Source organism: Cupressus sempervirens, chromosome 10, assembly GCF_028749045.1.
Source record: "Cupressus sempervirens isolate cs-2001-9-10 chromosome 10, ASM2874904v1, whole genome shotgun sequence".
Taxonomy (NCBI): Eukaryota; Viridiplantae; Streptophyta; class Pinopsida; order Cupressales; family Cupressaceae; genus Cupressus; species Cupressus sempervirens.
This window is the reverse complement of record NC_143127.1, coordinates 454,227,062-454,371,240: the sequence shown is the minus strand read 5'-3', so window position 1 is coordinate 454,371,240 and position 144,179 is coordinate 454,227,062. Positions and strand designations below refer to the sequence as shown.

The window sequence follows — 144,179 nt, the reverse complement described above, 5'->3', positions numbered from 1 at the left end:
AACTTGGTGAACACTAACTCTGTCCAACTTTCCTTTGTTAACCATGTGAACTCGGTTAACACTATTTCCTACCTGAATTCCTTTGATGCCCGAGTGAGCTCAATAGACACTGTCTTCGTAGAGTAAACTTCAGGAATGCTCGGTAGATAAGGAAAATTATCTTGCTGACCAAGTGAGCTTGGTAAGCACTAACTAACAACTAATATGATATTTGTGTAACATCAAAGACAACACACAATTAGACAATTATATCCAATAATCTCCCTCTTTGGCATTGATGGCAACACAATATGTCATAGCACAATGAAATCTGAGACAAGATTTTCTTTGATAGAAATTTTCTCCCTCTTAGATTTTTCACTTAAAGCTTCTTCTTCTTTCATGTAATAATTTCCCTACGTGAAGGAATTACATAACTTCTATGATAGTATACTTCTCCCTCAGAAAGATATAAACAAATTTTAGAAAGATATGACAGTAATCTTCTCCCTCTTTGACAACGCATGTCAAAGACAACACATACCAAATTAGTATCAATGTACCTTGAGTATTGATTCATATGCAATATTCTCTTGACTATGTTGCATCAACTGATTGATCTTCAACTTGGTTCCTATTGATACATCACTAAAATTTTATTTAGTGAGCTTCAATTAGGGGAATGACCCCTAACTTACCTCTTAGATACAGGAATGCATTCTGAGGTAATGGCTTTGTGAATATGTCTACAATTTGTTCTTTTGTGTGAACATATTCTAATCTAATTTCTTTTTCTTGCACCAATTCTCTGACAAAATGATATTTTATAGCAATGTGCTTAGTTTTGCAATGCATCACTAGGTTCTTTGATATGTTAATTGCGTTGGTGTTATCAGAATACATGACAATTGGTTCTTTGATCTCAACCTTCATGCCTTCCAACAACTATTTAAATCAAACAATGTTAGAACAATTCACTGCTGATGCAACATATTTTTCTTCTACTGTAGATTGGGATGTGCAATTTTGCTTCTTTCTTGTCCAAGATACTAACCTTTTGCCAAAAAAGAATGCTCCACCACTTGTGCTTTTTCTTTTATCAAGATTTCTTGCCCAATCAACATCAGTGAATACTTTTAGGTCTAAGTTTCCTCCAAGTTTGTACCATAAACCATAGTCTTTAGTACCTTTCAAATATCTCAAAATTATTTTTATTGCCATCATATGATTTTCTGTAGGTTTAGCTGAGAATCTTGCCACTATCCCAACTGCTAAAGCAATATCAAGCCTTGTATGAACTAATAATATAATTTTTCAATCATTGATCTATACAAGGTCTGATCTACCTCTTTTAAATCATCATCTTTGGTAAGCTTTAGTCCAATACACATGGGGGTTCCAACTAGTTTAGAATCTTCCATTCCAAACTTCTTGAGTATCTCCTTGATATACTTAGACTGAGTAATGTAGATACCATTTTTGTTTTGCTATATTTGTAATTCAACAAAGAAATTTATCTCACCAAACATGGACATTTCAAACTCTTTGTTCATTTGTTCTAAAAATTCTTTGCATAGATCATCATTCCATATAAATAGAGTGTCATCCACAAATATTTATGCCAATAAAATCTTTTTATCTAGTCCTTCCTTGATATACAAACTATTGTTATCATTTGTTCTCTGAAAACCAATCTATATAAGGTAGTTGTGCAACCTTTCATACCATGCTCTAGGAGCTTGTTTCAGACCATAAAGTGCTTAGTGTAATTTGTAGACCATGTCCCTTTTGTCTGGATCATAAAAACTTTCTGGTTGTTCAATGTAGACTTCTTCATCAAGAATACCATTGAAAAATGTAGATTTAACATCCATGTGATATACTTTGGATCCTCTATGAGTAGCATATGCACGTAGGGTCCTAACACATTCTAACTTGCAATAGGAGAAAAAGTTTCACCATAATCAATTCCTTCTTCTTGGGAGTAGCCTTTACACACCAATCTTGCTTTGTTTCTTGATACTTGTCCATCTTCATTCAGCTTATTTCTGAATACCCATTTTGTTCCAATCACATTTTTATCTTTGGGTCTAGATACAAGGGTCCAAGTTTTGTTCTTCTCTGTTTGTTATATTTCTTCATTCATATCCTCAATCCAACTTTCATTTTCCAATGCATCTTTAACACTTCTAAGTTCAAAATCAACAAGTAAACATGTACCTTTTAGCTTACTTCTTGTCATAGTACCTTCTAATTTATCTCCAATAATCTGATAAGGTGCATGGTGCCTTCTAATATACTTGGCCAATATAGTTTATTTGCCTTTTGAATGAATTGCTCTATCTTCATTTTGAGCTTCAACTTTTAGCTTGGGTTTCTTAGACTCAGTAGGCATTGGCTCAGTAGCTTCAAAATGTGATGCGGGTCCTTGTGACTCAGTTTGAACTTCTTACAACTTGGTAGCTAAGGAAGGCTGGAAAGGTGAAGTCTCCTTATTGTTAGATGTGTCTAGCAATGTATCAGGTTTGAAGCAAACAAATACTTTTTAATCTTCTGGTTCCTTTTTTCTTTCTTCTTCAATCTTTTTTACAAACTCATCCATTCTCACATGTGCACTTTCTATGATTTTACGAGTAGACAAATTCAAACATCTATATGCCTTACTTCTACAAGAATATGCCTTCATCACCTTTCACATCAAAATTTTCTTTTCTAAATTCTTTCAAGATATAACATTTACTACCAAATACTTTTAGATAACTTACATTGGGTTTGTAGACATACCATAATTCATGGAGAGTTTTATATGAGTCCTTCAATTTTACTTAGTTCAAAGTATGAACTGAAGTGCTGATGGCTTCCTTCCAGTATTTGATAGCAACATTTTTTTCAATCATTAGAGTCCTTGCACAATCCATGATGGATCTATTTCTTCTTTTAGATATTCCATTTTTCTCAGGAGTACCAAGGATTGATACCTATCTTTTAATTCATCTTTCAATGCAAAAATTATTGACTTCATTGGAGATGAATTCACCACCTTTTTTTGATCTTAGGCATTTCAATATTTTCTCTATTTACTTCTCTATTCTTGCTAGATACCACTTGAATTTCTCAAATGCTTCTGACTTTTCTCTAAGATACATAATAGTCATCATTATAGAATAGTCATCAACAAAAAGAATAAAGAATTTTTCTCCACTATAGCTTTCTATTCCAATGGCTCCACATAGGTCAGTATGCACAATTTCCAAGACATCTTCAGATTGATAGTTTTTGCTCTTAAAACTAGTCTTTCCCATTTTTTCAATCTGACAATTTTTGCATAAACCAACATCTGATTTCTTCAAACTAGGGATACCTCTTACTTTTCTAAATTTTCTTATCTCAAGCATATTATCAAAGGTTACATGATATAATCTTCTATTCCATAAACAAATTTCTTCCATTTGAGCAATAAAACATTGACGATCACCAGGATCAAGATAAAATAGGTTACATCTTGTTTGTTTGCCTGAAAATTCCAATCAGATTCCCTTTTTCATCCAACAATTTTACCTTATCATGCATGAATTCTACCTTGAATCCAATGTTGATTAGCTATGCCACTCTCAGCAAATTATGTTTTAGTCCTTCAACCCAATAGGAATTGTCACATACAAGTTCTTTGGTTAATGAGATTCGGCCTTTCCCTTTTATGCAATAGGGTTCATTGTTTACAAACCTTACACTACCTCCATCATAGTGTTCAAAGTGTTCAAATTTTGTTTTTTCTCCATTCATATGATGTGAACATCCACTATCTATGATCCACGTGTCATTTTTACTAACATGAGAGATAAGTGTCATCTTATCTTCTTCTTCATCAAATTCATGTTTCACAATAATGTATACTATTTCATCTTCACTGTTATCAGAATCTTTAGCCATAAAACAAGTCTTCTTACCTTTGTCTTTGTATGATTTAAGATTTTTGAAATCCTTTTTGCATTTTTACTTGTGAATCTTCTTCTCATCCTTGCTTTCTTTGTTTGGGCACCTGGCAGTAATATGACCAATTTCTTCGCATGAAAAATAGATTAGAACTTTACCTTTGTATTTTCCTCTACTTCTAGAATATGTCTTTGCAAGTAAAGCTTCGACAACTTCAAGATCACTATCAAAACTTTTCTATGTTTCCTCTTCACTTTCTAATGAATATCCTTTATTTTCTTGCCTTTCTCTTTGAGTGAAATTTTGGCCTCAAATGTAAATTCAATATTTTTGGAAGTTGGAACATAATTATCAAAGTTGTCTAGCTCAAAAGTTGTCAATCTTCCTACTAAGGTATCTAAACGTATCTTGTGATTTCTCTCACACCTCTTTTTTTGAATAGTAGATACTCTAATTGCATAGATAGGAAACAATGTTCTGAGAACTTTTCTTACAATGGTTTCATCCTTGATTTCTCCTCCAGAAGCTCTAATTGCAATAACACTAGCTTTGATTCTTTCCACATATTTGGCAACATTTTCATCTTCTCTCATTCTCATCTAATCAAATTGTCCTCTAAGTCTTTTTGCTTTGGCTCTCCTTACATTTTCATCACCACCATAGATGTCCTTTATCTTGTTTCACATATCAAAAGTGGTTTTGCAATCTTTGATCTCATCAAATTCATCATAGCTGAGAGCAGATGCAATATCAATCATCATGATGTTATGGTTCTTTTTTTTAGCAATATCTCTAATAGATAATGTACCAGTAGGGGTTGTGTATTCTTCATCAAGGTATTTCAAGCCTAAATCACTAATGGTGGCTAGATGAAGTCTCATGAGTCCCTACCATGTTGAAAAGTTGTCTCTATTTAACTTTGGAATCTCTCTCTTGTAAGACATCCTGATCTTTAGATTAGGTCCTTGAAACCTTTCCTACAAGCACCCAAAGCTCTAATACCAATTGTTAGAAATATAGAAGGAGTAAATGAGAGGGAGGGTGAATCAGTTACCACTAAAATAAGTCTCAGATCCCTTAGATGTCAACAATAAAACTAAGAAAATTGAATGTTGTTGTTACTCGGTAAACACATTAAAAATGTTGTAACTCGATAAATCTAGAGTGTGGATTACTTTTAGCTGATCTTAGAATATTAACAGTAATTAATTTGCAAGCATGAACACATGAGACACTAGGATTTAATGTGGAAACCCAATATGGAAAAAACCACCAATGTAACTAGTTATTATTTTTCACTCTTCTGAAGTGAGCCCTGTTAGAAGCCAATCCAGTTAAAGGTTACAAAACATACTATTAGGTGTGACCTTGTTAGAGGATTTAATCACCCTTTTAGGAGTGGCCTTGCAAGAAGTCTTAAAACAATTTAATGGAATTGTCACCTTGTTAGAGGATTTACAACTAGCTATTAAACCAACTCTATTAAGAGATTTTAGATCACTACTATAATGGTTAGAGAGTAACAATGAAATTACCTGATTGTGATGCAACTGAATTGTTGATTACAGATCTCTATTCTACTTCATACTTGATCCTTCCTGATCAAATAACACTTTTCTACTCCACAAGGATACCTACTTATCCTTCAAGTTCGCTCTCACTCTTTCCTTCTTAATTCAATCAATACACTTGTACACACACTAGAAATCTCAACTTGACCTTTCGTTTATACCATCCAGCTTCTCAAGTCGACCCAAATTTAGATTACAAAAATCAATAATCATTACCATAATTGACTAAAAACAATACTTAAAATAACTAAGCTTCTTATGCCAAAACAACAAAATCCTTCATTGGTCAACCCTGCTCAGTAAACACTGGTTCTGAGATGATTTCCTGTATTAACCAATAGAAGCTTGGTTAACACTATGAACTTGCAAAAATCTTTTGGAAATCGAGTGAACTTGGTGAACACTGACTCTATCTAACTTTCCTTCATTAACCATGTGAACTCAATTAACGTCGTTTCCTACCTGAATTCCTTCAACGTCCGAGTGAGCTTGATAGACACTGTCTTCACAAAGTAAACTTCAAGAATGCTCAATAGATAAGGAAAACTATCTTACTAACCAAGTGAGCTTGATAAGCACTGACTAAGAACTGATATGACATTTGTGTAACATCAAAAACAACACATAATTAGACAATTGTATCCAATAGTATCATTATGTAAGAGAATTAGTTCAAGATAAAGAGGTGAAGATGGAATATGTCAACACAAAAGAGAAAATTGTTGATATCTTCACAAAAGCATTACCTAAGGATGCTTATGAGTATCTAAGAGGTAAGTTAGGGGTGATACCCCTATCAAAGGCTATTTAAGTAACAAGAGGAGTTCCCTGCATCAAACAAGTTAATGTTCACATTATAAAAATTGATGTAGTAGATCTTACTTTAGGAGCTACCTAAAGTATTCACAGAGCTGAAACTTCTAATCAATTACCGAAAAGGTGATAGAAGGAGAAACATGAGAAACTAAAGAAATTGTAAAAGCCTATATATGCATGTATTAAAGATGAAAAGTTTTTGGTATATGTCTTTGGCATTGTTGTCAAAGAGCGAGAAAGTACATTAAATTGATCATAATTAGAAGAGTTTTACTGATCAAGTGCAAGAGATAAGAGGGAGAAAGTCCTAAACTGACATGTTGATCAGAGAGGGAGAAAGCATATCAGAGAAAGATATCAAGAATCAAGTTAGAACAAAGAGGGAGACCTTGGTTAGAGAGCTAGAAAGATCATCATTAGAGGGAGATACTCTACTGATCAATCTAGTATAAAAGAAAGAGGGAGAAATTCCAATTTACCTAGTAAGAGGGAGATATAAGAAGGAACATAGAGGGGATTATAAGAAAGAGTTTTTGTAACCTAATCAGAAGATGGAAGTTGCTAATAGAGAGATAAATTTTAATACAAGTTTTCTTTTTGGTATTGTCTTACTATTTTAACCTAGTTAGTTTGGTTGAACAAGATGTTCATCATTTGATTGACTTGGTTGATTAGTTTGGTTTTCCATGTAATGCCCCGCCAAGGGATCTAAAGAATTAACCTAAAATTTCACATAGTTTGGTAGCATTTTTTTTTTCTTTAAACTTAAAAGCTAAACCATTTACAACATTCACGCAATAGCAGAAGCAATAGAAAACATTCAATTAAAAATAAACATAAACATACATAACAGGTTGCATTCTTAAGGATCCCTTAACGTTGAATCACATCTAAATTAACTATTATTAATGAATCCATCTAATACTACATCCACATAAAATAATAATGAAAAGTCCATTGTTCATAATTTACATTTTCGAATGCTCAATCATCCACTGCACATGTCACAGGGCATGAAAGGCTTAAAAGAATATACATCTGTGAAAATAAAGTACATCATCATCCTAATTCTAATCCATGATGCAACAAAGTAAATGAAACCAAATACATGATACATCATCATAGAAGATATAAACATCCATCATAAAAGATAACCATATATCATAAAATACAATTAACTAAGTGCACGGTTCCTCCCAACCATTAATAGCATCATTAGACCATCGTGGGCCCTAGCCATCCCTCTGTGCGTAACATCCTAGGTCATCGAAGAGATCATCGGTATTATCATAGTAGGAATGTCACTCCTAAATCATACTACATCATATGCAAAAATTAATCTAACATGAAAAATAAAGCATAAGAAACATTACCACCAATATGTGTCCACCATCATAATCAAAAAATGCATCAACCACGATGTCTCAGACGGATCTCAAATGATAAGAGTGGAAAGCACTAGCACCTGACTGCGTGGAACCTAAATGGTCCACTCCCACCATGCTGAGGAGATAATCTCAAGTCCCAAACAGGTTATTAAATCACATGGAACAAATACTCTCTAAGTCCAAGAATCTTAAAAGTATACTAACTCATTAGACCCCGAACCCTCAAGAATTGAGTTACCCTAGATTGGTTACTCTAAACTTCAAACCCTCAACATGGCACATGTGGAAACCAAAAAGCCCTCTCAAGAAGATGAGGCACTCATCCCATTCCCATCCTTAGTCTATACAAGCACTCAAGGCATGGGTGGATCAAATATCTCTAACTTATCTTTTTAGTGTGTTTCTCCCCATAAATTTTAATTACTAGATTATCACTTATTACATAACTTGCATTAGGTTACCCTGGTATTGACCACTTTGGGCCTTGGACCCCTATGCAAGCCACTCCCATAGTCATGTACCTAGACAACCTCTCCTAAGCACATAAATCCATAGTTGTGCCCCATACCACAACACTCATAAAGATCAAACTCGGTTCCTTAACAGAAAACCTGATAATAAGATGGTTCTTCCATCCAAGAACAAATCAAAGCTCCACAAAATAAACCTCATAAATATAATCTCCAATATGAATCACAATATCCATTGGTTCTTAACAAGTAACCAAAAGGTATCTCAAAGTAATACTGATCGAAAACTCCAAAATGGTTGAGTTAAAACATGACAACATGACATCATCAAGAAATAAATCAACACTTTAGTCCCATCATGACAACTGGAAAGTAACCCAAGTATAACTAATTGATGACTCAAAAATGGCTATGTCAAGTATCTCATAATCATACACCTCAGCTTCACACAAGAAGATTGAAAAGCAATAACAATTAGTAAATACAAACATCTCATAGAGCATGCCATCACATTACCATGGTTGGGTTTTAAAAGAATCAAGACCAAATAACATCAACATGCCTTCACATTCGCATAACTCCCAAGCCTCTGGTAAACATTCTAACTGGTCAACACTTTAAGACCACCCAAACCCCAAACATGGATAGCATAAAGAACAAGCTACAAACACATATTTTAGTTTACTTTTGCAATCACATGGTTAAGCCAAATATGAAGTTTCAATTTTTGTTTCAAGTATACTTCAATTGTATAAGATTCTACATTTAATTTCCAAGTCAACATAGAATTATCCCTCCAGTGTTTTAAAACAATTTTCTAAAATAGTCAAAGATAATTATTAACTTATTTAAATCATTTAACTAGTTCCCAATGACTTTTAGATAAAATCATTCACATTATTCAAAACATAATACTTATCAACTTTCTAATAATTAGTTTACAATTTCCTTTAAGCATTTCAAGGACAATAATCCTCATTGATTTTAAGTAAATCAATCTCATTAATAATTCAATTATTTAATTCCACTTATTAATATCTCTTGTCTTTTAATTTTCTCTCATTTAAAAATCCATTTACTTAAATTGACTAATAATTAATTAAACTTCTACTATTAACTAATCTTAATTAAATTTGATTTAATTAGATTAGATAATAAATCATATAAAACTAATGCATATTAATAAGATTCTACTTTTATTTCAACCCAAACCCAAATCAATTTCCAAATCTTGATTATAAATGTCTTAGATCTATGTTGATTTAGTTTTTAATTCATTCCATGCTTTGATAGATTATTTTTGTGAAGTTTAAGCACAAAGAACTCTTACTTATGGAAAATGGTGGAATGACTGTCATTGAATAAAATAGTCCTAGTACGAGGCCATATCTCCCTAACGAACCGTTGGATCAAGCTGAATTTGAAATATGTTGGAGAGGGCCAAGTTGTTCCAAATCTGATTGGAGTGATCGAATAAATTTGGTCTAGATAAAAAGTTATGAATGTCTGAGTTCAGGTCTATGTAAGGGGCAGCGACAAGGCAGTTTGTGATGAATTTCCTTTATAAATAAAACTAGGGTTTCCTAATGTTTCTTTGCAACCAAATAAAAATTAACATACATATCTAGATTCCAATTTCAAGATTGAAGATTCATTCATGGAGTATATTCAGACACATATAACAGACACGATGAAGACAGGAAGAGAAAGAGTGCAAATGGAATATGCGAAAATCATGAGTGCACCTGGATATTGATGCTAATTTTCTATGTCTCAAAAGTCCATAAAAAAATCTCTTCCTTCTCCAACACTCGCCATTCCTCCAAGAATCAACCAACCAAAACCTCCAAGTGACTAAAAGTGCTTGTAGAAGCATATGAGGATGTAGAAGCATATGAGCTTCTCGAATACCTTTTAGCTTTCCATACACACTAGGAGAGCCTCTATATAAAGGCCTCTAAGATGCATCTAGAATGTGTCTAGAAAGAACTAGGAGATAAGCATGACAACTAAGCACATAACTTTCATGATACAAAGATAAACATGATGAGGTCTCTAGAATGTTGTAGACAACGTGTGCTTAAATAATATGCTAACTCCTAAGTGTAGACAACACGTGCATAATTAGAGTGCAAACTCTTGTGTTGTCTACATGACAACTCCCAAAAGTTTGCATACTCCTATGGGAATAAATATTAAAATAATGCACATTAATTTATTTAATTTTCACTTTATTTATTTATTTATTTATTTAAATTAATTTATTAATTTTACATCTAATGCACTCACTTTAATAAATCCACTTGTTTAATCTTAATATATTTATATTTTAATCACATGCACACATCATGCAATCTAGAATCTTTTAATAATTTTAATATCTTTTCCACTTTTAAATTCATTTTTGAAACTTAATTGCTAAAATATTTATTAACTTAAATAAATATTATCACATTCCAAGTTTTAAAATTATAACTTTTATCTTCAAATTTAATTGTTTTATTTAGTTAATTTCTCAATTAATTAAATAAAATAAATATTAAAATATCATATTAATTTTCCATTTAATTAAACCATTAATTAAATATTTTAATTAGGCTTAATTAATTAAAAATACACTAGAGACTCATAAAGTAAAATACAAAAACCCATAATAGCGAAACAAATACAAAATCAAATAAAAAGGGTTAATATCATGAATTATGTCATCTGACATATTCAGAGGGTACTCGACTCAGATATTTGTCATGGCTTTCAATCAGGACAAATGGATTAAGGGTCTAGGATTTGGACTTGAAATTTTATCTCCCCTCTCTTACCATTGAGATAGTGCGAGAGGGTATGCTCATCCTGGCAATTCAAGGAAGTTGATACCTGGTACCTACAACTTGCATAAAATCCATGCATGTACAAGCACAATATATACTAAGCTAAACAAGCAATGGCAAGAAGTGGTGCATCGTGTAGATCTCGACTAGCAAGTGACTACGACTCCCTTCCTTAACCACATTAGAAATGCCATACAGAAAGAAAACAAACACACACACCATACACATTCAAGTATGGGGTAAGTATCCATAAGATAACACATATAGAATAAACCATCTATCTAATCATCATCAATAACTGGAAATAATATAATAATCATCATGCATACATGAAATATAAAGTACTAAGTAATGTCATCATATAATAAACTGAATATGAAACAATATTTGATAATCTCAAAACAATGCCACTATTAATCATCAACACAAAACTAGTCTAATAGATTTTGACAATGATAACAAAAATGCGACCTAGGGGCAGGCACTACATTCCATCAATGTCAAAGAGGGAGATTGTTGAAATTTAATTGAAAAGGTCATTGTTAAGAAGGAGATTGTTGAAGATTATGTGTTTCAATCATTTTTTTGTCACTGATGTCAAACCTGCTATTTGCTGATAAGACAACTACTTATAAGATTCAAGTACTATCACTTAGTTGATTGATGAAGAGGATTTTATCAATAAGAGGTAACAATAGCACCTAGAGGAAAGGTTAAGTTATGATTATTTAATGAAGTACAAGGATTAGTTAAGATAGTGATGACATGATGTATTGATGATCTACTTAAGGTTATAAAATGGTTGGCTATGCTTAGCAAGTTTAGAAGAATAAGTTAAACAAATTTTGTCTACCAAGCTTGACCAAGTGGACAGTAGGTGTCAAGCAAAGTCAGTGCAAACTAAGTAAAAAATTAGTTGGAGCCGAGTTAAATAAAATTCTAGTGGATGTCGAGCAAGACAATTAATGCCAAGTAAAGTTTAGTTGATGTCGAGCACCAGTAAACTTTAGTTGATGCCGAGTGATTTTATAGAGGATGTCAAGTAACAAAGTGTGTGCCAAGCATTGGAAGATTGATAATGTTGAGCTGCTACATTATGTTAAAGATCAAAGATTTTTCAAATCTAAGCCAACAAGTTTGTTTTCTTAAAACTTGTGAACTAGGAGGAAGATAAGGTTGATGAGATGGTGGCACAGAACCTAATGTAAATTTTTTTGAGGAAAATTCAAATGGATTCTAAGAGAAGTTTCTAGAAGAGATATAAGATATGGAGTAGATACATTCTATCCTACCTAATCCATACAAACCCTAAATTGGACGATGGAGAATGAGTGGAAAAATATATAATTTCCTATTTATAAGAATTTATGGTCATGAAATAAGGTTGTCATGTGCAAGAACCCAAGGAAAAGAAGGAATTAAGGATTTTGCTTCATCAAGTGACCCAAGAGAAGAGTCTGCAATGCAATATTAAGCAAGAAGGCTTAAGGAGATGTATGCTTGAAGGATGAACAAGCTATCAAATTTTCAAAGTATGAAGGCCAATAAAAATGGAGGACTAAATAGAGATTTGTAATCTGTAAGAGAAGTTATAAGTTGTATCAGACCAAAGCTCTACTGTTACTCTCTAACAATTTTATCAGTCTAGGGTAAATCCTTACGATTAAGGTTGACCTAACAGTATTTGTAAATCTTTTAACTGGGTGGAATTCTAAGTGAATGGCCTAAAGTCCTCTAACAAGGCTCACTTCTAACAGGGTGATTGAAATCTCTTAATCGAGTCACATTTAATAGTGTGTATTGTAACCTTTAATAGGGTTGGCCTTTCACAAGGCATCACTTTAGAAGAGTGAAAAGGAGTAGCATGTTACTGGTGGTTTTTCCCAAATTTGGTTTCCACATAAATCATTGTGTCAAGTGTGATTAATGAATCTGTTATGTTTCATGCTTTACATTTCTGCAAGTTGATTTGACAGTAACCTACAAGTTTTAAGTGATTACATAATCTTATGGATCCATGCATAAGTATGAATGTTTTATGGGTTCACTAAGTTGTGAAAAGTTTTATTTATACATCTAGGCCTTGGATAACTAGTTCACGACCCCCCCCCCCCCCCCCCACTCTTAGTTATTCTAAAGAATTCCAACACCAAGATCCTAAAAGGGATCCTCTGTGACATTCACTATTACTTTATGACCAATGTGCATGGTATCTGGCCCAATTGAGATCTACAAAGATATATATGTCATCTTGGTGTCCTTAACTTCTACTTCTATTGATGTTAAAGTATTTTTTTCAATAGTCATAAGTATTGCTACCTCTCTCTTTGCACTCTATTCTTGGATCTTAGGCATAGATGTCATATACTTAATGATGGTTGCCTCAATTTCTTTGTTAATCTCTTCACAGTTTCCTCCCATTAAAATAATTTATCTTCTTTTTTTTCTTAACAAAGGTTCAATACCTTTCATCATTCTAACTAAGTCATCATCTGTGTTGACTTTGCAAAGTTTTATGATCATGTTCTCCCTTATTTTCTTATCCTTTTCTATAACTCTTCTTCTTCTATTTATCAATCTGTTATACAAATCCTCTAGTATATGTCTTTATACATATTCAAATCTTTTATTCTTCAAAATTATATTTATTACCATTTCATTCTCTAACTATATTATGTCCATATTGCTATACATACTATAAAACTTATTCAATTGAATGAAATTATCACTATCTATAGTTTGTACATTTATATTTTCTACCTTTAGTTTCCAAGCCTTCTTCGCTACCGAAGTCCTATATTTACCTACTACCTTCTTTGTAGGCTTGTCCTCAATTACTTCTTCTTCCTCTTACTCTTCTTATTCAGATTCAAAAATCTTAAGAGACTTCCTTCTCTTTCCAAGTCCACTTGCCTATTTCTTGACTCTTTTCCTACTTGAGGACTATGTAGGTTCAATCTTATCCTTGGTGAGTCTTTCTAACTTTTTGGTGCTAGCAGGAGTAGTGGATTTCTCCCCATCAATCTATACTTCTTCTTCAATCTCTTTCTTTTTGACTTGAGTAGGTTGTGCTGGTGCAACTACAAGATAAGGTACAATAGGTATATGTGAAGATGACTCTGCTATGGTGACTCCTTCAAAAGGTCCTACCACTACTAGAGGTGTAGCCACAAACACCTTAGTTTATGCACTAGCCCTCATTTCCAAGGTTACACCTTTTACTTCTTCAAAATCCTATATGGTCATTCCAAATTCCTTGAGAATTGATTCAATCCTCTTCTCAACATTCTTCTTAGTCTCCTTGTTGTAGAGCTTGCTCTCTACTTCTTTGATCTTTTTTGCATAGGTTCCCCATCTAGGAGTGTCTTTGTCCTTCTTAGATTTGAGTATGATCTTTGCATACCCTTCAATTATCTCTTCACTTAACTCATAGCCCACAGGGTCTATGAACTTAACCCTCAGAAAAGCTACCTACATGTAGGTTACATTTTTTTCAACCATAAAACATATGTCTTTTTTGTACTTTTCCACCAATGAGGGTCGTATTTTGAATCTCTACTTCATCGTAGTTTGAAATCTTTTCATCATATTGTTTATGTCTTCAACAATCCTCTCCTCAAATTGTTTCCTATAGTTGTATGACACAAAGTTCATGGTGCACTAGTTGTTGTTATCCCATTCCCTATCATGCGAATTAGAGAATTTCCTAATAACTTGGAAGAATAGGTGTATCACTAGTGACTCAAACCTAAACACCACACTTCTTGTCTTCTTTAGTTTATCTATGGTGTCCAATAGTTGATGCCTCAAAATATCACACCTATTAACCTTCTCTTTCTCAGCTATCATTAAGTATGTTTCATGTAAAAATCTAGTAGGTACTGAGATTAATTTTTAACTATGACTCATTTTATAACAAATGATCTTACTAATCACTCTCACATATGTTTGCTTTATGAGGTCAATCCTCATATTCTTACCATCTGATTTGATCTTCAAATTGGTTTCCACCATCTTTTTCACATTCTTCTCATTGATTGGGTTTTTTCCTTCATTTCTTAAACTAGTTTAAACATTCCTTCATGAATATGTCTTAGAATGATTCTACTCCATTCATGGTTGTCAAAATCCATATAGAACATATGATTTAATATGTTCAATTCTTTTAGGTGTGTGAACTCTTGTTTCAATGACAAGTCTTCTTGTCAAACTAGGTCTAAATCCTTGTGAATGTCATTGTCTCTAGTACTCTCAACTTTGAAATGAATGTATGACCTGATATCTTCTATGTGTAGAATATTTTTTGAAACTTGCAAAAATGCTCCTAAGGGATAATCTACTTCAGATATGAAAGGGTTATTTTTATACACATACCTTGGCCTCTCACTAACATCACTAACAATAGGATTCTCCATTTCAACAAATTCAAAGACTTCAAAAGCTTCATAAAATACCTGAATTTCGCATAACTAGGGATTTTATCACTTCAAATTTGCCTTTACTTGTTTTCAAATCACTCTAAATTGCTCCTTAACTCTTTAAATGATCAAATTATACTCAAAATCTTGTTCACATCCTTTAAATCTTTTGAATTGAACTTCGCATTAATTGTACATCTACCAAAAGTTGTAAAATTGTTACTCTTTTAGCTAGTAAATGTGTTTGTCTTCGTTCTCCTTCATGTGATTACCAAATAACTTGTGCTCTTAACCAAAGCTCTTTGTAATCTCTACTACCTCATGTTAACTTTGTAACTCTCAAATTGACTTCTTACTTATGTTCCATCTTTATGATGCTATGTCTATGATATTAAGTGCTTAATTCAAATAGGATGAATAATACACTATGGTTGATTTCATTCTTTGTTTAGGTGCGTCAAAAAAATGTTCTTCTAAAATTGTATGTGAACTTTTTAGATCATTTTCTCTCACAGATACTTTCTTAAATTCTTCAATATTCTCTTTAAGTGTTATTGAAGTTGATGAAATATCAACCCCACAGCTCCCAAGAATCACCAACATGCAAACACCTGTCACGAAAAGAAAGAAGCAAAAGCTATGAAGGCTAGAATTCCCAAATCCATAGATGAGACATTCTTGATGAGAAAAAAAATTTATCTATAATCAAAAGTGAACGACTATTACAAAGATAGATCATCCTTATAAAAGGAGATCAAAACCCTAATAGGAATCTAACCTAGGTTGCATGATAATAATTAATTAAAAAAATTAAATATTATATGCCTAAAGTTTAGCTTAAGTAAACTAGAAATTATAAGTGACTTAATAATTAAATCAATATGACTTAATTAATAAGAAAATACTTTATTACTCTAACACCCCCCCTTAAGATAAACTTAGGGAATAGTTAAAAACCTAGAAACTACTACTGAAAGAAGAATTGGGTCTTGGCAACAAGGCCTCATGAGGTACCCAAGCATAACCAAATCTCTGAAAATAGGAGAAATAGAGAAAACCACATGGGAAAAACCCTACTCCAAAAAAAAACACAGATCTAAAAACCAAATCAAACCTCTCATAAACAAAACAGAGGCATGCAGATATGGAGCTCTAATACCATGTTGAAGTTGATGAAAGATCAGCCTCATAGCTCCCAAGAATCACCTGCATGCAAAGACCTGTCATAGAAAGAGAGAAGAAAAAGCTATGGAGGTTGGAATTCCTAGGTCCATAGATGAGACATTCTTAATGAGCAAAAAAAGAAATTGCTATAATCAAAAGTGAATGAACATTACAAAGAAAGATCATGCTTATAAAAGGAGATCTAAACCCTAACAGGAATCTAACCTAGGTTGCATGATAATAATTAATAAAAGAATTAATTATTATATGCCTAAAGTTTAGCTTAAGTAAATTAGAGATAATAAGTGACTTAATAAATAAATCAATATGATTTAATTAATAAGAAAATACTTTATTACTCTAACAAGTGCTTCCTTCTGGCTATTATTTCTACCATTATTATTTCTTCTATCATTTCTATTATTGTTCCTTCTATAGTTAGAATTCCTGTTGAAATTCCTTCTATCCATTCTGTAAAATATTTCTATGTGTCCAAATTTGTTGCATAGTTGACATACATGTGAATTTCTTCTCTAATTGGTTCCTTTCTGATTATTTGGTGCTCTACAATTCCTTGCAATGTGTCCAAAGTTGTTACATTTGTAACATACAATCTAGTTGCTTACTCCATTAGGTCTTTCTCCATCATTCAATCTTCTTTGTGATATCCTTCTTTCATTACCTACAGGGTTAATGCAGGAGCATCCTAGGTGTAAGAGCAATCTTGCATCACCCAAAAATATTTTATTTTTAGTCTTTTCTATTTTAATAAGGACTAGTAGATAGGGTGGTTACTATTTCTAGGAGCTTACTATTTTTAGTATGTTTTTCATACGAGCTCAAAATGTTCTCATTTTCTACATGAAGGTTCACTTTAGAATTATAAACCTACCATAAAAATCTCATTGCTCTAAATTAAGTATCAGAGAAGTTATTACGGAATTTTGATGGAAAATTTTGGAGAAAAATCTTTAGGCTCATTGTTGGAGGCCTTAGAGTGCTCGGATGATGTCCTAAAACTCAAAAAAAGGGTGCTTATGCAATTCCAAGCCTATAGATCATGAGCTGTCATTTTTGAAAAGTGGCTATTATATCTAATCAGAGCAATAGTTTGAAAGTTATGACCTTCCAAAGTTGGGCTACCCAAAATTTCTAAAATAATCATCAAAGATGTATTTAGCCAACTCTATATGTATTGTTGGGGTCTATTGGCCCTAGATATTAAGTTTGAGCATCTAGAACCTTCCCGAGTGGCATAAAATTACCTATTTAAGAAAGGCTCAAACATTGTCTAGGACAGCTCTGGGTGGTAGTTCGCAACTTGTCTTGCAAATTATTATAATGAAGACGCCCATGTGGGTAAGCAAATTGTACTTGTGAATTCTATAATTTCACATTTATGGTGATAATAAGAAGTTCATGTTTTGTTTTTGAATTTTTTGTTGTTTCTTTGTTTTTGTTATGGGTTTAAGGTATTAAGAGGAGCACCCTTCATCAAGTGGTATCAGAGCTAGATTTCTTGAGTGTGTGTATAAATTGTCGACTGTCAGGCAATTCATACTAGGATTGTGGTTTGGGTTGAGCATGAATATAGATTTCCGATTGTGAGGTAGTTTACACTAGGATTTCAACAAAAGTGCAAAAATGCCTCCATGAAGAGAGTGTGGCAGAAGAGTTATAGGTGTTACACCTGAGGGTTTTAGAGACCTCCAAAGAAAAATGCAAGCATTGGAAGAACAAATATGTAAAGGAATAAATCTTCTTGTAAGAGATGAAAGTGAGGATGGGGATGAACTAGAAGAAAATGTCGAAGCAGAGGTAGTTCTAAATGCAGTGGAAGAGAGCATTTTTAGGGCCATCTCCAAGATTGGAAAAAGACCTAAGTTTTGAGTTCCCACATTTTTGGGAAACCTTAACCCAAAGGATCTGATCGATTGGATCAATGAATTGGAGGAGTACTTTGAGTATGAATATACTGAGGATCTTGATAGGGTCAAGTTTGTGAAGGAAAAATTAAAGGGGCATGCAAGGATCTGGTGGCAGGAGGTTCAATTGGAGCGAAATAGAAAGGGAAAGGAAAAATCACTAGATGGGATTAGATGATAGCTAAACTGAAGTGACAATTCATTCCCATGGATTATTAACTTGATCTATTGAAGAAAATGCAAGGTTTGAATCAAGTGGGAAAATCTATTCAAGAGTATAGTGAAGAATTATACCAAGTTCTCTTTAGAACTGGCCAAGCAGAAGCTGATAAGGAGAAAGTGGTCTGTTATCTTAATGAGTTAAGGTCAAGTCTTCAAGATGAGATGAGTTTGATTCAAATGAACAGTATTGAAGAGGCATATTAGTTTTCCCTAAAAGTTGAGGAGAAACTAAGTAAGAAGTTTGACAACAAGAATAGTGGAAGAGGTCGCGAGAAAGATCTGGTGGATGATCTTATGGTGGTTGTAATGATGATCAAAAGAACAAGGATGAGGCTAGAAATAGTGGTCAGAACCAAAGGGGAAAAAATTCCAATCATTTCCATTATCAGAACAATAGAGATTGGAGAGAAAGAGGCAAAGGACAAGGATTTAGAAGAGAAGGCTTCTATGGGAAATGTTTTCATTGTGGAGAAGAAGGGCATATAGAATTTGAATGTTCCTAGTGCAAAGGAAGGATAGATCAAAGAATAGAAGGTTAGGCTAGAGTTACAGATGTTGATGAAGATGCCAGATCCTCACATTCTAAAGATGTTGAAAGAGGAGAAGTCCTAGTTCAGAGAAGAGTCCTACTGAGTGGTGAGAATGAACCTGATCAAAGAAGGAGTTTTTTTCGTACAACCACAGATGTGAAGATAAGGGTTGTGATGTGATCATTGATTTGGAAGTCCTAACAATCTGGTGTCAAAAATGATGGTTATAAAGCCAAAGCTAAAGAGGTAGAAACACTAGCATCCATACTATATTTCTTAGGTGCAAGATGATCACAAGATCATGGTCAATGAGTAGTGCTTAGTGAAGGTCAAGATTGGAAGCTACCAAGATGAGGTACTTTGTGATATCATACCTATGGACATATGTCATATGTTGTTAGGTAGGCCATGATAGTTTGATAGGTATGTTGTACATAATGGGCAAGAAAATACCTACACTCTAACCAAGGGTGGAGAGAAGCATAAGTTGAAGCCACTAAAGGAGAAAGAAGAAAAGGTATGTAGTGCTATCAAAATATGTTCTATTGATGGAAAATATTTTCTCGAAGGTATGAAGTGTGAGCATATGTGTTTTTTTATAATTCCAAAAGATAGTAAAGAAGTAGAGGAGGTAACTACAAAAGTTGTAGATATGTTGGGAGAGTTTTTCGATATTGTATCAGATAATGTACCTGATGGATTTCCCCCAGTGAGAAAGATTAGTCACTAGATGGATTTGGTTCTAGGAGATAGTTTTCCAAACAATGCAAAGCACAGAATGACACCACCAAAAAGTGAAGAGTTGAGAAGACAAGTTCATGATTTGTTGCAGAAGGGGTTGATTTAAGAGATTCTGAGTCCATGTGTTGTACCAGTAGTATTAGCACCAAAGAAGAATCAAGAATGGAGGAGGTGCATAGATTCTTGTGCTATCAACAAGATCACAATCAAGTACAAATTTCCATTGCCAAGGATGGATGATATTATGGACTGTTTGAGTGGAGCTAAGTATTTCACAAAGATAGATCTAAAGAGTGGGTACCATCAGATTCATATAAGAGAAGGTGATGAGTGGAAGACTAATTTCAAGACAAAAGGTCTATATGAGTAGTTAGTCATGCATTTTTGGCTAACCAATGCATCGAGCACTTTCATGCGGCTCATGAATGAGGTTCTGAAGGAGTTTCTGGGTAAATTTATCATTATTTACCTAGATGATATTTTGATCTTTAGTAAGACATCGAAGGAACATTTGATCCATATTCGCAAGGTGTTTGATAAGTTGAGGGAAGAAAATATGTTGATAAACCTGAAGAAGTGCAGTTTTGTAAAGAAGGAGTTGGTATATCTGGGATTTGTACTCTCATCAAAAGGTTTGAAAATGGATCTAGAGAAAGTGAATGCTATCCTTGAATGACCTACTGCAAAGAGTGTGACAAAGGTAAGATCTTTTCATGGACTGGCTAGTTTTTATAGAAAGTTCATAAGAGATTTTAGCCATATTTCTGAACCCTTGACTGAAACAATGAGAGAGGATAGGAAAGAATTTAAGTGGACTATAGGAGTAGATAAGAGTTTTAATCTGTTGAAATAGAAAATTACTAAGTAGCCTTTTTAGCACTTCCTAATTTTAACAAGGTGTTTCAAGTAGACTGTGATGCTAGTGGTACTGCAATAGGAGTTGTTTTGAGCCAAGAAGGTAGACCTATTGCCTATTTTAGCAAGAAGTTGAATGATGCAAAAAGAAACTATTTTGTTTATGATCAGGAATTTTATGCTATAGTTCAAGCATTGAAGAAGCAGAGACATTGTCTTCTTCCTAAGGAGTTTGTTTTGTATATTGATCATCAAGCTTTGTAATAATTAAATAGTCAAGAAAAATTGAACCAAAGGCATTTGAAGTGGGTTGAGTTTTTGCAGAGTTATACATTTTTTTTGAAACACAAGAGTGGGAAGTCTAACAAAGTTGTAGATGCTCTTAGTAGAAGACAAGTTTTGCTAACAGAAATGCAAATAGAAGTGGTTGGGTTCAAGGAGCTTAGTATTTTGTGTCTAGATGATCATGTTTTTGGTGAAGCATGGAAGGCTTGTGTAAATCTTGTTACACTTGATAGGAAAAAGTGGTTGGATTTCATAATCCAAGATAGTACTTATGTTGTTCAAAGGAAGCCAATTGTGCACTCCAAGAAGTTCAATGAGAGAGAATCTCATCAAGGAGAAGAATAGTAGAGGATTGGCTAGACATTTTGGCAGAGATAAGACTATTTCTTTGGTTGTTGAGAATTATTACTGGCCACAATTGTCACAAGATGTAAAGAAGTTTGAACAAAGTTGTAGAGTATGTCAGATGGTGAAGGGAGTAAAGCAAAATACAGGGTTGTATCAGCCATTACCTGCACCATAGAAGTCATGGGAGGATGTCAACATGGATTTTGTTCTTGGATTATTGAGAATGTAGCATGGGCATGATTCTATTTTTGTGGTGGTTGACAAGATTTCAAAGATGGAACATTTCATTCCTTGCAAGAAGACTAGTGATGTTGTTCATCTAGCAAAGTTGTTTTTCGGAGAAGTGGTGAGACTACATGGTCTGCCAAAGAGTATAGTTTTAGATCAAGATACCAAATTTTTTGGGTATTTTTGGTGTACATTGTGGAAGAAGTTGAAGACAGATTTGAAGTTTAGTTTATCACATCATCCATAGACTGATGGGAAAATAGAAGTGGTGAATAAGAGTTTGGAAAATTTACTGAGATGTTTGGTTGGAGATAGGCCAAAAGGATGGGATATGATTTTACCACAAGTAGAATTTGCATATAATAATTTTTTGAATATGAGTACTAGTAAATCATCATTCCAGATTGTATATGGGAGTAGTCCCAAAAATGCTTCTAAATTGAGGTAGTTGGAGAACAGAGAGATAAGTAGTGCTGAAGCAAAAGAATTTGTTGAACATTTGAAAAACATCCATGAGGAGGTGAGGAAGCACATCATAAAGATGAATACATAGTACAAGACTAAGGAAGATGTGAAAAGGAGGTATAAGGACTTTCATATTGGGGATGAAATCATGGTTCATTTGAGAAAGGAGCATTTTTTAGTGGGTACATACAATAAGCTGAAGATGAAGAAGTTTGGACCATGCAAGATAGTGAAAAGGCATGATTCTGGAAATGCTTATGAAATGGAGTTTCCTACTAGATTGAATATTTCACTAGTATTTAACATTTTAGATTTGATAGTGTATTATGAAGGAGGTGATGGAGATGAAGTTGCAGAAGCATAGTGGAGTATTCCAACAGTTAGTTCGACTACAAAAGAAATTGAGAAAATACTAGACAATTGTGTTGACAAAAGTACAAAGAATAGAACTTATGAGGAATACTTGGTCAAATGGAAAGGGAGGCCAATAGAGGATTCATCATGGCTAATAAGGGAGGAGGTTAACCATCTTGGTTTTCCTCTGAACACCTGAGACATGACAAAGTCACTTCTCAAATTACCCTGGGTGTTTGATGAAGGAGCATCCTAAGTGTAAGAGCAATCTTGCATCACCCAAAAATATTTTTATTTTGGTATTTTCTATTTTAATAAGGACTAGTAGATAGGGTGGTTACTATTTCTACGAGCTTACTATTTTTAGTAAGTTTATCATACGATCTCGAAATGTTCTCATTTTCTATGTGAAGGTTCATTTTAGATTTATAATCCCACCATAAAAATCTCATTACTCCAACTTAAGTATCGGAGAAGTTATTGTAGATTTTTGGTGGAAAATTTAGGATAAAAATCTTTAGGCTCATCGTTAGAGGCCTTAGACTACTTGGATAAGGTTTGAAAACTCAATGGAAGGGCACTTACGCAGTTTTGAACCTCTAAATCAAGAGTTGGCTTTTTTGAAAAGTGGTTATAATAGCCAATCGAAGCAATGGGTCAAGAGTTATGGCCTTCCAAAGTTGGGCTAGCTGAAATTTCTAAAATAATTGTCAAAGATATAATTAGTTGACTCTATATGTATTGTTAGGGTCTATTGGCCCTAGGTATTAAGTTTGAGCATCTAGAACCTTCCTAGGTGACATAAAATTGCCTATTTAAGAAAGACCCGAACATTGTCTAGGATAGCTTTGGGTGGTATTTCACAACTTGTCTTCTAGATTACTGTAATGAAGGTGCCCATGTGGGTTAACATATTGTACTTGTGAATTCTATAATTCCACATTTGCAGCAATAATAAGAAGTCCATTTTTTTTCTCACATTTGTTGTTGTTTCTTTGTTTCTATTATGGGTTAATAGTATTAAGGGAAGAACCCTTCATCAAGGGTCGTATCCCTAAACATTCTACTATTTCCAGTATTACTATTGAACTCGAGTTTTTTGCAATCTAATGCTTTATGTCCAAAACTATAACAATAGAAATTAGTAATAGGTTTAAAAGACTTACCTATGCAATCTCTCTTCATATGACCAACTTCATTACATATAAAACATCTACCTTTGAATTCATATCTAGCCTCCTTAGGTGGTTCATCTTGCTCCATTTGTTTTGGTTCATCCCATTTCTCAGGTTGATTTACGTGCTCAACTTCTTTAGATACTTGTGTCAATTTGCTTTGTTCAATCCTATTCTGATCATTTTCTTTAGGTTTAGGGGTTTCAATAACTGGATTTTGTTCCTTCCTAGCTTTAGTTTTCTTGGCTGATTTTTCTCCAATAAGATATCCAAGACTTGTCTTATCATAAGAAGATCTCTGATAGAATAGTTGTTCATCAATTTTCTGACTACTGAAATAAAGCTTCTTTAACTATTTCTTAGACTAAGTTAACTCTCCTTTCACAATGGTATTGTACTTTTCTAATTCAGCATGCTCTATTCTGATAGAATCTAATTCAGATGTTACTTGAGTCAGATGGGATCTTATATCTAGATTTTCAAACTTCAAATCTAGTTTAATCTTACTATCATCCTTCTTCAGACTCAACTTAAGTTCAACAAGTTTCAACTCATATTTCATGATATCATTTTCTTTATTAAGGGTTTCTACTTCATCGTTGTCACTAGTCTACTCTTTTGATTATTTTATATATTTTAGATAATCAATCTTATCCTTCAATTTGCCAATATAGTCATCTGCATCTTCATACCTTTCTTTCAGGTTGTCTCTTTCTTTTGTAAGAAGATCAATTTTCTCTAGGGATTCTTCAAGATTTCTCTTTAATTGTTCCATATCCATAGGGATATTACTCAAGTTGTTAAGCCTCTTCTAAGTAAGTAATCTCTGATAACTGATCTCTAATACCAATTGTTAGAAATAGATAATACTGAGAGGGTGGTGAATCAGTATTCTACAAAATTTTGCCCACAACTAGATATTATTAATTACTTTACTTCATGCATATGAAAGTGAACCAATAATGTTCGATAGTAAATAAAACCATACACAAAGAGAACTCACAACACCATATTTTGTTAACTAGGGAAACCCTAGCTAAGGGAAAACCCTAGTGGGGATGGCACCCACAAAATGATCCACTAAACAAAAGAATCATGTTAAGGATATTGACCCCATTAGGAGTCTATTGATTACATATAGTGTCTTGGTCCTTGTTAGAGGACTAGGCCCTATTAAAATCCTAAACCCTATTAGAAGTTATTATTACAATTACATATGTATGGAAGAAGAGCCCACTACCCAAACATGCAATTATACAATTCATTGCCTTATACTAAATACAATAGATACAATAACCTCTTATCTACAATATGTTGTACTTCGCATAGCTCTGATAATACATCAAAATTTGCATCATATATCTCTCATGAAAGTTCTCATATCACATACATAGTTCACATATGCACAATATACTTTGCATCCACATTACACCACATCACACATTACTTCACAAGAAGTGACTCTTTACTTATACCCTTTTCTTTCACAAAAACTCTTGTGCAATCAGCTTGATGCTTCCACATATTATGCTAACTTAGGGTAAACATTTAGGATGTCATCCCTACACAGTTAAGTAATTATTTTGCAACAAAAATAATTCCTTAACACTTTATTCATATGTTTCTGATGTGCTCTATTCGACTGCATTTACTACCTTTATTGGTATTTTACTTGTAACTTTGTTTGTACTATCTTTACTAATCTATACTAATATGTTTTACTTGTAATATGTTTCCATAAATGACAACCTTTAACCTTATTAGCTTAGCCATATTTCCAAAAAAATAGTGAAAAACAAGGAAAGAGGAGTGTGACATCGTGTAGGTCTGTCGAAGAAGTGACTACGACTACCTCCCCTCATTTTGAAGACATGCCAAGCAAAGTTAACACACACACACACACAAGGCACAATAAGTTAGCTAGGTAAGAATGAAACCAAATAATTAGAATATTATTAAAAAAGGTAGTAAAAGAATAATTATGAATTGGAATAGTATAAAAATCATTTTACAAATCAACCATTTACCTAATCTCTTAAAGACACTATATAGAGCATGCAAAGAAATATCTAACGTCATAATCAAGAAGGGATGTATATGATAAGTATAGAAATGTTTCTAAACATATAATAACATAAGTGCCTAGTTGATTACCAATTTTGGAGTAGATAGGTAACATTCTTTTGTGTTAAGAGCCTTGGATGTTATCTTATAGTTTCACCTATGCGTGAATTTGTCAAGTTATAAAATCAAGGAGTACCAGAAGTAACCTTATCTCCCAACCTAGTCCAAGTGTATTTATACTATCTTCAAAACCCTCCTAATGTTAAGATACGAGGGGTATTACATGGTATGTTTTTAAAAAGTATGAACTTTTATAAATAGGTATCAAATGTTTTAGATAGGCATGGGCAACTTGACTCTCCATGTCCATTTTTGGATAAGATATATACACATATGTGACTTTTTTTTCTTGGTAAATAGTTTTTTTTTAAATTAAAAATGCATATATCTATATATGTATTATAAGAATCAAGGATTAAAATTTATTCTTATTTTTTATTCTTACCTTTAATTAATTAAATAAATTTTAGTTAAAACTATACCAATTTCCAAAAGGATGATTTTTAGACTTCTAAAACACTCACAATATTTTTTATCTCTCAAGAAATTATAAATGATGACTATTCAAATAATTTTTTTAATTAAAACCCTACCTATCACGTCCTTGCATACCACATGTCTTTATCCAACAATTATAATAAAAACATGCACACACATATAGTAGAATGCAAACTTGGATACATTGTGAGAAATTTATTTAAAAATAAACATAATCATCTATCTAAGTGGGCGTGTGTGTGCCAAATTATATCATTCCTACTATTTCCAGAGTGCTAACCTCTTCTATGTGGGCCTCATTCTCACCTTCAAAACATATCCAAAACTTTCAACACACAAGTTTTCATTAGTACAAGTTAGTACCAAAATCCACAATCAATAATTAAACAACATCATTAATTAATGTCATTATGTGATCAACCACTTATAATATATATATATGATTAAAATGAAAAAGAATATAACCAAATCTACAACTATAACATGTAATATTCATAAAACATCATAATCAAACATATAACCATCCATAAACACAATAATTAAATATCTAACATAAACCAAAGTCTTTGACTAGATCAAACATAGTCAATGAAAGTCAATAAAGTCTTGGTGCAAGGTAGGTAGGAGGAAGTGACTAGTTCCAATATCCTAACACATCGCTAAGAGTACACACAAAAGAAAATATAGATCTAGCAACAAAGAACTAATTTTATTCATGAGTAGATATTGATTGATTAGACAATTTGCATGATAAAATATATATGTCAAGCCATAAGGCCTTCCTAGTTGTGGCTAGTAAAAAGAATTACATCATCAAAGTTCAAAGCTCACAATCTTGAGACTCTTTTCCTACTCTCCTATCTAGCAACTTACTTTCCTAAATCTAATCCAAGTCCTTATATAGCTAGCATGACCACAAGTTGGCCTATCAGGCAATTCATTACAAAATAGGTCCTTCCTTGGAGGAGAAAACACAAGAACCAAAAAATGGCCAAAAGAGAATATTTTCTCTTAAGGATAGGTCCACACATGATCCAAGAGATGTTCCTTGGTTACACAAGATGACATATCAACATAGTAAACCATTCAGAGAGAAACTCCATGGCACATTGGATGAAGCAAGTAGAAAAAAGTGAGTGAAGAAAGAGGCACAAAACTCCAAGCACAATGAACATTAGGTTCCACGTACTTAGGGTAAGGATCAAAAATGGGTCCACTCTAAGATGACAATTGTGCACAACTTGAAACCATGAGAAACAATGAATACTCCATGAACAACAAATTGGTACAGAAAACCAAGCAATATTTTTGGTTGATGCAATATTGCTCATTGACCCAAGATGCGCCTACATCAGACACATAGGGTAAATAAAGAACAGATGTCCATATCAAGAAATCTTGATGCTCTGACCTAAATCATAAACATTCAACTTTATTTTTTTTATCTATGAACTATCTTCAACTAGTTTATCCTTCCATTGAAAATTAAGGTACTCCGTGTAGTTTTTCCTCAGGTGCTCTAACTTACTCTAGTGTCCAAAACCTACTAAATACTTTTGGTCTTCCTCTTGGGATAATCTAGGTTATGTCTTAATTCCTCATCTAATTCAAAATACTTGAAGATGTATGCAATATTGAATATTAGTGAGATATCCATGTCCTCTGGTAATTCAACTTTGAAAGCATTTCCACTATCAAATTTTTTCAAGATTGTACAAGAAACTTCTTCATCTTCAAATTACTATAGGTACCAACTTGAAATATGTTCTTGTTCAAGTGAACCATCACTTAATTTCCAACCTCAAAAGATTTGTCTTCTTCCTTTATCTACTCTTTGTTTATAATGTTGATTACTAGTCTCCAAATTATTCCTCTCTTCTTCTTGAAATTTTTTTATAAAATCAAAAAATTGTTTTCTTAGTACTCCTATTTATAGAATTATTGTATGCAAACTCTTCTTGTGCTAAAATCAAGTCCTAATTAGAAGGCTTATCTCCAATAAAATCTCTTAGAAAGTTTCCCAAACTCATATTCACAAATTCAGTTTGTCCATATGTCTACAAATGAAAAGTAGAACTAAACTTAAGTTCAGTATTAAACTTCTTCCAAAGTGTCCTCCAAGAAAAACTAGTAAATTTAGTATCCCTATCAAAGACAATAGTCTTTGATAACCCATGTAATCTTAACACTTCCTCAAAGAATAGTTCAACCACATGTATTGCATCAAATGTCTTCTTACTGTTGGATACAATTGTTCAATTGTGTTGTCTTTGATGTTACACAAATGTCATATTAGTTAGCAAATAGAGTCTAATGAGCTCAGTTGGTCAGCAAAGAAAATTCTAGAGTCTACCGAGTGTTCCTAGAAAATACTCTGTAGAAATTGTGTCTACCGAGCTCACTCGAGCGTCAAAGGATTCTGTGGCAAAAGTTAATGGCAACCGAGCTCATAAGGTTAGCAAAGGAAAGTTAGTGTTTACTGAGTTAACTCAGTCTCCAAAGGATTTTACAGAGTTTGTAGTTTTCATTAAGCTTCAGTTGGTTAACACTGGAAATCATTTCTAGAGCAGTGTCTACTGAGCAGGATCGACCAATGAAGGATTTCATTGTTTTAAGAAACAAAGCTTAATTATTTTATGTAATGATTGTAGCCGACTAAGGTAATGATTATTGATAAATGTAACTTGTAAATGAGTCAACTTGACAATTTGTAAGGTATAAATAAAAGGTCAAGTTGTGAATTTTAAAGTGTAATGAGTGAGCATGCAAGTGTGTTGATTGTGTAAAGAAGAAAGTGTGAGAGAATTTTGAGGAAGGATCGGATATCCTCAATGAGTAGAAAATTTTAATTCGATCAGAGAGGATCTAGTGGAACAAAATAGAGATCTATATTAGCAATTCAATTGCATCTCATTCAATTCTATTCATTGTTACTTTCTCACCATTGTAGCAGTGATTTCTAAATCTCTTAATAGAGTTGGTCTAATAGCCATTTTGTAAATCCTCTCACAAGGTGACAATTCTATTGAATTTTTCTAAAGTCCTCTAGCAAGGCCACTCTAGCAGGGTGATTAAATCCTCTAACAAGGTCACACCTAACAGTGTGTTTTGTAACCTTTAACAGGGTTGGCTCCTAACAGGGCTCACTTCAAAAGAGTGAAAATCAGTAGCTAGTTACTTGGTGGTTTTTCTCATATTGGGTTTCCATGTTAAATTTGGTGTCTCATGTGGTAATGTTATTTTCTTTATGGTTGCATGTTAATCACTATGAATGCTTAAAGATCAGTAATAAGTTAACACACACTGGATCTACCGAGTTATACCATTTTTCTATATAGCTACTAAGTGACAACAGTAACTAGTTTTATAAGACATCTAAGGGATTTATTGTTGTGGTAACTGATTCACCCCCCCTCTCATTTACTCCATCTATATTTCCAACACTTACAAGATATGAAATGAGATATTTTATTAAAAAAATCAACCACTACAAGAATAGAATCAGTACCTCTCTAAGTTCTAGGTAATCCAAGCACAAAGTTCATATTGATATCTTCCCAAGGTTTATTTTGAACAGACAATGGTGAATACCAACCCAAATTTTGACTAGTTCCCTTTGTTGTTTGACAAGCTCTACAACTCTTAACCATATTGTTCTGAGTCCAAGTTAACATTTGAATAATATAATATACACTTCAAATATACATGTATATATTATTTTCAAACTTTTCAAATCCCTCCTATTATATATTGATAAGTCAAGAATGTATATGATTATGAATTAATGTTACCCATATCAAATAATTGTAAGTGTTAAAACAAATAATAAATAAATATGAAATTAAATGAACTAAATTATCTAAATTAAATAAATATTAACATTTAAAAGGGTTTAAATAAAAAATTAATTAAAAGGGGTGTCAAAAGGTGAACCCCACACATTTAAAATCTTGTGAAGGGACATAACCTCTCTAACCCACTCATATAAATGAATAGGGAGGGAGAGGCACAACAAAACTGGTAGTCCAACCAAGCATAAAACTTCCACATCGATCATCTGATGAAGTACACTCCACATCAATCATCAGATGAAGTATAATCCACATCAATCGACACACAAAGTATGCAGTCGAGAAGGACCAAAGCAACAATGTAGAGTGCATAACACAAAGATCCCTCTCATGAGATAATAGAAAGTTATAGAGTCAATCAAAGATATCCAATCAAGCCACGTGGATAGAGTGTCAGCCACTGAGTAGAGGGAGTAATAAACTTTAATTCAAAATTTATACTGAAGATTATCCTAAGTGCTAATAAGACTTTTCAAAGGTCTATTTGGGATACCGAGTACCAAGCCATTAAGGTAAAGTTTATAAGTGTGTAATTATTCCTCCTTTTTTATTTATTATTTATCTTTTCTGCATCATATATATATATATATGGTAATGTTTAAAAATAATATTTAAGAGTAATATTTAATAAGGTGAGACTTAATGATTTAACATTGTTATTTGTTAAGGATTAATTAAGGCATTGTAAGATAGTGATATGATTCTAATAGATCTAAATAGTTAATTGAAACCCTATAGTGCCAATGTAGGAACTAGGTTCATCTCTATATGAATGGTTGCATGTTATTATAGAGATTGAGGGCAATTTTATAAGAATGGCTAGATGAGTACATGGAATCTCATAGTGCCAATATAGGAAGTGAGATCCTCGTATGAATGGCTATCATGCCAGTGTGAGAGATGAGTAATCCTATATGAATGGCTAGATGAGGAATGAATAATGGATAGAATATTCTAATGTTGTCAAACATATGCATATATCATTGGCCTTGGATAGAGGATGCCCGTTCAAGAAGAATCTTAAGGGGTGCACTCCCGGGATGATAGTGAAGTAGCTATGAGCTAAGAAGCCTGATCTGGAGATGTCCTTAAGATTTGGGTTAACTTAGAGGGTAGAATAATATAGTTATTTTTATTATTATTATTGTGATTCTAACATTTATTTTGTAGGTATTACTTGTCCCTAACTAACCCTATTAGTGGGGACATTACAGTGGTATCAGAGCATAATCCTGTCATCTTGTGGAACTAGTTAGACCACACATCATCATACCTTAAAAATGATGGCAAGGGAACTAGCTCAAGAAGTAAGGAATTTTATAGAACAGAATAATGAGAGATTTGTGAGGACTAAAAACTTCAATAAGGTACTATTGGAAGCTATACAAAAACTAAGTAGTAATAATAACAAAAATGAGAGACTTAACTTATAGAGGGACCATCATTCCACTCATGAGGAAAATTAACCCTTGTCATGAAGTTCAGTCCCACGAGAAACATTCCCCTTGTTCATTCCAAGAGAAGAACTTATTGTGGATAATGGAATGACCATTAATAGCATGTAAGAAATTGCACAAATGTATGCCAGCTTGGATCCAAATCTCTGACAACTTATTCCCTTTAAAAAATACTATGAATCTAAACTCATGGAAAATAGAAAGAAACATCATGTAGATGAAGACCTTCAAAAGAAGGTAAATAAAGTAAAATTACCTTGTTTTAATGGGTCAGGAGAAGAAATTGCTCAATCATGGGTCCAAAAGTTAGATACATATCTATCCTATAGTCCTATGACATAAAAAGGTGATGTCAAGTATGCCTTACTTCATTTAAGAGGATCAACCCACAAATGGTGGCACTACGGCTAGGTTTCCTTGGGGCTCAAAAAAATTACCTCCTATAGTGAATTCATTCAAAGATTGATGAGTAGTTTTGATCTAAAGGATCCTAAATGGTACTTCCAACAGCTATCTCAACTAAAACAATTAGGGTTAGTAGAAGAATATGCAAATCAATTTCAAGATCTAGCCATAATGGTTATAAATCTATCCCAAGGCCAACTCACTTATATCTTTATAGAAGGACTAAAGATTTTTATTAAAAACCATGTAAAACCCCTTCAACTGCAAAATTTAGAGGAAGCCATCAAAAAGGCCAAAAAGGTTGAGTCTAATGCACCTAAGGATCTAAGAATTTCACATCCCAAAGATATTATAAAGATGAAGGGCCTATAGGGACTCACCAAGAGAGATCATGCTACATGTGTAAAGAACCTTGGAGCAAGGAGCATCATTGTCAAAAGAGAGAGGAGTTATCCAAGAAGAACCTATACTTTAGATGTAAGGAACCACAGAAGAATGGGCATCGGTGTAAAAGAGGACAAATGAATAAGATCAAATAAATGTATAAAGGTAATCCCAACAAAAAGGTGAGACATAAGGAATAGGAACATGGGACATTAGCAATCATCACTCAAGACATGGGGATAGTCCCTTTTGTATCAATAGAACATAATAAAAAGAAGCAATCGCAAATTAAATAGAGCTTGATAGTAGTTTTGCTTGAGAACAAGCAAAATAGGGAAGGGTGGACTATTATGAGTCCAAGTTAACATTTGAATAATATAATATACACTTCAAATATACATGTATATATTATTCTCAAACTTTTTGAATCCCTAATATTATATATTAATAAGTCAAGAATGTATATGATTATGAATTAATGTTACCCATATCAAATAACTATAAGTGTTAAAACACATAATAAATAAATATAAAATTAAATGAACTACATTATCTAAATTAAATAAATACTAATATTTAAAAGGGTTTAAATAAACAATTAACTAAAAGGGGTGTCAAAAGGTGGACCCCACACATTTAAAATCTTGCAAAGGCATGCAAACTCTCTTACCCACTCATATAAATAAATAGGGAGTGAGAGGCACAACAAAATATGCAATCCAACCAAGCAAAAAACTTCCACATCGATCATCAGACAAAGTACGTTCCACATTGATCATCAGATGAAGTATGCTCCACATCAATTGTCAGATGAAGTACACAATCAAGAAGGACCAAAGCAACAGTGTAGAGTGCATAACACAAAGATCCCTCTCATGAGATAATAGAAAGTTACAGAGTCAATCAAAGATATCCAATCAAGCCATGTGGACAGAGCATCAGCTACCAAGCAGAGGGAGTAATAATTTTTAATTCAAATTTCATACTAAAGATTATTGTGAGTGCTAATAAGACTTTTCAAAGGTTTGTTTGGGATACTATGTACCGAGCCATTAAGGTAAAGTTTATAAGTATGTAATTATTCTTCCTTTGTTATTTATTATTTAGCTTTTTTACATCATATATATTTATGGTAATGTTTAAAATAATATTTAAGAGTAATATTTAATAAGTTAAGACTTAATGATTTAACATTATTATTTGTTAAGGATTAATTAAGGTATTGTAAGATAGTGATATGATTCTAAGGGATCTAATTAGTTAATTAAAACCCTATAGTGCCAATGTAGGAACTAGGCTCATCTCTATATGAATGGTTTCATGCTAGTATAGAGATTAAGGGTGTTTCTATAAGAATGGCTAGATGAGTAAATGGAATCTCATAGTGTTAGTATAGGAAGTGAGATCCTCGTATGAATGGTTATTGTACCAATGCGAGAGATGAGTAATCCTATTGAATTGCTAGATGAGGAATGGATAATGGCTAGAATATTTTGATGTTGTCAAACATATGCATATGTCATTGGCCTTAGATAGAGGATGCCCATCCAAGAAGAATCTTAATGGGTGCGCTCGCAGGATGATAGTGAAGTAGTTATGAGCTAAGAAGCCTGATCTAGAGACATCCTTAAGATTGGGGTTAACTTAGAGGGTAGAATAATATAGTTAGTTTTATTATTATTGTGAGTCTAACATTTATTTTGTAGGTATTACTTATCCCTAACTAACCCTATTAGTGGGGACATTACACATATTCTAAACATCTTTGTATATCCGAGGCCAGTAATATCTATCAGAGATCATTATCACTATTTTGTTGATTCCAAAATGTCCAACAAGTCCTCCACTATGTTTCTCCTTCATGATGTTATTCCTCATAGATCCTCTCAGTATGCACATTTCAATTCCCTTAAACAACATGTCTTTCTAAATGAAATAATCAATATACTTATCTTGCTAACTCATCATTTGATTCTTACAAGCCTTCCAAGGTTCTGCAAAATTAGGATCAATTTCATACAAATGTTTCAAATCATCAAAACCAAGTACCTCAATGCTCATTTCTATTAACAAATTCCTTCTTCTACTCAAAGTATCAACTACCTTGTTTGACTGTCCACTTTTATGTTTAAATACAAAAGAAAAGTTCTTCAAATACTCTACCCACTTCATGTGTCTTTGATTCAACTTATTATGACTTCCTAAACACTATAAAGCTTTATGGTCAATGTACAACACAAAATCCTTAGGCATCAAATAATGTCTCCATTTCTTCAAAGCTTGATCCTGATCATAAACAAAATACCTTTTCTTAGCATCATTCAACTTCTCACTAAAGAGAGCTACATATCTCCCTTCTTGACTCAAAGTAGCTCCAATGGCACTTCCACTAGCATCACAATCCACATGAAAAAACCTTAGTGAAATTAGGAAAAGTGAGTGTAGGTAAGTTTTCCACCTTTTGTTTCAATGTTTAAAAACTCTTATGTGCTCCATGTGTCCATTTTAAATCATTTTTGTCCCCTTTCATAGTCTTTGTCATGGAATCACATCCTGAAATGAAATTTTTAATAAATTTCTTCAACAATCCATGAAATGATCTAACTTCCCCAACATTCTCAAGTGTAGACCAATCAAGGATAACTTTTCAAATCATAGATACTTTTCAAATCAATCTTTTGAAATATCATGCTTCTCTCAAACAATCCATTATTTCATCCATCATAGGCAATGGAAACCTATACTTTACTATTATCTTGTTTATAGCTTCAAAAATAGTGCATGTTCTCCATTCTCCATTCTTTTAGGTGCCAATATAGTAGGTACATCACAAAGACTCAAACTGTCTCTGATCAAACCCTTATCAAGAAATTATTACATTTTCCTATTTAATACGGGCAAGCCTATGTGGTGCTTTATTAGGAAAAATATCTCTACGCATCAAATCCATACAATGACTAATACTTCTTATAGGAGGAAAACCATTAGGTACATTATTAGAAATAATATCTTAAAATTCAGTCAAAAAGGGTTTAATCTTAGGTGCATCTCAAGGCCATCGTGTTTCTTTGTCTTCCTAGGAATCAAAGAAAAAAAAACATTATGCTTCTTCACATATTTAATAAATTGATTCCTTCAACCAAACATACTCTTATTGTGGTACAATGATTCTCATCAAATTTCTCTACCAAAGGAAATAAAACGTGTTTCTTCTGATCAACCCAAATAGTATACTGATTCAATCTACTATCGTGCAAAGGTTGTCTATCATACTACAAAGGTCTACCCAATAGATTATGGCAACAATCCATATGCATAATATCACATAAAAAATCATCATAATAATTTCCAATCTTGAATTTAACAAGACATTTTTCACTTAATAGTAACTTATTCTCCTTTTGGATCCAAGCAACTTGATGAGGATTAGGGTGTCTCAATCTTTGCAGCTGAAATTTGTTAAGTAACTCTTCTAATGCAAAATTATCCAAACTACTACTATCAATGATCACTTTGCAACACTTTCCTCTAGTCTTGAATAAAAATTTCCTTAGAATAGGTTCTTCATTAGATTCCTCATTCCATGAGATTATTCTTATCATCATTTTATCATCATTCTTGGGCTCATTAGGTGATTCAAATATTTCTTCACATGCCAAGGTATTACTTCTATGACCTCCAATCTTCTTGCCAAAATTAGTACATTAAAAGGCTCTATGTCCTTTCTCTCCACAGTTGAAACAAGTTCCCTTAAACCAAGATCTTTCTTCTCTCTTTCCATTATTATTCCTAGATTAACCGATATAGAAACCTTTAGTGTAATCACCTATCTTTCCAATATGTTTCTCTTTCCATTCTATTTTACCCTTATCATTCATTGTATTGTCAAATGTGCTACTTTCTCCATAGGTTCCACCTCTATTTCTTTGAAACCTACCACCTCTTTCTCATTCACTCTGATCATGTTTCTTTTCCAACAACTCCTTGGCCTTCAAGGTGTACTTATATGCTTCTTTTGGACTATCCACCTTAACAAAGCTAATCTCATCCCAAATTGATGTCCTCAAACCATTCAGGCATCTAGCCTCTTTCTCAACCTCATCATCAACATGTCTAGATCTTATGTACAATTCATTAAATGACTTGGTATATTATTTTAGGGTCATATCCTTTTGTCTTGACTTTTTCATTCTCCTCAATAGATTAACCTAGTAATTTGTAGGAAGGAACTTCTTCTTTATCTTTCCAGTCATATTTTCCCATGTCTTGATCTTTTCTTTTCCCTTTTTTTCCTATCAATTTGCAAATGATCCCACCAAAGTGAAGCATGACCCTTCAACTTGATGACTTCTATCTTTACCTTTCTATTCTTGGGGTACTTTCATACTTAAAGAATTTATCCATTTCATAGATCTAATCCAATACAACATTATTCTCAACCCTCCCATCATAACAAGAAACTTGAACAATAGGTTGAGAATTTTCCTAGAAAAAACTCTCAAAAGCCTTTCATCATCTTGTTCCACTTTAGATTCAAGATTAGTATTAAGTACCACTTCTTCATCATCACTAACATCCTTGAGATGTACACCTCTTCTTTGGGTTGTCTCAATAGCTTCAAGTCTTGCTGTAATCCATCTCAACATATCCATAGTGAAATTATCTACATTTTGTCTACCTCAAACCATCTTGATAGTAGTTCCTACAAGAATTTTAACCTTATGCAAGTTATAGGTTAGAATTCAAATCTACCACCCTAAAACCAATCTAATTAAAGTTCTCCATGATCCCAAACTCATAAGGAAAGAAAAATAGGCTCTGATACTGCCTAATGCAAGGTAGGTAGGAGGAAGGAATATCACCTTGCTAAGAGTATACAAGGAAGAAAACAAAAATCTAGTAAGAAATAATCAACTTTATTCATGAGTAGATATTAATTGATTAGACAACTTGTATGATAAAATATGTATGCCAGGTTGCAAGGCCTTTTTGGTTATGGCTAGTATAAAGGATTACTTCATTAGAGCTAAAATATAACAATATTGAGACTTTCTTCTACTTCCCTATCTACAAAATTACTTTCCTAAATCTAATCCAATTCCTTATATAGCTAGCAAGACCATAAGTCAACATGTCAAACAATTAAGTACAAAATAGGTCCTTCATTGGAGGAGAAAACATAAGAGCCTACAAATGACCAAAAGATAATATGTTCTCTTAAGGTTATGTCTACACATGGTCCAAGAGATGTTCCTCAAATGCACAAGATGTTGCATCAACATAGGAAATCACACACAAACAAACTCCATGATACACTAGATGAAACAAGTAGGAAAAGCTAGTAGAGAAAGAGGAACAAAACTCCAAGCACAAGAAACATTAGGTTATGTGCACTTTGGGTAAGGATCAGCAGTGGGTCCATATTAAGATACCAATGGCACACAACTTGAAACCAGAAGTAGTAATAAATACTCGATGAACAAAAAATTGGTAAAGAAAACAAAGAAATATTTTTGGTTGATGCAAGATTTCTCATTGAAATCATATTTGAAAACTAGGCCACTAAAAATTGAGATGTGAAATCCTACCCAGTAGAAAGAGACATAATCTCGATGTCCTACTATATTCCCATACATAAGTATAATATAAAATATATACATAGTCTATGAAACCAAATGTGGGAAAGAATGCTCAATATCCTCAACATTCTCCCATGTAATGATATCTACAAAGTATTGGTCATGTTGGACCTTATGCTACATGATTTTTTTATTGCATAACCTAAGTGGGGTCCACCAGTGTCACTCTAGTACCATGCACCTATAATGTAGACCAATCTAGAATGCAAAATGCATTAGGATAATAAGGCTTAAGTAATGAAATGTTAAAAGAATTATGGATTCAAACAAGAGATAATTATAGAGATAGTCTATGAGAGACCAATTTGACCACTTTGATAACATGAAAATACCCCACACATCAAGTGCAAACTTGGAAGACTTTCCAAATGAAATTAAAATTGTTATGAGGCTTAACCCTCAAGAAAATATTGTCTCTTATTGAAAATTGTTTGAAAGTCCTATTTTTATTAGTTAAGTTTTATGTTAGTTAACTTCTTCCTTCAACCAATTTCTTTAATCATTTTCATCCATTCTTACATATCCCCAAGAATATCTAGTACAATAACCACCCTATCTTCAACCCTATCCCAAGTGGCAGGAGTATAAAACTTCCTCCCATAGATTGCACCAAAAGGTTTCATTCCCAAGGATGCATGATGAGAATTATTGTATGAAAATTCTACTAGAGTAAGGTATTCTTCCCCCTCACACTATTGATCTATACAATACATCCTAATAAAATCATCTACCACTTTATTCATTCACTCTTTTTGTCCATCTATTGTTAGAAAATAAAGTCCACCACGATAACTAAGAAGGGGGGTGAACCAGTTATGTGTGAACTAGTTATGTTCTTTTAAAAAAAAATAACTTAATCAAATATGAAACATGTAATCAAAAGATGAAACAACAATAAAAAGATAACCATGTAAATACTTTGGTTATATGTTCTTTTATTTTATATCCCTAAGTCTTTAAGTTATTCATATTGCGTGTCAATATATTTATGAGTATTTCAAGTCGCGATGGTGTGAAATCATTTCGATCACCTTGTTGCTACAGTTTTTAATCTAACTATTGTAAGGGATGCAAGTATGCAAAAGTGTCAAGATAACAATAATCGTAGCTTCATAGCTATTAGGGCTAACTATTAGGTCAAGGTCATGAAGGAGTGATTCAATAGAAATTTCTTGATCATGGCAAGTTTCTAGTTAAATGTTTTAAGTTGCGAAGGTGTGAAAGTCAACAACTTTAGTCAAGATTTAGGATTTTTGTTGCATCACAAGGGATTAAGAGTGGGACCTAGTGGTGGTGACATAGCATTGGATAGGTGTCAACATTCTAGGAGATCTCAATGCATTGAAGGAAAAAATGTCTCAAAGGCCCACAATCAATCACAGTCGTTGACTTCGAATCATATCAATGTTTATCACATTCTCACTTTCTAAAGTTGCACAGAGGATAGCTAAATCAAGAAAGTGAGCATTTGAAATGTTGATGTAGTCGGACCGAACTCAGGTGTGGGGCACTAAAGGGAATGTGTTAGAGCAAGTTGATAGAGTGGCCTATTTTGGTTGGTCAAAGGATCTAACTATGACAAAAGACCTTTAGTTATATAGAAATCGTCAAATCTTGATAGATCAACACTTGTCATTTTCTTCCTTTTCAAAGATGCATGAAGATTATCCAAAGAAAGAAAGTGATGAGATGACATGTGTCCTATTCACCAAAAGGTAAAGGAAGTAGATTGCATGATCATGGATTAGTTTTGGCTTAAGGAAATTCAAGTTTTGATGGTGCAAAGGGTTAATATGGCAGTTAAAATTTGGGTCATCATTGCATCACAAGCAGTTAAGAGTAGCCTGAGGTTAAGGTGGTGAGGCTGTGAAATCTCATTGATCACACCTTCACAAGGTTTGATTATGAGTTAAAGATTCAAGATATGATGTTGTGATGAAGCGAAATAGTTAACTTTAAATGGTTGTCACAATGTCATGAGTAAAAAATCATTGAAGATTTCCAAGGTTGCAAGGCTATGATAAATGAGAAAATAGTCAAGTTGACAGTCATCGCAAAATTGCACAATTAAAGAAAGATTTATATCTGGTAGTTGCGAAGAGGTGACATGGTTGATGTAAAGGTCTTTGCAACATCGAAATTAAGAGAAATGTTAAGTTCTATACTACTATGAAGATGTGAAAGAGTCAATTTCACAGTTATCACTAGGTCACAGTGATTAGTGAACTGAAGTGATGGATAGTTGTGAAGCAATGATAAAGCTTAGAATGAGGGGTCATAGTTTAACAAGCCTAGGTAGTCAACAGGGAAATTAGGTTGTGAAGCAACAATAAAGAGAAAGTGCATCATCGCAAGCTTGACATGGCAGTTAGAAAAAAGGATGATCTGGCAAAATGCTTCAAAGATATAAGGCCATATGGTGAGGTTGACTATTGAATTCAATTGAATTAATGACATAGTTGACCTGGAACTATGTAAAAACTATCAAAGTGGCTCATTGATGGTGAAAAAATCCTTTGATCACCTACAACCATCTTTTGGTGTTCTCGATGCCTGATAAATGAAATTTTAATTGTACCACCACCATTTCATCCATCTACTAATCAGAGCAGTTATGGTCATCGCTCATGTCTCTTTAGGGCCAAATTTGCATGCAAAAATTAGATTTTTTGCATATGGGCGTAAATCTGATCAAATCTTCCTCAGATCAGTAGTTATTGTTCTCTACAACTTGAAGAGAATGGTTAAGTTTTAGGGTTTCAGTTGAAGTCTTCTCAGTTTTTCCTAAGTTATAAAGGAAAATCTTGTAACTCTTTAAAGGGTCGGTCTCTTCTCTAATTTTGTATCAGTTGTATTACATACTTTGCTACTATAATTCCCTTTTCTTGTGAGTGAATATATTTCTCTTTTCTACCTCTTTCTTCCATTAATACATGTGCAAAACCTTCTTGCCTTCTATTGATGTGTTGCTTTCATTCTTCAAGTTGTATATTGTATCTATTTTGCCTTTGATATAGAGTGAAGTTCCTTCCTTATAGCATTCCATTGGTTTCTTATCTATATGTGATTATTGAGTAAAAGCAAAGATTGAATCTATATACTTTGGGATTATATTGATCAACTATGCAGTTCTAGGTAGAGAGAAGACTGAACATACTATTTGGTGTATCACCTCTCTAGATTAGACTAGGTAGTTTGATTTCATGCATTTCCTTCTCCCTTTTCCTTCAAAGAAGTAGTTAGGTGCATCTTGATAGTGAGTAAGTTGGCCCTCTCTAGAGACTCAATCTCAGTGTTCAAGTCCCACAACTTGGAGATTATTTCCATGTTTCACAAGGTTTCCTTTAGGTCAAACTTCAGGAAAGGGTGTAAACTTTTGTGACAATTATTTTTGGCACAGCTGGTGGGACAGATTGAAATTCATAAGTCTTTTGGTTAGCCAGTTTGAAGATCTATTCATTGAGAAATTGAGTATTTTTCTTTGTGCCATCAGCCTTTGGATGTATTCATCTAACACCATGGTGACTCTATGCATCTATTAGTTTCAACAAACTAGGTGCTAGTATGATTTTCAATTTTTATGTTTCCTCGAGATTTTGCAAAGTTTTTTTCTTAGATGCCTTATCATGGACCCACTTCATAGAAGTTCCTCCCAATTTCCCCCATATCTTGAAGAGGTTATTCCTCAACCTTCCTATTCTCTATATCAGCCATAGCCTAGTTATGACCAACATGATTACCCAAATCACCAGGAGGTTAATTTTACTCCAACCCATCATGTCAATTATGGTCATGAACTTGTGAAAATTTCCCCCACCAAGTACATATGAGTCCAAGAATTGCAGGAGCAGCAAGAGAGGGAGAGAAAATCAAGCTCATATGTTGATCCCTCCTTAGGTTTGGTCTCCCCTACAATATCAAATGATCGGCTTGCTCGATTTCTTATCAAACCTTATAATGATCCCAAGGCCAAGTTAGAAGAGCATTGTGACTATATAGATGGTTTTCTCATTGGCTTTTCTAACTTGGGAAGAATTTTTGATGAAGCTCATAATCCTTATGAGCTTTTAGATAGTGGGAAATTTTCCTTTGCTATGCTCCTCATGAGGTCTTGGATTGGTGTGATGTATAGTGACAAGGAGATGTGGCTTTCTAATCCTTATGCGCATCAGGTGGTATCTGAGACAATAGTTGTTTTTAGAGAGGCTTGGGAGGCTCTCTTCTAGTTTCAATGGGAGGAAGAACTAAAAAAGAAGAAATATGAGGAGGAGGAAAGACTCAAGCTTGCCCAAATGCAGATAGCTGAAGTGCAAGAGCCTCCAAGGAGGAAATTTGCTTGCTTTAAACAAAGCAGCCCTCCCCATATTTTTACTTCACCCTACCTTGAACCTCAACCTACAGTTCAGACACCTCCACATGTCAATGATGGTGAGCCCCAAAATAATGAGTGTCCCTTCTTTTTTTTTCATGAAAAAGTGGATATATATTTCCCATATAAAAGACATTAAATGAGCAATTGTTTGCCTATGATAGGTGGCTTGATGAGGTTGCAAGGTGGAAAGAGATAGAGAAAAAGTAGGAGGAGATGATGTACCATGCCTATCTCCAATAACTAGAATATGAGAGGGAGAGATAGAGAAATTTTGAGGAGAAGCTTCCAAGACAAATTGTTGCAGCAAGAGAGGAAGAAATGAGGCTACAACTGGCTCATTTTCAAACCAAGGAAGCAAAGGAAACTCCTTCTCCAAAATATGTCATCCCAAGCTTCAAGAAGCCCCCTCCATTTCAAGAGCCTATTGGTTTAACTTCTCCACTCCCTATACGAAAAAGATGGCCCCATGAGCCTTCCATACCTATTACCATTTCACTCTTTGTGGGTGTACCAATTGTATAGAATCTTGATGGCCCAAACATAGGGTTTTGGGAGACTGAGATGAAGTAAGTAGAACCGCAAAGGGAGGAGTTACAACCTTATTGAGGACAAAGAGGTAGCTATTGAGAAGAAGGAAGAGGATCCAATCCTCTTATTTGAAGAGCTTCCCTCATTTGTTGAGGAAGAAGAAGACAACAAGGTTGTTCCTTCTCTTGATGAACAAAATATGCCTTTTAGTCCTAGGGTGGAACTTGAGGGACTATTGTAAACGGAAGAAAATCTAGACCATGTGTTGCAATAGGAGGTCTCTCATGATATGGTAGAAGAAGAAGCATTTCCTAGTTTGTAACAAGTTCAAGAGGTATCAGTTGTTGCTCATGAACCATCACACACTCTAGAGGGAGAAACCTCGTTGTAGTAGCTAGAAGCACAATGGGTACAGCTTGACACAAATTTGTCAAGGAATCTTGAGGTAGAGTTTGCAAAGAGACTAGAGGCCCAACAAAAAGAGCATGAAGCAATTCCTGCAAGGGAGTTGGTTGCACAAAAGGAATGATGTGAGAAAGAACTATAAGAAAGATTAATGAGCATGATGAGTGTTGCATCAGAGGAATATGAGAAACAACCATCCCTCCCTCCCACATCACAAGAGCCTGTACAAGTGTAGGAAGTGCAACCCCTTATTTGCAAGGATTCACATGAGCTAGTGGAGAACATACTCCCAGCCATACCATCAGAGCTAGCCCCTGCTAGCCAAGAGGATTCAAAGGTTGCAGAGCACAACCAAGTGGTCAAGGATGATTCCTTTGACCTTGCACCATCAAGATGATTCCCTATTAGGCACCTAGCTCTACAACAAAACACCAAGTTGCCCTTGATCATTCTCATTCTAGAGCATGAGGGTGAAGATAACATGGAGCAAGAAACTCTTGCTCAACAAGATAATGCACTAGTGTTGGAAAGCTTCATTGTTTTCAGCATTGGGAAGGAGGTATTTCATGCAGCAACATGCTTTTCCTGCTTGCTACTATTTCCAGTTGCCCACATGCATGAAAGAAGAAATTAGCTGGTGAGGAAGGGTAGCTACTTCAACAAACTAGTTAATGGGTTTGTTTGGCCTTCCATCTCTATAAATTTTTGTAAATAGTAGATTAGGTGTTTTCTCCTTTTCAAGAAGTGCACGATCATAGGTTATTTCTCTGTGAAATAGCATGTTTCAAATTTTGTCAATTGTCGAGGTTGCAATTTATTCTTATTGTTTGCAAAGTAGGGATCATCTTTTGTGACTTTATATCCCAATGGATTGCTTAAGGCCACTGATCCTATGCTTAGCAGGCAAGAATCCCCTTTGACTCACTATAAATGTTAGCTATTTTAGCCCCCCCCCCCCTCCCCCTTTTTGTTACAATGTTGTCATCCTCATGAAACACCCTAAAGATAGTCATGTCCCACATTCTGATGAATTGTTCATAAGATGCCATGAAAGCATATAAGGGATACATAAAAACTTTGGTTATACATTATTTTCTTTTATATCCCTAAGTCTTTAAATTGTTCATATTGTATGTTAATATCTTTATGAGTATTTCAAGTTGTGATGGTGTGAAATCCTTTCAATCACCTTGTCACTCCAGTTTGTGATCTAACTGTTGTAAGAGATTGGAGTATGTGAAATAGTTAAGATAACAATCAGTGTGGCTTCATAGCTATTAGGTCTAATTGTTAGGTTAAGGTTGCAAAGGAGTGATTCAATGGAAATTACATGATCATAACAAGTTTCTAGCTAAATGTTTTAAGTTGTGAAGGTGCAAAAGTCAACAGCTTCAGTCAAGATTTAGGGTTTTTACTACATCACAAGGGGTTAAGAGTGGGACCCAGTGGTGGTGACATAGCATTGGACAAGTATCAAGATTTTGGGAGATCTCAATGCATCGAAGGAAGAAATGTCTCAAAGGCTAGCGATCAATCATAGTCATTGATCTAGAAGCAAATCAACATCTATCACATTCTTACATTTTGAAGTTGCGCACAGGATAGCTAAAGTGAGAAAGTGAGAATTCGACATGTGGATATAGTGGGATCAAACTCAAGTGTGGGCTAGAAAAGGGAATGTGTCAAAACAAGTTGATAGAGTGGCATGTTTTGGTTGGTTGAAGGTGTTGACTATGACAAAAGAGCTTCAGTTATATAGAAACCAACATATATTGTTAGATTGACACTTGTCATTTTCTCGCTCTCCAAAGATGCATGAAGAATATCCAAAGAGAGAAAGTAATGAGATGACACATTTTGTATTCACCAAAAGGTGAAGGAAGGAGATCACATGATCACAGATCAAATTTTGCCTTAAGGAAATTCAAGTTGTGATGGTGCAAAGTTTTAACATGGCAGTTAAAATTTGGGTTGTCATTGCATCACAAGGAGTTAAGAGTAACCCAAGGTTAAGGTGAAGAAGATACAAAAGCTCATTGATTGCACCTTTGGAAGGTTTGATTATGAGTTAAAGATTCAAGTTGTGAGGTTGTGATGAAGGGAAACAATTAACTTTAAATGGTTGTCACAATGTCGCAGGTCAAAAAGCATTGAAGATTTTCAAGGTTGCAAGGCTACGATAAATAAGAAAAAAGTCAAGTTGATAGTCATTGCAATGTTGCATGGTTAAATCAAGCTTTATATCTGGTGGTTGTGAAGAGGTGACATAGTTAATGTAAAGGTCTTTGCAATAGCACAAGTAAGAGAAATCTTAAGTTCTAAACCATTGCGAAGATGTGAGAGTCAGTTTCATAGTTATCACTAGGTTGTAGGGGTTAGTGAATTGAAGTGATGGATAGCTACAAAATAGTGATAAAGCTTAGAATGAGGGGTCATAGTTTCACAAGCCTAAGTAGTCAACAAGAAAATTAGGTTGCAAAGTAGTGACAAAGAGGAAGCACATTAGCACAAGCTTGACATGGCAATTAAATAGAATGATCTAGTGGAATGCTTCAAAGATATAAGTGTTGTTCTCATATTGGTTTTGACAATTGAGTTTCAACACACTTAACCAATTTTTAAGTTGATGTCAAGTATGATATAGATGTTGAGCTATAGTATGTGATGAGCCAAAGATTCAACAGATGTCAAGTGAACTTTAGGTGCCAAGCAAGTTTCAGGTGCTGAGTCACTATAGGTGCCAAGCAAAGAATAGATGCTAAGCGAGACAGAGTTACTATAGATGTCGAGCGAGATAGAAATCATATATGTGTTGAGCATTAGCAATCCGTAAGTTCTTAGTAACACAAAATCAGCATATTAGTTTGTGCCTTCACAAACTTGGATGTAAACTGCTTTTGAGCCAAGTTAAGATGAATCTCAAAGGATCTAAAAGATAAGATCCAATCTTTTACATTCCCTATGTAATCAGCATGCAACCAATCAGAAAAATGGAAAAAGCATGCAACCAATAGGAAAAGTGTAAAGATTTGAGCAGGAAAAGAGGAATGAATATTGATCATAGATTCATACCTAACCCTAAGTCTTCGAAGCCTTTATAAGGAGGTCAAAACCCCATAATTTGTGCATGGAAGAGTGTTGTATGGGAGAATGTTAGCGAAGTTAAAAGGGGTGTAAAGACTTATAAAAGGAAGAGCAGCACTATAGAATCAAGTTGATTAGAACAAGAGCATCAACACTTCAAGTAGAGACATATCAGATTAGGAAGGATCAGATTAGACTAAGCAGAACAAGGATCTGGAATCAGTAATTAAAGATTGTAAGTCATCAAATCAATTCATTCTACTATACTTTCTAACCATTATATTAGGAGAAATGAAATCCTATGATGATAGGTTGGTTTAGCAGCCATATTGTAGATCCTTAATAAGGTTGTAAATACTTTAATAGGGTAACATTCTAAGTGAGTGTTTGTAAATCCTTTAGACATGTCACTTTTAATAGAGTGCAAAGCCTTTAGCAGGTCAGGCCTTTCATAGGGCAGACCATTGGAAGTGGTCAAACTTTGTAACCTTAATCAGTTACATATTGTTGCAGTGATAATTTGTGGGTGTCATCCCCACCCTAGTTTTACCTTCTCATTTTGGAGGGTTTCTAGGTGACCAAATCTTTTGTTATCTATTTTCATGCATGTCTTTATTTTCATGTTAAGTAGATGTGTTAGATGCATGTGAATGATCTTACTTAAAAGTTTTAGAGGTTAAAATTTGTTACTTATGATTCACCCCCCCCTCAGAAGTAAATCTTCCCACTTGTAAATTCCAACAATTAGTATCAGAGATGAGTTCTCCCAAGCAAAAGCCTTACAGCTTGGAGAAAAAGATCTAGAAATGGAGGTCTACAAACTAGGGAAGATCATAGAGAACCAGGTGATTGATATACAACTCATTCTACACAATTTGGAAGAAGCCAGAGAAGAATTGAGAAAATTATTAAAAAGAAGAAGAGAGATTTCCATATCTGAGAATGATACACAATATAAGGAGATTCCAAAGAATTTGATGTAGCAATAGCAAATTTGATGGAGAAAAATAGAGCCCAAGCAGAAGAGATCATGACTCTCAATCTTGAACAAGACTCTCAAGCCATGATACTTTGTGAAGTGACTAAACAAAAGAAAAGAGCTATTGAAGATAAGACTATGCTAGAAGATGACAAAAGAAACCTTGCCAACAAATTGGAAAAAAAGTCAATTGAGCTTGCAAGAATTTACAACATGCAACTAGACACCCTAAGTCAGATGATGAATGCACATCATGAGTTGAATGTTAAGGATATTGAGATCTCCACACTGAAGATGCAAAATGAACAACTACAAAATGACTTGAAAAGAGAGAAGGAGATTGCAAAGAGCTTCAACAGACCTAATGAGGTCATCAAGTACTTTGAATAGCTACTAAAATCACCAAGAGCCAACAATGATACTTCAGGACTAGGATATGCCAGCACTGAAAAAGGAGAATCATCCAAGACTGTAGAAGAAAGAAGTGACAAAGGTAACAACTATAAACCTACTTGTCATTTTTGTGGTAAAAAGGGACATACCTCTAATGTGTGAAGGAGAAAGAATGACCATCAGTATGAAAAACCTAAAAATATGGGTCACTGTCATAAGTGCAACAACCAAGGACATCAAGCACATGATTGCAAGACTAGAACTATCAGAAAACCAAGATTTGAAGGTCACTGCTACAATTTCATAAAGTATGGACATAGAGTTTTTGAGTGTAAATCAAAGCATATGTATCAACCAACAAGGTCAAACAATCATGGACATCACTACAATTGGGACTACAACACTAGACATAGTTGTCACTACTATCCAGAATATGGACACATCCTTGAAAATTGCATAAGAACACATTTCAGTGGAAACTACAGCAGATGGTTGAGTCAAACTACATGCTTCAGTTGTTTGAAGACTGGTCATATCAGCAGGAATTTCCCAACAAGGTCAAAGGCACCCAACTTAGAATTCAACAAAGGAAAAGGGAAGGTAGATGTTGAACACATCAAAGGAGAAATGAATAAGACATGGAAGAAGAAAGATGGAAGCAGAACATCCAATGAAGGGATCACTTCACCTAAAAGGTCAAATGGTCACACTTCATCCAACTAAGCAAAAGAAGGAATATGGGACTGATATACAAAGCTTTATCATACATCAATTCTAAGACAAGTAAGTACTAAAAAGGAGAGGTCAGCATGAATAGAGATGCAAAGTTAAAGCTTCAAGTTTTCACAAGTGTTGCCGAGTTGTCTTCAAATGCCAAGTAATATCCCAATGCATGTCGAGTTGTTCACCAAAGTTAGTAGAAGCCAAATGGTTAGTTGTAGTTGAGTTGGTAGTGGAAGCCAAGTGAAGGGGAATTCTAGTTGAAATTGAGTAAATGAAACTCCAGCATATACCAAGTAACTGAAAAGACAATGGAAGCCGAGTAATTCAAAAATACTTGAGTTGAGTGGACAACTGTAAATGCACTAAGCATTAAATGCTATGAAATAAGGGTATATGATTGCATTTTGAATCATTTTTCTTCATCATGAACAAAGAGAAAAGATGAAGAAGAGAGTTGAATGAATTCCAAGAAGAATTTCAAGCATTTGAACATATTTCTATGTAGATTCAACATAGTTTCATTGATTCTAAGGTATTTTTACTAGTGTCGAGCTACGTAATTTCAAATTTCTTCGTGTTTAAAGCCTAGATAGAAGAAATGGCCTCTAGTTATAGGAAACCTCAGGAGAAAGAGTCATTTGAAGTCCAATTAGTGTCGAATGAAGTTAAGCAACTTGATTTTTGGCCAATCCCTAAAGTTGCATACAAAAATGACCCAACCAGAGCCCTATCCGTAATTCCTCCTAAAGTAGTAATGGTGCAAGATGTTAGGAGATGTTATAACTACAAGATAGGTGTTATTAGAGGCATAGAGATGAGAGAATCTTATGATAGGTTGTGTGAAAATGGAGTCTCAAAGGAAGAGTTTCAAATTGTTGAGAGGAAGGGTTTAACCCATGCCCTAGAGTTCCCCACTGTCTTCAAAACTGAATGGATCATAATAGTGTTGAGTAGGATTCATGATGGCAGTTTATGATTAGAAGATGGCCCAGTCAAGATATCTAAAAGGATTGTTCACAAAGTAACAGGATATCCAACCCTAGATCAGCCCAAGACCCTCAAGAGTGACTCTAAAGAAGCCATTGAGAAAAATATAGGAAACAAATGGAACAAGAGAGGCATGACCATAGATACCATCCAGGATCCTCTTGTTGATTTTGCTATTAGAGTCATTTTCCACAAATTTTATCAATCTAGTAGACTCAACAATGTTCCATGCATTGCAGTGGATGTTGGCTATAAACTAGTTAAAAAGGATCATACATATGACCTAGATGAACTACAACTACAGCAAATCAATGAAAACCTAGGAGCTATAAGGAGAACTAAGGGAGCACAATGTAAATTTGGTGCAATTTTGATTTGTATATTTTTCTATGTACAGAATGAATTTCCATCCTTTGGAAAATTTAACTGGAAAACAAATAGGACCATTGTAGCCTAGGTAAACGAATATATTAAACAAATGGGGGCAAATTTTGAGACATTAATGATTAGTTATTTTGAAGATTTCAAGAAATCCATGAAACATAGACTAAGGATACCTATTTCATTAGTTGAATAGCATGTAAATAATGTTTTTTTTTTATGGATATTGATTATACTTACATTAAAGCAGCCATACCAAGGGTTAGATGGCTAAGACCTCTTGGTTATGAGATAAACATTGATGAGGCATCTGCAGCCATAACAACTCTACTCGTAGAAGAAGTGGATAAGAGTGCACCACATTTTGGCACATATGATGTGGTGAGATCAAAGGTAGATATGGAGCTAAAGATAGCTTCTACACTTAATAAAAAGGGTAAATTAGTGAAGAAGCTCAAAGCTAAATTTGGAGAAGGGGCAACTGAGGCAGAGGAAGAAGAAGATGAAGAGCCAAATGATGATGAAGATGAATAAGAACAAGGGCCACTAGCATTAACCTAAGGCATGGATGAGGATGTTGAAGAAGAATAAGGTGTCGAGAAGGAAGCACCTAAGGCAGAACCTAAGAAGAGGAAAGCATAGAAACAACCTACTACACACCCAAAAAGAAAAAAGAAAGCAACCAAGCCAAGCCCAGCAAAGCCTACCACAAGGGCAGATACAATGGATACAAAAAAGGTATCCAAGGAATAGGAGAAGTTGAAAGAAAGCAGAGAAAGAGAAGAAAATATGTGGCACCCCCAAAGTTAGATGAGGAAAGGATAGAATATGATAATGAACAATTCAGAGTGGTAAGTCACACCACAAAATCTGACTTAGAAAATATTTGTGACAATATTAGGGATAATGCAGATTTAATTGGATTGAAAACTATTGATTTCAATAAGTTAAGTAGAGATGAGAAGAAAATAGTGTAAGAATCAATCTACACTATGATGGCCAAGTTCAAGACTACTCCACTTGAACTTGACAATACTATGCCTAAGGAGCTATACTCCATTGTAGAACTAAATGGTATTATTGCTTAAACATGGAGAAAGAGATAAGAGACTCAACTTTGGCTCGTGTAATTCCTAACCTCACTAAAGGTCAAATAAGCAAGGCTAGCAAGAAACATGGGAGCAAGTTTGCACCTAAATACAGAGCCTTCAGCATTCTGCAAAATAAGATTGAGGATGTTGTGAGATAAAGTCCACTCTCATGGGGAAAGTGATTTATGGCCTTCAAACAATAAAGGAAGGAAAAGAAGATCCCTTTAAGGGAAGAAATAATGATGAGGAGGAAGAGGAAAATGAAAAGGAGGAAGAAAGAGAGAAAGAAAAGGAAGAAGTAACAGTGGAGAAGGAAACACAAAAAGGTAATGAGGCAATAGCTGAGAAGCAGCAACAAGAAAAGAATGTCCAAGATATGCAATTGCCACCACCTAGTCCTCCATATATGCTACACCTACACCTATAGAGATAGTAATTGTGAAGGATGTTCTTGATACTTCAAGTCAGAACATTAATCCATTGACTGTAGAGGATCTTAGAAAGATCCTTCACCAAACAACTTTTCAATCACAGTTGTGTACAAATTTAGTTTTGGTGAGTGTGGAGGAATTACAAAAGGTAGTAGCTGAGATTATCAAGGAGAAGGTGAATCTACAAGAACCACCTTCACAAACCCCAATAGCTACAAGTGGACAACCATAAGATCAACAAGCACAAGATTCATCTACTAAGGTTGATTCCACAATTACAAAGACTTCAATTGCCAAGGAGCCAGCAAAGGAGTATATAGGACAAAGAGATATCTCTGCTCCTATAGCACAAATTCAAGGTGTACCTCCTCTAATCACTATAATTGATCAAGGCAAAGTTGAAGAGGAGAAAACCCTTAAGGAGAAGGAACAAGAGGCAATCCAAACATTAGTCAATTTTCCTACTATAGGGACTCCTACTAGGCAACCAAGCACTAGTTCAGTACCATTGCAAATATTAGCACTAGGCTCAAGCTCTACCAAGGTAGCAAGGGTACTTCATTATGGTGACCTTGCACTTGATGAAGAGATAGTCATACCAAGTTATGACTATAAAATAATGAACATAGCACAGATCAATGAAGTGCAAGAGGCATTGGAGGAGAAAAAGAATCAAGAAATACTCAGGAATGAGTATAGGAAAAGGCAAGCACTAATTGAAATCAAAGACATCTTTCATGATGCTTTCAGCTTGCTAGTACCTAATGAGACAAAGCCTATCATGGAGCAGCTATCCAACATAGTGGACCAAGTACAAAATGAAGACCTAGATACTAATGTTAAATTACTTGAATGGTCTAAGAAGAATTTTCAAATGAAGGTAAATGAGAAAATATCTGGTGAGATAGCACTGTCTCAAGTTGAACTGGCTAAGAAGGTAGAGAAAGTAAAAGCAGTACTTGAGAACATATTCTCATTGCACTCCAAATTATGTGATTCCTCATATTTCGCACAAGAGACTAGCTAGAGGATATTGAGCTTGGAGAAGAACCTCAAAGTATCAAGTACACAGCTACCAAAGGATCTAGCTCAAAGTGAGAAGCATTTTTCCACAATGCTTCACACCCAAAAGGAATTAGCTATACTCACAACAATGAGGCTAACATCAAGGCCAAATTGATATAGATACAATTTGCAATCACCCCACACATGGAAGTTTTGCATAAAGAAATGGCCTATGCAGAAAATGTTTTAAAGAAAGATCCCAATCTTTCTACATTGGAAGGCTTGGTACACCTTGCAGTAGAGATAGCCATCTAGCTCAAAGCACTGGAAATTGCATTGGATAATTGGGATGCTTCTCTGAAAATCATTATGGAGGTAAATAAAACCTTTTTGGCTAAGTATTCCATTCATTCTTAGGACCCTTTGACATAAGTGTCAAACAAGGGGGACATATAATAAAGATAAGAGATAATAAGATATGGGGTAGACATAATAAATTGGGGAAGATAATAAATGATACCCAAAGGGGGAGATAATAATTTTTTTGAATTTTGAGGAGTGATAAGGAAATAAAGCCAAAAGGATACAAAAACTACAATGAAGATGTGTGAAAGAGGGAGTACAAACATAATAGAGCAGAAACAGAGTAGAAAAGGCAAAGATAAAGAGTATTAGAAACATCAACATGAGATAAATCTAGCTTAAGGAATTTTGGATACAGAAATGGCACATCAGCTCAAGTGGAGTTACAAGTTTTTGAGGTATATAGTCTTCTACAAAATTTTGAACAATTTTTTGAAGTTTTGTACATATGCAAAATAGGATGTGTATTATACTCATAGAGATCATATTTATAATGCTTAGTTAAGTATTTTTGACATTCATGTCAAAGGGGGAGATTATTGGTCTCAGATTGGTTTTGACAATTGAGTGTCAACACACTTAACCAATTTCTAAGTTGATGTCGAGTATGATATAGATGTAGAGCTATAGTATGTGCCGAGCTAGAGATTCAATAGGTGTTGAGTCACTATAGGTTCTAAGTCACTATAGGTATCGAGCAAAGAATAGATGTCGAGCAAGACAGAGTTACTATAGATGTCGAGTGAGATAGAAATCCTATATGTGTCAAGCATCAACAATCCATAAGTGCTGAGTAACAGAGAATCAGCATGAGTTTGTGCCTTCACAAACTCAAATGTAAACTATTTTTGAGCCAACTTAAGATGAATCTCAAAGGATCTAAAAGATAAGATTGAATCTTTTACATTCCCTATGTAATCAACATGCAACCAATCAGAAAAATGGAGAAAGCATGCAACCAATAGGAAAAGTGAAAAGATTTGAGTGGGAAAAGAGGAATAAATATTGATTGTAGATTTATACCTAAGCCTAAGTCTTTGAAGCCTTCATAAGGAGGTTGAAACCCCATAATTTGTGCATGGAAGAGAGTTGTATGGGAGAATGCTAGCAAAGTTAAAAGGGGTGTAAATACTTAGAAAAGGAAGAGCAACACTGCAAAATCAAGTTGATTAGAATAAGAGCATTAACACTTCGAGTAGAGACATATCAGATCAAGAAGGATTAGATCAGATTGAGTAGAACAAGGATCTGGAATCAGCAATTGAAGATTGTAAGTCATCAGATCAAATCATTCTACTATACTTTCTAACCATTGTATTAAGAGAATGGAAATCCTATTATGATAGGTTGGTTTAGCAACCATATTGTAGATCCTTAATAGGGTTGTTAATCCTTTAATAGGGTAACATTACAAGTGAGTGTTTGTAAATCCTTTAGATATGTCACTTTTAACATAGTGTAAAGCCTTTAGTAGGGCCTTTCACAAGGCAGACAATTGGAAGTGGTCAAACTTTGTAACCTTAATCAATTACATATTACTGCAGTGATAATTTGTGGGTGTCATCCCCACCCCAGTCTTACCTTCTCATTTTGGAGGGTTTCTGGGTGACCAAATCTTGTGTTATCTATTTTCATGCATGTCTTTATTTTTATGTTAAGTAGATGTGTTAGATGCATGTGAATGATCTTAGTTAAAAATTTTAGAGGTTTAAATTTGTTACTTCTAATTCACCCCCCCCCCCCTCAAAAGTAAATCATCCTACTTGTAAATTCCAACAATAAGGTCATGTGGTGAGGTTGACTGTTAAATTAAATTGACTTGATGATATAGCTCACCTAGCACAATGTAAACACTATTGAAGCGGCTCATTTGTGGTGAACAAATCCTTTGATCACCTGCAACCATATTTTGGTGTTCTCAATGCCTGATAAATGCAAATTTCATTCTCCAACTATCATGATTATCTACCTACCAGTCAAAGTAGTTATGGTCATTGTTCTTGTATCTTGAGGGCCTGAGTTGCATGAAAAAATCAAATTTTTTGCATATGGACGTGCATCCAATCAAGTCTTCCTTGAATCAGTAGTTATTGTTCTCTACAACTTGAAGATAGTGGTTGAGCTTTAGGGTTTCAATTGAATTCTTCTCAGTTATGCCTAAGCTATAAAGGCAAATCTTGTAACTCTTTAAAGGGTTGGTCTCTTCTCTAATTTTGTATCATCTATATTTCATACTCTAGTACTGTAATTCCCTTTTCCTTTGAGTGAATATATTTCTTTGTTGTACCTCTTTCTTCCATTAATACATGTGAAAAACCTTCTTTCCTTCTATTAATGAATTTCTTTCATTCTTCGAGTTGTATGTTGTATCTATTTTTCCTTTCAATTATATAGAGTGAAGTTCCTTCCATATAATATTCCATTAGTTTTTTATCTGTATGTGATCGTTGAGTTAAAGAAAAGATTGAATCAGTGTACTTTGGGATTATATTGATGAACTGTGTAGTTCTAGGCAAAGATAAGACTAAAACGTACTATTTGGTGTATCGCCCCTTTAGATTAGACTAGGTATTTTGATTTCATGCATTTCCTTCTCCCTTTTCCTTCAAATAATTTGTTAGGTGCATCCTGATAGTGAGGAAGTCAACCTTCTCCAGAGACTCAAGCTCATTGTTCAAGTCCCAAAACTTGGAGATTGTTTCCATGTTTCACAAGGTTGCCTTTAGGTCAAACTTCAAGCAAGGGTATAAATTTTTGTGACAATAGAGACTTTGAATCCCTATCACAAGATTCCAACCCTATTAGGAGATGTACTGACCTTGTCAGGAGTTGAAAGGAAGATAATTGAACCCGCTATTCAAATTGCTTCAAGATTGTCTACACTAAGGAATCTTCATGATAACATATCCATGATATAACTAAACATCAACTCATTTGCCAATATAGTTCCTTTTAAGTTCACAACACATCCTCAACATCAATCTCTACTATGATCTAATCCAAATTTGCATTCAAGATAGTGTAAAAAATAACATATGATCTCATTGATTACAAAACATCTGCATTGGATACTCAACCATAAGAAAAGTATCCTACCCTTAATTATACTAATTTTCAAAACAAATATTGATTTATCCTTGAGACTTTATCAATTTAAAATGAATAGTGTATGACCTTACTAATATATTACATTACAAATAACACTTCCCATAATGGTATTAACAATAGTTGTCCTTCCAAAACTAACACATTGAACAATATTCACAAATATTCATAGAATGAAAATATAATTATTCCACGTTAACCAGAGCATTCTAAAAATTTCTTCTACCATGATCCAAGACCACTAAACAATCTTTAATCTTGCCAAAAATATATAATACAATTACTAGTGCTCACTTACTAGAAACTTGCTCTAAGAACAATCTCCACAAAAACTCTCGTAACTCATAAAAATATGGATATTGCTTTCTATGAACATAGTTATAGAATCAAAACACATTCCTAAATTCTCTTCTAAGTTTGCAAGATATAACTCTTTGAATACAAACCTCCACAAACAAATCTTCCACTATAACTCTGGCTAAAAAATCCATAAATTTGATATGTTGACATCAATGAAAAACATAGCCATGACTAAAACACATAAGAACTCAATCATCTCTCTAACTTACTATAAATATCCCTCATATAGAAACATCAAGCATTCATACTTAACAATCTCCCCCTTTGACATTGATGGCAACAAATGATGAAAAACATCAAAGTACCATGAATACCAAAATATATTTCTTCCTCATCTAGCTTTACTCCCCCATTCATGTTTCCCATGGATGTATAAGCATATCTCTCTTCCATATAGGTTGTACATTTTTTTTCATGTTCTTATCGCCCTTGTTGTTGAATATCTCTTGTCCATTACCTCTAAAAGGTGTTTTTCATTAACTAATATCCCTTGTTGACATTAATGACAAAGGATGGCATTATGTCAATTCACTAAATCATCTCTCATCCAATATAAAAAAGTATAAGCATCCACAAACACTATTGAATACCATTATCAAGAGTCCTTAATGACCCAACTCAAATATATATACTCCCCCATAGGAGAAGCATCAAGTATCCAAACTAGATAGAAGAATAGTTCTCTAATTCATACTTGACTGATGCAATCTCTACATAAACTACTATGAAAAAGGTTGGGGCATAACTATTGTAAATCTAATGGGAAAGTGAGATATTGAGAGGGGGGGCGAATCAGGATCTATAAAACTTTAACCTTCTATGCAATTATCAAATTGATATCTTTCACTACTAACCCTTATCTCATTAATATCACAAATTACATAAACATATATTGTAATGATGTATTATATATAATCTACTGATCACAACCATAAACATGAAAGTAAATGATCAACACATAACACAAATATTTGGTAACCCAGAAACCCTCCCAGGTGAAGGTAAAACTCAGGTGGGGATGACACCCACAAATATTCACTACTATAGTAATACTATTTTCCTGTTAGGGCTGCTCTTTTGATCACTTCTAATGGTCTACCCAATGAAGGGTCTACCCTATTAAGAGACACAAGACTTATATAATCTACCTTAATTAAAGGATTTAAAACTTACAACAAAGTAAGCACTATGTTAAGAGATTTGCATAGGCCTATTATGACCACTTTGTTAAGAGATTTTCTCTTATTCACTCTATTAAAATATGTATCAATGCCTAATCCTTCGGTTAGCAATGTAATACTTGATTACAGATCTCCCCTTTCCACATTCTAATCCTTCTCTAATCTAATATAACTTTGTTTTGCACTTCACTGCTCTGCTTGGTTACTTTTCCTTGTATCACCTTCAAACTTTTCTTAAAGCATCCAAACTTCACTTCTTGCACATACACTCTAACCATACTGAAATTAGGGTTTGGATCCTCCTTATATAACCAACTAGAGAAGGTTCTCAATAAAGATCAATCATCCAGATTTCTCCCTTTGGCTGCTTAAACTTTCCATTTTTCTGATTGGTTAAACACCTTGCATAGGGGTTAATGATCCATCTCGAAATGTGTAATCAACTCCTTAAATTACTCCTCAATCATTAAAACATGCAATAAGTCTACCAAAAATTGTTTAGTGTTTGTACAATTCCAAACAAATATGTTAAGATTGGTTCACTCGGCACATGAACAATCTAATGCTTGGTCATGACTAATCTTCATGATGTCCCTTAACTTCTGAATGCTTGGCATTCATTATATAACCTAGCATGAACTAACTTTTTGTTGCTTGGCACAGAATGACTTATGTCTTACTCTGCATGTATAGGAGCACTCAATGACCATAAAATTTCTTGGCCTTAACTGAAATATAAAGAATTCTAAATACATTTCTCAACCTTAGTAGGATGTCTCTGTCATAGTGATGACCAACCAATGCTGTCAAATAAATGACTACGTGTTTGACACGAATAGACAACAAACTATAGGGATCAACAATGACCTCAAACATTCCTTTGAAATATTGAAATGTATCTTTAGCCAAAGGTTTTGTAGATATATCTTCTATTTGCCCCTTTGAGCTAACTTGCTCCAATTTGATCTCTTTCTCTACTACTTTTTCTTTCAAAAAGTGATACTTAAATAAAATGTTCTTTGTCTTTGAATGTAACATTAGATTCTTTGACATGATAATTGTACTTGTGTTATGACAATGTATGAAAACAGGTTCAATAAACTTAATTTCAATATCCTTCAACATTTTCTTCATCCAAATTATCTGAATATAGTTTTTTTTTGCTACATATTTTTCCTATATTGTACTTTGTGAAATGCAATCCTATTTCTTGCTTAGCCAAAAAACTGATCTTCTTCCCAAGAAAAATGCTCCACCACTAGTGCTCTTTCTTTCATCTACACTTCATGCCCAATCAACATTAGTGTAAACACATAATGTGAAATCATGTGATCTTTCATACCATAGCTCATAATTTGAAGTTCCTTTCACATATATGGAAATTATTTTCAATACTGCAAGATGTGTCTCTTTAAAATTTGCTTGAAATATTGCCATAATTCCACTTGCATTAGCTATATTAGGTCTAGTGTGGGTCAAATATTGTAATCCTCCAACCATTGATCTATATCATATTCTTAATACACTAGGAGATTCATCTTTTCTTGATAACTTACATCCAATCACCATAGGTATAAGTTTACATTTCTCCAATCCAAAAAATTTTGCACAACTTTAAGATAGTTTCTGATATGAAAATGCCATCCTTATTTTGTACAATCTACAGTCCCAAGAAATATTTCATCTCACCAATCATACTCATCTCAAATTCTTTCTTCATCTCTTCTGAAAATGTCTTGCTAGCTTCATTGTTGCCTCCAAAAATGATGTCATCAAAAAATAATACAATATTTAGAAAACCATCTTCATTATTCCTTAAGTATAGATTACTATGCACATTACCTTTAAAAAATCCCAAATTGATCAAATGTTTGTCCAACCTTGCATACCAATCTCTAGGTGTTTGTTTCAGCCTATATAATTCTTTCTTCAATCTAAAAACCACATCCTTTTCTTTTTTCAAAGGAAAGCCATCAAATTTCTCAATGCATACCTCTTCTACAAGTGTAAGAAAAGTTGACTTAACATTTGCTTGATAAACATTGAAATTTTTATTAGCTACATATGCCAAAAATATTCTAACTGTCTCTAATCTAGCAAAAGGTGAAAAATTTTCCTCAAAACCAATTACTTCTTGTCGTGAAAAATATTTTCATACCAACCTTCCCTTGTTCTTCACTACTTCACCTTTCTCATTCATCTTATTTCTGAATACGCACTTATTTCCAATAACATTATTGTCTTTAGGTCTAGAAACTAATTCCCAAGTTCTTCTTTCATAGCTTTTATCCAAAAATCATCTTTACAAGCTTCATCAACACTGTTAGGTTCAACTTGATATATTATACATAATTATTCACATACCTTGTTTCTTGTCTTAACTCCTTTGTTTGTGTTCCCAATGATTTAGTTCACATGGTGATTCTTTACAACATTTATGTTAGGTGTTCCTTGTTCAATTTTGATTTCTACTCTCGGTTCTTATCTCTCTTCTTCCCTTTGTAATTTAGTTTACAAATCAATGTCAATTTCATAAAAAAATTCCCAAACAACATTTTGGTTGTTAGTCCTTTAATAAGCCTCTCCATCATAATCATAACCAAGTATCCTCTCTTGAATTCTAAACTTTTCATCAACACTCACACTAGCACTCTCAATAATAGTTTTTAATCTCCAATTAAAACATATATATTCTTTACTCTTTAATGGATATCAAAGAAATATTCCTTCATCACTTCTAGAATCAAACTTCCCAACATCATCATCTCTTTTGATAGAACACTTACTTCCAAATATTTTAAAGTGTTTCATTGTAGGTGTATGTCCAAACCAAAGTTCATAAGATGTCTTACGAGTGTCTTGTCTAATCTACACTTTGTTCATTGTGTATACTATGGTGTTCACTGCTTCTCTCAAAAATGCATGTGATACATTATTCTCAAATATCATTGCTCTAGATGCTTCACTTACCAATATGTTTCTTCTTTCTATTATTCCATTATGTTGTGGTGTCTTAGGAGCTAAAAGTTGTCTCTTTATACTATTATCCTCACAAAAGATAATAAATTTATTTAAAATAAATTATCTACCTCTATCTAATCTCAAATTTGTAATCTTCAAACTAGATTCATTCTCAACTCTACAGTTAAATATTTTGAATTTCTCGAAAGCTTCAAACTTTTCTCTAAGAAATGTTATCCACATCATTCCAGAAAAATCATCAATAAGAAGTGTAAAGTAACTTTCACCATTAAATGCTCTTGTTCTTGTAGGACCACTCAAATTTGTGTGCACAATTTCCAACTTCACTATAGTAGTAAGTATTTTACTTGGAAATTAACTTTTCTTCTGCTTTTCCATCACATGTTCTTTGCAAATCATATTAGAAGGTTTCACAATCTTAGGAAAATCTCTAGTTGTAAGTGTTGTACTAATATTCAAAATATTATCAAAGTTAATGTGAAAAATCTCTTATTCAATAACCAACTATCATCCACTTTATCAACCAAATGTGTCATCTCAGTAGGGTTCAACCAGAAATTATTACCTCTAGTTCTTGTACTTGTACTAATTAATGTGCCATCTTTTATTTGATAATGCAATTCTTCTCTATAAATTTCAATTGATATCCCTTGTCAATAAGTTGTCCAACACTTAAAATTTTATGTTTTAATCCATCCACAAAGTAAACATCCTCAGTGTTAGTCTTTCCATTAAGTGTAATAGATCTTTTTTCTTTAATATGAAATGGTACATTGTTTCCAACTCTAACTATTTCTCCATCATTACTATGGAATTCAAAAAACTTGTTAATATCTCTAGTCATATGATGAGAATATCTACTATCTATAATCCAATCAGACTTTTTATTTTTGACATGTGACACTCAGGCTTGTTCTTTTCTTACTTCTTCTTTCTCGAAACTTTCTTCCTTAACACCCACAAATCCTATCTCGCCATCTTCATCATCACTATCATCTAGGAAATTTACCATCTTAAAATCATGTTCATTATGTTTATTAACAAATAAGAAATATTTTGTAATTCTATACTTATAAGGATTCCTAAGCTTCACCTTCTCTACTCTCTTAGGACATTTAGATGAATAATGACAAAGTTTTTAACATTTTCAAAAAAAAAAAAATTGTTACCTTTGGATTTCCCTCTTCATAAGTAATGCAAGTCCTTCATTAATCTTTTTTTTTTTTTCTCTCAATTCTCTAGCATAGTCTCCACTTGTATTTATACTCCTTGTAAGTGTAGGAATTTCTCTCAGTACATTGAAAGCATGTAAGCATGAATGTTGATGGTATTCCATTGGGGGATTATCCTAAGCATTGGATAGATGAATAGCATGATTGAAATGTTGCATTCATGACTATGTTTGTCATTGTTGTCAACATAATATTGTTTATGTGAAGAGTGGTAGAGTAACAGACGGAGAGTGAAGTCGTGTGAGTTGTGTATTGATAATCAGGTAAAGCACAGTTAAAGATTTATTGTACATTGTATTCTAATAACGTGGATAAGTACACATATAGAAAGACAAAGACATGCAGAAGATATTCTTGATTTATAGAAGATGGTAAACAGATAGAGTATCTGATAAGTGGTTTCTAATGTTTGGATTGTATCTCTTATTTGGGATATAATCATGATGATTTCAGTTAGAAAGTGGCAATAGATAACCTAATGATGATATCAGGGAGTGCCCAAAGTCAATAGTCGCATGTGTGAAAATTTCCAAAGACTGTGAGCCGACAGTTTTGTGTAATTATAAAATGATTGTAATATCTTAATGAGGTCCTAATATAATTAATTGGGAAAACCTCAAGGCCAAGTCAAGGAATTATTTTGAGGATATGATATAAAGGAAGGTTATTTTCCTTGTTGTGGTGAATGTATTCAAGTGTGTGATAAGTGAAGTATTTAGTAAATGCGATTAAGTGATCTAAGGGATTATTAAATGCGAAGTTGGTGATTTGGTATCAAGATCAAAAGAGATTTGGTCTGGTCAAGAGGACAAAGAAGGATCTAAAGTTATTCCATTTCTATTATTCTACAAGGAATAATATAGAGACCAGTTGGATAGTGATTTCGATGGTCTTTTCTTTGAAGCTATTTAGGTAGTGGATCCTTCATCCTTCTACAACTCCTAACAGGGTTGGAATCTCCTAACAAGGATTCAAAATCTCCTAATAGGGAGTGAAATGTACTAAATGTATTTCATTGGTTCCTAAAAAAGTCCATCCTCTTACAAGGAACTTTTATATTAGTACATCATTTTGTGGGTATCATCCCCAATGGGATTTTCCCTCTAATCAAGGGTTTCCCTAGTTAACATATCTGGTGTCACTGTGTATGAGTATCTTCTTATGGTTGTTTATTATATTGTTCACATGGTTAAAGATTAATAAGGTTGATAATTTTTTTAACAATTGGATACCAGGTTCAACTCCCCCCACTCATTTTCTATGTATGGGTCTGGGATATTGGCTAATAATAAAGAATGGAAAGAAGATTGTGGAAGAAAGAAAACTTGAGGATTGCAGTGAAGTTGAAAGAGATTTGTTTATGTGCAATATGCTTGCCAAAGAAGCATTATTGTCAACTCTTCCTAAGAATGAATACAGTCAGGTAAGATCCTTAGAAACATCCCATGTAACTTGGAAATCTTTAGAAACTACATTTGAAGGTGATGCACATGCTAAAAGAATCATATTACAAAATTGGATATGTTTGTTTCAAGATGCTAGAATGATGGAAGATGAATCTATAAGAAGCTATATTGTTATAATTTCATAAATTGTTGCAAGTATTAAGTCTTGCAATGGATCCACAAAAGAAGATGACACTATTTGGAAGATCTTGAAAACTTTGACACCACCATTCAAGAAAACATCGCAGATGATTGAGTTAGTGATACCTTGCATTAAGAAGTTTACTAGAGAGACATTACTTGGAATATTGGAAGCAGCAAAAGAAAGATTAAAGAAATCAAGAGATCTTCGTAGAGTGGAGATAGTCTTTAGTGCATTAAGCATTAACCCTTCTTTATCTAGAAGTGCAAGCACTAGTGGATACTATGCTAGTAACAATAGATCCAGTCTTGAGGAGGATAGAAGAATTGAAGAAGGAATTTCCCTGCTTGTAACAAGAGAACCAGATGGTAAGAGAATTTTTAACTATTGGACTTGCAATGAATTTGGTCATTATGCTTCTAAATGTCCTAAAAGAGAGAAAAGGTATAAGAATAATTTCAAGTCTAGAAGACCTAGAGATTGTTTGTACACAAATGAAGATGATGAGTCTGAAGAAAGAGTTCAGAGTGAGAGTGATGAGGAATTAGGATTTGTGGCTATAAAAGATGAAAATCCTAAAAAAGAAACTAGCAAAGAAAAAATCCTAGTTTCACAAGTTGAAAAGAAACTAGATTTGATTGTAGATCGTGGATGTTCACATCATATGACTGGAGACATGAAAAATTTTGTTAAGTTTGGTAATAATGATGGAGGAATTGTCCGAGTTGGTAACAATGTAGCTTGTCATATCAAGGGAATGGGATCTATTACTCTTGATGGAAAGACTAATAATGATGATGTCTATTTTGTGGATTAAAGCATAACCTATTGAGTGTTGGACAGTTGGTTGATAAAGTTTATTAGTTGTAATTCATAGAGAAGACGTGCATTATTAAGGATAAAGATGGTAAGTTGATTCGAACTAGTACAAGATCCAAAGGTAATGTATTTCAATTGAACCCTACAGAGATTACTTGTTTGGTTACAAAGGTGGATAAAAGTTGGTTATGGCATAGAAGATTTATTCATATAAACCTTGATAACATTGTGAAGGCTAGTAGTACATTTGTTGTCAGAGATCTACCTAGAATGGTGAAACCTACCTATGTTGTCTGCAAAGAATGTGTTATTGTGAAGTAGAAGAAAGTTTCTTTTCCTAGCAAGAAGTTCACTACCACAGCAAAATTGGAGATTCTTCATATAAATTTGAGTGGTCCTACAAGAAAAAGAGGATCCTGTGGTGAAAGGTACTTTATGATTTTTGTTGATGATTTCCCTAGAATTGTGTGGCTAGCATTTCTTAAAGAAAAGTTTGAGGCATTTGAAAAGTTTAAGTTGTTCAAGAATAGAGTTGAGAATGAATTTAGTGTAAAGATAAAATGTTTGAGATCATATAGAAGTGGAGAGTTTACTTCTAAAGAGTTTAGCATCTTTTGTGAAGAAGATGGCATTAAGAGACACCTATCAGCACCGAAGACTCCTAAGATAAATGGGATTGCTGAAAGAAGAAATGGATCTCTAACAAAAGCAGCAAGAGAAATGGTGTTTGAGAATGATGTATCCAAGAAATATTGGAGAGAAGCAGTCAACACAACATTATACACCATGAATAGAGTGCAAATCAGAAAAGGTACAAACAAGACTCGTTATGAATTATGGTTTGGACTTGCACCTTTAGTAAAATATTTCAGAATTTTTGGAAGTAAGTGCTACATAAAGAGAGATGATCATATTGGTAAGTTTGATGCAAGAAGCGATGAAGGTATGCTCCTTGTTTATTCATTGAAAAGAAAAGCTTATATGTTTGAATTAGAGAACTAAGACAATTGTTGAGTGTGCAAATGTAAAAGTGGATGAAAAGTTTGGAGTTAAAGACAGAATGTTGGATTATATTTCTAATGAAGAAGAAAATAATCCTAAATTTGTTAGAGAAAATATTGAAGTTTTCTTTGATACTAACAATTATTTGAAGAATGATGTTCAAATTATTAAACAAAGAGAAGAACCAAGATATGAACCTAGAGAAGAAATAAGAATTGAAACAGTAACTCCTACACCGAACAGGAATTTGACAAAGAATCATCCTGAGAATTAGATTAATGGAAGCAAAGACAAAGGAGTGATGAAAAGAAACAGTGTACATAAGGAATTATGTTTGATTTCTCAAGTTGAACCAAAAAGTGTAGATGAGGCATGCAAGGATGGTCATTGGATCTAAGCAATGAAGGAAGAACTAGATCAAATTGTTAATAATGAGACATGGGAATCAGTTCCTAGACCCAAACACAAGAATGTTATAGGAACTAAATGGGTGCTCGTAAATAAGATGAATGAACAAAGTGAAGTTGTAAGGAATAAAGAAAGATTGGTATGCAAACGATATTCACAGCAAGAAGGCATAAACTATGAGGAAACATTTTCCCTTGTTACCAGAATTGAAGTAGTAAGAATGTTCTTGGCCTATGTAGCAAGCAAGAAGTTTAAAGTGTATCCGATGGATGTAAAGTTGGCATTTCTTAATGGAGAGCTTGAAGAAGAAGTCTACATTGAGAAGCCTGAAGGATTTTCTTTGACAAAAGAAAAGAACATGGTATGCAAATTGAAGAAATCATTGTATGGTCTAAAGAAAAAACCTAGAACCTGGTATACAAGATTGGACAAATATCTTGCAAAGTTGGGATTTTCTAAAGGTACGAAAAATAGTAACTTATATTTGAAAGAAATTGAGAATGCATTGTTGATCATTGTAACATTTTTTGATGGCATAATCTTTAGAGCCAATGATTAAGCAAGTGATAAATTTTCTGATGAAACAGAGAATGAGTTTGAGATGTATATGATAGGTGAGATGAAGTTTTTCTTGGGTTTATAGATTGTATAGAATAGTGATGGTATTTTCTTTTCACAAGGTAAGTATTTGAAAGACTTGTCGAAAAGGTTTGGTTTGGAAAATTGTAAGCCTATTGATACACCTATGATAATTGGTCACAAGTTATCTAACAAAGATGAGACACCTATAGTTGAGAAAAAGAAGTATAGATCTATGATTAGAGGTTTGCAATATCTAGCTCACACTAGACTAGATATAGAAAATGTAGTTGGGATAGTAGCAAGATTTCAAGTTGATCCTAAGGAATCACATTATGCAGTAGTAAAGAGAATATTCAAATATTTGAAGGGTACACCTAATTTTGGATTATAGTATGACAGATCAAGTGATTTTACTTTGTGTGCATATATTGATGTGGATTGGTCAAGCGGTATGGATAACAGAAAGATCACTAGTGGTGGAGCATTTTTTCTTGAAGGAAGATTGGTTTCTTGGATAAGCAAGAAATGGGATTGTATTTCAAAAAGTAAAATAGAAGCAAATTATGTAATAGCTGCAAACAATTGTAATCAAATCATGTGGATGAAGTAGATATTGAAGGACACTGGGATAGAGTTTTCAGAACCTATTATCATACATTGTGATAACACAAGTACAGTAAGTATGTCTAAGAATCTTGTGTTGCATTCTAATACTAAGCCTATATCTATTAAGTATCATGTTTTGAGAGAGAAAGTTGCATAGAAAGAAATCAAATTAGAGTATGAAAGTACAAAAGAGCAGATTGCATATATCTTTACAAATCCTTTTCCTAAAGATACATTTGAGTATTTGCAGGGTATGCTTGGGGTTATGCCCATGTCTACTTCTAAGTAAATGATGCAGAGAGTGCATCAATCTAGTGGTACAAAAGCCTATTGTTTATCTGGACTGAATGTTGATGCTTCATGTATGGAGAGTATCTGAGATTAGTAGAGTCATTAAGGACTCTTGGTAATTGTTATAGAATAGTGTCTTTGGACACTTAATCAGATTGAAGACTTTGAGCAGATGATTAACATAATGAAGCCTTTATCATTAACGTCAATGGGGGAGAAGTATTCATGAAAACATACTCTAGCACAATGGGGGGGGAGAGTACGTGATAACATCTTCTGGTAGTATGTGGAAGATGTATGTATGGGGGAGAATTTTTCATGTATTTATTGATGTCAATGGGGAGAATCATTGAGGTATATCAATAGAGAACTTGTGAGCAATTGATTTCCATTTGTGCAAGGATAAGTAAGAAGATAGAGCAGTGTTCTTGTGAGTTTTAGATTTAATTGATGAAGAGGATTTAAAAAGAAGAAAACAGCAGTAGCAGAAGAAGAGTTTGATTTGGTATTCTTGGAACTTAGATTATTTTCATCTAACCACAAAATCCTTCAAGAATTGTTCCCTATTATATCATTTACTCTTGTTTCAAAACATTGACCATTTTAGGAATTCCTTGAAAGTTAACCACAACCAATGAATAAGGTAACACATTGCAAATTTAGATGTAGTGTAGAACCTGAGATAAACATGGAAGGGATGGAGATTATAAAGTGTTCATGGATGTGTTTTTTGTATGGAGTACTAGGTTTCTTGGAGGATCAGTCACCAGGATACCCAAATAGATTAAAATTATGTTGAGACCCAAGGAATGTTTTCTTGATAAGAAGTATGAATTCAACTTTGGAGATTGGATATGCAAGCCTAAATTTACATCTATATGGGTGTACTAGGAAACAACCTCAGAGACTATCCCAATTTTTATCTAAAAGGGTAGGTTTTATGGAATTCATTTGGAAACTATTACGGATAGAAAGAGATGTTGCAAACCCTAGGAGAAAGGGAAATCAAATGCTCAATTAAATTTGATGATTTTATAATAGGATATTCAAATATTAAAGTGGTGCAGGAATATATCATGGACAACCTTGGACTTCTGAGTGACAAAACAAGGCAGTATGATCCCAAGGGACACATAAAATCTTTCATTGGAAGACATGATCATCACTTTAACATGGAAGAATATATTATTCGAAATTGTGATCATATTCCTGAAATAATACAGAGGGTAAACAAATGAGGAATATTGTTGACTACAGAAAATCAAAGGTTGAGTTAAGGACTCCCTTGTTTCCATGATGAGACAGAGTTGGAGGCACTCAGGGTAAACAAGTGCATCCAAGGTTTTGATAAGTTATATCAAGAGCATGTGAAGCAGAAGAAGGGAAAAGGAATTGAACAACCACATCCTTCACTAGCCCAAAAGAAAAGGAAGTTACTGACAGGTAGCACAGAATCCTCTACCTCTGACCAAAATGTTAATGGACCTAAAGGAAGAAGTGCCCCCTTGGTTACTTGTGATGATTCAAATGATAGAGAAGGGTTAGAGGAAGTCACTCATATTTTGAGGAGTTTGAAGGCGGATACTACAACTGAGTCACAACCTCCACAAGTGTTCCTAGAGAAAGTACATGGTTATCATGTACTAAAAATGGAGAATGATTTCCCAACTAACACAGAGGATGAGAGAGAGGCTATCTCTCAGAGATTTATTGATCGAGATTTCACTGAGACCCAGGAGTTTAAGGACTTCTAAATTGAAAATAATATAAAGGACTGATTTGATGAAAGAAAGAAGAAAATTTTGGAAGGATTTGATGAGTCACAACATGCTTCCAAAGTACAATAGATGATTGATGAGTTGCATTTTGATAACATAACTTTCACAGAAGAAGAAGCTAGGGAGATTATGCACAAAAGTGATATCCTTATTGTACCTAGGCTAACACTTAAAGCACTATTCTTGCTAGACCAAGTGAGAAAGCAAGAAGATGCAAAATTTTCCACTAAGATTGAGACATTGGAGAAAATAGAAGGATATAGGTTTAACCCTAAAATAGAAACTTTATCCACTTGGGTCACATTCAAAGGTGATAAACCCAAGTTGATTGATATATCCAAGGGAACACAAGGGATGGCAGTGGTTAAAACAATTGAAAACAACAATCCTCTATTTTATGCTACTGAGTTAATGCATAGGGCAATGTTCAATAGAGGTTAGATGAAACATATGAAAGAAAGGATTGAAAAGTTTCAGATAAGGGAAATAGATATGAATATGATAATAAATAAAATGCATATAAAGACTAGGAGGATGGAAAGTGAACTCAATAGTTTGAAAGCCCTTCCTACACCAAGTGAAATTGTAGTTCATCAGGTGGCCCTAGTTGTTGCAATTGAGAAAAAACAACTTGAATAAGTCAGGGAAGAAAACATACATAAAGAGTGTACTTACAATAATCTAGAAGATATCCAAGCTTTTAGGAGGAAGATGATTCTAGGAAAGTGTAATGAAATATATGAAGGCTTCCAAAGTATGAATTACATGATTGACTTTTCTTTTCTTTTTAAAGGTCATACTCTCTGAACTGGAAAGAAAATGGAAACCCTCCTGGTTTGAATTGAGTAGGCTTTATGAGATTACCAAAAGAGATCATAATTCTCGCCCACAAATTAAAGGTATTGTTGATATGTTGGAAGACATATCAAAGAATTTAGCATACATGGAATAAGAGCAACAAAGAATTGAACAAAAGATAGTGCTCACTGCTTCTACTAAACATCGTATTATACTTTCTCTAAAGGGTGGTGGAGAAAGGACCATAAACTTATAGGAATGGAGAAATGAGATGGTGACACTACCTCATAGGGTCATGACTTGGTACAAGGAAAATAAGGATTTTCAACTGAGTAATTTCCATACTTTTTTGGACAAGATCAATACTTTGGAGAGTAAATTTATTAAGATCTAGACGTGTATGTGTTGCTACAGGGAAGAAATGGCAGGACCTACAAAAGTTCATCCCTGAAGTATCTCAATTTGTATGGCCAACGCACATTCAAATTTTAAAGTGGATCAAGGATTACATGATAGTACCTGAATCAATGCAGGTAGAAGCAATAACCAATGAGGAGGAAGCCACCATGGGAAAATGATAAACATAAAATTGTATCAAGTACTTTTTAGTTTTTATGCATAACTAGTTTTTAATCAAATAGTTAGTTATAAATAGTTGTATTTTGAAGAGCTATGAAGCTTTGTTGCACCACTTCATTTTCTATAAGAAGGGTTGCCAAGATCTCATTTTCATATTTAGTAAAATAGATACAATTTTATCGAATATATTTCCTTTATATTACATTAAAAAGACAAGTTGAACCTTAATGATTGATGCAGTTTCAAGGTTTATGCAATTTACATTATTTTGTTGTTGTTCCCTATTTCAAATAGCAATATAAAGATATCCCTTTGATGCTCAATTTGGATGTCTGGATATTTAATAATTTGTTGTGACTATTGTCCTCTTCAATTCATGTTATTGTTGATGGATTGAACTTTATGTGTATCTTTGATTATCAAATATTACATGGTATGTGATGTTTGTCTAATTGGTCTTCACCATTGGGGTTAAATTCATTTAGACTAGGGTTCATATTCTTAAAGTTCTATGTCCAATAATTGATAGTGTGCACACTATCTTCAAATTTTGGTGATACTTTGATTATGTGAGTTAGACTCCATTTACCCAATGGAAAAGGACTAGTCTCACTAAGATTAAGTTGATTAACGATTATAATTAATGGAATTCTTTACCTAATTACCTACACCACATTAAGTCACTATTTTCATTGATCTTTTACATTTACCATAAACAGCTAATCTTGATTTCTTGTTGAGAATAACTTGCAATCTCAAGAGCATCAATTAAGCTAAATTTGCATAAGTAAGATAAATCTTGAAGAGAAGAGGATTTGATCATTCAGTATCAAACCTAGCCATTGGCCAATTTGTGTTTGTCAACCAACAATTTGAGGAACTAACAAGATGGAGTCATCCCTTTTAACCTTGTGTCCATGTTGGATGGCCCTCTCAAGAGCTTTCTCCATGGTTCATGGGGCGAGAGCATCAACTACTCCCTTGATCCTGTTGTTTAACCCCATGACAAATTTCCTAACATTTAGGTTCCTATCTTGTTGATATAGAGGGACATACTTTAGTAAACGAGTGAACTTCTCTCATTACCAATGTACTATCAAATTTTCTTTTTAAGGTTCTATAAATTCAACACCTTCTTTTCATAAAAAGTTTGGGGTAGCTATTTGTTCTTAAAAATAGAAACAAACCTGTCCCAGGTAACATCAGCAGTCTTAATATTCAGTTTTATCATGGTGTTTCCCCACCAAGTGATGGCTTCTCTTGAAAGGTGATAAATTCCTCAAATTGCTTTGGAGGTTTTAGAAAAAATAATGATCTTAGCATACTGTTCCATCTCGGTTAACCAAGCCTCAACGGCTTCTCCAAACTCGGATCTAAAAAATCTAGGGGGCTTAATTTACTTAATGTCAGTTGACATATCACTATCTCTTTCTTTTTTTAATCTTCGAACAGTGTTTTAGGAGGCTCAGTTTCATGTTCGCTATGAGAAGATAACTCTTGCTCAGTTCGAGGAGGGGGAGAGGAGTGGGTATCCTCTTATCCTTGCCCAAGTTAAGTTGCCAGGGCATGCATTATTTTCTCTATGTTTTCCAACCTAGTTTGGGTTTCCCGCAAGACTTGGACCAACAGGTCCATGGGGTTTAGAGGAATGAAATTATGGGGGACATAATTATAAGGGATGAAATTTTGAGGAATGGTCCCACTAGACATCTCATTCTCAACATTATTCTCATTGTTTGCCATGGTATTTATTGTCTTGAAATATACAATTGGTTCCTTTATCAATATTATGTTTTCATACATATGCTCAAGAAGAGAGAGAAGATACAATTATTTGCTCAAAATAAATTAAATACAAAATGACATTTGTTCTCATTATCATTTGAAATTAGAAATATTTCTCTTGTTGCAACTGCAACCATACTTATTTACAAAATCTCCTCTTCTAAGGATATAACAAAATAACCCAACATAAATCATTTAGGGATTCGGACACCTTCTTCCTCGATATTTTGTGTGTTTCCTTCCTTGGGTGTATCCTTTCCTTTATTAGGTTTATGATAGATCATGAGTGGATTTTTTTTTCTTGGCATTCCAAGCCTCAATGAGTTTGGTTCTAAAATTACCTTCTTTGCAGGAGTCCACCTTACTCTCTCCTTCTTGATCTGGAGCAAAGCACAGGCTAAAGTTTCATCATCCTTGGGTTCGAAACAAAGATAATATTTGTGCTTTGGCATGCTCATAATTAGATAGAAGAATACGCAATGGTGGGGTTTCTTTCAAGGAGTAATTTAGGTGAACATCTTATTTTTCATTTAACACTGCATTTTTTCAATTTTCTAGTTAAGATAGTGATGAGCCCACAATTCATTGTCGAACCTAGCACTTTGATATCATGTGTAACATGCTAAATTTTATAATCCTATTTTAAATTGATTTAGATAACAAAATATCAATTCCTTTCCAATTCATAAGAAGGACAGTTATAAAAACCATTGTATCATCTACACATGAAATGTGGTTCATTTCAATTCAAGTAAAATGAATAATAGATTTAATTGGTTCTTAATCCAATGGAAGAGAAACTAACTTAAACTATAATAACCATTATACAAAAGTAAGATACATGAAATGCAGTTATCTTGCACGTAGATCATATCCTTGAGTTGTGAAAGCCTTGGCATATGGAAGAGAGGAGAAGCATTGTCAAGGGCTTAACCTCTCAACCACAAACCCTTAAGTATCCCTACACAATCTCTACTGAGAAAGGCCCTTCCTTCCTTGGGATTAGCCTTGGAACACCATTGTCTGACCACTGAACATCCTAGTGTTAGAGTGTCGGCTAGACAACCAGTTAGGCTTTGGATACCTTCCATGTACCTATCTGCCAACTACTAGCAACCCTGACCTCTAGTGATCACAGTAGCAAGCATGTCACTAACCTACCTTAGCCAAAGATTTGTGTGGGCACTATGTACTCGATCACCCACCACTCAACTTGACAAAAAGACCTATACACTGGACTACCATGAGCTGACTCTGTTTTAAACACATTTATTACTTTCTTATTTTTTACTGTTGTTATTTATCTTATCATGCAGGAATAACATGAGGTTCAATGGTTATCAATACACACCTTTCATCTCGACCATGGTAGTCTTTCATGATGAATTTTTAGGGTGATGTCTAAGCATTATATAATCATAGCCAATGCATTATGCCTAACTTGGGCCTATGGCTTTACAAAAGATTCATGATACTTGTACTTTATTCTTGACTTTTCAAAAGAGTGGTGTCTCTTATCTCAGAGTGTATATAGCAGATACCTCTGTATGAGCTTGCAATATTGGATTTTACTCCAAGTTAAAATAATTCTAAAAAGAAGATGTCAATGGAGAGTGCCATAGTTTTCTCGATCTAGAGAAGATTTACAAGCTTATACAAATGAAAACAAATAGATCATTTCATATCAAGGCATCTATCAAGGCTAACATTGCCTTCTTAATTACAGGCTAATAACTTTGAGCCTCTTATATAAATTTTAAAGAGCTTACAAGAAAGCAGAAGTATTTCATGACTTGATTGTAATGTTGCTTCTTCACCCAGTCTTTAAGCAAGGTTGGTGAAATTAGGACCAAGACTACAACCATAGAGCAAACAAGTATTGAAAAACAGTTCTTGATGCCTCTCACAACACTTCCATGCTTGTGCCCAATCTCTAGTGTGTCCTCTTTTACATTCTACCCGCTAATGTCATTTATGAGTTTGGAAAAGCTAGACCTGTTGTAGCATGAATGGCTCGAAGATTGCAAGCTATATTTGATATGTGTGGCCATATCAAAACACTAGTATTGGGTTTTGGATTCCACCAATATTGCACCTGATTACAATTTCCTTGATTCACCATAGAAAAGAAAAATATATGTGATGTTATCAACTTGATATCTCCCGTTTATAAATATCTTTTATTCTACAAGTAGAAATTTCTGGGAACAATGGGCCTCTAATCAAAGTGTCTTATAACTCTAAAATGTTTGAAAATCTAGAATTTCAAGGAAATTTGTAGATTTGCAAAAAAATTAAATATCATCTGTAAAAGGCTTGGAACCAAAGACCTTCTGCAGTCATGTCACTTGATCTCTTGACCCACTATACTACTAAAATTTAGGCTATCAAAACAACTTAAATAAACTTCAATGAGAATCAACACTCAAGTGAGCAAAATGGTCACCTATTTCTTGTGTCGTGGCAAATTACTACTGTTATGTTGAAGAGGAATATGATCAAATAAAACAATGGATTGATCTTCATCTAAAACAAAAAAAAATTGTCACTCCTTGAGTATGACTTGCACATTTTTTTCAATGTGGCATGTGAATGTTGATTAATGTGTCCTTTGTGCTTTGGAATTCTATCTTGGATTATGGCTTGTGGTTTCTAGAAACCTCTTGCAACTTTATGTAGAAGATAATCACAAATGACTATCATGTGTGCACATGAAAGATGTTTGTTCTCCATTCATCCAAAATGGCATCACCAAAGCATATGTTTATGGAGAGGAAACTCACATAATGTATGGGAAATATAGTTCTTTCTTATGGAAGCCTCTTTCAAAAATTACTAATGCAAATTTTTTTTGACAAAACTACAAGGAAAATAAAAACTATTGCAGTTCGATGCTCAATTATTTTGCAAGAAAGTATGAAGGTGGCACGGAGTTACAACCAAAAGTCATTGACACTTATGTGGTGATATTATTAAAATGGCCACCGAACAATATAATGCCTGATGAATAATATAGAAATATGGCTGTCGTGATAAATAATAAAACTATTCTCAAGGAAAAAATAATAACTCAAACTAATGTCAATATAAAAATATCATGATATACTTACCTATACTTGTGTATGTACGTACTCACATGTGTACATGTGTATGTGTCTATATATACAGAGACATATATATATACATACGTGTGTGTGCAATATTCAAAAAACGTATCTAATGTATATGTCATATATTAAGTGTGTGTATACATTAGTCTCATTCGAATTTACGCATACATACATATATGTGCATATACATATGCAAGCATATGTAGATACTATGATATTGTTATATTAATACATGACAGATATTACAGGAAGTTCTGAGATCATCCAATTTATAAGGTAACACATTTGTTATTAGTTTTTAATTTAATGTTTAATGATCTTTACTTTAATAATACATATTTATTGGATACAAGTGTTGTATCGACTGCAAGAACACTAGCCAGTTGGCCATTGCCTCTAACTCCAACAACTAGCAATCCAGTTGACGGAGAAGGGAAAGCCCCAAACCTAACCACAAACACTAGCAGCCTACGTGCATTTGACTTAGTTGTACTTGTATCAAGCATGTAAATATTCTAAATATATGTCAATTTCTATATAACGTCCCAATTGATGAAGATTTAATGAAATTTTTGTTCCAAAACTTTATCAATAATCAGATGATCTTTGAAACCCGAACCATGATCTGAATATATTCTTAAATATTGGAGAATGTCATGAAAATAAAAATTGATCATAAGAAAACACAAGAAACACCAGCAACCTAAAATATGTATTTTACAAGCCTTGAATCCAAAAGAATAAAACCAGTCTCATTTAAATGCCCAAAATCAAGACAATAGTATGCTAAAAGGTGCATAAATCATAAGAGACACCATTAAGGATCGGAGATTTTACACATCTTGATCCAAAAATAAGCAAATAACTTCAGTCATCTGCCCAAATCACAGTAGTAAAAGGTGGTATATCATCAATATGAAGCAGAAGCAGCCTTTATTATGCATTTAGCTTTGGAATCAAGGCACAAATGAACCATACTTGGCTATCATGTGCTTCAAATACATAAATATAGGGGAATGACTTCATTTTTATCTGAAATTTAAAATCGGCTCACTTGGGAAAAGCTACAGATTATCATTTCCTTGAATTCCACAAATGCACATTTACACGTTATGAGCAGCAGGCTCTGGAACTCTGGCAATCTGAACAGAAGGTCGTCCAGGCAGTTTTGTGAATTCCGAACTATTCTGAAGAAAAGCTGCATGCTGAGGATTGAAAAGCAGCAACTGCTGCATATCATTTGGCAGTTTATTGAAAATTATCCTCAAATCACCCTTTAGTTTCAGGCATATTGTTGAAGATTCTGAAGTCCCAACTCCCGTGCGTTGTAGCTAAAACAAAGACAAAATTATTGGCAAAACAGAAAATCTGACACTCAGTAAAGTGAAAGTCCTGCTGATTTTATTGAAAATACTAAAACTAGAAAGCCAAAGCTTTATGAATTATTATTAGATGGATAAAGAAGTGAATGTAACAAAGTTGAGAACGTTATATAACCAATAAATATGATTCCACGAACACGCTGGCAAATATTGATGCAAAAAACAGATTGATGCCACTGTTAAGAAATTTTAAGTAGGCAGATAATTACTTTTGAAAGCTTGCATAAGATATTGTTGCATCTACAGTAGGATCATTCAGTTAGCAACATTTATTCTTAAAGGAAGTACTGTGCAATATGCAAAAGACAAGTTAATTTGGTAAAATTGCCAGAACAAGAAAACAATTTTTTGCAAATGCCCGGTTGGCATAATTATCAATTTCTGTTGATAAGTGCTATCTGCATCATGAAATCATGAAAGGGAACTGTCCAAAAGAGGTGCTGGAAGGGAGAGTCCATACATTTTTCACTTTGTTTGTGGTGATGATCTTTTTCCCAAGGCCATTGACAGTTCTTATTTTTCTTGTAGTTTTGTCAAATATAATTCGCGTCAGTAATTTCTGAAAGAGACTGCAGTAATTTTTGAAAGAGACTGCCATAAGCAAAAACTATATTTCCCATACATTATGCAAGTTTCCTCTCCATAAACATATACTTCGGTGATGCCATTTTGGATGAATGGAGAACAAGCATCTTTTAAGTGCACGCATGATAGTCATTTGTGATTATCTGCTATAGAAAGTGGCAAGAGGTTTCTAGAAACCACAAGCCATAATCCAAGACAGAATTCCAAAACAAAAAGGACACATTAATCAGCATCCACATGCCACAGTGGAAAAATGTGCAAGCCATGCTCAAGGAGTGACAATGTTTTGTTTTAGATGAAGATCAATCCATTGTCTCATTTGATCATAAATTCTTTGGCTCATGTTTTAGGTTGGACTTGACTGCATATTCCTCTTCAGCATAAATGTAGTCAATTGCCACCACACAAGAAATAGGTGACCATTTTGCTCACTTGAGTGTTGATTCTCATTAAGTTTACTTAAGTCGTTTTGATAGCGTGAATTTTAGTAGTATAGTGGGTCAAGAGATCAAGTAACATGACTGCAGGTCTTCAGTTCCAAGCCTTTTAAAGATGTTATTTAATTTTTTTGCAAATCCACAAATTTCCTTGAAATTCTAGATTTTCAAACATTTTAGAGTTATAACATTTTGATTAGAGGCCCATTGTTCCCAGAAATTTCTACACGTAGAATCACAATATTTGTAAACAGGAGATATCAAGTTGATAACATCAGAGATATTTTGCTTTTCTATGGTGAATCAAGCAAATTGTAATCAGGTGCAATATTGGTGGAATCCAAAACCCAATACTATTGTGTTTTAATATGGCCACACATATCAAATATTGCTTGCAATCTTGGAGTCATTCATTGCTTTTCTATGGTGAATCAAGGAAATTGTAATCAGGTGCAATATTGGTGGAATTCAAAACCCAATACTATTGTGTTTTAATATGGCCACGCGTATCAAATATTGCTTGCAATCTTGGAGCCATTCATGCTACAGCATGTCTAGCTTTTCCAAACTCACAAGTGACATTAGCGAATCAAATGTAAAAAGTCAGAGGACAGACTAGAGATTGGAGAAATTTCTCCTATTTGAGCTAGCTTCTTATTTTGAAATGGCTCATTGTTTGAGAAGCACTACGACATGTGTCTCATTTTGAAGATAGGTGGGCGCTCCATAGTATTTGTCAATAGTGTTACCTTTGAAATAAATGAGCTGAAATAGGTGTAATTAGTGTATCTGCATTGATCTTGTTACTGCTGAACACTGGAGGAGGGACTTGGTTCCCACAACGCTAGAGGAAAGAGATACTTGAAGGACAGTGGACTCTTGAAGGCAAGTTGTTATCACATTGTGCAGGCACTTGAGGAGGGATTTGGACACTCCTCGTGAGGGTGGCTTCTTGAAGGAGAGTCGTTCTCTCATAGTACACGGAAGTTGGGATTTGTTCTTTCATGTGGCACAAATGATTTGTAATGTTCAGCAATCAGGACATCCACAGATACAATCAGTTTGGTGTGTTATTCTTAGTTACAGAAACCATGATGGCACACTGCCATTGCCTGTTTCATAGGCCGCAACGCGTTTCCATGCCAGAGGAAAATTCCCACAGTTTTAAAAAAATAAAAATAAATATTTTCAATTTATTAATCTTTAATAGTCCACTGATTTCTGCAGATTGACAGGAAAATGGATTCTGTTTATTTAATGTATTCTTTAATTCACTGGGACATAGACTGAAGGTAATCAGTTTTGAGAATATTTTGTTTAGTATAGTTATTCTTCAGTTTTCTTCAGTTTTATTAAACAGTATGTGATATTACAATTGCTAAATCATTATTACTATTACATTATATTAGGTTTATTTCATTTTTAATAATAGATTATATATGTTAATGTTGAGTAAATGTTTTATTTATTTTAATTTTGATTTAAAAATTTTAATATATTTTTTATAGGATTTTATATTAATAATTTTTATTTAATTATTTGTCAACAAGTTTTAAATATAATTTTGTTATTTATAAAATATTAAATTATTTCATATATTTTTATAAAATTAATGACTAAATTCTTTGCTGTATTTTTCTGGGCAGATTGTGTTACAATTTTTTGCATCAATTATCAATGGATTGTGGAAAACTACTATCTACAATTATCACCCTTCATGGGAGGGAATTATGGAAGATGCAAAAAATTGTAACACAATCTGCCCAGAAAAATACGGCAAAGAATTCTAATGGATTGTGGAAAACTACTACCTACAATTACTAAATTGTTAATAACGTAGACATGCAATATATATGTGTTTCTTATACGCAACTTTTAAATGGTTCATTTCCATTGCCGTCTCATTTTTCGTTTCTGGCAACATATGTGTTAGTAAGAGATTTGTGGGGGCACTTCATCAGAGTTCCAAACAGGCTAATGTGTTCAGTGTTTCATCTTTTGTTTGGATTGGAGTAATAAGAGGGGAAATGTTGGGAATTTGTATTACATCTATGATATAATAAGTAAATATTAAATAAACGGTTAATAAGAGGTTGGCTTGCAATAAAGAATCATGATAGTTTTTGTTAGTACTTAATATTTCTTTGTAATTAAAGTTACTTTTTCCAGTATAAAGGTTGCTTAGAGTGGCTTGGTTAATACTAAATAGAAAGAGGATTTTATAGAGCCAATATATATGAATGTCAAAAGTTAAAACTAACACAAAATATCAAGATATCACGTAGCTTTTAATATCTGAATCAATGAATCTAGAAAGATTTTATTTTCTTTAAGTTGACTTTTGTCTAATAACAATTATTAGATTACACTAGTACTTACAAGAACATTTTTGTAAGGGGCCATCACATATGCTGCACTAGAAGGAATAAAGGATTGAAATGAAAAATATATATCCTTTCCATGCAAACTTGAACATATCTAAAAGATAAAATCAAGTGACGAATATCTAATTTAATCTAAGTTGCATAGATCCATTTAAGAGTCCTGACAGGAGCCATATTTGATAACTAGGAATAAAATATAGCCAGGACACAGCATATGTAGCAATACATATGCATCTGTATGTGCAGATGTATGTGAGCAATAACATAAACATACTCTAGATGTTTTGAAACAGATGTTTCTCGGCCAAACACTACCCAAATTGGAGTGCAAAGACATAATCTATTATAAGAAGAGAACTACATATCAGCCATTTTTATCATAGTTGAAAAAATCAGACTCCACAATAACTTGGAAGACCCAAAAAAATTAAAAACTCACCCAAAAAGTCGGCAATAACTCAGCTATTTTATCAAGCATTTAAAATACATAAATATTTTTTAAATTCTTTAAAAATACATTACAAAATTTGTTGAGCATATTACTAGTTTCCATTATAAATAAATCAAGGTTAGAATTCAATATTCAATAAAAACCATAGACCAAACAGACACTTAAACTCTAAATGAGCTATAATGTCACTTCCACTAGCAATCTCGTGTGTTTAAGTTGCCTCATTAAAGAAATTTTGGCAAATTATGCAATAGTGACATCTAAATAGGCACACTCGAGTTATATCCCAATTCCCTATCACCCCCTCATGGTAGTCAAGTTTTATATTTGACAGGTTCCAATAATTAATTGGGATTGTCCATTTAGAAGTGGAGACCCAATGAGGTTGACGGGTAGTGCCTTTCATGACAGTCTAGGGACAACACATCAAATGGGATCAAAGGGCAGCCCCCCTTGTGAGGGTATCAAGTAAACTCCCCCAATGGAGTCAAGAGACAGTGCCCCTCTTGCGATACAAGGCTGGTCCGAGGAGTGGAGCATTTGCCGCCAAGCCCAAATTTAAGGCATTTGAAACCCGTTCTGTCAAAGAAAACGCATTTGTTTTAACTGCAACAAAAGAAAAAATATTATATGAATTTGGACTAGTTTTTTATATGAAAGTTGCTTTTGCATTTACTCGTGATAGGAAAAAATGCCTCTAAGTTTATAAAATTCTCAGAGGCTTTTGGAGCGAGTAAAAATTGATGAGCATTTTGCCTCGAGAATATTCACCAACTTTTCCATCTACGATTTTTATAATCAGTACATGCTTAAATTTCTTGATTTCTGTTATCCTGAGATAATTTGTATCTTCTTTCAAATTTCATAGAATATGGCTTAGCATTCATATCAGCCATACCAAATATACCTCCTAGCCATACCTAATCAGAAATGAGATATAAATAAATGTGTTATATCCAAAACATATCTGAGGAGTTTCATAATCTACATCAGATACAAAGACGAGCATATATGGGAACATGTGAGGGTGTGTTAAGTAATATTAAATTTCAAACCCCATATATAGATCAGAAGTTCCATGCGGACGAATTTTCTTTCCATAAATATTAATTTTTAGATATTTAATACTATGTTACCAGGTTCACCATCACCTGTCCAAATCCAATTCTAGTTCGCGCCCGATCAAGGTACCAGTTTGGTATGCATGTGCATGCACCTGATTCTTAAGTTCCATATCTGATGTCCAAGAAAAGGAAATTTTTGAACAGGCCAAATAAATGGTGGGGGGGGGGGCGGAAATCAGATATCCCCACAAAAATTATAAAACTTTTACTTTGTCAATAAACACATAAACAACATCATCAACTTTTAATCTCTAGGTTAACCATATAAAACATTCACAACAGATGTAAAAATGAAAGCACAGAAACAATAACACAAATAACACCAAAATTCATGTTGAAACCCAAATTGGGAAAAACCAAGGAGAAGCTAATTCCCATGAAATGAACACTGGTTAAGGCAATTTTTACAAGGGCTAGCTGTCAATTTTGCTCTCTGCAGGTTGGCTCACTGTCAGTCAGGGTAAGCCATATACAAATACGCTCACTACTAGTACAGATTGGCTCACTGCCAAAATATATATAATGAGATTGAATCCACCACTAAGATCACTATAATCAATACTCTGCAATTCAAAATGATATATCAGTCTGCTACCAAGTGTATCCACATACACAATCTAAACACAGATCTCTTGTAATCAAATTCACATTCACTTTGCATACAAGCATCACATTAGCCAGACAAAGAATTGAAACCTTTCTCTTCTTATACTACTTGATGACATCAACCATGTCGACCAAAAGAATTTGAAATAAGTCAAACCGAAAACATTCCCGCAGTGGTAACGAACAAAACATGGACCACCTCGATCAATATAACATGCCCCATGCATGCCAACACAAAACACTATCTCCAAATCCATCGGTCCAAGAGATAGGATGAACACGTTAATTGTTGGGACAGAATTATAAATGAACACTCTCCAAAAATGAGTGAACTCAAATATTGATCCACCATACGATGCACACTAAATAGATCCAACGCCAAAACATATACGAATAAACAATAAAAGCACTTCCTTCAATGAATGCCTCTACCGATATGCCAAGAATATCGATACACATCAACTGATACAGCAAACCATTAATATTCATCGGATATATTAACATCAATGACAACCATTAATGACAACAACACGAATAGCATCAACTTCACATTCCAACAATCTTCCCCTTTGCCATTGATGGTAACATTCATCAATAACAAAGCAAACAGCTCCAAAAGATATCATCATCAAAGTTCTATGTTCTCCAAATTTCTCCTGCTTTGACAATAATGACAGAGGGCGAAATATATAACATACCCTGCTCCACTTGAGAGCAAGTCACCAAGCATTGATCCAAAAAAAAATGAGCATGCAAATCACTGAACCAATGCACAAGCCGGTGTGTTTGGTAAACACTAAGAAGGGTCAGAATGCCCAGGTTCCCATTGAGATACAAGCATCTTTGCACAAAGGTTTTGTGAATATTTCTACCATCTGCTCCTTTGTAGGCACATACTCCAGCTTCACTTCATCTAATACCTCCTCTCAAATAAAATGATACCTGATAGATATATGTTTTTTTTTGGAATGTTGCACTGGATTACTGGACATACTTAGAGCACTGGTATCATCATACATGATCAAAGTTGGTTCTTCAAAACTTAAACCTATATCCTTCATGGTTCATTTCATCAATAAAATATGAGACAACATGGAGATGTTCTAATATATTCCAACTCAACAATCGATGAAGTTACAAAATCCTGCTTCTTGCTCAACCAAGCAACTAACCGAGAGCTAAGAAAGTAAGCTCTACCACTGGTACTTCTTCAGTTATCCAACCATCTTGCCCAATCTGTACCTGTATAAGCTATCAGTGTGAAATTTGAACTTTTTGGATACCACAAACCGAACTTTTGTTCCTTTCACACTGCCATAACATGTGCCTATTTTGGTTCTTGTTGAGATCTGGCTGATAAACATACTGCATACATGATATTTGGTCTAGTATCAGTCAAGTACAATAGTCCTGAAATCAATGATCTATACTTGCTTGCATCTTCTTTCAATGAATCAACCTTCTTAGTCAACTTACAGTTGGTAACAATAGGTTTACATATCAGTTTAGAATTCTCCAACCCAAACTTCTTCAATAATTCCTTGACATACTTGGGCTAAGAAAATGAAATGCCTTACTGCTTTGATTCAATTGAAATCCAAAAAAGAAATTCAACTCACCAATCTTAGACATCTCAATTTCTTTCTGAAATTCTTCTGCAAATCTTTTGCACAAATCATCCTTACCTCTAAAAATTATGTCATCACCATACACAACAATAATAAAGATCTGATCTCAATAAATTTTGTAATAGAAGCTATTCTCTGCGTAACCTTTCTAAAATTTATGTCCAGTTTGTCATATTAGGCTCTCAGTGTCTGCTTCAAACCATAGTATGCAAATTGGTTTCTCCTCTGCTCTGAGTCCTTCTAGTTGCTCTATATAAACCTCTTCCTTCAACTCTCCATTCAAAAATGTTGACTTAGTGTCCATTAATAAACTTTGAAATTCTTATATACTGCAAAAGTCAAAAATATCCTAATTGCCTACATCTAAGCAACGGGGGCATAAATCTCATCAAAGTCACTTCCTTCAATTTGAGTGGAACCCTTGTATACTCTTGCCTTGTTCCTTATTACCCTTACAATTCTCATCCATCTTGTTTCAGTAAACTCACTTTATACCAATCACATTTTTGTCTGTCGGTCTATGCACAAGTTCCAAGGTTTGGTTTTTCTCAATCTGATCAAGTTTTTCCTTCATTGCTTTCGCTCAATTCTTATCATTACATGATTCTACAGTTCTAGGTTCAATCTCTGATAGTAAACTGTATCTTTGTTCATGTGTTGCTCTACTTCTAGTTACAATTCCTTTGTTCTTATCACCAATAATCTAATTCTAAGTCATATTTCTGTACATACCTTAGTATCTTAGTTGTAGATGTCGGAGCTTGCATTGTCTTTCTTTCTTGTCTTCTTTTCCTTTATCCTTTGTATATGACTCATGCTCAAAAGTGTGTCTCGGGTGTCTTCTAAAAATCTTCATCAACCTTCACATTTGCACTTTCAACTATCTTGTTCAGTCTCTTGTACCACTGGCAAAGTTTGCTCCTTGTAGATTGCCCTAGAAATATACCTTCATGGGCTCTGCTCTCATACTGGACAAATTGTCTTCATCTCTCTGAATGTAGCATTTACTTCCAAAGATTTTGAAATACTTAACTATAGGTGCTCTCCCATTCTATAATTCAAATGATGTCTCTTTCCAATAAACTTCTAGTAGACTTGTTTCTTTGATCATTGTCCCTGCTGCTTTCTGAACTATCTGATTCATCCTATCGAAAAACACCATTCCATTGTAGTTTCTAGCTACTGAAAACTCTCTCTAAATGTCATGCTTCTCATGAAACTTTTCAAACTCATCAAAAGTAAATTGTCAAATCTCAAACATATAATTTTTCTACCCCCTTCATTTTCAACTCTAGCTTTGAATATCTTGAACTTTTCAAGCACTTTTAATTTATTTCTTAGAAATGCTACCCAAGTCAATCTTGAATGATCATAAATGAAAACTAAGAAGTACCTCTCACCTTGTAAACGTCTTGTTCTAGTAGGACCACAAAGGTCAATATGCGCTAACTTCAGCAAAACAGTAGATGAAGTCTTTTGCCTTGAATGACTCTCTTCTTTGTTTTCCTTCCTGACATCCCTTAAAGATCACATTGTCTTGTCTGCATGATCTAGGTAAATCTCTTATTGCATGTAATGAAATTATTCTTACTATATTGTCAAAATTGATGTGGCAAATCTTTCAATGCCAAACCTAATTGCTCCTTCAGTAGCTCCTTCAAGATGATACATGTTCCTTCCAATCCTTTTGTCAACTACAGTTACTACTCTACATCTAATCTGAATCTCACATCCTTCATTCTTGAGCACAACATCATAGTCATTCTCACACTTTTGTCCAACACTCAGAAGATTATGACACAAACCCTTAGAAGATCAACAACATATGTTGCCTTATTATCACTAAGTCTGACAGGGCAACATCGTATCTGTCAGTTGTTACAATTTTATTTTTTATCTCCAGTCATATGATGACAACAACCACTATCTATTGTTCATTCATTCCTGTTCCTTCTAACATACAAAAAAATTTCAACATTATCATCAAATTCAGCACAAATGTTAGAAATATCAACTCTTGATTTGTCCTCATCTTCATCAACATAGAACAAACCATCTTTTGCTTCTAACTCAGCATCTGAAATACTAACAACTTCATTAACATAGTAATCTTTCTCATTGAACTTCTTCAACATCTGTCTAGGTCCTTCTATGGACATCTAGTAGCCAAATGACCAATCTTACCACATCTTAAATATTTCAGTGGTGACCTACCTTTGTATTTACCGATAACTTTCTTCAGTTTCCACGCAAAATTTGCTTCTAATTCATCTGAATCATCATTAGCATCGGGATCTTCAAAATTCGTTGCCTTAAAAATTGTCTCAGATCTGCTCCTCTCTCTTCCAAACTAAGTTCAAATGCAGTCAAGGTGTTAAACAATTGTTCCTTAGTAAACTTTTTTGGATCATATACCTCCTTTATAACCAAGATCTTGTCACTGTAACTATTTGTTAATGTCATCAAGACCTTTTCCATGAAGTCTTCATTGGTCCTTCTTGGTTCTCGACTTCATTCACTACATTCTCAACTCTTTGAAAATAGCCTTTAAATCTTCTCCTTCCATTCTCAGAGTCTCGTAATGTTGCTTAGTTGTTAGCTTCCTACATAGCTTAACCCTATCATTTCCTTCATAAATCTCTTTCAACCTTCCCCACACTTAGTAAGCAGCCTTCAAAGAAATAACCTTAGCTAGATCTGTTTTTGATGAAGCACTAGCGATAGCATGCCTTCTTTTCTCATTCTCCACATAAGTTGTGATTTCATTTTGAGTGTTGAGTCCATTCTGAGGGAACGAACACGTACTTTGTCTCCACATACTTCCAAGCATTGTAACTTACCGAAACCACAAATCCTTTCATCTAATCTTTCCATATACTAAGTCTGACATCGAACATAAGAATGTTTAGTTTGTGCGCCATTCAATCTGCCTCAAGCGGTAAAGCTCTTCTCCGAGGAACCAAGCTCTAATACCAATTGTTGAATAGGCCGAATAACCGGAGGGAGAATAAGTTATCCTCACACAAATTATAGAACTTCTATTTTGTCAGTAAACACATAAACAATAGCATTATCAACTTTTAATCCATCTGTTAACCATATCAAACATTCACAACAGATGTAAACATGAAAGCCAAGAAACACCAACACATATAACACCAAGATTTAAGTAAAAGCCCAAACTAGGACATGAACACCAGGTAAAGTGACACCAATTAAGGTGAATTTTACAATGGCTCACTATCTGTTTTTCTCACTACAAGTTGGCTCACTATCAATTGAGCTAACCACCCTTAGAAAAGTATATGGGCAACTACCAATATAAATAAGCTCTCTACCAGTACAAATAGGCCCAATGCCAGTACAGGTTGGCTCACTGCCAAAATATATGAAATGAGACTGAATCCACCACTGTGATCATTTTCGTTGATACTCTACAATACAAAAATGATATATCAGTCTGTTACCAATTGCATTCATATGCATGATCAACACACAAATCTCCTATAATCAGATTCGCATTCACTTCACATACAACCATCACATTAGCCACACAAACAACTGAAAACCTCCCTCTTCTTATACTGCTTGATGCCATCAACAATGTCCAGCAAAACAATTTGAAATAGGTCACAACAGAAATATCCCCATGATGGTAAGGAATGAAACGTTGATCGCCTGATCAAAATAACAGGGTTAGCCTACAAAAATGGTTCACGTTTAGGTACGAAGGAAAGTCAGGGTAAAAAAAAAGAAATCATTTTCAGCCCCTTCGAACAAAGCGGGGTGTTCCTGCAAAGGCCCCTTGGGCCTTCTTGTGGACACGGTACACAAGGGCGTTCATTCGAACACACCCCTTCGAACAAAGCCCATATGCAAGGGTCCTCGCTCGATGAGAGGGTGTTCAAAAGAACATCCCCTTTATCAGATGTTTTATAAATTCTAATGATGAACAGTCATTTTCACTAATTTGTTTTGCATTCTTGTGGACCCTCAAGTGTTGGGCCAAACCCTCTGATGTCCTAGCTTGACATCAGCATCACATGAGCGATTTCAACTTCCTCCGGCTGTTTCTAATACCAAGTACACATAATTATTCCTTCCTTTTCTTTTAATTGTAAATTATGTGTTTTCACTTATCTTAGTTTAAAAAAATCAGTAGTTTTTTGTTTTTTGTAAAATAATTTTACAAACCCCTTAAAAAGTTAGAATGTTAGAAAAACCCTACTTAGAAAATATTAGAAAATAATTGTTAAAAAACTGTAAAAATGTTTCTTAAATGTCTGTTTTTAATATTTTTTAGTTAGATATCAAAAAAAAGCTATAGAAAATGTTATGTACACATGTAGAGTTAGATATTTAAATGTTTAAAGTTCTTTTTGATATGTTGAAATGCTATGTACATATGTTTAAGATTTTGTGTTAGCTAACTTTACAAGCCCTTTGTTCGAAAATGTTAGAAAACTCTAGTTATAATTGTAAATTATGTGTTTTCACTTATCTTAGTTTGAAAAAATCAGTAGTTTTTTGTTTTTTGTAAAATAATTTTGCAAACCCCTTAAAAAGTTAGAATGTTAGAAAAACCCTACTTAGAAAATATTAGAAAATAATTGTTAACAAACTGTAAAAATGTTTCTTAAATGTCTGTTTTTAATATTTTTTAGTCAGATATCAAAAAAAAGCTATAGAAAATGTTATGTACACATGTAGAGTTAGATATTTAAATGTTTAAAGTTCTTTTTGATATGTTGAAATGCTATGTACATATGTTTAAGATTTTGTGTTAGATAACTTTACAAGCCCTTTGTTCGAAAATGTTAGAAAACTCTAGTTAAATGATGTTTGAAAACCCTAGCTAAAATGTTATAAAATCTTAGTTACAAAACCCTAGTTAGAACAATTGAGCTAGAAAACCCAAGTTAGAAAATATGAGAAAATTAATGTTTGAAAACTATTAAAATGTTTCTTAAATTTATGTTTTTGAATTTTAGTTAGTATAACTTAGAAAATGTTAGTTTTTAAAACTATAGAAAATCTGTTGTGTACACACGTGTGTTTTGGATATTTAAATATTTAGATCTCTTTCTAATATGTTTAAATGCTATGCATATGTTCTAGATGTTTCCATTTTGTGTAAAATTGCTATACATGTATAGTTAGACATGTTAAAATATCATCTTAGGACCTCTTAAGTATGTATTCTAAAACCTTTTAAGACACCTAGAACCCCTTAGTAGGAACTTTCATATAAGGTTCCTTAACAACCTCTAGACTGTAAGTTTTCTACAAATTCTGATATAATACCTTTAGCCTTGCTGGAGATGGTTCTTATATATTCAGGACAGAATAGTTAGTGTTCTTGGAGTATGATGTATTATTCTGATAATGTTTTTATCCCTGCTATAAATTGCATAAGTCAGCAATGCTAGAGGAGCAGACTTCTTGTATTTAGTGTGTTCTCTATCCACATTATTACCTCTCTTTATAGTAACCCTTTCTAGGTCGGCCCTCTATAAGACACATTAAATTACCAAGACTGGCGTCTCCATTTGTTTGACTAATAGTTAGTTAAACTAACTACATTTAGGCAGTTAATACATTAAGATAATGTTCCCAAATGGATTGCGATCTGCATTATTATTTAGTATATCCTAAAGGCCAATTCACTTAAAGACATTTCATGCATTACCAGATCTGTACGATCTGCAGATTCAGATCAGTATGATATCAGAGTTATATAGAATTAACATAGATTATGACATAAAACCCTTTAAGAACCCTTAGCAGGACCTATGCTGTCATGATAAAACATAATTACCCCTTAAGATGACCTCTCATAACATAATACCCATTAGTAGAAGCTACTGTAACATAAGACACCTAAAGATGACCTTTTACAAGATAACTTATCTCTTAAAAGTCTCTATTAATACAACATAATTCCCTTACTTGACCAACTAGGGCGGCCTATTATGATCTATAAGATCACTTATGATGACTTATCACAACATAAAACCCCTTAAAAGTACCTATTATGAAATAAATCACCTTAAGTCTCATTAGTGCATCCTAGGACATGTCTATCATGATATAAGATCCCTTAAGATCACATGCTATAAGATAAGACCCCTTAATCGTGCCCTAGAACACCTTAAGATGGCCTATGATACTTATTACACATTAGGACCCCTTAAGATGTCTTGTGACCACTTATGACCAATTAGTATCGTTTAAGAGGCCTTAATACCACTTGTGACCATTCAGGACCTGAAATTAGGACCCCTTAGGATACTCAAATTATTCATTTAGGACGCATTATGGCCCCTTAGGATGGTCCATTAGGACCCAATAATAACCCCTTATGGCCAATTATGGCCCATTAGGACACTTATTACAAATTAGAACCAATTATGTATCATTAGATGACCTTTTATGGCATAGGACCCCTATTATGACATGTTTAAGTGGTTTGTACATAGTTAGATCTATTTTTTTTAAATGTACTTATATTGAATGTAAAATTTTGGATTTTAATTTTAGTATTCATTTTACATGCACTTGTAATGTACTCAAGTACGTAATTTTTAGCATTTAACACGTGTTACCCATAGATGGCCACACAATAGAAACGATAATGTACATCAAGATGATGCATGTCAGTGTCAAGAACATGATATTGTTATACCCACTATTTACCATGGAACTCCTAATTTAGCAACCATATTTCAAAGTGCTAGAGAAGAGATGGATCATCTTCGAGAATCTATCAACAGATTGGAGGAGGGTTTGTATAGAGAGATCTCCACTACCATTTTGAAGAGTCTTAATAATTTGACATCGAGGTTGTTCATATTCCTCGTTTTCACTGTAGGTTGTTGAGAGGGTTTTTCAAGAATTGAGAATTGAGTGGGTCTTAAGGCTTATCTCTAAGGATGTCATCAAATGAGAAGTCATCTCATTTTATGAAAGGAAGCCCAAGCTAAGGGAATATCAAGTTACTCAATGTGTCATTCCCTAGATAATGTGTATGATATACCCTCGGTTCCTTGCAACACATGGCTGTTTGTTGAGATAATGGGTGTTGCACACATTGCATAATATTGTTATTTTATTATTTTATTTTATTATGTAATGTTGTACTTAGATGGACGTACAACATGTAAAGATTCCCATGGAATATTCTTGATGAATTGTTTTGTAACATTGTGATAATATTTCATATAATTATTTAATATTGGGGAAAAAGAATTAAACGCCCAATATTAAATGTGGGGTCAGTGGGTTAGGTAGCACATGGTTTATGTAATACCACTTAGTGGTTTTGTGGGACTTGCTACTATATAAGCAGCCACAAGGGTAGTTGTTGTATACATAGAGATAGAGAGAGAGTGACAAGGAGAAGACAAAAGGCAAGAGTCGAGTAGGACAAGGCTTGACAGGTTAGCCAAGGGAGCATTTGTGAAGGTTGAAAGCATGGCATGGGATGTGTGGATTCATGCTTGTTCACATAGTTTGCTCGGTTGTGACTATGGCCATGAAAGCTTCCATGGTTGTATGGAAATGGTATTTTTGCTGAATAATACATGATGATGGATGCTTTTGGAGGCTGGGTTTTTTCCCTCAATGAGAGTTTCCCAGGGTATATCTTGTGTCACATTTTATGGGTATGTTGTCTATTCTCTTGCATGTGGATTTTAATTCCGTGTTTATTTCAAATTTATTATGGGTTATGTGGAAACAGTTATATACTTTGTTGCCAAGTTTCCTTACAAGTGGTATCAGAGCTATGGTTTTATTATTGTAACCCTAGATTGAATCCATGGGAATGCATGAGGATAAAAGAAAGGGCAAGATATATGAGTTTTTATTGCAGATCTAAGGGTTTTGGATTTGTTGTTATGATGGGATGTTAAAAGATTTGGGCATGTGAGATTGTTGGACAAAAAGATTTTTCGGATGTTTCATTTAAAATGAGGGTTTTAGGGGGTAGCATGTAGAAATGACCTCCTGGGTAAAAATAGACCTCACCATTGGATCCGGGTCGACATTTCCATAAATTTTGATATATAATATGCCCTAGTTTGGCCATGTTCAGAGGAAATGAAAGAGTCTTTTGGTTTCAGCCCATGATGGCCGTCAAATTTAATCCCGTCGGAATTTTCGTCACTGAAAAATTAAAAAAATTAAAAATCGTACTGAAAATGGTAAAAAGACTGTCTTAGTAAAATGGCCATAACTTTCTCTCAGAATATCAGATTTCAGAGTTCTTATAGGCGTTGAAAAGCTAATTCAGAGCACTACAAGATGGTGTAGGTTTGGTTCTATGATTTTGAAATTTTGTTAGGTTTTAAGAGCCCTAAAGTCAGATGTTGTTTATTTTGAGCACGAATTGGGGCATAACTTGAGCATACGGAGTCAGATTTTGGACTTCGAGTAATCAACGGAAAGCTCTTGGAGAGCTCTACACATTGGTTCAGATTTGGTGCAAGTTTGGCATGATTTATTTGTTGATATATTGATCTGAATAGTTTAGAGATATATTTTGACTATGGTAACATTGTGAGTTTATGACATTGGAGATTTAAGATTTGATGTCATTGTATACTCAGTTCATATTTCAGATTGGTTTCATGATGATATGGTTATCAGTGTTTGGATTTGGATATGTATGATGACTTGTTGGATCTACAAGTTGTGTAGTGTTGTAAGCGGTCTATACTTACAGGTTGCATTTATAGCTTGGTTATGGGTTGTCTTTGCCCATTGATCTTTCATTATTGATGCATATTCAGATTGGTGGCTTGGATTTGAGTTGCCTATGCCCTAAGTCACATGATTTGCTGATTTTATTCTTCATGTAGAAGGGATGAGATGTTGTTACCAGGTACAGTCATGGTGGATGATTGTGGTTGACTATTTTATGCTGACAGGTTGGACACTTTGAGAGTCAGATGCTCAGTTCATGGATGTGATCATGGTGCCATGGATTTTGGCATGACATGATTGGTTATATAGGTACATCCTTGATGTTCATTAGCTTGGATTTCTGATTTGGTTATGGTGGTATATCTTCTTGGTTGAGGATCATAGTTATTTAGTTTCTTATGAGGAGCTCATGATGTGCACTTTGAGTTCTTTGATGGTTTGATGCCTTGGTTGATTCTCATGGTTAGAGGATGGTTTTTCATCATGATGTCATGGATAGCTTGGATACACGGTTTAGTGGGAGCTTGTGACAGTGATGGGGTGACAGTGCAGGATTAGTTCCTGGTTTGGTTTATATCTTCTTAGTTTGGAGAGGATGGATTTTATGATGCCACAGGTGACTTGGTACCACAGTTAAGTGGGAGTTGTTGGCATTGATATATTTATTGAGTGTTTGCAGATGTTGGAGGTTTGTCTTAGATCCTGTTGCTGCAGAAGCGTCTTTGACATTTGCATGGTGCACTTGTTATCTTCATGGTGTATGAAGATGGTTAGATCTTGAGGACTCATGGAGTTCTTGGTTATCTTCATGGTGTATGGAGATGGTTCTTCCTAGTATGTGGAGATGGTTTTCTTCATGGTGTGTGGAGATGGTTTTCTTCATAGTGTGTGGAGATGGTTGCATCTTGAGGACTCACAGGGTTCTTGGCAAAGGTGTGGTTTATGCTTTTATTTGGCATGTTATCCTTGGTATGAAGATGGTTTCATTATTATGTCATGGTATACTCTTGATACGCGTTTAGAGTTGTGACATGTTATGGTATGTTCATATGGAGCATGTTATCTCTTTAGTTGAGATGGTAAGATCATGTTGTCATGTTTATGTTCCTGAGGCCATGGTTGGAACTTTGACATTGATCTTGGTTTAGTTTCTTGGTATTGAGTACACTGATCATAAGTTGGATACTTCATGATATTGCTATGTTGCATTTGGAGTTGGCATGGATTGATTAGTTATAGGTGCTCATGGATACTTAGAGATGGTGGTGATGCTAATTTCTCTTGGATTAGATAAGTATTTGTTGGGATGGTTGATGGTTTCAGCAGGAAGTCCGAGGGGCAGTCACCTGATATGGACTTGAGAAGAGATTGTTCTTAGATGAGTCTTAGTTGGAGACTTGGGTATCTTGATGAGCATTCTCATTCCCCACTCTTGGTCTACTCGGCGGTTTGCTACTTGAGAGGTATAGCCCATTGTTTTTCTCAAGTGCATTATATTTATGCTTGTCTTTCATGGATATGAATCTTGAGCTATGGTACATGAGTTAGTTTTAGAGGGTTCATTTGAGAGATGGTTTAGCATTGGTTATCTCCATGTGCATATGTTGTTATGCTGGTCGAGTTTGGGAGATGGTTTTATATTGGGCATTTTCCTTGGATTAGGAATGGTTATTCCTTGGTTTAGGAATGGTTTATTGAGTTTGATCTTCTTGTGAGAGGCTTACATCCATGATGAGTTATATGGTATGGTTTGGGTGTTGTTGAGGCTTCTTGTTGGGGTTTTATGGAGGAGATCTAACTTGCACAGTTTACATCTAGAGGTGTGTGTAGAAGGACATGATACAGGTTATGATTTGCATGGTTTCTCTAGTCTTGGTTATCTTCCTGGATGTTCAATTTTGACTACATTGGATTTGAGATTGGTTGGAGATTGTGATCACTGGTTTGTGCTCATGTATGTCATGTGAGAGATGACATGGTTATTTCTTTATCTCTTTCCTTTGTTGGTTGTGGAGAATTTGAGAGACTATTGGAGAATTGTTACGAGAGTTATTCTTGCAGGATATTGGATTATGTATTATGGATGTCCTTGATACTACATGGATTCACTTCTTTGAGATGTTATGAGTGGATTGGTTATAAATTTGACATTATCTTTTGCAGTGGGAGCTTCTTGGTATATATATGGCAGGTATTGCTCTTAAGGCTTGTGATTGCAGGTTATAGATTAGATATGTCAGTAATATGAGATTCACTTGTTATACCTTTGAGGTATGGATAGTTGGATGGGTTTGGCACTTTGCTGTGGGTGCTATTTCAGCTATGGATATTTTGACAACTACGGATACATGTGATTACCTTTGGATCAGGTTATTTGTGCTTGGAATTTCAGTTGGTACAGGATTTTATGATCTTCTAATGCGACAGGTTGGGTGGCTTTCTCTTTGGATGGCTTCTATGTATGTCCAGTGGGAGTGGCATAATAGGAGGTGAGATCATTCATGTTCGAGATGCTGGATACTTTGATTTTGTTGCGGGTACCAGGATGGAGCACTCGGTGTATTTTGATCCATGATGGTGGATGTGCTGGGAGGGATTGTTCCCTTGTTCATTTATGTGGCTACGGATTGACCCTATGCAATGTATACAACAAGTGGGAGATTGTTGAGATAATGGGTGTTGCACACATTGCATAATATTGTTATTTTATTATTTTATTTTATTATGTAATGTTGTACCTAGATGGACGTGCAACATGTAAAGATTCCCATGGAATATTCTTGATGAGTTGTTTTGTAACATTGTGATAATATTTCATGTAATTATTTAATATTGGAGAAAAAGAATTAAATGCCCAATATTAAATGTGGGGTCAGTGGGTTAGGTAGCACATGGTTTTAGCACATGGTTTATGTAATACCACTTAGTGGTTTTGTGGGACTTGCTACTATATAAGCAGCCACAAGGGTAGTTGTTGTATACATAGAGATTGAGAGAGAGTGACAAGGAGAAGACAAAAGGCAAGAGTCGAGTAGGACAAGGCTTGACAGGTTAGCCAAGGGAGCATTTGTGAAGGTTGAAAGCATGGCATGGGATGTGTGGATTCATGCTTGTTCACATAGTTTGCTCGGTTGTGGCTATGGCCATGAAAGCTTCCATGGTTGTATGGAAATGGTATTTTTGCTGAATAATACATGATGATGGATGCTTTTGGAGGCTGAGTTTTTTCCCTCAATGAGGGTTTCCCAGGGTATATCTTGTGTCACATTTTATGGGTATGTTGTCTATTCTCTTGCATGTGGATTTTAATTCCGTGTTTATTTCAGATTTATTATGGGTTATGTGGAAACAGTTATATACTTTGTTGCCAAGTTTCCTTACACCGTTGTCCTAATAACAATTTGATTCCATCTTATTTTGTCCACAGTTGTACGTTGAGTTCTATCGAGGGCCCACCATCAACTATTTGAATCTTCCACAATATTTTGGTCAGGGGCACAACAGAGTTGTTTATTGAGATCAATACTGTAGGGTTGATCAAGTTGCACATGCTCATAGATATATTATGACTAGACCCAATCAGTCGAGATCATCTTCTCAAGCATCATCTAGTGTTGCAGCAGGATTGAGCAATGAGGCATATAGAGTTGTAGGTCTTCCTATACCGGGCAATATATGAGTGCTTTTAGGACAACAAAGGGATATGGCGCTTTATTTTTTGGACAATCTTCTGTAGTCATATTCCCATATTTTAGACTTGCAAAGGATACCGATACAGTCTATCAAATATGTCATCAGAGTTGCGCATGGCCCTATATTTCCAGCAACCTAAGACACATCATCGAGACATGCGCGGCACAGTACACAACACTTTGCAAATCACTCACTCAACACTCAGCACATCACTCAACTCAACACTCAACACACTCCATAGCAGTCAGCATAACACTATTGCGGGGGCAAGGATACAAGTTGCAAATGCTTAGTCGCCACTTAGGGATTAGATACATTTGAAGAGCAGTTGCAAGGGCTGAGTCAAGTTGACTGTGCCACCGATATAGAATCATTTATGGATATGCTATTGTATCCTTCTGACACTACACCACTCCCATCTGAGAACCATAACCCCCTTGCACCCTTTGTTACTAGAGAGGCTTGAGACCATTGGAGATGGTGTGAGTGATGTAGCTTTTGTCAACGACACCATAGTGCACAATATCCTACTTTTGAGACCAAAGTATTTAATCTATTTTTTTTTTACATTAGTGTACATTTATTCATTTTCTAGTTTAATAATGAACAATTAATTGTATTCATGCATGTATTGATTGTTAGTGAACAATTTTTCCCTTTGAAGATTTTAATTAACTCTTGACTCTCTTCCTAGTTTGAGGAAAAACTACAACACCAACAAATGAGCTTCTTAGATAGCAAAATTCTGCATTTAACAGGTGCAGCTTCCTGAGTTGAAAGATTTCACAATTAAATCTTATTTTAAAAGAATAATTACTGAAAAATACTTCTAACCAGAAAGCATAAGGTAAAAACATTCAGTTCATAATTATGAAAAGAATGTGCAAGTTGAAGATCAATTCAAATCTCACATTAATTATTAGCCACATGACTGATTACTATAATAGAATAATCTAAGATTGAATGACACAAACGAAAGCTACTCTGTTATTTCAAATACAGAAGCAATATATAATGCAAAAGATGAACCGACTTCATATAGCATCCATTCCCACAAGACAATGAACAATATTGCTTTAATAAACCACAAGATTTACCAGCCAAACATTCATATACAAAACCTTAAGATTCCATATATCTATTGCATTGTATGTATATATATAACAGATCCAAAACCAGATAATCAAAACAAAAGTTTGTAATATCCAGAGAGCCAAACCTCTCAAAATCATAAAAGCATAGTAACATAGCCGCGCATGGCTTACAGATTCAGTATTTTCAAAACAAACTCCCATCAAAGTTGATAAACTAACAAGTTTAGGCATATTTAAAACAACTAACTAAAAACAAGAAAGCATGCTATTGGCTAACAGCCCCTAAGTCCTATCTAATTTCTAGTTGTGGTGGTAGGATCAACTTATTGGTCCAATTTTTCTAGAAGTCCACCACCCACTTCTTTCCACCTTTTGTATGAGGCTACAAACTCGATCAGTTCTTTCTGTTGTGGTACCCCGATGTGCTCCAACCTCAATTTCCGCATGCACTTGATCCTGTGAACATGGTCCATCTTTTTTCTCATGTGCTTCAAGATGGTCAATGCAGATGATCATCATGGAATCCGCTCAGGCAATGGTGGTGAAGTCCTTTACTGTCATTATCCTAATTTCCTTCATGATCTTCATCTTGTCTTGAAAGGATGCCAGTACTTCATGTGTTCCTATGTCAGGCTTGTCTTCATTCTCCATAATTCTAACATCAATATATTTGATGTCACTATCCAGAATTTGCTTAAGGCATTCCATCACCTTTAAGAGTTTTGATGTTTCATCTAGCCTCCGTTCAACAACTATGTTCCTCCATTCTAGATTAGACCTTGAAACAAATAAGAAGTCAGCATCAATGGTTGCATTGGGTATATCAGTTGAGAACCTAGCAATATCGTAGGTCTAAACCTCGGTTAACCTAGATGATATATCCATCCCGCTTGACATTTTCTACCTCCCATGCATTTAATTTAGATTCTAACTCAACCATTACCTTGTTTGCTCTATTTTGATTTCAGTTAACTCAAAAAATTAGTTTACCCCACCAGCCATCACTGTATCTACCCAGTCATTAAAAAATTTAGCAATAGACCTATCCCTTTTTACCGAAACTTCTGGTTGGCAGTGTTGGGTGGATATTATGCAACCAACAATTTTGAGTAAAATCCAGTCGCAAAATAGGTAGAACGGCTATAGGATGTGAGACAAAGTCTCTCCTACCTTAAAGGGAAGGCTCCCCCTTCTTACCGTTCCTTGGATCAACTAAAGGTAAGAAAGAAGTTCAGAGATTTGTGAGGGGTGTTACCAATATTCTTTCCTCTTAGCTTTTAGGAAAGACTCCACTTAACCGCAGAGCGAGTAATGGGAAAAATGAAATCTCTAACTACACCTCTATCTAATAGTTGGAAACGGTGATACCGATAAACCAACACCAACTCAAAGGCTGATTGAAAGCGTACCGATTTGGCTCTAGTTCCTATTTTAATCTATTCTATAAGAATAACCTCTATCATTGGGGCACAAAGCCTTCCTGAAGTAGGGAATTCTAACTATTTTTCGTGAAATTTAGATGGTAATACAAGCTACAGTCAAAGCTTCTAGTCTATTTATCACCACAACCGCTCCCAATCAAAGCTTTGGATTCGATTGCTTCTTAACTCATTGTGCTCTATTATTGAACACAAAATAATAACATGAATCAAAGACAATAGGCACAAATTACAGTCAAAGCTTCTAATTTGCTCTATCGCAATTGCTTCCAGTCAAAGCTTTGAATCCAATTGCTTCTTTTATTCACTTTTTTCCCAAATTAGTACTACACAATTAAAGTTATGCTTGCACGTTTGGCAGAGCTTTCTTGCATACAACAAAAGATGATTTTTACAATAAGGGGAGCACTCCTTATATAGGCAAAGGAGCTGAGACAAAGATGGAGGAAAAAGTGGGAGCAACTCAATCAACTTTGACCCAGTCTAACTAACAAGAGAAATTATTGGATTACGGATCATAAGGACATGTAAATCATATTACATGTAATTATACATTTTCATGTAAAACATCCTCTTCAATTACAAACATGAAAAAGAGAGAAGATGGAAGAGAAGTGAAACAATCCTAAGGATTGTTCTGAAGTGCCTTGTACTTGGCGATGTTATCACGGATGATCACAGGATCGGGAGTTCCTGTATTTCGTGCCATTGCATTCACCTTGATAATCATAGTGTTGCGTCTTTTGATAGCCTATGACTCTCTTTGATGAATTGTCTATTATCATTTGAAAACTTGATGTGATCAAGCTTTTTCTCATTTCAGTTGTCGTGAATTTTCCTTTGTAGATTGGCACATTCTAGAGCCTCTGACACTTTAAAAACCTTCTTGATGGTGTTCGGATGTAAACTCGAAACAACTTTCTATCAGCACCTTTAACATCTTTTTTTGAAACAAAGTACTTAGTGCATTCCCAAACGAACTCAGGTTCTCGGACAACCATTGGGAAAATAAAGATCAAATGAATCACTACTTCTTGAGAAACAAAGCACATCTTCTTTATAGGATATCTTTGTTCTTTGAAGAAGTTCTAACACATCTTGAAGAGTGCGCCACAACAAGAAGTTGAGAACATCTTCCAATGAGATTGAATCCTTGAGAACTTTGGGATTTGAGTTACAATGACAAATCCATGAGAACTGGGTATTCAAAGTATGGATTAGATACTTATGGAACACATGGTGGCTAGAAATGAGTTGGAAAGCATATGTATTTGGGCGAAAAGGGTCAAAATCGGACTCTTAAGGATGGAGCATGTGGGCAAAGATGGACTTTTGTGGCTATGGCCAAGAATGCAAGTTGGGATGCATATGAATGTGTGCAAATGACGACTTAGGTGTTTAAAGAGTGACCTACCAAAGTCGGACTCTCTAGATGTAATTACACATAAGTGGGAATGAAGAATGAGATTACATGTAAGTGTGGATGGAGGGTGAGATTGCATGTAATCGCATGTGGAAAATGAGATGCAAAGTGCTATGACATGTAATAATGGATGTGGAATGAAATGATGCACTTGCATGAAATGGTGAAAGGTGGAGTAAAGTGAAATGTGCTCAAGTTCTTGGGAAAGAACTTGCAACTTCTTCCGAAGGAAGAAAAACGAGAAAACAAGCAAACAAACAACAAAATATAGCACAAAGAAAACACATACCTTTGGTCTTAAACTCAAACATGTCAACAAGCAAATTGCTTTCAAGTGCAAATTCGAATTTGGAGTTTGGGGAAAATCCAAAAGTGTGAAAATAAGAGTTTTAATCATATTTAAAAGCAAAATGCACCTTTCATGGCATATATATGAACAAGTGTGCAACATCAAGCTAAAATATGCATCAAAATAGCAAGATAAGCATGAATTAGTAAGCAAGATTGAAAATGCCCACTTACTTGAAGATCAAAGAGCCAAACTAGCAAGTTTTATAGACTTGAAGACCAATTCTCCCTCAAATCCGGATTTACAAACAACTCTTTGACTTCCTCCACACTTGCAAATAATGAATGATTAATGAGCATTCTAGGAGGAGTAACGCATATTTTAAAAACTTGTTATGATAACCCTTTTAGTGCAAAACGCACTCTTCAAGGGTGATTGCATTTTTTTTTAAAACTCAAATATGCATTGCTCACTCTAGAAGGCCCATTGCATATTTTAAAATGCATGTATTTACATGTATAAGTGTTTTAAAATTGCTTTTTTAGTTCAAAAACATGGTCTTTAGAGGCATTTGCATATTTACATGCAAATAAGTTGAAAGACATGTAATGCACAACTTAAGTGATGAATTAAGCACATGTTTATTTAATTTTTGAAGACATGTCACTTAATTGGGTCATAAATAATATTTACACTATATAGTTTTATATATAGTGTGCAAATATCATTTAAAAAGTAATATTTACTAAGATGTTTTGAATTAAAACTCAAAGATTAAATCAAACTATATAGTTAATATAGTCACTTAAGTGAAAATTTCAAAAAGCAACTCAACATGAAAATATAACATAAAGTGCACTATAGTCACTTAAATGATAAATTTAAGTAAATTCAACTTTAAAACATAACATAAAGTAGATCTATGTTATATTTTTAAAGAAGTAAATGTCAACTTTAAAATATAACATGATATTTTAATCGTGCAGTTGCATCTGGAGTGTCCACCTTTTGGGCACTAAAATGGTCATATATTTTGATTACCAACTCCAATTGAGCTCTAGTATAGACCAAAATCAAAAGGAAAACCGAAAGCAATGATTTGAGCAAAACCAAAAGACCAAAGGCTAACAAACACACACACAAAAATGAGAAAAAGGACTTTGAAGGCTTCAAAAATCAAGCACAAACTCAACAAACAGAAAAACTATAAAGACTTGACGAAAGCCTTCAATAAGAGGAATCATTATATCAATTGGGGTAGATTGATTGATCAATATTATCCAATTAATAAACGAACTAAACTCAGAGAAATGTGAAACTAAGTTGAAAAGTTGTGTACTATTACCTACATCTTGTGGTGACAAAATGCAGGACAACAGGCAGGAGATGAAACATATACTACAAAAGCATTTTTTGGTACAACCAGTGCATCAAGATTCTGCAAAGCATGAATGTATTCAGCCATCAATTGTATGGTTTGCTTCAAGTCTCTCTTAGTCTTTCCAATCTTCCCAGATGCTATGCTCGATCTTCTTGTTGCTAGCATTAACGATTTTCATGTTTGTTGCTCTAGTAGCCAACCCAAGATCAATCCTCTCCATTGTAAGATTATATGGCAGAACTTCATCCTGATTTTTATCATTAATAGGCTTATAAATGTTTGCCACCCAGTGTCCTGTTTAATCATCTAGTTTAAGCATGGCCTCTACTCTTGGCTTCTTGCTTTTTGGTGTCTTACAAAGGTATTTACCAACCATTTCTTGTACCGGAATAGTCACATGTACTATACTTCACTTTTTATTGACATAAAGGTCAAACCAATTTGGGGCAGAGGGTCTACCTTGTGTTTGAGGGGTTTGGGATCCTATAGGATTCCCAACAGCCAAAGTGTTTGAACTCACAGTATTGGTGTCATTAACTACTTGTTTATTCTCCTTAACCATGACTCCTGTAAGGCTTTCTGCAGTGGATTCTGCTACCGGTTAACCTTCACTGGGTTACTTGTCCAAAGCTACTACAACTTCCTCTTGATTCGTCCTCCTCTGGCTCCAGGGACAAGTGATCCTTAGTGATGATTGAATCTAAACCTGAACTACCTCTTTAGTAGGGGGTTCGACTTCTTGTTCAAGACCATGATCACTTGCAAAGGAACATGGTACAACCTTATCAGTATGTGGGGAATGCAATGCTGAACTAAAACTAGTTGAAGATATTTGTGGGGAATGCTTTGTTCCTTTTGACTTCAATTGTCTTTTCTTTTTAACCCATTCTTTAATTCTGTCAATCACAGAGATAGTCCTTCCATGAGGATAATCCTCTTTTGGCTTGTCCCAATCCAATTTGGAATTGGGAAAAGCTTCAGCTTGTTCTACAAACATTGGGTCTAAAACCTCTTCATTCTCAGCTTCTTCAATCCCAAAAATTTTACCGGGAAGTCTGGATTCTATAATTTGCTTCACAGTGAACCGGAAAAGCAACCTTTTTCTCACTTCAAAATCATCTTCACAATCTACACAGTAATCTCCTACATGAGATTCATGGACATATGAAGAATCAAGTTCAATTTGAGATTTGGCGAAGTTCTTACTAACAAATTTGGGTCTAGCAGAGTGGGGTTGCAGATTCATAGTCTTTTAATTCCTCTTTCGGATTGAAAGCATCTTGGATGCTTTTACAACGGTAATGACCCAACTCAATAGGGAGGACATACCCGAAACCTTTTATGGTTTTACAATTTCTGTCTACCTCAGCAACTTGGAACATACTTCAATTAATGAATACTTGTCTAGGCAATATCTTGGTAGTTTCAAAGGCTTCCCCTAAAACCCTCCAACTCTTAGGTAAGTAAATTTAGGAAATTGTATAGAGAAGCTACCATAAATCGTGATCAACTGTATAGCCTCTTCAAACAATCTTTTGTTTTCCTTCCCCTGCAACTCAAATACTAGCTTAGCCAGAAATGTATCTTGTACCCTTTGGAAATCCTCAAGGTTTCTCTTCTTTTGCAACAATGGGTAATAATCATATATAGTCATGTTATCAACCCAAATTTGGTGGGGTAAGCCTTCCCATTGTCTGCAACAAGTTAGGGCATAAAATAACTAAGATGACACGTAGAAACTTGCAGTCCCTGATACCTATAAGAGCTCTTCATGAACCCTGTTCACAATAATTTCGGCCCAATCAATGAACTTTCCTCGTCAAGCACTGCTTGGATGAAGAAAAAATCCAATTCTCCCACAAGAAGGCATGTTGGTTCCCCTTTACCCTGTTCAAGAAGATGATGATATCCTTGATTCCTGGTACATGTGTTCCCTGGTTAGGGGTCTTGGCAAGCGAGAACCACCCTTCTCTGCCTTCAGCAACCAATCTTAGCAATGGTGTTGTTGAAATCTTTAGAATTGGTCGTAAATTGGGAATATGACAAACTAATGGTCTAATCTTCATACACTTCTTTGGGTAGAATCCATAGGGATCCTAGAGACATCGTTTAGCAGCATCATACTTGTTCCTACATTCTAACACCAGTTCAGGGCAAGGGACGACTTCAGGAAAACCAGCAGCTTGAACTAGGCCACTTGCAGACACTTTCAGCTATGGACCCAGGTCAGACGTTTTTGAATCTAGACACTACCTTTTCAATTTCTTTGTCCACAAGAGTTGTATCCCCTAATTCTGGTAAGAAACTCATTAAAGGTACAGGTTTCTTTTCTTTTGGCAACTTAAGACGCAAGCTAGCCATGGAAATGTGCAGATTTTAACTTGCAGAACTAAACACGGTATAGAAAGTTTGTGGTTTTTCTTGTATTTTTTAAATATAAGTTTTTTTGCTTTTTCAGATTTCAAAAAGAAATTAAGACAGTGCATAGGAAAGTATTTTGCATCTTTCAAGCTTTAATTGTGCAATTACATGGAATTATATACAATGCCAACTATCAGATTTATGCACAAACTTAATTCAGAAAATTTAAAAGGAACCTAGTAATTCTTCTATCTTGACGTTGAAGGCTCTAACAATTCACAGCAACCATGAGTTACAATGTTGGCTCTTTATCAAATAAAACGGGTCCAATTAATAGCGCCAGCCCTGAAATGTCAAATGCTGCTCTACAACTGATTGCAGCCTTCAAAAACCCTCATGTTTATACTAAATAGAGCTCGATCTATCAAACCCCTTCAACCTTGCCCAGAAGAGCCATATGCTCACGTGGCTATTTCAATTAGATGCCAACACTCCGAATTCCATGATGCCCAGCACTAAACCATTTCCAACAGCAAAGATTTAATCCTCCAGCTTATAACCGATCCAGCACTCAGTCAAAAATTGCAGTAGTACCAAGCTGCAATTCATTTAATTTGAAACCAATTCAAAGTGCAGAGAAGTCTGAGAGAAATTTACAATTTCTTCAGCTCAAACCTTCAATTTCCAAATTCACCAAAATAATAAAATGCATTGGATGATTTTTCCATCTCCAATAGCTTGTTTTTATAATATTCTAGTTCAAATGGCTGCTTCTTCACACCCAACGACTAGAGGCTTCATGTTTACACCTTTCACTTAAAAGGCTTCATGTTTACACTTTCACTTATAACATATTTTACTTTTTGGTTGTACATTGAGGTTCTTTTAATAATATAATTGCACCAAGTATTATAATAATTACTTAACTCATTAAGTTATTTAATTAAGTAAAACTTAATAAATAACTTTCATTATGCTCTTATCCAAGAAACTGTGAAGGTTCCATCAAAATACTGAAATAGCCAAACCCAAGGCATCATCAGAGTGCACTGCTAAAAGTGGAAACCTACCCTTCTTTATTACTATAAATAGTAATTTGATCACCAGAGAGCCTCAAATCCAGTTTTTAGCTCTCGAGGGTCGCAATGATGAGCTAACATAACCAAGCTCCTGAGGCCCACTAGAAAGGGGACATCACAAGATCAAATATTCCCAGTGATGATAGTCGAGATAGATACATGTTGGATGACCATACAAAGCCTTTGATGAGGAGCGTTTGTGAAGGCATTAGTGCCAGTGAGCTTGGCGGTGACTCTTTTACAATGATAACCACTCATGGGGAAGACAACAAGCACTTTATTTCTGAACAAAGCAATCAGCCTTTTGACCCATGGGATCTAGGTGTATCGGCACCTACATATGATGGAGATCCTATCCAAGATGAATTTCATTTTGATTGTGGTGATGATCATAATGCAAGTATAAAGGATACTAATGATCAAAGCAAAATCTGATTTATCTTTGCATGAGGCTGACTTCAAGAAGAAGTTTAGGAAGTTGGTTGATTTGAATCCACAATACACTACTGAAAATGACAATGAGGTTGCACAAGAGACTTGGGACAGCCTTGGAGTCATTGGTGAAAGATATAACAGTACTGATTTTGATATTCATCATAGCAGAAGTTGGCTTGGAGTGCATGAACATGGCTGGAAGAATCAATTTGAGGTGCTCTTTTATAACCCATTGTAAGAGATTGGTGATGAGAAGACAAATAATCCACTCTTTGAGTTGGACATTAGAACTACTCTTGGTTGTAGCATTGCACTTGATGGGAATAGCATATGGGACCCTAGAACTAAGAGTATGATTTCCACCTTGGTATTGAACATGGTTCACATTATGAGGTAGATGGACATCCTCCTTGGAGACCACAAGACATTTCCTTACATGAAGTGAGATCATATTTTTTTCATTATGGGCGCTGCTAACATATGAAGACAAGGAGAAGTGGAAGGATAATGTGAAGGAAGAGGAGAAGGGGAGGGAAGATGATAAGGAGGAGCTGGCCCTTAATGTTTCCCCGGGAAATCCCAAGAAAAGAAAAGCTGACCAGGCCCTGCTTCAGGAAGACACTAATGCCCAGATTTCCGAGTCTCCTGGCCTTGTCCCGCCCATTTCTCCGCCTAAGGAGATGATTGAAATTATGGGGGAAAAAGGCAGGGAGGTGATAAAGAAGAACAAAAGAAGGGCATGGAGGAATTTCAACATGGATACTGCTAGGTTGGGTATTGTTCGTGAGCCGATGTACATACAGGTGATGGAGGACATTGATGGCATAACCCACTATGACAAGCTTATCGACCCTGCTCTAGTTGTCTTATCTGATAGCACTCAAGAAACTGGCTTCAACCTCCTAAACAACGCGAAGAATAGCATGATAGATAATTTCCGATCTATCAAATGGTTGTTTCAAGAAATTGAGGAACTTAAGGAAAAGAAAAATCAAGAAAGCAACCAAAATATCCACAGCAATCAAGTGAACACCAGAAAGAAGACTGATTAGGATGGTAGCCAGAAGAACTGCAACGTCCAGGGTATTGATTCCAACCAAGAGGACAGATTATCCCTGGTTGAACAAAAAGTCCAGAGGATTGAATCCATCCACCAGATTCTGACAAAACAAATGATGGACACTTTGCATACCCTGAATGAGAACATTGTCAATCTAGGGGATTCTCTGATGAGAATTGGCCTTGGCGGGGACATGACGGAGAAGACCACTCTAAACATTGGCCAGGCTGAGGATATTCTGAAGGACTCTAGGGACTAGGTGGACGCCCAGAACAAGAACTAGGAAGGAGTGGACAATCAGAAGGAAAACGAAGCTGCAGAAACCCTGCAGGACCTAGATAAGAAGAATCATTAGTTTGCTTTCTCTTTTTGTTTCTGTTCTAGGGTAGGTTGTTGGCTTTTGCCTCCTGGCCTTGGGCCTGATGTTTGTTTTTAACTTTTTTGGCTTTCCGTAGCAATTTCTTGTTGGCTAGACTTTGTTAAATATTTATATTTCAGATATGTTGTAAAACTTTTGGGTTTCAAGATTGGTGCAGGGGCACGTAAGAACACAAGAGGGTCACCTGGAGGACCTAAGGAGAATAGAGTGGACAACATAACCAGAGGTCATTTGATTTGATGTAACATGGCATGTAAAGCCATTTGACGTAATAAACAAGGCCTAAAGTTATAAAGACTTGACAATGACAAAATGGATGTAATAGGTAGTTGAATGCCTATATTGGCATAATGTTGGCATAATGGAGTCCTAGAATGTACCAGGAAGCATACATGAGGTCAAAGAGTCATAATGTGCATATAAAATGCAAATAAATACAATGTATTTGGGAAAAATATGAATAGGCCACATATGGCACAATAAGGCAATCAAGAAGCTAAGTAGAATTCATTAGGAACATTGGGTCATTTGGGAGTCATTAAGTCCTATTAGGAGCATTGAGTCATTTGGGAATCATGTTAAAAGTCTTTAGTCTTTGAATGTCCGAGGTTATAGTAAAGTACTGTTATTAAAAAGATTTTAAAAAAAGTTATTAGTCAAAACTGTCACCAAGACAGTTAAGGAGTTTTGTCGGTTCTTTGGGAGGTTAGGCAGTTTGACGATGGAAAAGAAGTTTATAAAAACAATGTAGTTTGTTTCCAAGACATGTTGGTCGAAGGTTTCAATGTAATGCTATAAAGAATCAATAAAACAATCTCATATTTTACTGTCATGTTCAGAATGCTGCAGAAACAGTGACTGTTCCTTTTATTTTGTTTTGTTTTGGATTGGTGCAAAGTTTATTTTGTTTCAAAGCTTTCAACTTGAATCTATAAATGTATTAGAAGGTTTTCAAGATTCTTTTCATTGGAAACAGTCATTTATTAAAGAGTTTTGTACAGCAATAAACTGACTGTCATTGTCACGTAACAGAGGATAACTGTTTGAAGCAAGTTTAATGTATTTGACCCCTCCCACTGCTGTAATGGATATGTAACTCGTGGGAGAGGGTGTCATAATGTAAAAGGTACTTATAAAATGAGATTGTGTGCAGGAATAGGTAAGAGATTGAAGGAGGAGGTCTCTAATTGAGACAAAGTGCTGTCTTGGGGATACTTGGTGATTGGACCAGTCATGGTCTGGAGGTTCCATCCACATGAGGGCTACATTTTATTGCATAGAAGGTCAAGATATGGTCATTAGATGGTGTTAGATCCATTGGGAGGATCTGGAAGTGATTGGAGAGGTGAGTTTGGCAAAACCCTAGGCTTAGGCACCTAGGAAGGAGGGTTTGATGGTTGGGTGAATAAACCTTGATGGAATCTCCTATAAATATGAAAATCCTTTATTTTGGATGGTATTACAGCTCTATTTGAGGTTAGAAGGTTTGTGGGATGAGATCTATTAGTGGTTGCTTTGTAACAGGAGGGCTAAAAGAGGGCTAATTGTGGAGCAGCAGTAAGGGTTTGGGCATTTGGTCCAAGGGAACAGTATGAACCTTTAAAGTATGTTGTGTAACTTGGAAAAGGGTATTCAGATATGGTCTTAGATTTCTGAGTGTTTTGGGAAAAAGTGGAAGAAAACCTTGAAAAACTGAACTGGCAGGGCTAATTGGGAAATAGGTCTAGTGAAGGGCTAGAATTGAGTTTTGGTATCAGATGATAAGATGAGGGTTTGGTAACTTTGGGAACATATTGTTTGAAGTTGTTTGATGTGTATGAAGGTGGAGAAAACACATAGTTAAGGTGAAGCCAAGATTGGAGCCTATTGAGGTATTGTAGGCATTTGATGGTTGTTGAACAAGATTGCTTGGGTGAATCCATTTGAGGGACATGGGAATTATTTCTAAGATGTAGAGCCTATGGTGGCATAAGAAGTTGTATGTGCACTCTGATAAGGTTTGGTGATGGCTTGGATCAAGGAGAGTGATCCTGTGAAGATGCTAGATTGGTGTTATGAGAACACTATGGAAGTCCCTCTTATTATGAATAACTGAAAGTCCACCTAGGTCTCTGCATCAGGTGGTATCAGAGCCTCAGCAAGGTCTATTTGGGCATTGATAAGTTGCAGGTTTCATCATCATAGGAGTCTTTGTCATCTTTAGTATACTGGTCCCTTTGTTGAAGCCTTGGAGTGTCTAATCCCTCCTTGAGTGTCCCAGAGTTGAAAGGTGTATTAGAGGTGTCCAGAGATTTCTTGGTGAAGAAGGTGTAAGGTGGTTAAAAAAATTCTTTGACAGCAAGAATGGTGATAATGAAGGAGCCCTTGGATATGGAGTATAGGGAAGAAGGAGGAGTTTTTAAGACACATTGCCAATGCTATGGTAAGATATGTAAGCTTGTTGTAACAAACGGAGCTTTTACAAACTTTGTTTCTATGGAGGTCATAGAGAAGTTGCATATTCCTAGGACAGCACTTAAGAAGCCTTATAGGGTACAAGGGTGGAATGAACAAGATATTGTAGACATCACTGAAAGAGCAAGTATTCCTTTCAGAATTGGTGCTTATGAAGATGTTTTGTGGTTTGATATTGTTCCAAAGATGGAATGCCATTTGATCCTTGGGAGGACATGGCAGATGGAAAAGAGGACTGTACATCGTGGGAAGGATAACACATATGCTTTCAGGCATAAGGGGCAGATGATAGTAATGATTCCATTGAAGAAAGGACAGGCAACATGGCAAGTGCATGGTCACATTGGTGTGATGGAGTGGATAGGTTTTGTAGAACCTAGAAGGCAAGAAGATGAAGCAGAAAGAAAGAAAAATGTTTTTGAAATCAGAGATGAGGAAGTGGATCAGCTTGAGGTCCTATTGAAAGAAGATATGATGGAGTGTCCATTGAGAGGACAAGATATGGAAGAAAAGAACAGTGAGGTTACAAGTATGGCAGACATGGAAGACAATGGAAGGCACATTGAAGTACAGATAAAGACAGTGGGAGAATCTCTAAAAGCGGGGATGGAAGGGAAAGCCACAAGTTGGCATATGAGAATGAAGAAGAAGGTTACTTGGCCTGTCAAGAGGCTTGGTAAGAGGAAGGAGTTGCTGAAAATAGAACCTACTGATGTAAAGGTTCAAGATGATGACAACATAGTTCTTGCAAGACAGAGGAGATAAGTATTCCAGAATGTGGAAAAGGCATGGAGGATTTGACAAAAGAGTTTGATGCCATAGAGGAAACATGGCAGGCAGATGACAGTGAAGAGAAAGAGGACAGTGAATTAATCCTTTCAGCATGGCAACGTCCATGCAGGGATCAGAATGCAACAGTGACCGTATGTTTTAATTAATTGAAAATTAAGAACAGTCGTATTCTGATTTTTAAATTAATTAATAAACACTGTCAAAAGTGGGTTCTAATCCCTGCTTAGAAAATCCGTTTCTGCACCTACAGCTCCATGGTGAAATTTCAAACTTCGCTTCAGCCATGAACCAAAGCATCTTTGGTAGATTTGTTTCACCACAATATTGCTCTTCTTCTTCCAAGTGGGCTTTCCCCTTAATCTTGGAGCACTTTCCCCTTAATCTGGGTGCCTTCCAATGAGCCATCCAAACTAACATCTCCACAAATGGATCAGATTATTAAATACACTGACTACATCAGTTTCTAACTTAGGGACCTCATTTCCCATCATGAGCCATTGCACTCATGTCATGCTTCTCAACTCTTTCCTCCAGCTAGAGAATTCGACTTATATATGAGAAGGTACTAACCGTTCCACACTTAAATGATTAAATCTTGTTGTGACATCAACCTACAAAGTCACAACTTTCTGCCAATGGATAGAAAAACTCAATACAGATTGATTAAACTACAAGGATGCTACCTGATCCATAAAATGGGAGTAGCACACTCCATACCATAGCTTGTCAATTAACAAATTTTAAAAATATCAAGTGCTATATAGTTTAAATAATCAACTGAAAATGAAGGAACAAGAACAAGGCATGCAGAAATGGAGGTCACAAGGATTTACCCTGAAAACCCCAAATTTCAGGAAAAAACTCCGGCAAGAGTGAGGTCTTATAGCCTCCTAGTCTACAATCTAAAATCTGAATACAATAACCATGGTAGCAAAAATCGTGTGGGGAAAATTTTGGCAAACCAAAAGTATAAGGGCAAATCAAAAATATTATAGATTTTCAAGCAAAAGTAAAAAATTACTGTCATGTCCCCATTTTCGGTGGCAGTCTGATTAATTAATTTGATTAACTTGGTTGTCCGAAATAATGAATATTTTATGAGGACGACTAATTAATCATTTTAATTAAATAAATAAATGATATTAAGTTAATTACTTATAAAGTTATCAAATAAATAAATATTAAAAGGTAACTTTATATTTAATTAATTTAATAAAGTGACTTGGATTATAAAATATTTAATAAAGTCACTTAGGAGATGAGATCAAAAATGTTCTAGAAGTCTCTGGAGAAGATGGAGAAAAAAGAATAAATAGGCACCCTGGGGCTCCATTCGAATTAAGGAGTTGTTTATCTCTCTTTCGATTTCAGATTGTGATTCAATCACGGGTGCATTGTGGAACCTAGGGTTTCTACAATTGTCACAACTGGCCATTGAGAACGATAACTCTCAATACGTACGCAATTTTGAGGGTGTGAAATATCATCTGAATTATTGCAGATTGGAGGTGACATTCAGTCATTTCATCAGGGCATCTATTTGTGGCTTAAGGCCAATTTGTGGTTCTTGCATCACTATCCTTTGAAGGATCTGATTCAGATTATCAGGTCAAGGGCAGAATTGAGGAGTTAGGTATCGGGGCAAGTTTCGGAAGAAGTTTGGTTGCTGATTAAGAAGGGTTTTTAACTAAGCGATTATCGAGTTTGAGGAAGCAGCCAAGTTTGATGAATTTTCGTGGACAACTCCAGAACTTCCGAAGCTGAAATCACCATTAGCAGTCAGGCAACATTTCTCAATCACGCTCCATATTCACGCACGACTCAGGGCACAAGGTTTTAATATCAGGTGGATCAAATCTTGTCTGTCAAGCTCCAATCACAAGTTGCGGAATCCTGTTAACTCACACACAATATCCTGCGGCAGCAAAAAGTCTGATGAGAGTAGATATAACTTGGATCCAACGGCTTGAGTACCATATAGCAAATCTGACAGATTGCGGATACCAAGTTGGAAACAGTAGTCAGCGCGAGTTAAGGAATTAGGAATCCTCCAAATCGCAAGGCCGCCACCATTTACAGGTTACAGGTCGAATTTGGGAAGGAAGAATTGGTATCATCATGTAGGATGCGCGCTGGATTCTTAAGGTCGAAATTTCCTAACAAGGAATAAGTGTACATCAGACACCTGGCGAAGTATAAACTGCAGGTCGATCTGCTTGAACGTCCATTCAGAATCAGCTAGTATCGGCACCAATAGTGGAGAATTTTGCGCATCAACTGGGCATAAGAGTGGTAATTAATGGGCGGCATCAGTCTACGCATATTTGGTAGTCATAATGCATTCGAGTTAGCCGGCAGCGCTTTATACCGCCGTTCATAATCGTTCCTCCTTTCCACGGGCTTTTTGGTTGAAGGATTTCATCGATTTTCGCTGGGACATAAAGGAATGGTCAGATACCATGAGCTACTGGTTGGATGCTAGGAATTCCTTTGAGTAAGTCCAAGGAATTGAAGCGGAGGTCAAGTCAGATCAGTATTTCGACATTGGGAAGACAGAGAAAAAATGCAAGCTTGTGCTCGGAGACCAGTCTTAGCAATTGAAGACTCAATATTGTTTCCCCACATTGACAGGTTCATCTAATTAATAGGATTATTGCATAGTACAATTGCAATTGTAAATGTTTGCAAGTTCCTATTAGTAAATAAGCTGGCTTAAAAGTGTTTGACAAATTATTGTAGATGCAGTTTTTGGGATAGTTAAGAAGTTCTTTAAGTCAGGATTAATACAGTAGTTTGATTGCTAATTGTTTGATGAAATGTCAAACCCTTGAAGTTTAAGATTTTTGGTGCTTAAAGAGTCGATAATCCGTTGGGGTTATTTCAATTACAGTAGAAGAGACAAAAACTGTGTTTTAAACATAAGGGCACTTCCATAGCATAGAGATAGATGGCAAATAAAATAAAGTTTGGCCCATGATAGAAAATAGATTTTTATTTACATAGACAAATATTTGGTTAACTTTTTAATAGGACAGTCACCAACTAATTTTCTAAGACTGATATCAAATATTAGCTAAGTCTATGAAGTAACTGAGATCAACATTTATCAGAATTTTTAACAGGGCCATCACCAAATAGTTCTTTGAGACCAAAATTAGCTAAGTCTATGAAGTAACTGAGGTCAAAATTTATAAGACAGCAATCTAGCTACTGTTAAAAATTTAGTAAAAAGAAAAGTCTTGAAGTGATCCAAAGCAATTCATTCGACTTGAGGCAAGCCCTTTTGTAGGGGCAGTTCAATATTTAAGAAAACTTACTAAAACATAGTGTACAAATGCAATGCTTTATATTCCATAATGACAATTGGTAATTCCTTTAGATGGAGTAGAATTCAACAACATGTATTTGTTTAGTTGAAGAAAAATATTAGCAAGCCACAGGTCTTGGCAATACCTAGCTTGCAACAACTACATTAGGTGGAGACAAATGTTAGTAATAAGTTTAAATATATTAAATTATAAATTACGAATCGTGTATATATATAAAAACACATTAATTATATATATAAAATAAATATATAAATTATTAATTTTGCATTATTTTAATTTAAAAATTATTATATAACTAGTAATATATAGTCAACAGTTATATATTTTTTGAGTGCCTTATAATATTAATTACAAACTATACAAGTTCACTCCTTCCCTGCCAAAACCGTCATCTATAATAGTGCAAAATAGTTATAATTTTAAAATTATTGTATAATATTAACATATAGTTGTTCACATCAAAATCCATGAGGTGGGGTGTATTGAGAGCACATGTCATATCAAAGCTGCAGTTTCTAGCAGATTCGTCAGCTGCTTCAACACTGTCACATGCCCCCTACAATTTAGGATGATTAACGCCTTTACAAATTTGGTCGTTAATGACCATTGCTCCTCCCCCTCCTCTGTTTAGGGTTTTCCAGAAGTCAGAAAGAAAACTAATGGACAAACTATCAAACTGTTTCTGTGCCAATTCCATGCTAACTTTGGTTCTGTCTCAGAATCGGCCCTATTTCTAAGTGATTTGGTAATTTTATGAGTTTTTCCAGGGTTCTGCAGATTTTTACAATGAATGTAAAACCAATTGAAACTTAGGTTGATGATTTTAATGTATATCAGGAATTTTTTTCTTTTTTGGGGGGGTGGGGGGAGGGGGAATAGGTTAGCTCCATAATTCACAATTAACCAGGTATACTCAAGATTTTTTGCAGATTATTGTTTCTCTGAGAATAACCTCTTGGGCGTAGCAAGCATGAATATTCAATTTGATGCTCCCAAGATTAGTCGCTATGTAACACTTCCCCTCTGTCACATAACAAGCAGCTTATGATGAATTTTCTCACTCTACGACTGAAATTTCAATCTAACCATCATTTGAATGCTTTCAAGTTTCTCTAGTGCTTAATTCATATTTACAATGGAAATTTATAATTGTAAAAGCTCAAGCATAAGTTGAAAAGATGCAACGAACGGGAACAAAACAAGAATATAGAAAGCCATGGTCATTTCCTTCATCAGGAAAAAACATCACTTAAACAGACCAGCAAGTTCATAATTGCCACCTGTACAAACCAGCCGATTGCATAATTGCCCCTCTTGGAACCATCAATTCCATATTGAATCCTGAGATATTTTCTATTTTAGCACTGAAACGCTTGCTACCTTCATCAAAAATGTTCCTAAAGTTGTGATCCTCTTTATCCTTGATTTGTAGTGTTACCACCTGTCTGAACCAGCAATTGCATAATTCCCCCTCTTGGAACCAGCAATTTCATATAGAATCCTGAGACACTTACTATTTTAGCACTGAAATGCTTGCTACCTTCAACAAAAATGTTGCAAGTTGTGATCCTCTTCATCATGGAGTCGTAGTGCAATTAAGTCAATTTTTAATCCATTTATAGATCATTTACAGAGCCAGCAATACCTCTAAAACATCATGCAAGCAGCAAGAACAAATCCAAAAAAAAAAATACATAAATGGTTGAAGAGACAAACTTACTGCCTTAAGCATCTCAATAATCAGCCAGTGACACAAATGACTACGGTAATAAGATCTAGCAGCATGCACTTTGTTCATTTATCCAATAATTGAGTGTTTCTTTTACATTAGCATTCATGTTCTTAAATAGATCTCACATATTGAAAATTTCCTCCCACAATTTGAATAAATTGCTACACCCAATCCAGTCACTAGACACTTGATAAATGCAACTAACTATCAATAAACTCATCAGATTGACACACAACCTCATGACTCATACAGAAGACAGCAATCTGCAACTTTGAAATAAGATATTCAAGAAACAAGCACAAGCTAAATAAAAGTTATCTCAAAGAGAGTGACACAAGATGTCAATAAGTTAAAATCAAGCTCCTCCTACAGTCTTAGATTGAGGTATTTCATGGGGGGTAAAACAAATTCTTCTTCCCCATCCAACATTGAAGGCTTGAACAGTCTTAAATTTAATACATTCAACGACCAAGAATACTTTCATTTATGTTGGAAAATCAGGATAGAAAACAATTTTCTCATTGATCAGAAAAGTAGATCCTACTTTACAATCCAAATGCCATTTTTATTCCAAACAGTCATGGAGTTACAATTCGAGCATGTTTTACTGACGAAGAGTCATTTCTATCAGATGGCTACATCGGGCAGCTGCCTACTGTCGTGAGGTTCTCACACCATCACCCCAAAATTTTGGAGACCCCCATTTTCTTGATTGCCTTGGCAAATTTTTGGAGTTGTCCATAAATTTCTGATTTTAGAAAATTTCACACCTTGGACGCCTTTGGGGTAGGAGAAATGGTTAGATTTGCTTTTCACCCGGTTTTAACTTGATTTTTTGGAACTGGTAATTTTATCCTTAGGCTGAACAAATTCAAGGACAACATTTTCTCGATAGTTAGAACGATATTTGGCAAGGTAAATTTACAAATTTTTGAGACTTAGACTATTTATTTTGAAAATCGGATATAATTGTATAGACTTGAACATTTTCAAAATAAAATTTTAAATTTAATTGTTTTGGAAAATCTCGAATTTTTTTCGGTGAAAAAAAGGAAATTTTGCAAGAGTGAAATTAAATTGGAAAAGTTGATTTTGGAATGCTAGAAAAATGATTTATCTTGAAAAAAAAAAATTTGCATTGCAAAATCGAAATGGACTGAATTGCAAAATTTTACATTAAATTGGTTAAAATTAGACCTATTAGATTTCCACAATCCATGAAAATGATTTTTACTTTCTGGATTTGATTGTGTAGAGTTTTCTTTACCATCAACGTTTCGGATTTCGGATCATACTACATGATCCAAAACGTTGATGGTAAAAAAACTCTACACAATCAAATCCAGAATGTAAAAATCATTGGTTAAAATTGCCATGAAAACTTTAAAAATATAAAAAAGATGGGTAAATTAAAATAAAAAATTGATTTTGACTTGCCAAATCCGATTTTAAATGATATTTTAATTACCAAAACATCATTAAATGAAATTTTTTAACACCTCCAAGGCTTTCTTAATTTTGTTTTGCAATTTTGGTCCTAACCGGCAATTAAAAAGGCAAATTTCACTAAGGCAAAATTAATTTTTTAGCTAGGCATTTAATTTTGGACCATGAATGGTGGCCTAATTTAATTTCTTGTCTCTCCCAGGGCTAGTTGGCCAGCTTGGAGGAGTGTGTGGAGTAGGGTATAAGAAGACTTCTCCCCCTCTACCATTTCTCATTCCACCACAAGATCTCTTCTACTTGGTGATTTTCTTAGGCAGCCTTTGCTTGGCAATTTTCTTCTAGCTTGGAGCAGATTTCAAATGCCTTGGATGAATTATTTCAACAAGCAGATTTGCATGTGTTTGGAGATTTTGCAAGAGGGCAGCGAATTTTCCTTCCTTGGGCGATTTTTTCCAGATTTTTGGCATTTCGTGCAAGGGCAGATTTTCATTGTTGCCATCTCTTTTTGCTTGGCGATTTTATTAGGGCAGATCTGCACTTCATCTCACCTTGGCGATTTAGTGGAGGACTGATTTTTTTTCTTGCAAAAGGGCTGCGATTTTACATCAGATTGGGCAAATTTTTTGAAGGAAACATATGATTGAAATCTGAATTTTGGCAGTGTGTGGGCAATTTCAAAGAGCCTACAATTCTGATTTTGCAAGGAGATTTGAATTTTCTTAAGTCTGATCCGGACTTCAAAGAAGACCTGGCTATTGGTAAAGATAAATTCAGTTCATTCTAGAGCTGAAAGAGGGTTCTTAAGCAGATTTCACTCCTTGTTCTTGCTCGGTTTTGTTTCCCTTATGTTCTTCTTGCATTCATCATCCCATCTATAAGTTGGAGATTGGAGAGATAAGTGCAGAATCCATGATAGGACATTTGAAGAGGCAGAAATAAGCTAGACCACCCTAGGAATGAAGTTGGGAGATATATGTGTAGTCCATCCTAAGGCACTAAAAGGCAGAAATAAGTGGTAGTCCCACCCCTAGGTTGAAGATTGGAGATTGATAAGTGTACTGATAGGACTTGGTGAGGCAGAAATAAGTTAAAATCCATCGATAGAAGAAGGTTGGAAATCGATAAGGATAGTCCATATCACTTAGAACGAAGGGGCAAAAATAAATGTTTAGGATGGTAGATGTTAGTGCAAGCAAGAACCCTAAGGGAATGAATACTAAGAAAGACAAAGAGGACATGATGCCCAAGACCACCTTCTTCTCAAAAATGAGGCGAATAACTGATACTAATATCGGTACAATAAACATGATACAGCTAAAGAACAGATGGAAGGAAAGACAATCCCCCATGGCAAAGAAGATATACAAAAGTGGAGTTGTACACATGGCGGCCTTTCCTCCTACCTTGCCTTGCCCAGAATTGGTTATGGAATGTGCATCCAGGTTTGATTTGGTTAGCAAATCCATCATTTTTGATGAAGGGAAAAGAGTGTTGGCCAACATTGGCAGACAGGTGATCGAAGAAGCATTTAATATTTCCCAGTATAAGAGCATGACAGTGGTAATGATGGACCAGGCAGCTAAGTCATTTCAGGATAACCAAGAGGCTTATTTCATGCATCTAAAGCAAAATTGGCTACATGAAGGAAAGAAGGGAGTCACTAGATCATCCAGGCTTAACATGTCAGACTTCAAATCAAAGTATGGCGACCTCATTGTGCTCCTCGGCCAGATCATGGGCCTACCTCAAGGTATGCAATTTGAAAATTGGATGTACTTCTTTAGTGATGAAATTCAAAAAGGAAAAAGAAGATTTGATTGGGCTAGGATCATAAGTGAGAACCTAGAATTGTAACTTGGGACCATGCAAAACCAAAAGCAATTCTATATGGCGTCCTATCTGTTCTATTTGATTGTGAGGTTGTATGAAAATCTGGGACTTAAGGCCTTAAGAGTAATTGGCAATGGGTCGGGGCAATGTTTGGTGCATGAATGCTATCCACAGCTTCATTTGCACAACAACAAAGAATATAAAATATTTTGTGACGCCTTTAACATGAAGACAGTAAGGGTACTACAAGGGACACCTGCTAAGAGGCTCTCATCGGAAGCAGAAGAAAAGATTAAGAAATATAGGAGTTGGTTCATCCAATTTCCACAATTCACATACATTAGAGTGGCAAGAAGCACAGTTTGTCCCAAGAGGCTTCCAAGGTACCCACCCGACAAGGTAGTTTTGATGGAGTTGGCTAGGCAACTTGAGCATTATGATAGAATAATGAAACTCAAGGGTGAGATAGGGATTACCTTCTCATTCAGAATTGGCAATGATAGTTACCCCAATCCTGTCGCCTTTGCAGCTGCGGAGAAAGAATTGGAATGGTATCATCTAGGATGGTATAGAGCAAGGCAAGGATTCGATCCTAATGGTCTTATCAAGGCATCCCATGGAAATACATTCAAACATTTTCCTACTATAGAAGATTTTTGGGCCAATGCATGGGATGACTTTCACATGAGGAAGCTAGCTTTCTCAAGATTGTCAGTGAACATGATGAGAGATGTCAGATGGAGAGGCCTTGATATTCCCGATCAACTAGAAGATGATGAAGATGTGTTGAGAGAAGATTATAATATAGTAAAAGGAACAAAATTGAATCCAGTGGATTGGAATGATCACCAAGATTGTTCCTTGGAGGCGATTACAAGAGCAGTTGATTTGCATACCGAGTCGTGGTGCAATGGGAAGTTGAAGAAATTGCAAAGTCAAAGGTACACCTTACATATGAGAAGATGAAGCCAAAGGATGGTCTAGTAGAATTAGTCGGATAGAAGGGTGGAGGAAGTAGCCGGCAACAAGAAACAGTTAAAAGCAACAACAGAGGTTTGGAGGTTGAGAAAAGTAAAGAACATGCAGAACCTCCAGCAAAGAGACAAAATGCAATGCCATCAAGGGAAAGCATAATTGAAGCTAGAGGCCAAGAAGATAACACAAGTAACAAAGGGCCGCCAACGCCATCAAGGGAAAGCATAATTGAGGCTAGAGGCCAAGAAGATAACACAAGTGAACAAAGGGCCGCAGTAGAGGTGAGCTCTAATTCAGAATCAAGTGGTTACAGTGATAGCACTAAATACTCTCCTCTCTCAAAGAATCAACGTGGAGATGATATGGCACTTTCTAGTGGAGAAGAAGATGGGTCGATTGATGTCGAGGAAATAAGTCAAGCGCCCGAGGCCGTTGGTGATGATCAGCTAATTGAACCAAATCCAGATTTGGGGAGATGCACTGCACCACTATGGTTAAAGCAAATGCTTATGCCAAGAGGCAAGGTAGTAACTGCCCGAACAATTGAAGACATCCAAGGATTAATGAAAAGGGGTGATAGTGAGAACCAGAAACAAATGGCAAAGACAATGGCAAAGGTGATTAGAAGCGACAGTGATGGTCACCGAAAGGTTCAGATTGCCATACAAACAGTCAACAAGGCATTAGTAGAGCACAACTTGGGAAGAAACATAGATGACATGGAATGTGAGAAGATCTAGGAGGGTATAGTTTCAATCAAGGTAAGGTTGAGGAAGGCAAATGAAAGGATCATAAAGTTGGAGGCCGAGAACAAATATTGGAGAGATTGTCGACCTATCCAACAGTTGCACCAGGTAGCCCATCCTCAAAACAACGAGAGCAACATAGAAGAGATATCGACTCAGCTGCTTGAAGTCAGGAATTGGATCCATGATACAATCCAAGATGGGCAAAATTTCTTGCCTTCCTTTATCTTGACATTCCGGTCATTAGTGACTATTAAAGACAAATTCAGAACATTTGAAGTAGAGTGGAAGGATTTCCTTCCAATCAAGGACTTAGCCATTCCCAGGCTACAGACTTTCATTGGGCTACCAGAAAAATATTTGGAAAGGGCCAAGTTGGTTGATGAAGGAGGATTGAGTACGGTTGAGTCTTGGTTTGTTGCCTTGACAACCAAATTGAGAACATTGGAGGAAATACAGAATGCAATTGCACAACACTGCCCAGGCGTTGACACTTCCATTTCAACCATGATGAGTGACATTGGGGTGGCACTTGATTTTGAAATATCAAAGAGGAGAGCATCAATGAGACAGAGTTAGGATCGAGATTGGATGAGTTAGGGAAGGTTGTTATCAAGAAGAAACATTTGGGCACCCTTGCCTCCCTCAATGCCTTTATGGGATATGCCAAGGAATATAAGGAGGATCATGAGAAGACACTACAAGCAGCAAGCAGTGTGATGAATTCAGCTGAGCTCAAGATGAAGCATACACCTTGCCCTCCCATGGAGGAAGTCAACGAAAGGCTAGCCAAGTTCATTGCCTTGGCTAAAAGAATGAAAGAAAAAGGGAGATTTATATTAGAATTTCATTTGATGTAAACCCAAGTGGCAATTTCTCTTTCTTCTAGGATAGGGTAGGTGTCTAATTCTGATTGGCTACCATTTTGGTGCCTTCTCATTGGTTGCCACTTTTCCTTCTTTTTTCATTGGTCCATTGATGAGGTGGCATCTTCTCATTGACCAATGGGGTGGCAACCCTAATTAGGGTTTTTAGGATCCAATCCGGATCGTTGGTTTTGCCTCTTTATCTCTGTAATGTCCCCTTTTTCTAGGACATTATAATTTTGTATGGCCAACTCACTTCGCCTAGGTTTCAGGGGTGACAAGGTTCTTTACGGGGTTCAATTCGAGATTTGGCCTAGACATTTCCAGTTCCAGACCCATCAGAGCAATTTTGGCAGGTTGTCCAGATACTTACTATTTTTAGTAAGTAATCAGAGCTCAGTATTTTCGGTACCTCAGTGCTGGGTTGGAAGCGTCTCCCCAAGAGCTTTCCAATCAGCTATTGCACATGTTTATCCGAGTTCATTTGGTCAGTTATTTTAATGCTTGATGACTATATGGTTTACTGACTAAGTGATTATTAAAGTCATTTAACTTGTCACTTTGTTTTAAAAAGTTACTATGTTCACTTAAGTGACTAAAGGACAAAAAATGTGCTTTATCCCACATTGCTTAAAAGAGCGTGCATCACATTGGAAAAAGTAACGAAGGTACAACACTCCACATGGGAAGAGATATGAAGAATATAATATTCAAAACAAATATTAAATCTAGAAGCTGGAAACAGTTGTTGGTTAATTCTTCTAAGACGCAATCCCTTGAAGAAGTTTTGAAGGTTGGAGGCAAACCTAGCCTTCTTATAAGTTAATCTACATTTCCAATCTGTCTGTTATTTTTGTTTATAAGATTGGTTTTTTTTCTGGATTGTTGCATGTTATTGTATTGCTGATGTATAATATAGTGACGTTGTTTGGCAACAATTTGTATTCACCTCTGGTTTAATGTGTACTTTCTGATTATTGGAGGAATAAACAAGTTTTCTAGGTTTTCTCGTATGCACAATTGCTAGTTATAAAGTGGATTTAAGTTCTAGAATTTATATTAATATTGGTTCACTGTTCAATTTAAAATTTATAAGTTTTAAATCAAAGAATTCAGTAAATATCTGGAAAGGGATATTACAGTGGTATCAGAGCTGGTTTTCAAGCCAGCCTGTGAGATTTTATCAACAAAATAAATTAAAGGAAGCATGTAGAACTTGATCAATCTGTTCCAGATGCTGAGGTTAGACCGGCCAAGTTTGCAGGGAGATATGGTCAAATTCTTGATGAATTAGAAGCAGATCCTGAAAGCCATCGAGGAAAACATTTAGAAAATCTGATAAGAGGAATATTTGCAGGCAATATATTTGATTTGGGAGCTGCACAGCTTGCAAAAGTGTTTGCAAAGGATGGAATTTCTTTTTGGGCCAGTTATGAAAACCTATTAACCGTCCATGGGTAGTAGATAACTGGAAGAACAGATCCATATGGGAAAAGCAAAACTCCATTAAATACAGTGCATGAATGAACAGAGGTTAGCCGGCTAGAAATCTATGATCAGATTTACGCCTGTGAGTAAGAACATATAGACATTATATTTTCCTATAGACCAACAAGTCAATAGATTTGTAGAGACAGACCAAAATCTTCAAAAACATTGGTCCGTCACTTTGGACAACTACTCGTCTCTATCTTGGAGGACGAATATAGGAAGGGCATCATTACACAGGTTACTACACAGTGGAGATAGCAACATTGTGAGTTGTAATAGGGTACTGTAAGGGCACACACCCACGTCCAGTAACCTCGACTTCATTCCGGCCATTGAAGAGAATGGATGTTTCTTTCAACACCCAATCTCCAACACGAACATGACAGTCGGTACTAGACTGGTCTTAATGGCAGCTTGCTGAGACTATTAACCTTGGGCCGCAGCATAGTACAGAGATGGGTTGTAGCGCAGGAATTCCCATTAATCACATCTGGCACGATAAAGGCATTTCAAGTTGGGGAAGAGTTCCCACGAGCTACATCATCATCATAATAAAACGTGAGCTGGATATACCAGGGTAAAGCGGCCTCATCTCATCTAGAGATACAGTGATAATATACGAAGTGAGGTTGGCATGATTGAATGCATACACGAGCAGAAACAGCTAACGTGGTTAGGAGGGAGTATGAACCAGCGTCTGAGAAGAGTATGAACCAGCGTTTGAAAGGGACAGGAATACACTGTATTCACCATCAGTCGCGTAACAAGACTGCACACAAATCCGCATGCCCAAACGTTTAAAGGAGTCACGCCAATATTATTGCAAGGACGGTTGTGTGATATTGTCTTCGGGTAACCAACAATCCACACAGAATGAGGATAGTTGTGTAACTAAACCATTCATTAACAGGTGCCGATATCTTGTGAAACACGGGTTTTAAAAGCACACCATGTCCCATCTTGGTTTAGCGGAGATAAGGCAAGCAGTGTGGTCGGGTATGTGAGTCAACATCCGGGCAGTATCTCCAACTCACGGCAACTGTATACCCTGCTAGAGACAATAGCAGTGAACCACATTGTAATGAGGGAAGTCTGTTCAGGTTCAGAACACGTAAGTAATTGCTATTATACTGGGTCGTAATTTTTATATTAAAATATCTGTGTTTCACCTTGGTCCTAGTTGGTCACGTAGCTTCGTCATTGGTATGGAGATTGGTAAATATGAAATGCATTGAACTCTAATTAAGCTCTAATAACTTCTGAGAGTTGTGTTGAAGTTTACTGTCCTGTTCTAATTAACAAAATCAGATTCAATTAAGATTATTCTACGGTGAACTCAGTCCCAGGCTGGTTATCTATGAACTGTTTGTCGGAATTACTCTTAGACTGCATATTCATATTCTGGTTAAAATTTGGTTAGTTCAGTACAGGGGTATAATGCTCTAACTTTAGAGAGGAAAGGAAGTAACTATAAATTGCAGACCTGTGGTTGGAGTTTGGAGCTAATCGTGCAAAATTTTGGGTAGCTAACATTCATCTTGTAGCAGAGTTCGATTTTATACATCTGTTGTTGACAGAAATGTGTTGTTTGTAATTTTAAATTGCAAATCAGAGATAGTTTGATTGCTGAAAGGGAGGCTGGTGTTGAAGGAGAGAGTGGTTACAATTATTTTATTATTCCAGCATTTTGGTCATAACTTGGGCGGTGAATATTACAGTGGTACACTTCAAGCTAGCATGTGCAGGGTCAAAGAATTAAAATTTTGATAATAGCCAAGCAGGGGTCAGTACAGTGGGTTCAGCCAAGCAGGAGAGAGCAAATTTCTGTGTGTGTTAATCTGAATCCAGTGATGATGGTTATGATGAATTAAGTGCTTATGAGTTGGGGAATAATTCATTCACAGGAGCTGATTGTGGATGCTGATACGTACTACAGAGACCTCTAATGCAAGTAGATTTACTTTCATTGGACACCATTTGAAGCTGAGATTAAGTAGTTTGAGGGTTATTTCCTTCCTTTATCAATCCAGTTCATTCCTATGTTCGGGTTGTAGTTAACATCTGCTAAACAAATTTGCAAATGGGGAAAATATATGGTGACAAAAAAAGTCAAGAAGACATTAAGTCACAACAGCAGTTAGCCAAAAATTTCCAATCTGATATGAGGACTGAAATAATGAGCATATATGATGAGTACAACAAATTTCCTCCATAGATACAAAAAGAATTACCTTTCATGGACTATGTTGACTTTCAGCTAGAGCTGCAAAACAAGCGGAATATGATAAGAAACAAATACTTTGAATTGGCTCGAGATCTCCTTGCAGAGGACAGTTACAAAAATTTGCATAAGGAAGACATTAATCAACTTGATAGTAGTACTGAAAAAGAAGAGCAATCTTTACATAATAATATACAAAACAATAATAATGGCACAATTACCACTGGGTAATTGGGAGACAGAAGTATCTTATAGAGCTATTCACACTAGTCCTGATGAGCAAGTTGATGTCCCATGCAAAGGAGTTGACCGAACTGCCAACATTGGCAACTCCACTTCTTATTCAAACATGGAAAACACCAACATTCTATTTGGTGACAGGGAAATTAACTTGGATAAATTTTATGGTGATACTAAGCTAGAAATTATGTCAAATCTTGAGGAGGAGCAAAGGGACTACAATGTGGACAGGATAGTTGATCTAGCACACATTGAGTTAAAGGATATATCTGAAATTGTTGTTCCCCTAAGTGATGAGAAATCAGAAAATTCTATGGAGAACAGCCCACTTGTGTTTGAAGGAGATGGTCAAAAACCATTTTCGCTCCTTGACTTATTGGATATGCTTTTGGTCAAAGAGGACAAGATTGTCCAAGTGCTGACAAGAATGGATGATTCTTCCAAATTGGTTGAGGATCTCATGCGGAAGGTTGTGATAGAAGAGAGACATGGGAATGTATGTGGCGTCACAAGTCCTCTTTTACATACTATCTTTGAAACGTTGAAAATGATAAAATATGAGTACTTGCAACTATTAATGGATAGAGATCTAGCAAAAATTTGGAAGGGGCAAGGAGAGTGAGGTAGATTAGTTATGTCTTCAATTGAGCTTAACACATTATTCCATCCACCAAGCTGAAAATCAAACAAGTGGGGCAGCCACTTATGAAAAAGATGATAGTGGTTCAAGGGCACAAGAAATCACACAAATCATTGAAGGAATTCATAAAGTGGGTAGATGTGAAGGCAAGCAATGTGATTCAATCATGTATTTTCCGTTTGAGAATTTCTATGGTGAGAAAAAATTTATGGATCAGCAAGTTGATAAGTCTAAAAATTCTGATTTTTATGACAACGGCTGTACATTTTCACAGGAGGACATGGTTAATGATACAAGTGAGGATAATTCAGAGTTTTCAGCTAATGGTGAACTATCCTTTTATAAAGACTTTGACATAAGCTAGAGTACTTATGGTGGAGTAGGAAGTTCAAATTTTTCCTTAGCATGCTCTGAGGGAATCTTCAGCTTGCCCAGAGTTTTATCACCTAGCTCTTATGAGATGGCCACGGCCTACTTGTTGATTGATGAATTTTCTTGTTGTTATATTTCCCCTATCAGTGATTTGCATGTGCATGTTGGTGATATATTCACTGATTCTATTTGGCCTTCCAAGGTCAACGAGTTATTTGCAAGTGAATGGAGAGATCACACATTACCCTACATTCCACATGAGGTGTTTATATTTTTATTTCAGCAGGGTATTGAAGGCAGTATCAGCACTCATGATGTTGGTGACTCACCCACCACTCTTTCTTTTACCCAGGATCATGTTGTTTGAGTAGTTGGGAATCCAGGTGTTAATAGTATCTTACATCTAGTGGTTTATGCTATGTTGTTACATAGTCACAGAGTTATGATATGTGTGTTTCAGCCTTCTGACATATCAGAAATTCAAAGATCAGGACTACTTCGTTTTCACCTGGGTGATATAGTGATTGAGATAGATTGGCCAGAACTGTCATTGTCATCGATATAGATATTACAAGAGTGGTACAATGGTACAGATGTTATAGGAATTAGTCAGTGGTATTTTAGACAGCGCACGAGTTCTCACTTGGGATCCAAGTGGAGCATCCCTATGTATTGCTTTTTATCGGGAAGCTTGTTGGAGAGTTTGGTTGCTATCATCTTGGGGTGGATATTGGTATATTGTTGAGCTCCCATCTTCACTTGACAGTAGAGACTCACAGGGTCACTCATGGAGGGAGGCTTTCATCTTGACTAAGGGTATTGGCACACAGGGCAGCAGCACACGGCAGTTGGTGTCCCTTTATGATGAGACTTAGGATCCTGGCATTCAGTTATTTGGCACACTAATTTCTATTGTACTGTTTCACCATTCTAAGTTTGGGAAGATGTATGCTGGGGTATATCGACTGAGTAGAACCTCATTCTCGAGGCGAGTATGGGATCCTGGCATTGATTTCTGCAGATATGAGTAGATTGCTCGAGGGCAAGCAATCTTTGAGAGGGGAGGCTTTGTAATGTCCCCTTTTTCTGGAATATTATAATTTTGTATGGCCAGCTCACTTCGCCTAGGTTTCGGGGCGAAAAGGTTCTTTATGAGGTTCAGTTCGAGATTTGGCCTAAACATTTCCAATTCCAGACCCATCAAAGCAGTTTTGGTAGGTTGCCTAGATACTATTTTTTGTAAGTAATCAGAGCTCAATATTTTCGGTACCTCAGTGTTGGGTTGGAAGCGTCTCGCCGAGAGCTTTCCAATGAGCTATTGCACATGTTTATCAGAGTTCATTTGGTCGTTTATTTTAATGTTTGATGACTATATGGTTTACTGACTAAGTGATTATTAAAGTCGTTTAACTTGTCACTTTATTTTTAAAAGTTACTATGTTCACTTAAGTGACTAAAGGATAAAAAAGGTGCTTTATCCCACATTGCTTAAAAGAGCGTGCATCACATTGGGAAAAGTAATAAAGATACAACACTCCACATGGGAAGAGATATGAATAATATAATATTCAAAACAAATATTAAATCTGGGAGCTGGAAACAGTTGCTGGTTAATTCTTCTAGGACGCAATCCCTTGAAGAAGCTTTGAAGATTGGATGCAAACCTAGCTTTCTTACAGGTTAATCTACATTTTCAATCTATCTGTTATTTTTGTTTATAAGATTGGTTTTTTTCTAGATTGTTGCGTGTTATTGTATTGCTGATGTATAATAAAGTGACGTTGTTTGGCAACAATTTGTACACTTCTGGTTTAATGTGTACTTTTTGATTATTGAAGGAATAAACAAGTTTTCTGGGTTTTCTCGTATGCACAATTGTTGGTTATAAAGTGGATTTAAGTTCTGGAATTTATATCAATACTGGTTCACCATTCAGTTTAAAATTTATAAGTTTTAAATCAAGGAATTCAGTAAATATCTAGAAAGGGATATTACAATCTCTACCGTCGGTTGTAAATTTTGGCCTCTATATAAGGCCATTTGCTCTCATTTATAAAGGGTCGGAGAAAATTGTTGCTAAGATGATGCTAAAATCGCTTTTCTTTCTCATTGTTGTGACTTGCATGGTGATTAAGAACTTTTGGAGTTGTTGCATGGTTTCTACTTCCACTAGTTAGGATAAGATTTTCTTTGAAGTTATTTAAATAGATTTCATTTCAAGTTGCTAAGTAGAGAGAAAAGTAGATGGATAGTTGCATGGTAGTATTAGTAGATGTTTGATAGGGATCTATAACTAAGCCACTAGCATCCTAGCGGCTTGTTGGGAAGCCTTGTGTGGTAAACTAGTTCATTTTCCTTTGAATCATTGCATCTATGGAGGTGGAGCCGCTGGTTAACTTTCATTAAATTCGATCCCCGTCCATTTGCTAATCTTTCCATTCATAGGAGTAGGAGTAGAATAGCAGTTAGTTTAGGAGTTGGAGTTTTGAAGAGGAAAGTTAGGAAGGCGTAAGTCATAAGAACATTCACCCTCCATCACTATCAACTTCTCCATCAACATCATCTGGCATTCACACCGAATCACCATCACCATCATTCCACCAAAGTCCAAGTCGTCCTCAAACAAAAAGTGTAAGGTCACCTGCGTGATTACTAGCGAATCACATCAATACACTGAGTTTGTATCCACAGGTGTAAGGAACATTGGAGTTTTGCTTATGTCTTCATAAGTATTAACTTTTCAAGAGAGGAATTGAATGTTTGGTACTCCGTATCAGATATTCAATTGCTATATGTTATGTAGTACAAAATACGAACTCAACATCTACAAAGTTCTTGAAGACTAGAGGTGATCCAAAGCATCCTAGGGGCAAAGACAACTTTTGTACACAACATTGAAAAACGAAGTTTGCTTAGTCACACTGCTGAACCATATTAGCAAAAGAGGCAGAAACAAACACTTTGAATTTAGCAATGAAACACGTAGAAATTGTCAATTTATTTGAATTCCAGACATTGTTTATTTATTTCCATTGCATAGGAAATTCATGCATCTACTTAAAGTGTTTGCCATTGTCACTCTCCCGTACCTTCAATGAAAGAGTTCAAACAATTGTGAAACAAGACATGAGGCAGAAAAAGTTGTGGGTGGATGGAATAATAGATAAAAATTCATTCATATTGACTGCACTTAGAGCGTAATTATTCATCCAATAAAAAAATTTCCCCTTTTTGAGTTTCTCCAAACCAAATCTTGTGTCACTATCACTGCAAAGTGTTTTGCTTCTATTTCTATGCTTCCTATTGGTTTGGTTTTGGAAATGGGTTTTTTGTTTTGCATTCATGGAAAAACTAAGTAGCTAGCATTAGAACTAAGAAAACCCATTATCTGTTTTTTAATATCCAGACCAGTTTGCATTGTAGACATATGCCCAAAACACTTCAAAGGACTTAAATATTTCAAAATCTTGTTTCTTGAGACTCGGAACAACTTTTGTACTCACTCGATTGGGTTTGTACTTATGCATGTGATCAAAGTAGCGCGTCAAAATTTAAGAAGACTGCAAAGACAAACACGAAGCTCCCTTTAAAGTTTAGTTTGACAACAATGCAAAGAAAAACATCTCTCTCTCTCTCTCTCTCTCTCTCTCTCTCTCTCTCTAAATATATATAAATAATCTCACACTTTTTACAAATCACCTAGTCTATACCAAGCTTTTCTGCCGAGCCCAAAAACCACCTATTGAGCCTATGTTGAACCCTATGATTTCATCTCTTTAAAAAAGCATCATGCTGATGAATAAGCAAGGAAGGCTATGCATCCAAATTTTACCTCTTTTCTCAAATCAATTTGAATAAGTCAGAGATGAGTTGTTACTAAACAATGTTTTTTCTCTAGTTTAATGATTATCTTATTAGAGTCCGAAACAATCTGTATCGCATATGAGGTAAACATTCCATGATCAAGTCACTAAACAGGCGGGAAGGGGGAAAGAGAGTCTATCATTAAGTGAGTACAACACAAAAGAGGGTCCACACCAGCTATTGAATGTGCTAACAATTCACATTTGATATACAAACGTTGATCAATAAATTACAACTTTAGCTTAGTCTTGTTAATCATTAGCTATGTTTGGTCAATCTTCCAAGCTGGGGATGCCAAGGGATACAAAGATGCATTCTGGAGACGGAATTTTTTCAGCTAATATTAGGGAACAGCAGGAGATGACTCTATTAAAAACAAGAAACATTTTTAAAATATAGGGAAATTTCAAAAATTCATATTAAATACTTATGAGGCATTAATTGTATAAATTGCAATCCTTAACATTAGAGTTGAATTGAGAGGTTGAATGAGTCTATCGCAATAAGAAATTAAATTGTTTTCAATATTCAATGTCAATGCATATGATATATTAATGTTACTGTGGTGTTGTAATGTGTAACCTCATACATTTGCATGATCTCCTAAGCCCTGACTTCAATGGTCCTAATCTGTGCCCCCTGATTTGACTGATCTTGCTCATCCAAGGCCCGACTTTATGTGCATAATGTTCTTCTAGTTCCCTAGCCTCTATTTGACTGATCTTGTTCTTGTAGTGTTGTAATGTGTAACCTCATACATTTGCACGATCTCCTAAGCCCTGACTTCAATGGTCCTAATCTGTGCCCCCTGATTTGACTGATCTTGCTCATCCAAGGCCTGACTTTATGTGCATAATGTTCTTCTAGTTCCCTAGCCTCTAATTGAGCCCTCCAACACTGGACTAGGGCACATAGCACCCTACTTTCAATGTAATATGATGCCTAGCAATGGCAGTAAGCACTAGTGTCCAACCAAAAAGGGCTCATTTTTTAATATTTCAACTGATGGATTTTGGTGAGTAGGAAACATTATCCATGTCGGCCTACTTTGTGGTTTTCACAAGTTTCCTTGAGGATTAGTAGAAAAGGAGGCCAACCTGTTATTTACGTAGGTATAGGAATGATTACGGGGGGGAGGGGGTGTGAATTAGTAATCACCAACCTAATCAAACTTATATGCTCAATTAAACTTAATCAAACAGATTCACCGATTAGAAATTATTTAACCTATAACAACATTATCGGTTTAAGCAATCAAGTAACATGCAGCGCATGAAATAACCTCCACACAACAGTAACACCAGATATATCTCATGGAAATCCAGTTAGGGTGAAAATGATGCCCACAAATATTTGTACTCTTTTGGAATACGCCCGGTTAAGAGCTTGACTATTTAAGGGTTACAAAAGCACTGTTAAATGCCTACCTGGTTAAGGAATTTTTCTGAAGACATGTTAGAGTCTTTACCCTATAGGAATAACCTGGTTAGAGGATTTTACAATAGACCTGTTAGGGCCGCCCAATTAGGGATTTTACTGTTACAATTGTTAGAGAGTAATAGCTAACAAATGATATGTAGTTCACACTATAATGCTAAATCAGACCCAATACAGTTCCTCAAACATCAACATACCATTCTCTGATCCTCTGTTCTGATTACGTAACCTTCCTTTGTGATCATAACTTCGTCTTTCTTTCTTCACTCTAATATCCAGCCACACTAATTTTTTTCACCTTGGCACAATTCTGCAATGCAATAATGACTTTCTTCCTTCTTCTTCCTTAAGCATAAAATTTTTGACCACAAACCCTAAACCTAAATCCAACGATCCAAATTAACTCTTACACTTCTAATCATTTAGTCGGCCTCATATCTCATCTTTTCTATATGTTGTTTTGACCTTGTAGAAATTTCTCAATGAGTCCATCCTTAAAATATTACCTCAAGCTTTGTGTCATCACTTCATGCCTTAAATTACGCATCTCTCTTCCATCCATCTAATACAAATCACATTCTTCAATAACAATTCAAGCTTCACGATCATGCCTCGAATCTTTACTTCCTATTCCTTGTCCATCAAATAAGACTAGCCTGTTTTCACCCTATCATTTATTCTGATAAGCTTCTTTATTCCAATAAGATCATTCATCCTTCGCTTGAATAAGAACTTAGTTCACCGATAAGAATCTTCTCTTTACCTATAAGCTTGTTCAGTTTACCTGTAAGCTCTTATATCTTCCAACAGATTAAATCATCATCATCTAGACTCAGTATAGAATCTTGTCTTAACTAAATCATCTCAACATCTTCATAAATCATATCCAACAATCAAATCAACAAATTCCTTCGCAGACTTGACAAACCAGTCAAGTCATTCAACTGTCCTCATTGGCTTGTTCCAACTGTTACCTATTTGATTCCTGTCTTTATAATTCTCCACAAACCTTTACTCATCCTATAACTTATTAATCCTTCTTATGAATGTGTGGTAACAAGTTAAAACAACATGCCAAACAATTTGACATCAATGACAACAATATAGCTGATTATCCTGATTATGTCAGCCTTCTACCAACAATCAACAATATCCATGCTAACAATTCATACTATGCTTATCCAATCAGTATCTTCAGCAGCTTATTAATCAATTATGCCAACAATTTAATCATCAACCAATCCACACATCACAAGTTCTTTGTCTCATGAAACATTGAGCGAGAGTTTCAGAAATTTCAAAGGCAATGGAGGGGATTTAAGCATTGCAGAAGTTTAGCATCTAAAATGGCATCCATGATCATGTTTTGATGTATCCTCAAAAAGTGAAGATATGCAAGAGCTCCCTTCCTACCATCAAAAACCTTTCATAAAGGCTTCAAGAAAAGGAGAATCCATAAGGTTTATCATTGCGATTCAATATTCTTTACTTCAAATTTTAGGATTATTTAATGCATTATTGTTGTAGGGAAGGTTAAATCCTTCTGGGGATTGACTTCCAAAAGTGAATTGTTGCAGATCTAGAGAAGGACTGAGATGAAAATTCGGACTCTAAAACAAGATCTGGGACACTTCCAACTTTCGCACATAGTCCACATAGCAAATGTGTCCAGCACTTTTACAAGATTTTTCCAAGGATATGTCATAGCAACATTCTGATTTCACATCTGCAGACAATATCATTTTTCAGGTTTACTAGGACAATGGTGCCTAGCTAATTAGTTCTGTCATTTTGAGCCTGAATTTTTGTGACACGCTCCTCTCTGACTCTCATTTCCAAATCTATGCTCTACGTTACTTTATCAGGTTTGTATGTCTCTGTTTATGCTGATTGTTGCTCAATTTCATGTCTTTTATCTAGTCTTGTTACATAAACTAAATTCGTACCAAAAAATCAATAAAAAAGGAGTGTATCATTCCAGTCCACTTTGCATTTACCTCTTGCCTTCTTCCATTGGCTTGAAGTTGAATATACTGCCAATCCACCCAAATGCAATAAGTGGTATGAGAGTAGGTTTGATCTCTAGTTTGCATGATTAGACCACCTGATCCACCCAAATGCAATAAAAGGAATGAGAGTAGATTTGATCTCTAGTTTGCATGATTAGACCACCTGCCCTATTCACCTTCATTTTACTTATATAAAATTTTAAAAATACAACAAAATGCCTATAGACTGAAAGTTTCAACTACAAAAAGACAAAAACCTAAAAATTAGTGTTTGACTCTAAGTCACTGCCACTATAAGGGTTGTCTCATCCAATAAAATCCCAACGATCCCTTATGTTCCTCATCAATCTAGGTAGCATCTTTGAGATCAACATCCCACCATATAGCTCGTCTATTGATAGTCTAAATTTAAAGATCCAAATGTTGCAAAGCACTATGCACAACCACCAATTTCTCTCCTTATTCCACATATAGAAGAGATGAAGACATTACAATTAGTCTCTAATGCAAAATAAACCACACTTTGTATAGATTTCAATATCTATTACTCATTTTGTTTACATAAATGATAAATTGTGATTTAGTTTACTATTTTTGCAGTTGATTTTTAAATATTAACTTTTACATATTATTTAGTCAACCCTCCCGCCATCCCAAATTTTGGAAAAAAAAATTGTTGTTGCCGAAATTCATCCACTTGTCCCCTCATTCCTCCCATACACATCTTGGAGACTCCATCTAACCCTATTCACAGCCTGTAAAACAAGATTTTGTATTGAATTGCAGCAAACTACACCTTATTTATTCATCTAACAATTGAGAGACTATTTTACATCAGTGTGTGTGCTTAAAATGGGTCTCACAACATCATGATTGCCTCTCACCACTGGAATCATCACATCTCATCCAGTCAATTTAAAACTTGACATGTGCAACTGAAAACCTACCAAACAATCAACACACTTGATCGGCACATTAGTTCATGACTTAAACAGTTGAACTAATTAATCAAACTCAATCACTAAGTAGATGGGTCACCTGAAATTATCACCAGTAAGTACTTCAAGCTAGGGTCATCCTTAATTAGGTCATCGATTTAGTTTAACAAATAACTGATACTGCAACTAATAACAGCGCCATAAAGAGAAAACATGAGCGGCACCACAACTAGCCCTCAAGTGTGTTAATATCAAGGATGATATCATCTCATCCAAATGGTTACAGTACTATACTTTAATCACTATTACAAGTGCGTTTATTACATTAAAAAATAATCCTAAAATATAATTTTCCTTACTAGAATTATTTTGACTTAAATATATTATTAACTGGCTCATAAACAAGAAATAGAAAAAGTCTAAAAGAAAACAAGATGAGAAGAATCAATATGGGACAAATCAACTAACATGATGAACTCTATTTTTCCTTCGATAGATGAAACAACAGGCTAGGCAATATGCTTTTGAACCTATGGAAAGCAGCCTCCTTTGCTTGGTCTCTAGGAAACACAAGTTTTCTACAAGTTCAGCAGTGAATATTCATACAAATGACTGGAATCTTAAACAAATACACAAATTAGAACTTACACTTTTAAACTTTGCAGGCTCTAAGTGCTTCCCATAGCACTAGATAGAAGTTCAGAATTATGTCAATTAAAAGAGCGTCTTGATGAGAACTCAAGTGATTTCTCATTAATTACTTCAAAATCTAATTTCTAGCTTTCCATCTTATTTTGAAATGGTTCCATCATAATGTAGATATTTGCACTGCAATCAAAGTCTTCCCATTACTGAAACAGCTGATAAAATCTATTCTCAGTGACATCAATTTCTAAGTTTGTAAATTTACAGCAACGATAACTGTCATGTACCAATGCATTAGCATGCCATCTTAATGACTAGAAAACTTTCACCACCTTTCACAAGTATGTAGGATTATATTGTACACAAAACTTATGTTGTTTATGAAGATACAGCATATACACAACATCATGGCTGAAATAAGTAACAAAACATATGTCAAAATGTCTCAATATTAAACTAGAATTGTTAAATACCTCTATCTCTGACATAAGATGACGCTCCACAGCATTGAATGAATCAATAACCTCAACCTCGGACATATTTGAGAGGAATTGTCGAATATCAGCCTTAGCTCGAGCTAGTCTCCATATCCTGTGTTGCTCTTGTTCAGCAACTGACCGCCTTCTTTGGAACCATGGCATAAAATTTGGACCCTTGAGAAAACGTCTGTTCAATGACTGGAATTCTATCAAAATTTTGGAGATCTTACAGTCGAGAAAAAAACATGCCGGTCACCAGGAGTGCCACATATAAATCTCATATAGAAAACTAACAATAAGTGAAAAAGACGACCAAAAAGCATTTTAGTCCAATTTCCATAATGTATACCTGTATAGATCTAACCAGTTTGCTCTCATCCGTTTGGATAAGAATTTTCCTGGTCCTCTTGTGGCTAGCCCCTCCAGGAATTCATGTGCATCAAATGGAGGAAGTGGGGGAGGATCCAGAAAGGGGGAAACTCCTTCTGGAGGCGTAGTGGCTCTTAAGAATGGACCAAAGGGAGCAAGAAAATTCGTTGTGAATTCCAAAAAGTGGCGCCGCAAAATTTCATTGTTCACAACTGACATTGATTCCTCGATTCTTGGAGACATGCCAGCATCAACAAGTCGATTTAATATGGAAGTGTCTGGCTTGGTTGTGGCCACATATTTAGTCCAAACTGCTTCTTTGTGCTCAGTCATGAGACTAAGAGGTCCATCTCTCCTGACCTTTACAACCTTCAGCAAATTTGCAGGAGAAAATCTTCCCAGAGTTGAAATCTGTAGCTGTGCTCTCCCTCGATTGCCATTATTTGCATTAAATGGTTTAGGAACAAGGCAAAGCCTGTTAGCATTTGAAAGAGAACTCCCTACCGATACAACATGAGGAAGGTTTCTAAGAGCCTTCAAGAAAAAAAGATTTGTGACACCCAGAATCATGGGAGGAGCCTGTTCACCTTCCTTTAATGAATTCAACAAGGAAAAGTCTGGATCGTGGATAGTAAAATATGGACGAAAATCAATATTACAAGGAAGAGGTGCCACCAAACCCACAAGGCCGGCAACAGCTTCACAACACTGAGATGGAGTTGGTGCAATTACAAGTAATGTTTCTCCAATCAAAAGGAGCTCCCAAAGCACCCATAACTGCAACAGAATCCCCCTGAAGATTCCAAATATATCAGCCTCGTGGAATATTCCTTGTGGAATAGATTGATTCAAAGGGCCAACAGGAGCCATTGCTGAAGTAAACTCATCCTCGGAGATCCCACATCCAGAAGGCAATGTATGTGCGGGAGGCAGGTGAACTTTCAAGGTTGCATTTCCTATTGGTAGTTCCATGAATTTTCCAGGAACGGGAGTAGGCCACCGTGAAACATATGTAGCAATATGTTCAAGTGCTCGTCTCCCAACATCAAAATATAAGGGAGCTAAGATCTGTAAAAGAGGCTTAAATAAACTCAAATAAGGTTTGTGTGATAGAATAACCACAGATTTTTGCTCTCCACCTCGTTTCAGTTTTTCATCTTGTCTTTGTCTATTAAAAACATAACCATATATATATTTAGGGCCTCCACTCCCTGGAACGCCCCTACTGCTTGTCCTTGGGATACTTTTAGCGCTCTCAATCACATACAACTCGTCGTTGCTTTGGTCCATGGACGGAGATGGCCCAAGCTTGGAGATGCTTGACTGTGAAGAGCCCGAATGAGTTTTTTCTGATACAACTTCATCCCTGAACCTCGAAGATAAAACACCCGCAAGAATTTTAGGAACAAAGAATTTTGGCCACCCTGCTCCACCGTCAGTATCCAAAATTCTATCGGCTTGGACTGCCGAATTGTTTCCAGACCCCGCAGAAGAAGTTTTGCATTCTAGCTCGCCTAAAAAAATTTCTCTAGAGCTGGATATTCTTTCCACCTCTTCTTTCAAGGCAACATTTTGTTCAGGCCTTTCCTCTTCTTCACGAATCAATCCAGGAACCTCTGAAGATGAATTAATCTCATCTACTCCTCCATGACCGGTGGAAACAGACTTTCTCAACCTAGGGGAACGGGTTGCAGTTGAAATTGGTCCTCTCCTCCGAACCCGGAAAAAGAACATACAATCATGAATGCTGGAACGGTTGTGAGACTGTGACATAGAATCCGGAAATGAACTGAAGGCGACGTCCAGCTCCTCATCAGGACTGAGAACGCCTGAAGGATAACACTCCTCAATAACCTGTCCCTGCTCCAGATCGAATCGTATGATGCAGAAACCAACAACCCATCTCCTAAGGGCTGTAACATCTGGCCTAGAATTAAGCTCTACCCTTGAACCAAAAGACAAACTCCGATTCATCACTCTATTTCGTAACCTTCGGCATGACTAGTCATCAATGCTTAAATCTCAACTGAGTACACAATGCTGATTTCACCATTCACTCTTCCAAGAAACTAATGGAAACCAAGATTTTAATAGCTTACTTTACAGCTTCCAGGTGTTATGTTTGCCCTAAAAGAATGATAAGGTTTACCCTGAATGGCGCCACACAATCAATGGGATCTCGATTTCGCCCGATACGCTCAAGACCTTCCAGACATTAGGTTTGTCTATACCTTATTGAACTTCCAAGCATCGAGTGCACTCAATAATTACAGTTTTGGGCATCTACCTGAGACTCGTAAGACATCTAGTTGCATCCTTAATTGAAAAAACAAAAGCATTCAATATCTGTAGCAATTGATTCCAAAATGTTACTAGAATACTTTTATATGGGCTCATCGACTACGCATTTCCAAGTTAGAAAACCTAGCAACATATGTTATCAAACTGTTCCTATTCCTCATCCCCGACCTTAAATACAACAATGTTAAACACAGACCACTTAGAATTTATAGTTTCTCAGGTTAAAAGTGAGATCAATCAGCAGATGCTTTTCTGTTACCAGTTATGGGTTAGCTCGTCTCGCCTGTTGCCGCTTATTCAAATGATTTGCAGTTTATATCCATCCATATAAAATGGGTCATACGATTGTCGAGGGCCTTGTCTTACGAGTGATTTCAAAAATCCGTGCAACTGGTAAAAGGGTCAACACTGGACGACAGTATCATGCAAGTGAACTTGCAACATAGCATCTGGACTGGCCGTCTCTGCTGTGGGATAAAAGACAATGTGATGCTTGCCAACATGTCAAAGTCCATTACGAATTGGTTTTCATCTAGACGTAGTGGAACAAGACTTGCACTCGGTAGCTTTTCAGTGGTACTTTACATGTTGTGCGAGCATTTAGTGTTGTGGGGATGGGATAAGGTCCTTTCCTTCGCTCTTAGTAATTTTTCAATTTTAATTATTTTAATTATATTATAGATAGTAAAATAAATATAAATTTTAAATAAATTTCTATTTTATAATCTATAATATAAAATTCAAAAATAAATGGGAGAAAATAATTAAGTGTTCTTATTGATAAGTTATGACAATTTGAATAAGTGAAGTGAGTGAATTTGATAGTGCATTGAAATTATTTGACATTTCTCAAGTACATTTCTCAAATATTTTGTTAGTGAATTGAATTTATATTTGATTTGAATACTTTTACATTAGATAATAGAATTTAATACTATAAGATGGCAAGAGGTGCAACTTGAGATGACTTATGCTCATTTATTTGATTGGGAAAGAATATGTTAAGAGTAGTGTGTTTCTTGAAGTACACATTTATATATTATCTACGCATGTAATATATGAGTTGCTACTTCAATATGATCAAAGAAGTACATCTAAAACTAGCCTTTGGGGAACTACACATACTACTTAATCTCTCATCACAGTTGTTATTTTTGGCATTATAGAAAATTGATTATTAAGTACTTTCATACTAGTACCCACACACAAACATCCTTTCCTTGGACATACTCACAATCTATGAGAAAGGTTAGATATATTGTTGCATGATAAGATGGAAAGATGCCCCGCGAAACTTGGCTTGAGATGACTCATTTTTTGGTAAACTTTTTAGCAGGTGGAGTGATTGAAGTTAATAGAGCATAAAAATGATTTGACATTTATCGGGTATGCCTTGTCTTGCTTTATAACAAGTTTTTTAGCCACATAGAGAATTGAATATTTCATCACTGAATTCAATTGATATTTGATTTTAATAGTTTTATTATCATGCATTTCAATCTATGGTAGATATACGCAGTTGCTCAATGTGTAGGGTATTTGAGAGGATTTAGCCACTAATCCTCAAATACTTAAGAATGTGTTTGAGCTTGCAACAATTACTAAGTAGGTAAAAACAGTAGGGTTGGTGACACCATACTTGGATTTGAAAACTTGTCATGGTTAAGTGTCTATATGTCAAATGCTACTTTAATACAACCAAAGGGGCAAATCAAGGGGACATTGGTTACCCAATCGATGGAATTCCCATGTCATTCTTATATGCATACAGCATGCTCATCATCCATAGCCATCCAACATAGGTGCTCAGTGTTTAAGTATTTGGTGCGATGAGAAGAAAGGGGAGAGACAAAAACTTGGTTCAAAATTAATTTTAGAACTCTATGAATGTTTTTTTCTTTCTAATTAATGAAATGAGTCTATTTTTTAACATATCTTTAAAAATTTATAGATATAAGATTACAGAATCTAATAATATTATTAAATTGGTAAAAACATTCTTTATAAATATAATTAAATAATTTTAATTTTTTTATTTATCCTTCTCAAATCTATATTAGACATGGGTAAAAATATTATTTCTTTAAAATGAATATATTTAAATTATTTTATTCTTTAATACTATTGTACTTGCATTCACTTTGCACAATTAGTGATTTAGTTTTGCACAGATTAACCTTGATTATATTCAAGTATTATTACCTCATTTCAATATTTTTAAATTTACATTTTTTTTATTAATTAAATATATTATTAAAAATTATTTATCTCAATTATAATTTGTTCAATTCATTTGGTCTTATACGACCTCTTTTTTGAGCTCCCTGACAAGATGGAGATTAATAGATATGTACACATTATATTATTATTATTATTATTTATTATTATTATTTATCGGTAAAAGACTAAGGCCCTATTGATTGTGTATATTAAAAGAACGAAAAAATTACAAGGTCTTCGTTCAAACAGGCACTAGCAGAAAAGAACTAAGAAGAAAACCTCTAGTCTTGTCAGGGACAAAAGTCGTGTATTATTACAAAGAATAAAAGGGGCATACCCCAGTTTACATATCATGTAGAAGAACATTCTTTAGATAATTGAGTACTTTCAACAACAAAAAATTTAAGACGTTTGATGAAATGGGTGGATATCTTTCTCTTTCCTTCATAAGTCCCTTTTGTAGGATTCTTTAAGATTGTGTTGTTATTGTGTTTATGTGTCGAAAGGCTATTTTAGTGAGAATTCCTCCAATGAGCTTTCATATATTGTTGCAACTATAAGACATTTACCACTTCATATGTAATGTTAGCACAAAAATAATGAAAAATAGTCTTCACCCTAAACATCCATTTTATTGTGTTGTTGTATTTCCATTCCTTAGCATGGAAAAGGTGTTATTATAGAGTTGTCTAAGTTTTATTAGTGGATGTTATGTTTCTGAGGTCCATTGATTAGCTTAATTAAATTAAGTTTTGCATCTAATTTATTCTATTATATTCATAGGAATTACTCAAGTTCCATCATTGGATAATGTGTTTCTAAGTTAGGTTACCTCTAACAATGATTTGAGTTTGAGACAAACTTTATTATTTCTAGGTTGTTAAGAAATATATTGAGTAACTTGATAGGGTTGATATTTTGAGGTTTTAATTTTGATGATGAATTTGTGTTCAATTCCTTAGTGAAAAATAGGTTGGCAAACATTCTTGATTATTTAAAGGCGACAGATGCATTTTATATTTTAAACAATTGGGGGTATTTATGGAATTTGTTTATGTAGCTATTTATTTTTCATTAATATGTATGCCCTCAACTCCTGGATTGGATAGCTTATCTGCTTGGTAGTTTCCTTTGTGATAAATATGTTGAATTTGTATGTCTTCAAATTTATCAATTAAGGGTAATGCCTTTTTTGCATTAATGAGTTTAGCTTCCAATTAGGTCTCTTCTTCTTCCTAAGAGCATTTAGAGTAATTTGAGAATCCCCTTCTATGGTTAATTTTGGGATTCCTAATTCTAAGCTAAGTCATAGTCCTTCAATTAGAGCTATGAATTATGCATTATTGTTTGAACTTAGTTCTAGAGATCTAGCTATGTTAGCTAACCATAATCCTTTATCTGAGTGAATGATACATCCTAGTCCTGCTCTTCCTAGGTTCCCTCTAGTGGCTCCGTTGAAATTGATTTTTGCCCATCTGATTGGCAAAAGCTCCCATTTACAGTTTAGTGTAGCTTGCTTATCAACTTTAGGGTATAACATTGGGGGGTTAATAAGGTTGTTTCAATTCTTTCTCATCTTTGCATCCCATTCAGAGAACAAACCTTATTCTTTAACTGAGTTCCTAAGATGAGTGTTAATGACTTCAACTATACAAGCCTCAACTTGATTTTGAAATTATCCCAAATTCATTTCTTCATTGTGGAAAATCTTTCTATTCCTTTCCTTCCAAATTTCCCATAAGAGAATTGAAGGTGTTATTTTCCACAAACCATTATAGACTTTTGATTGCCTATTTTTGGGCCAACTTTGCAAATGTTCCCAAAGGCTATTGGGAAGGGCTAAAAACCAACTGAGTTTGACGCTTAATCATTGCCAAAAATTCATAGCAAAGCTGCAATGAAAAAATAGATGACTCGTTGTCTCTAAATCTTTTTTATAGAGTGGGCATCTAGAAGGACCTTCATACCCCATTTTGGTAAATCTATTAGGTATGAGTATCCTCTCTTGCAAGGTTTCCCAAAGGAAAAGACCAAGCTTAGGTAAACACATGGGATGCCAACATAGTTACAGGGGGATTGCAAGTTGATCCCATCTTTGTGAATTGATGATTAGTTCATATCCTATATTAACAATATAAACTCTTGATCTTGAGGCTCCCCAGATTAGTTTTTCTTGTCTCTCCTTGTTACTAACATCTCTTTGATTCATGAAGGAATTGAATTGTTGTTTTTCAAGCTCTGGTAATGTGCTTCCTTCTATTGATTTTCATGTCCATTCTTCATTTTGAGTACCATTTACTTTGCATTTGTAGTCACTAACATGCTTTCCCTGTGAATTGATCAATGTATTTTTTTATGTTGGCGGGAAGATTATAAGAATCGGGAGGGGGAAGGCCATCCCAAGGGTCTTCTCAAAATAAAGCTTCTCTTCCCTTTCCTACATCCCTAGTTAGGTTTTTGCGAATGAGAGGGCTACATTACATCATGAAATTCCAAGATTTCAACCCTTTAGGAGGGTTAATAGTTCTTAATAGAGAAATGGGGGAAGAGTTGTCTAGATATTTCCTATAAATAATTTGGGCCCATTTACTATTGTATTCATTGTACATTCTCCAAACTAGTTTACCTCTCAAGGTTTCATTTTGACAACTAAGGTTCTTAATACCTAGCCCACCTTTATCTTTTAGTTTGCAAGTATTATCCCATTTAATCAATGCTAGTATATTATTATCATCCATGCCTTTCTAGAATAGATCCCTAAGTGGTGAATCTATTTTGCTCTTGACTCCTTTGGGCAGTTGTAAACAAGACATGTTATATTGGGATGGATGTGAGAACTGATCTGATTTTTGTGACTCGACCAACTTTTGTGAGTCATTTCCCTTTCAAATTTCCAATTTTATTTCTCATTTTTTCTATGATATGTTCCCAAGATTTTCTATCTTTGGATCCTTTTTGTATTGGCACACCTAGGTATTTGCATGGGAATGTTCCTTTCTTGAAGCCCATTTCATTACATATATTATTTTCTAATCCAATGTTAGTATTTAAGAAGAATATTTCTAATTTTTCCATGTTGACCATTTGACCAAAGGCTTCCATATATGTTTTGATTATAAGTTTATAATGTTTAGGTTCCTCCACTTTACTCTCCCCTAGGAGAATTGTGTCATCCACAAACTATTGATGTGTTATGTTAGAAATCTCATTAGTGATCGAGACTCCCTTAATTTGATTTTCTTCTTGTGCCTTTTTTATTACTCTACCAAAGGATTCTTCCATGATTATGAAGAGAAAGGGAGAGATTGGGTTCCCCTATCTAATTCCCTAGAGATGCTAAAGAATCCTTTTGGAGTACCATTTATGAGTATAAAAAAAATTCGAGTTGAGATGCAATTAAATATTAGGTTTGTCCATTGGTGTGAGAAACCAAAGGCTTCCAAAGTTTTACAAATGATTCTCCAATCAACTTTTTCATAGGTCTTATGTATATCGAGTTTCATCAACATGCACGCTTCCTTTTTGGTTTAGACATAATGAATGAGTTCTTGAATGATGATTATTCCATCTAATATCAATCTATTTGGTACAAATCTTGTTTGTTCTTCTTATATGAGTTTTGGTAATACCACTTTGAGGCTATTTTCGAGAGCCTTAGTTAAAATTTTATATATAGTGTTACATAATGCAATAGGCTAAAAATCTCTCGAGGTCTCATAGTTAGTTTTTTTGGGTATAAGTGCTAGGAAGGTGTTATTGGTTTCTACCAATAATGAGCCTAATTTCCAAGTGGCTTCTATGGCTTGACATAAGTCTTCCCCCAAAATCTGCCAACATTTTTGGAAGA

At 35.0% G+C, this 144,179-nt stretch overlaps 1 protein-coding gene across 3 annotated transcripts; it reads right to left on the bottom strand.

Annotated features, from left to right (window-relative positions):
• Positions 1-75,726: 75,726 nt before the first annotated feature.
• LOC149534659 (polarity axis stabilization protein) lies at positions 75,727-138,687 on the bottom strand. 3 transcript variants are annotated; one of them, XR_016356722.1, is made up of 3 exons: positions 135,792-138,612; positions 135,437-135,648; positions 75,727-76,331 (listed from the first exon to the last, which is right to left on the bottom strand). XR_016356722.1 is itself a non-coding variant. In XM_089803266.1 (3 exons), exons 1-3 carry the CDS (start codon positions 137,783-137,785, stop codon positions 76,104-76,106), a joined length of 2,415 nt encoding a protein of 804 aa, XP_089659392.1. In that variant the 5' UTR covers positions 137,786-138,687; the 3' UTR covers positions 75,727-76,103. The 3 variants fall into 3 exon arrangements, 2 of the variants coding, with proteins under 2 accessions (XP_089659392.1, XP_089659393.1); XM_089803266.1 differs by having other exon boundaries at positions 135,437-135,629; positions 135,792-138,687; XM_089803267.1 differs by lacking the exon at positions 75,727-76,331 and having other exon boundaries at positions 135,437-135,667; positions 135,792-138,127.
• Between the last annotated feature and the right edge of the window lie 5,492 nt (positions 138,688-144,179).

Coding starts and splice junctions, on each gene's coding strand:
- LOC149534659 (XM_089803266.1), bottom strand. CDS start 137,785: ATGAATCGGAGTTTGTCTTTTGGTTCAAGGGTAGAGCTTAATTCTAGG. Junction 135,630..135,791: donor AACTGGTTAGATCTATACAG/GTATACATTATG, acceptor GTCATTGAACAG/ACGTTTTCTCAAGGGTCCAA. Junction 76,332..135,436: donor ATCTTATGTCAGAGATAGAG/GTATTTAACAAT, acceptor TCTTTGTTTTAG/CTACAACGCACGGGAGTTGG.